This window comes from Diadema antillarum, unplaced genomic scaffold (assembly GCF_040938485.1).
Source record: "Diadema antillarum isolate AM-2024a unplaced genomic scaffold, OU_Dant_1.0 seq00000861_RagTag, whole genome shotgun sequence".
Classification (NCBI taxonomy): Eukaryota; Metazoa; Echinodermata; class Echinoidea; order Diadematoida; family Diadematidae; genus Diadema; species Diadema antillarum.
In genome coordinates this window covers 1,118,010-1,230,052 of record NW_027271731.1, presented here as the reverse complement: position 1 = coordinate 1,230,052, position 112,043 = coordinate 1,118,010, and the positions used below count along the sequence as shown (strand labels likewise).

General features: G+C 39.7%; 1 protein-coding gene across 1 annotated transcript; it reads right to left on the bottom strand.

The window, feature by feature from the left end:
• Window positions 1-48,026: 48,026 nt before the first annotated feature.
• Window positions 48,027-111,381, bottom strand: LOC139740561 (cilia- and flagella-associated protein 54-like). Its single transcript, XM_071651146.1, has 64 exons — window positions 111,197-111,381; window positions 108,904-109,009; window positions 107,775-107,918; window positions 107,057-107,228; window positions 106,425-106,483; window positions 105,681-105,824; window positions 105,134-105,247; window positions 104,505-104,603; window positions 103,738-103,842; window positions 99,711-99,912; window positions 98,902-99,113; window positions 97,895-98,060; window positions 96,519-96,598; window positions 94,166-94,300; window positions 93,632-93,773; window positions 92,834-92,908; window positions 91,857-92,080; window positions 90,885-91,226; window positions 90,169-90,324; window positions 89,059-89,235; window positions 88,403-88,495; window positions 87,365-87,547; window positions 86,831-86,973; window positions 85,853-86,000; window positions 85,434-85,589; window positions 84,360-84,560; window positions 83,457-83,652; window positions 82,766-82,858; window positions 82,055-82,181; window positions 81,059-81,173; window positions 80,167-80,319; window positions 78,279-78,383; window positions 77,554-77,651; window positions 75,677-75,900; window positions 75,060-75,262; window positions 74,696-74,923; window positions 73,974-74,194; window positions 73,080-73,333; window positions 71,307-71,462; window positions 70,336-70,527; window positions 69,646-69,733; window positions 68,701-68,880; window positions 67,994-68,261; window positions 67,539-67,625; window positions 66,856-66,978; window positions 66,196-66,249; window positions 65,497-65,648; window positions 64,640-64,767; window positions 60,485-60,576; window positions 60,064-60,127; window positions 59,389-59,569; window positions 57,914-58,119; window positions 57,123-57,292; window positions 56,355-56,546; window positions 55,318-55,496; window positions 54,449-54,697; window positions 53,294-53,438; window positions 52,434-52,710; window positions 51,830-51,955; window positions 51,657-51,787; window positions 50,295-50,820; window positions 49,587-49,861; window positions 49,042-49,122; window positions 48,027-48,167 (listed from the first exon to the last, which is right to left on the bottom strand). Exons 1-64 carry the CDS (start codon window positions 111,379-111,381, stop codon window positions 48,027-48,029), a joined length of 10,443 nt encoding a protein of 3,480 aa, XP_071507247.1.
• Between the last annotated feature and the right edge of the window lie 662 nt (window positions 111,382-112,043).

The following is a 112,043-nucleotide window of genomic DNA, read 5'->3' as shown; positions in this document are numbered from 1 at the left end:
TTTCATGCCAAATCATCCCACTAAACACGTTGCGAGCATCGTGTTTAGTGGGGTGATTTGCAAATGGAAAATAACTTTGATTTTTTTTTTTGTTACAATTGTGGATTATTATATAACTATTTCATGTTAGTACAATTCTTACACGTGGTGAAAAGATCACACACCTAATTTAAGAGAATCGGTGCTTAGGTTCGAATAAGCTGTTTTCACAGGGTCTTTGAATTATAGTCTCTATGTCTAATCTTCCGTTGAAACGTACATAACAATAGATATCATTGGGCCTTTATAACGATTGTGATAAGAATGTAAAATACCTGTACTTGTGTATTTGGCAAAAAACAACAACAAACAAACGTATAACAGACTTCCCTGTACGGCCCTCCCCGATGGAAGTATGTTTGACTCGGAACTCAATATAATAAGTGTCTCTTATTGAAAAGTCAACGCTGGGAAGTTTCCTTCAGATGTACATATCCTGTTGGAAGTAAATTTATCGCAGGAAATGTGTTTCGCTTATAATATGTGACGCACTGTATGAATTCTATATCACGTGCCATTCTGTCTTTACCCTTCATGAAAAAGAGGATGTCTAAATGAATTGAAGTGTATTTCTATTCCAAGTATGTGTACTTTACTTGTTTGACCCCCCTTGCTTTATGAATAACCAATATCAGATTCCCTCGCTTTCGCGCCGGGAAGATACGTTCGGAAAACCCTATGCCAATTTGTAAAACATGTCTCATGAAAGCAAATAAAAAGAAGACGTAGAAATTTAATACACTGGCTTCCCTGACACGTTCCACTAAACCACATCTCAAAGCTGATGCAAACAGCCCAAAAATATCACAGCTGCAAACGCACTTCTCGAGGCCTTATGATTATTTGAATATCAAACTGTTGAAAATACATGAAGAAAAAGAACGTAACCCAGAGGATGAGGAAAAAACCAGAATAAGAAAGAAGAAGCGGGAGAAGTGATCATAAAAACCTAAAATATCATGGAAGTTCAGAAAGTTATAAAGTAGGAAATAAAGACCAATGAAGGACAAGATCCCCAGATAAAGGAACTGAAGGTTGTGATAATGACGAGCTGAAAAACGATCGTTGAGGACTCCCGCGTGTACATACAGTACGTCAGGTTTTGTGACAGTTACCTGATACTTCTCGAAATCTCCGTTTGTTTGTTTGTTTGTTTGTTTATTTTTCTTTGAATGTATCTTTTTTACATCCTCACTCTTCTACCTGGCGATGTTACAAAAGGTAATAGCTATTTTGCAGAGTTCTGTTACTTCAGGAATTAGTTATTGGTTATTGTGTATGAGGAGACTGGAAACTACAGGCCTCTGCTTTTTAGCAGTCCTCTCCATTTCCAAGCAGTATTGATTTTGTCATTGACATAAAAGACATAACACGTTCATTGCATTTCAGTTCATAGTATTTTCCTTGATTACGATTCTGCATTGATTTGTGTATATACTTATTGTATTCGAAATGAAATCAATGAAATCAATGAAAGAATAGTAAGCTTCTCACACGAAATTGGCATGGACTTTTACCCAGTTGTCATTTGTCATGTTTGTATTCACATCTATATGAACCCTGACCATGTTTGTGTTTAACTAATATAGTGGATTGGTTGTGAAGGAGGAAAATGCATTCCAAGGCCGAATTTAACGATAAGCATGCTTAGACGGTTGTGAAAATGGCTCCCATCAGCGCAATCGACAGCTCAACATGATCTCCATGTGTAGGCAATGGCTTTAGTTTTCGTTCAGAACAACAAAAATGACCTTGTTAAAGGCTTATCCCGTGGTACTTTTTCTAATGCCTAACAAAGTTTGAAGGCTAGTAAGGATGAATGCTAGAAGCTCTATATCACTTAGTTGAATCTACTTCCCACGTCGTCTGTTGATACTTTCAAGATAATCAAGTGGTCTTCTACCTTATCAGAGTACTAAACACTGTCATAGATATTTACAAAAATAAGAAATGGTGCTAAAAAAAAATATTAGGAAGCAAGCCCACTTAAGTCGAATACATGACTGTTCATATCTAGCTTTATCTTTCTCATAATTGTATATGATATATTATATAATGCATACCGGGCATATAATCCTCTACCCGATGCGTTTATCCTTGGACAATATTTTTTTTTCCCCCACAATTTCCCTCTTCACCAAGGTGTATTAAATATTACATGTATTGATACCTGCAAATGCTAGGTAATAATAATGAGGCAGATACCACTTGTCAGCACTTAAGAGGCTATACCCCGGGTAAGCCCCGTTGCATGCATATATACATATACATATATATATATATATATATATATATATATATATATATATATATACATATATATATATATATATATATATATATATATACATATATATATATATATACATATATATATATATACATATATATATATATATATATATATATATATATATATATATATATTAGAAGAAAGAGTCTCAAGTACGCCATGGATCCAACGAGAAGTTGTTTTTTTTTTTTTATCACAAAATTTTCGGTCTGCTTCAGACCTTCGTCAGTGCAAAGACAATCATGTTTATCATTTTCCATCATTGTCTTTGCACTGACGACGGTCTGCGGCAGACCGAAAATTTTGTGATAAAAAAACTTCTCGTTGGATCCATGGCGTACTTGAGACTCTTTCTTCTAATAATTACAACATTCGAAGTCCAACACGTGGAAAGTTCCAAGATATATATATATATATATATATATATATATATATATATATATATATATATATATATATATATATATATACATATATATATATATATATATATATATATATGAATCTAATGTATAATAATGTGAAATTGCCTTGGCCACGATACGTACATTGTAATGCTGTTCCTTTTTGCTTCCGTTTAAGTTTTAATGCAAATTAGTTGCTTTTTGTCATGTTCATGTACAATGCCACGATCAAGAACGTAAAAAGGTCAAAATCTCGGTATCATTAGGCATGAAGGGAACGACTGCATCGTCCTCTGGATCTTACTTCCTGTCATGACTATGTAGGGCCTATAACCTTATATATATATATATATATATATATATATATATATATATAGTTATATTTGTCTTTCCATCCAGAAGGGGAAATGCGGAATGAATGATAGTTTGGCGATATTTCGATAAAAAGCATGATAATATTCAGAAAAAATGCAAATATTGCCCCTTTTGGAAAAATTATTATGCGTTAATATGGGCTCAATGAAGCATTGAAATGACAAGAGCACAAAATGCATCTTATACCATTAGATTCTGTTTGTTGATGAGAAAATACAACTTTTTTGAGAAAAAGCAGACATACCTACATTCCCCCAATAACCCGTAATCTATGCACATCCAATATATACACCCATTTTTTTTTTTTGCATCGCTGACAATCTCCCCTAAATTGTATTGATGGTACAGTCCTCAATCTACACACACTACGCCATCTATGTCCTACTGTGGAGTATAGTCCTTAGGTCCCAGATCAATGATAAGGCATTGAAAAACATTGTCAAAACCTTTATAAGGGGAAGCAAAAATTTTCCCTTTGGAGCGAATTCCCCTTTAAGGGGAAATCCAGTTCAAATATAGGTTAGTCTGATAAAAAAGAGTAAAATCTTATTAGTTCAACGGCAAAAATTTGACTGAAATCGGAAAAAAAATAAGGAAGTTATGACATTTTGAACTTTTGCTAATTTCTGCAAAACAGTTCTTGTACAGTAGATATGAATATGCAAATGAGTGAGCTAACCATGTCATAACGTCACAATTTTCCATTGATCGTGTGCAATAAAAAAAAATGGCGAAAATTCAATGTTTCTGTCTTTGGAGTCTGAAACATAATGTTATGCCTGGTTGAATAACTTCAGAATAGTGATCAATTAGATATACGAGGATTTGAGCCTCGGGCATAATTGCGTTTGAATGAAAAATTGAAAATTTCTAGGTTTTATGCACACAATATATGCATATTGTGAGGAGATGACATGTTCACTTTGCCATTTGCATATTAGTATTGACCGTTCAAGAACTGTTTCCCCCCAAAAGAGCATGTCATAACTTTCTTGTTTTGCATCCGATTTCAAGCAAAATTACACCGTTAAACTCTAAATATTTTATTCTTTCTTATCAGACTAACTTATATTTGGACTGGATTTCCCCTTTAAGATACCTCGTTTTCGGACGTATATTCGCCATAAGCAACAGCTACAGACTCATTCCTTAGGTCCTTTGTTTCTTTAAACTTCTTCTCTTCTTCTCTGTCAGGATGAAGCGTTTTATGTCATTTTGTTTGGTTTTTTTTTATCATATATGTATATTATTCATGTTGTCATTCTTTAGCTTTGCTAACAACAGCAAAACACAAGCAGCTGTCGACGAAAGGCCAATGTAAAGACGCCAGGAAGGCGGGAAAAAAAGAGTTATATGGATCCATTTCAACCAGTGCACACATACTTTAATATTTCAGGCTGGTCAGTATTTGAGCGAAGTAATGAGATTATAGCGGAGTGGGACTGTACAGAAGGCGCCCCCGGATGACCGTATTTATCTCTATAAACAAGGTGGGCTGCAACCGCTGTGTCATCCCTTTTCCGCCATCTCTCTGCTTTTCTCTTCCACTTTTGTTTGTGCGCCTATGTTTGTGTGTGTGTGTGTGTGTGTGTGCGTGTGTGTGTGTGTGTGTGTGTGTGTGTGTGTGTGTGTGTGTGTGTGCTTTGTTTTGTATGGTGGTTGGTTTGGAAGGGTATTCCAGTGACTTATCTCTGAAAGGGCATGGAGGAAGAAGGGGAAATGATTGCAGTTTCTAACATTGTTGGTTCAACCGAGCACCTGTCGAAGGTGATGAACTCCACCCCCCCCCCCCTCCCCCACCCTCCCCCTTTCGGAAAGATGAAGTGGAGTGTCCTGAAGTCAACGTCAGTTGTCATGAGCAGTAATGGATGATGGCATCATATTTTCATCCATCTTGGTCATCTCCTGTTATGAGTTTTTAAAGAATACCTATCCTGAATAATTTCACTTTATGTCAGCCTTATATTCTTAATATGATTGCTTGGTGCTGAAACGGAGCATAGTACCTGTACATCGTCTGTTTCTTTGCCAATAAAGCTGATACATGATGATAATTATGTTTTCCAGGTATGCATGTCAAAATTTGGTTGATTGTGTATAACTTTACGCACTACAATACTATACTACATACTACAAGCTCTGTCTTTTTAGTGGGTCCCTCCATTTTTCGCACTTAAAGCAACGGTAAAGCAACGGTATAATCCATTCACGGAAAATTACTTGATACTTAGGTTGTTCCTCATACTTGATTTACTTTTATTCGATTGATGTTGTTTTCATCCTGCAGATAATTACCAAGTGGAAATACTAAACAGTTTCTTTCCCTGAAAAAAAAAGAAGAAGGATGAAACAATGCATGAAAAATGTAGAAATTTTAGCACCATGCTTGAAGTATGCCTGTCATTAGTCCTCAAAAAAAAAAGTAGATTACTTCGGAATTAATCGTTATAGGAAAATTTTTGTCTTAATAATACATTCACGTAAGTGCTATCAGGACAAAAAAAAAAAGCTCCTTTCTTTAGATATAATGTGGCAGAAATTTGAATCGAGGATTTTGACTAAAAAGATAGATACAAGATTCGAATTTAAGCACGATTTTTGTACAAGGGGACCCTGCTGATCTTGCTCTTGCTTATTGCTAAACCTGGAGGCGGTATGATCTATAACCGTGCTTCCCGACTAGTGCGTGGGTACCGAGACTTGACCTATTCCTTATATGTCTTCCAAATGTCATCCGGGAAAAGAAAATGTAGGGATTAGAGTGGGGGTGAAACTTGAAGAATTTATTGGTTATGCCTTTGATAATGGAATATAGATCGTTCAGCGTAGAAAGAGGAAGAAGAGAAAGTGAAAGAGTTAGAAAAGGGGAAAGGGGGAAGAGGGAAAGAAAAAAAAATGTGCAGACAAGTAAACAATCACACATGATTGATGTTGTGTTGTTGATGTTGTTGTTTCATGTCGTGTTGATACCGTCATTCATTGTTTCAAGTTTAAATGATAATACTTTTACTACATAATAACTCTAATCAATGTCTATTGAGAGACGAATAATCTTCCGTGTTTTATTTTGTTTGGTCTGTTTGTTTGTTTATTTGGGTTTTTTTCTAATAAGACACCACATAAGGGTAGTCACATTAATAAGGCTATGGGCCAACCCTTAATTCCCCTCTCTGTTTTGCTGTAAGGTATCAAAATAAAACTTAGATTCAATTTTAGGAGTTGTATTGATTTTTTAAAATTCTTTATTCGAATTTCGTTCGATACCACAAAATTCACATTAACATTCACAAAAACAAAACATCATACAAAGACAAAATACATCATACAAAAACATTGTACAAAATTAAGAGTGTCAATTGATACACGCATACACGCATACACGCGCGCACACACACACACACAAACAAACACACACACACACACACACGCACACACACACACACACACACACACACACACACATACACACACATATTATGTATATATATATAGTATAACCCAGAACACATTATTTGTTGCTGTTCATTTGTTTACTTTCGGCATCAGACAGGATTGGATTGAACTTGATTGAATTGAACTGAAAGTTCTCTTTCAACCTGAGTGGACTTTGTAATACTTGTGAATCTGAGCCAGAGCGTCATGCTTGTTTCGTAAATTGTTTGAAATATTTTGTGAAATATCTATTTTGAAAACTTATAAATGTTGTAAGTAATACAAAGAAAAGCATTCATAAATCAAAGGAATGTCTAAGGACATGGGACGATTTGACATGGAATGTCATAACCCAGAACACATCATTTGTTATTATGTCTTATCACGTAGTTTTGTCAGAATGCGCAATTATTCTATCTCACAAAGAGAGAACAAGAAAGCAATATTTGAACGTGTCGTGAAATAATGCTGATCCCGCCACAACGATTCCATTATAACTTCAAATGTCACGAGACGAAGCGCTGGCTATACACTTGATAAGTTTTACTGAATAATTTACAACAATGTCGGAGCACTAGGCGTTACGTGGAAGTTAACTCTTTCACTATCATGGCCAGCTTTCATGCCAATTTCTACATATATGTATGGTCATGAGATGGTTAAAGAGTAGAAAATTAATTGTCTTGGAAGACGTTTGCATGAGTTACTGTCGCCATCTGTTGCCTCGATATATTGTAAACGAGAACCGGGGGCCAGTGAAAGATAATATTTTCACTTGTCTTTCGTGGGTTCCCGGTCACGCGCGTGTAGTTTAATCACGACATGGCAGGTATAATGTGTTGCGTATAGCTAGCGCAAAATATAACTAGATAAGAGGAGAATTTTTGATGGATTCACAACTCTGAGCGCTACGCGCAATGTGTTTGAAGAGGCAACCATCCTTCTTCTGATTATTGTATAATGGCGCGTTCTTGTGTTCTTGTGTTCTTGTGGTTCAATAATCAATGATAACCGAAGGGGAAATGGAGGAGTGTCGCATAGATTTTCATAGGGTAATCTTGACGTTGAGAAGCAAAAATTTGGATACAACATCAATGATTAGCCAAGCAGACGATGGGCTTTGAGTACAGTCAGAATTAGAGATACCGAACAGGTAGTGCAATTATGTTTCCGTTTCTTCTAATTTCAATTAAAAGTGTCAATTGAAGTCAGAATGGCATGAGCGACATTTCTCTTCAATTCTTGCCCAAAGTGGTGTTATTATTATCATTATTATTATTATTAGTATTATTATTATTATCATCATCATTATCATTATTATTATTATTATTATTATTATTATTATTATTATTATTATTATTATTTTTATTACTATCATCATCATCATCACCACCACCATTATCAGTAGCATCTCCGAATGCTTTAGACGTCATTCACGAAACCACCTCTTCGCCATCTTAATCAAAAGTAACTCATCCGCTTATCTCTTGCCGCAAGGCTATTTCATAGTACCTTTCCTTTCTCCCCTTTTTCTTTTTTTTTTCTCTCTCTCTCTCATCCACCGTGGGCCCTCGATATCCCCCCTTCTCTCTCTCTCTCTCTCTCTTGGAGAAATCATAATGCTGGTGAATGAAATATTGAAGGAAATTTTGGAGTGGACCCTGAGCAGAGCGCGCAACAGTCCAAAAGCGTTTTTTTTTCAGAGGTAACCACTGTTGCACTTTCCTTACTCGACCCTTTTCATCCACTTCTCACACCCAATTCCTAGTGAAAGTCCCACCTGATCTATGACATCGATGCTCATTACGTCTACGATTTCTCCGATGGCCTGCCACTTCTCTAGCTGAGAGGATGTCAGAGAGAAGCGTTCCTCAAATGCTTATAAAAGAATCTAGAACGTGACTGAGGCGAGTACGAAAAGCTGCAAATTACGGTATTAGTTTCAGCTGAAGAATAGAAAAGATCGATCCATGTGATATGCACACGGGACGTGCAAGACTTGAACGCCCGAGTATGATTTCGGGCGAACATTCTCGCGAAATCATCCTGCGCGCGAAAAAGCCTTGCCGAGCACGCATGTTGCAGCATGACAGATCAAATGAGAAGGGTTCAAAAATGTAATCTACATCCCACAAAAACTACATGTATAAACAAACAAAACAAACATGTCAAAAATGCCGAAATAAACAGGTATGAGTACGATCTAATTGTTGGTAGCTTATCACGAATCTGTCAAATTTGCTAATAGTTGGGGGCCTAAGGCTCAAAATGGGCTGTTTGGTTCAGATTCTTCCAAAAGCACCAAATTTGGCTCATAGGTCCCTTGTACCATACTCTTTCGATTTTTGATGGGCGCCAAGACTAAAAACCTTTGGGGCCGCCATATTGGTGAAATCCAATATGGATTAATATTAAAATGATTAATATTATGAATCCCATGTGGAAGATTTTACGGGGTTAGAGAATGTGATTGTAAATATAATTTCTGCCATTCAAGGTCACTCTCATCTCTCAAGGTCACTTTAAAGGTCAAATAAGGGTCAAATCAGGCATTTTGTGTTTTTCGAAATGGTGTCTTTGAGCATTCAACTGCAATTCACTGGTACCCCTATTTTGTCCCATTTGTCACCTCCTCCATACTCCTTCAATGGTCAATTAGGGCCAAGAGCGATTCCATCCCCCTACATATCAATAAGACAAATAAATGAAAAATTATATTTAAGATATATATGATATATACAGTGCATATATTGCAATCTTTGAGCACAGAAAACGGGCTTCCGTTGGTTTCGTTTTCTTTTCTAATTTTCTTTGCTCAAAGTTTTCACTATTTATCAATTGTCTCTGGTCAGGTTTTCCTTTCTTTGTTTCAATATATACTATATACATATATATATATATATATATATATATATATATATACATGCATAAATACGGCCGCCATCCTATTCCAAGGTGCCGAATCAGGGTGCAATGGCAAAGAGGGTAATAACACGCCTAATCTTATTTTGTCTTCGTTTTTCCTTCTGACGAGATAGCTGGATAGCCTGTATACAACTAGGCCTAGCTGGTCAGTTGTATGTACTTGGGGTGGACCACTTTACCGATTTATGCACCTTGAGTTTTCCGATAACGGAATGCCGATTCGGGATCTTTTCATGAGTCTGGGTTTGTGATTCTTTCACACAAGGGACTTCCACTTTTTATATACAAGTGATAAGCTGCAAAGTGCCGTGCCTCTACTACACACACCATTGCTTCGCTAGACTTGAAATAAGTGGGATTCGAACCCGCGCCGGAACACAAGTCTTTAGACCGCAAGCCATACGCTACCGACTGAGCCACCTCGTCACCTTTCATGGTCAATGACATAACTTTCCAGCTGGCAAGCGATATGATTCTCCTTCTGCTGAAATTGGTGTATGCCTGCCATAGGCGCCGGAAGTGGGGGGGCAGGGGGGGCGGCCGCCCCCCCAATCCAAAAAGTGGGGGGGCAAAACGCATTTTTGCCCCCCCAAAAAGCCCCCCAGCCCCCCCCCCCCCCCCCAAAAAAATATATAAACAAATAGAAATAATGATAATAAAAATAAATGAATAAACAAAGAAAATAAAATAAATTTGTAGATCTATATGAATAAAAGGGAAAAAATAAAGCTACAAACGGCAGCTTTTGGACTGTAAAATGTCAAAATTTTCAAGCTCGCTCGCTTCGCTCGCTCGCATCCAGCAGTTGAGCCCGGTGCGCCTCCCCCTTAATTTCTAAAGCGAAAAACATAGCTACGACGGCAGTTGTTGGACTCTAGAATTTCAAAATTTTCAAGCTCGCTCGCTTCGCTCGCTCACATTGAATCGTTATGCCATTCTCCTAATGTTGCTGACAGTAATTGCCAGTAGTTGCGCCCGATGCCCCCACCCCTTAATTTCCAAAGCGAAAGATAAATATAGCTACAAACGGGAGTTTGGGGACTGTAAAATGTTAAAATTTTCAAGCTCGCTCGCTTCGCTCGCTCGCATTGAATCGTTATGCCACTCTCCTAATGTTGCTGCCAGTAATTGCCAGCAGTTGCGTCCGATGCCCCCCCCCCTTAATTTCCAAAGCGAAAGATATAGCTACAAACGGGAGTTTTGGGACTGTAAAATGTCAAAATTCTCAAGCTCGCTCGCTTTGCTCGCTTGCATTGAATCGTTATGCCATTCTCCTAATGTTGCTGCCAGTAATTGCCAGCAGTTGCGCCCGATGCGCCGCCCCATTTATTTCCAAAGTGAAAGATAAAGCTACAAACCCCAGTTTTGGGACTGTAGAATGTCAAAATTTTCAAGCTTGCTCGCTTCGCTCGCTCGCATTGAATCGTTATGCCATTCTTCTAGTGTTGCTGCCAATAATTGCCAGCAGTTGCGCCCGATGCGCCCCCATTTATTTCAAAGCGAAATATGTATATAGCTACAATCAAAACTCCAGTTTTGGAACTGTAGAATATCAAAATTTTCAAGCTCGCTCGCTTCGCTCGCTCGCATTTTATTGTTATGCCATTCACCTTATGTTGCTGACAGTATCTAATTTGTCGATCGTTTCACACCATCATTCCATAATCCATGTAAGGAAAACTTACAATGTTCCTCAATGACTGCGTTGTTGAATGTATCACATTCCGTAATGTATTGTAGTCCCATTATTGCTCACGCACACACGCACAAGCATACAGACCGTCAAAATTACTTTATGGTTCCCCCCATGTTTCGACCCACCGTACGCCACTTTACATATAATAATATATATATACATATATATATATATATATATATATATATATATATATAATAGATGTGTGTGTGTGTGTGTGTGTGTGTGTGTGTGTGTGTGTGTATGTGTATATTGTGTAACATATGCATGGTCTAATCTTGAGCCCCCTCCAATGTTTGCCCCCCCAATCCAAAACTGCTTCCGGCGCGCCTGATGCCTGCTCTCCCTTGACAAGACAGCGTCTGCTTCTTCAGTGAAGGAAGCAATGGCCGAAGCTTCCAGGGAATCAGCTCCTCGATCTAGGTCAGACCAGCATTCTAAGGGCAGTTAACTAAATTCGATCATTAAAGTCCTTTAATGGCAGTATCTTATCAGAGTAGGTGAAGACAATTCAGCTGAAGGTTTTTTCTTATCTTTTTTAATTCTCTTTTTATCAAACGGAACCATTTCTTTGCTGAAAGCGCAAATGACTAGGGAAACTGAACACCTATTGATGTTGTATGGGATACTGATCCTGAAGAAAACAATCTTAACATTTTTGCGCAGCAACACTGTGCAGTTCTCTGACAAGAGATGGTGATGGCACCACTCAAATCTCAAGTTATGATTGGAAGAGCGTAGCGTCTTCCTGAAAATTAAGATAGAAAAATAAAGAACTGCCCTCATTTATCAGCGCACAGGTATCCATGAATAAATGGGACGGACAACTCATCCTGAGCACCTGATTCGAGACGGAAGTATCCAACAGGAATTGTGAGATCACAATCCTTCAGCTTTCCAACAACTTAGATGCGATCTACGCAAAGATCCTTACAAAGGATGACATAATGTTTTATGAAAGCATTTTCTGAAAACAGTATACAATCGCACGGATGAGCATAACATCACATTTTCGGTAGTGTGCTTTTTTAATCCCTTTGATCTGAGGGAGTTACGGGTGGGTCGTGGTATTGAAAAGATAAAGACCTTTTCAGCTCTTTCCTGTACAGCATACCTCTCTTCCAGAGCACAACATCAGGCACTGACAGGGTGCGACATTACTTCAGACTTGCTTTGATGTGGCATGCAAAATGCCTAAGTAGTATAGGTCAGCAAACCAGAGCTCACTGACACATTAACTACTTTAATAATCATGCTCATGTCCAGCAAGGACTGATGAGCAACAAGGTTTATGGGGCAGCCAGCGTCAACGAGGGTAGGCATCATCTCGTCGTAACGTGGGAGCAGATCATCAGAAACCACCCTTTTTTATATCTGCTCAAGTGGCGCTGTATCAACATTTCGAAGATGAGTGCTGCTGCAAGTGAGTTTCTACTGGAATCATGACAGCATGGGTCATGATGTGATCCCTGACTTCAGGGAGTGGAGTTGGAGGAAAGATGGCACAGGTACATGGCAATTACTAGTACTATCAGCCACTCTCCGCAATGCTTCACTACCAAATTTCATTCTTCTGCACCACAGCTGTTTCAAGGCATGCATTGGGAGGTGGAAAACATGGAAATGAAAAAAAAATAATGAAATGAATGAATGAATGAAGGTGAAAATGCACAATGTATAGAGCAGTTGTCAGACGAGCCATGGTCAGTAGTTTGATATTGCTGCAAACTTAAAGTGGGGGTGGGGGAGGGCCTATCTGACGGGAGGAGACATTGTCCCAATGCCAGCGTCTCGAAGAGATTATTTTCCCTGTCACAACTAACGCGATTTCCAGGGCGACGTCCAAGACGTCTTCAAACAAAGGGACAACTTATTTGCTTGGAAGTCACGGGGATGTTGGCACGGCTTTTGCAGTCGCAGGGACTTATCAGAGACGTCTTTTCTCAGCGACTCCTCCCTTTCGTCGCCAGTATGTTATAACGGTCTTCACAAGCTGCGGGGACATCTCGAAGATGTTGCAGACAAATTTAGTCCCCACGACATGGCCACAGTGATGAAAACTTCGCAGAGACGTCTCGGAGACAAGCTGGAAGACTGAAATAGTTTCTACAAAAATCGAAAATGTTCGATTCTCCTGCGAATCCCGGAGATTGGGCTCGTCTCCAGATGCGTCGTACAGATGTTGCGGAGAGTAGAGTTGCAACCTATAGTCTTCAGACCAACGAGATACTAACTTATAAAGTCTTGTGATATCATACCAATTTGCGTCCAAGCACTTTGGATAGAATCTTAATAGACCCTAGAAGGTGTCATGAAAGTTGTACTATAGCATATCTAATCTGTACCCTGTTAATGGTGTCACTGTGGCACCTGTGAAACATGCTTGTTCCCCACATGGCGTCACCAGGACCGTCATATTCTCTGAACGACATATTTAGATGTGGAGGCAGATAAAATTTCCTATAAGAACTTTAGAGTCGAGCTTCCTTACACAAGTTCGAAAATAGCAAATTGATGCTAAACTGATGTACTAAAAACTCTCTTAAACATGACAGATTTTTTTATTTTTTCATCCAGATTAGGAGTGATCTTCATAATTATTATTCCATTGAATTTAAATCTGAATTATGAATATCTATTGTGATTGAGGATCCCTGAACTGGCAACGTCAAGGACGCTGGTAATATAAAGAGTAGTCCCCCCCCCCCCCACCCTTATTGCTAAACTATTAATATATTAGGTAGCAATAGGATTCTATTTCTCATATATGTATGCTTTTATTGCATTCCTTGCAGATGAAGATGAAAATAATAATCCAATAATCAAATCTTGAAAACTCTTTGAAAGGGCATTACCCATAATTCTAACTAGCTCTTTTGGCTGTCATTAAAGCAAATACAAATATATTGAATTCCGCAAATATGACCAGTCGGTGAGGACATTTCTTCTTAGCGCCTGTAATGTAAAAATGATTAATGGAATGATTGTGACATGAACTATGATATTCCGTAGCTTTGGACAGAGCCATATTATAACAGGCCATAATTGAAATGATGCAGAAAAAATTACCGTAAGTAATCATTAAAAATAAAATTGAAGGGTTACCAAGTCTTCAAATTCATTTGTGAAATAAGGATCTGAGTAAGATCCCTTAAACCTAATTACTCTCAGAAAGGGGTTCTTATCATAATTCATGAGTGTATACCTATAGTGTTTGAAATCTTAACACGAAAGCAGATATATTGATGTTACTCGTGAGAAAGCCCACCTCTCCCTCTCTCACAGCCCTCAACAACTGCAATTCTATTAGCAGGGCTGGCATTCCTCCTATATTGACTATAGGCAAACCATTTTCTAAATTACCTATTGTGAATATTATGGTTTGACTCCAAATGACCTTTAGGGAGACGTTATAAGGAAAAGTTGACATCAGACCATAAAAATAACTTCAGAATCGAATTCCTTGACCCATAAAAGGGGAGCTGACTTTTCAGATTATTGTAACATTTAAAGGTTTTTAATTGTTATACACTGTACTGGCCTTTAAACGTAGGTGGCAGCCATATTGAATTTTTGCAAATATGCCGCCCTGGAGGGCGCCCTTCACAAGAAATACTCCTTTTTTTCAGCCGTCGACAACTGTAATTCTCGCTATCGCCAATGACGTAAAAAGTACCCGGATGTTGATTTAAGCATCATTTACGGTGCATTATGGGATAGTCCGGTAGCAAAGTCACTTCCGTTCGTACGCGCGTGATACGTGACAAATGTTATTTACACACACAACCGACTGTATTCTACGTGTACTTCCGGTTTTCTCGACTTGAATTACAGCTTTAATATGATTTGAAATTTCTCCATTCTTAAGAAATTGCTGTTGATACGACTATTGGTTGTTGCTGCGAAGCTGCCATGTGTTGTTCGCACGACAATAAATGAAAAAAATCTGCAGAAATAGGACCCTTACTAGCATGCGAGACGTGACGTGGCCGCGTGGGTGAAGTTTGCGGGTGACTCCACAGCGCAGTATGTGCACGCGCGACTTACTAGTAGTGGTAGTATTATAGTAGCACTAGGTAGTAGGCCTAGTGCCTACGTACATTGTACGTACTTACTTGGAAGAAGTTGCTTCGGAGACGGGATAAGTTCGAGATCACTGTTCGTTCCCGATTGTGTTCGCGACATTTCGACAGAGAACAAATAAAAAAAAATAGATGGGCATTCCATGGCGGTATACTGTATATCCAGGTGGGTGAATATTTTCAGCGTATGCAGAGATGACTGATCTGTGATGTGCACATCGATCGCATGATCAAGCAGTACACCACGCTGTACCGGTATGTGTTAGCTTATATCATAGAGATGTATACTAATATACTTAGTATACATCTCTATGGCTTATATAATGCGCTGCGTGCAGTGTGGTGCATGCATGCTCATGCAAGGCCGGCAGCCGCCGGAGGGGACTACAGTGTACGAGTATGACAGGCCTGGCCACTCGCTGGCTCAGGCGGTACACAGGGGCCTACTGTACTAGTATCCGTGGTCGGCGCTGCGCTATAGGTAAGGTACACGTACGCGCACGCTAGCATTGTGCAAATTATGCTCCGCGCCGGAAGTGCCCTTGCTACCAAGTGCACTACATCTTGACGAAAAAGTCACATCCGGGTACTTTTTACGTCATTGGCGATAGCGAGAATTCTATTACTAAGGCTGGCATTCCTGGAATATTGACCATGGGCAAGCCATTTTTTTTTTCAATAAACTGTTATGAATACAATGGCTTGACCCCTATATGACCTTTAAGGTGACCTTATAAGAAAAATTGACTTCAGATCATAAAAACAACTTCAGATTCGAATTCCTTCACCCAGAAAACCTCTTAACCTGACTTTTTAAATGATTGTAACCCTTTTATGTTTTCAAATGCAAGTAACCTTTAAACCTATATGGCGGCCATATTGGATTTTGCCAATATGGCCGCCCCAGAGGGCGCCCTTCTTGGCACCCATCAAAAATCGAAATAGTATGGTTTGGGCTACATGTGTGCCAAATTTTGGTGCTTTTGGAAAAATTTGAACCAAAAATCCCTTGCGCCCCCCACTATAAGATGAGGTATACGGCCCACCTTATGATAATATAGCCACCGATTCTGGATTCATCTTCGGTGACATTTCACACTGAGATGGGCTTGACCGTCCAAATTGGTCAGTATTTCAATCGAATCAAAACGAAGTCATGTGCAATGTATGCGTAATGGGGGAAGGAATGGGATTTGTACAGGAGGGGGACTAGGATTCATCTTGTTTACAGAAATGCGATGCTTCTCGCTTTACCTGACCCGAATAAAGTCTGCAAGATTGTTACGGTACCCTCTTCAATCAGTATTCCTTTACACTCGCGTTCCTGCTGAATCCGAAGCCAAATATAGCCCCTCAGCTGACCCGAGAGCGTATTGACCGCTCCTTACGCATCGAGTACTCACACAGTATCGTCCCATGAGCTACAAAATCTTTTTTTATTCTCGACCATAAGTCTCTATCTCGACGTCTTCTCCAAGCATGTAATTGCATTTGTCGTAACTTCATCAAACAGATCGTTCAATGTCATCGCCGATCGCGCCTGCAGGAAAGAAAACTATATAAAAAAAAAGAGAGAGAGAGCGAGAATATGGTGCTCAAAAGAAAATAACCCATAGGAAATCTGTCTATTCACATAATCTACATTCTTGTTTCAAAATGAACATCATGATTATTGTGATGACATCATCCGGGACACGACTGGATGAATAGATTCTGCTCATGATTATCATTTAAAGTTATTTCCAGCTTCGACTGTCACGATCGCATCAACGTATAACTTTATTTGTTCAGCCAACTCTTTTTCTCTCCCCCCCCCCCCCCACACCATCATACTTACTGGATCTTTACCCTACATCTAACGCGAATTGTTCTTCACGCCGAAATAAGGTCCTTTTCCGATTACGCTAGCGGAACCGTATGATGTCATCTGAAGGGACTTTAGTGTGTGCGTGACATATAATGTTCACTTTTCCTGCACGGAATCAGTCAATGATCAGTCGTTTAAGTAGGCAGTAATAACAATCTCTGGATATTTTCATTTCATTTTCATTTCATTTTATTTCATTTCTTTTTATTTTGAAACATGTATACCATGTACAGGTGTAAGTGGCTCCTTTTTCTGACATGTTTGTTAATTTACACATCAGCAGTTGCGATCTCAACAAATTTAATTTGTAGAGGGAGACAAACTGAAGGACCTTACATCTGAAACTTCACCCCTCTGAATAATATCTTTCTTTCATTTATCCTATTTCTTTGTCCGCCTTGGACTACTTAAAACAACAATGTCAGAGTTTCGGAGCTTGGGTATTTGTTCCATGTTCATCGTGTCACTCCACCGTCAACCAGGCACACAGCATGGGGGTATAAGTTGCTGCCCGGAAAGCGGTAGATGACAGGTTCGAGTCAGGGCCGGCGCACTGTTTTCAAAAGTGTGGGGGCCCACTTCTGGGTTTCATGAGCTAACAACCCAAAAAAAAAAAAAAAGGTCCTCAGCTCATCTCTCCCCGTCCACTTCCGGGTTTCTTCAGCTAACAAGCAAAAAAAAAAAAAAAAAAAAAAAAAAAAAAGGTCCTCAGCTCATTCTCTCCCCTCCCATTGTAGTGCCTCTTACGTACTTCCGGGTTGAAAAAAGTGTCGGGGCCCAAAGTGATGACACCTTATGTATTCCTTTGTATGGTGCACAAAAAGTGTGGGGGCCCGAGCCCCCACGGCCCCCACGGCTGCGCCGCCCCTGCGAGTCCCACTGGTTCCTTTTTCTGACATGTTTGTTAATTTACAGATCAGCAGTTGCGAACTTAACAAATTTAATTTGTAGAGGGAGACAAACTGAAGAATCTTACACCTGAACCTTCACCCCTCTGAATGATATCTTTCTTTCATTTATGTATACCATGTAATAGGCATCATTCTGGACCAGTTTACGTTGATCATAATTGACTCACCAAAATAATACATGGATTGTCATTGGTTCATCAAGATAATACATGGTTTATTTGTTAATGAAATCATACATAATGTCCTGGCCGTATGGGTTTGTTCGAATGGTCACGAAATTCTCGGCAATACGAGGGCATATTCATTTCCTTGAAGCTAAGAGTGTACGAATCTGAATTAGCTCAGTTACAAACAGTAGATATGGCCGCAGAGAAGATGATTAAGGACCGGATTTGAGATCTCGAGTGACATAACAGAGTCATTCACATTCAACATTTGGTATTGTTGCTGGTCAGTCTCCGAGGTAATCAACTTGTTTCGATTCGGTCACTGGATTTACAACTTGCCGTCATCTGCTCGAGCCCTGCCATGCCTGTACAAGAGTTCTAACAGGGCTCCACACTAACTTTTTTGTTTATTGGCCCGATGGGGCCACCAAAATCCTCAATTTCAAAGTTTTGGTGGCCCGAGAGAAAAATTTGGTGGCCCGAAAAAAAAAGAAAAAAAACATTAAAAGTCCTGTTTTTTTTTATGAGTCAAATATTCAAGTTTTATCATTGTAAGAATTGGAAGTTGGACATATCTACTCATAGATAAACCTCAACAAAATCGCAACACTCACTCTCAGGCACTCATTCAGTCCTTTTCATCCATCCTTTAAACAAATTTAACTGCTAATTTCCGGCGCAAAAAGTTATGGATTTATTGACATACTTTTCAAAAATTTTGGTGGCCCGAGGCGGGCCAACAAATTTGCCTTTTTTTTAAATTTGGTGGCCAGGCTTTCATTTTTGGTGGCCCCGGTCCACCGGGCCACCGTTAGTGTCGAGCCCTGGTTCTAATATATTAGACTATACGCATTCTTTCCCCCAAGAAATTGCTCTAGAAGAAAATAAAAAGGTGCTATGTTTTATTAGTTGTAGATTTGGTTCCATGTGACTGAGTATGTTCAACCCCATTAGGCGTAGATATTGATTATGATTATCACTTCTGAAAGGAAATCGATAATGACAAAGTGCCCCCATCAGCTAAAGGCTATTTTTAGGACTTTCATTTCCAAGAAAATTTAAGTATAAAAAGACACCAGCGACAAGCAGGGTTTTGAAATAAGGCCGGTGAGAAACAAGACAGAAATGCCAAGACCTTGCAAAAAGATGTTCTTCAGCAATTTAATGTTGTTACTGTAAACAGGAATACAATTTATTGAACACTAGTATTAATATTATCTTCATCACACTATAGGCCTACTTTTTTCCTCACAAAGCGTAAGCTGACAGGATACTACTGTTTGCAGACCCTCATTAGTCGCCAGGGTGAACTTTCAGGGAAACTGTGTTAACGAATTTTAACATGATTATGTTCACTGGTTTTTAGAATACGACCAGTGAGAAACGAGACAGAAATACCAAGACATTGCTGTCGTTTAAACTGATTGCAAAAGTATGTTCTTCAGCGATTTAATGTAGTCACTGTAAACAGGAATACAGGTTATTGAACACTGGTATTAATCTTATCTTTATCACACTATACTTTTTTTTTCCTCACAAAGCATAATCTGAAAGGATACTAGTCCTGTTTGCAGACTCTCATTATAGTCGCCAGGGTGAACTTTAAGGGAAACTGTGTCAACGAATTCTAACATGATTATGTTCAGTGGTTTTTAGAATAAGACCGGTGAGAAACGAGACAGAAATGCCAAGACCTTGCTGTCGTTTAAACTAATGGCCAGAGGATGTTCTTTAGCAATTAATGTTGTCACTTTAAACAGGAATACAATTTATTTTGCGATATACATTTTTTTTACGGTTGGCGAAAATCAAACAATACAAAAATGGAAAAACTAAAAAAAAAAGTCCTCACCAGGAAGTAAGCAATCCCTTGCAGATTAACGGAATCTAGATATATTCATAGACTCGAGAGACGCTTTTGAAAGTTGGTTTACCTAATTTTCATGTTTGATAATTGCCCTAGAAGAAAATAAAAAGGTGCCATGTTTTATTAGTCATAGATTTGGTTTCATGTGACGGAGTATGTTCATAAGGCGTAGATATTGATTATGATTATCACTTCTGAAAGGAAATCGATAATGACAAAGTGCCCTAATCAGCTAAAGACTATTTTTAGGATTTTCATTTCCAAGAAAATTTAAGTATAAAAAGACAGCAGTGACAAGCAGGGTTTTAAGATAAGGCCGGTGAGAAACAAGACAGAAATGCCAAGACATTATACTGTCGTTTAAACTGATTGCAAAAAGATGTCCTTCAGCAATTTAATGTTGTTACTGTAAACAGGAACGCAGTTTATTGGACACTGGTATTGATTTAATCTTCATCACACTATACTTTTTCCCTCACAAAGCTTAATCTGAAAGGACACTACTGTGTGCAGACCCTCATTAGTCGCCAGGTGAACTTTCAGGAAAACTGTGTCAACGAATTTTAACATGATTATGTTCATAGGTTTTTAGAATAAGACTGGTGAGAAACGAGACAGAAATACCAAGACCTTGCTGTCGTTTAAACTGAGTGCAAAAAGATGTTCTTCAGCAACTTAATGTTGCCACTGTAAACAGGAATAGAATTTGTTGGACACTGGTATTAATGTTATCTTTATCACACTATATTGTTTTTTTCACAAAGCATAATCTGAACGGATACTATTGTTTGCAGACCCTCATTAGTCGCCAGGGTGAACTTTCAGGGAAACTGTGTCAACGAATTTTAACATGATTATGTTCAGTGGTTTTTAGAATACGACCGGTGAGAAACGAGACAGAAATACCAAGACCTTGCTGTCTTTTAAACTGAGTGCAAAAAGATGTTCTTCAGCAATTTAATGTTGCCACTGTAAACAGGAATAGAATTTGTTGGACACTGGTATTAATGTTATCTTTATCACACTATATTGTTTTTTTTTCACAAAGCATAATCTGAACGGATACTATTGTTTGCAGACCCTCATTAGTCGCCAGGGTGAACTTTCAGGGAAACTGTGTCAACGAATTTTAACATGATTATGTTCAGTGGTTTTTAGAATACGACCGGTGAGAAACGAGACAGAAATACCAAGACCTTGCTGTCTTTTAAACTAATGGCCAGAATCGGAATTGGAATCTAGACATATCCATAGACTCAAGAGACGCTTTTGAAAGTTGGTTTACCTAATGTTCATGTTTGATAATTGCTCTGAAAGAAAATAAAAAAGGTGCTATGTTTTATTAGTCGTAGATTTGGTTTCATGTGACTGAGTATGTTCAACCTCATTAGGCGTAGATATTGATTATGGTTATTACTTCTGAAAGGAAATCGATATTGACAGAGTGCCCCTATCAGCTAGGGGCTATTTTTAGGACTTTGATTTACAAGAAAATCTAAGTATAAAAAGACACCAGCGACAATCATAATTCATCAGACTGGGGTCTGCATTCACACAGAACGACTTGAATTCTTTCTTCCGCTGTCGCTAATGCCCTATCTCATACGCGAAAAAAAGGTGAATATTTTTTTTTATGTTCCAAACGACAAGAATAGTATAGATCGCCAAATCGGTTCATAATGAATGAATCTGCCATTGATTTGAACCAGTCGAGCAATACCAACAACATCAGTCAAGTTTCAACATGTCCAGCTTTCCCAGTCGAATCTACCAGGATTATATTCTCTATAATGACTGCCGTCGCGTTAGCCATGGTCCTCACCATAATGGCGGTCATTTTGAGTCACCGAAACCTGAGAAAACAGCACTACATCTTTCCGTTCAATATCGCACTGGCCGATCTCGTGTCTACTGCGACAGTGCTTTTATATTTACTTCGGGACACCGACTTTGGCGAGGTAAGAAAACACACACACACACACACACACACACACACACACACACACACACATCACACATACACACATACATGTAGAATAGATATAGGCTCAATAATGTCTAGGTTAAGCAGCCATATAAATACACATCAGCGTTATGTTATGTCATGTTGTGTCATGTATCGCACAGCAAGATCGTCAAGTTTTTGAATGCAGTGTAAATCTGAATCCTGCCTTAATGCTAAAAACATACTATATTAAAGAATATCTATTTTTTGCTCCAAATATCAAATATTTCTTAGCACGGTGTTATTCTTTAACTCTCCTTTGCAATATCGCTTCAGATATTCTGTAGAATATAGCAAATGAAATATCAGATCTCCCCGTTGAAACTCAAAGTTACCTTGCGAGTAAGTAAAAATATAATAAAATAAGGTTCAACAAAAAAGATCATTAATTGTCAATGATCGTTTATGAGTAGGACCCTAAGGGTCTTGTGTATTCATGAACTGACAACGGTTTACAAATTAGTCATACTGCTAAAACCATAATCTGTTGCTATGTATATCATGTTATCTCTTATTTCATGGTCATCGTGCCTAAAGAGGAGGTATTTAGCATTATCATAACCATGAATATTTCATTAGGCTTGTCATCGATAACTATATGGCCTACTGCCAGATTGTAACTCATATCACAATGCGTTCCTATCAATTGTCTCTTTCTCCCATAATCAAGAGATAATTGAATAGAACAGATAATCAACATTTGCCTTGTTTGTGAAATTTAAAGTGTTTTTCTTTTCTGTCTTTCCTTTTCTTTGCATGGCTGTCTCTTTGTTTGTACCAATCTGCATGTGTCTATGTCCGTGCAATTAATGTCTGTGTCTGTGTCATCGCTTGTGTCTGTGTTGGTGCCCTTATCCTTGTCTATTGCTGTGTATGCGCCCTTGACCATATCTGCATGTGTGTGTATACGTGGCCCTGTCCCTGTCATTGTCCGTGTCCGTGTCCGTGTCCGTGTCCGTGTCTGTGTCCGTGTCTGTGTCCGTGTCCGTGTCTGTGTCTGTGTCTGTGTCCATGTCTGTGATTGTGTCCGTGTCTGTGTCTGTGTCTGTGTCTGTGTCCGTGTCTGTGTCTGTGTCTGTGTCTGTGTCTGTGTCCGTGTCTGTGTCTGTGTCTGTGTCTGTGTCCGTGTCCGTGTCTGTGTCTGTGTCTGTGTCCATGTCTGTGATTGTGTCTGTGCCCTCCTTATCTGCGTCCGTGTCCGCGTCTGTTTCCGTGTCTACCGTGCATGTGCATGTGTCCGTACCTGTGTCTGCGTTCGTGTCCGTGTCTGCGTCTGGGTCCATGATTGTGTCTGTGTTTGTGTCATTGTCCGCGAATGTTTCTGTGTCCACACCCGTGTCCGTGTCCACATCTGTGTCTATGTCTGTGTTCATGTGTTTGTCCGTATCTGTGCCCACATCTGTCTCTGTGTATGTGCCTGTGTCTGTGTTTGAGGATGCAGCTATGTAAATGGAACTGCCGATTCGTTCTAGGCGCAGTTCAGTATGCCGGAGTGTCCACGTCCATTTTTAGTATTCTTCTGATCGCCGTAGTCCACTTCATCAGCATCAGGATCGATCCGTTTGGTGTTCGACACATCGTCACGACACCGAGATGTGTAACCGCATGTGTGTTATCCTGGTGTGTCTCTCTCATGATACCGCTGGTTCTTGGCTACTTCTACTTTGGTGAAAACATAACAATATTAGCAGAAGTTTTCATAGTAGTGACTGCTACATTTACCGGTGTCCTGTATCTGATGGTTTACAGAACAGTGGCGAAGTCTACAAAGGCCGGCATGCGAAAAGAGGAAAGCAAGCGACTTTTGATAACTTTTCTCATGATTTATATGAGCACATTTCTCGTTGCTTTAGTGATGATAGTGTCAAAACTTGTTTTCATATTTGACAAAAGTAATACTCTCGTGAAGCTTGCGTGTATCGGGAACACGTGGAAATGCCTCTTGTTAATGAACCCCATCGCGAACTCAATGGTTTACTTCTGGCGACTAAAAGAATTCCGATGTCTTTTGACAGCCTGTTGTTCACCTGCTAACCGCATTTCCCCTTAGTTGAAAATCAATTTCAATGCACAGTATTTCGTTCTCCTTCTTTTATTGGCAAAAACAGCAAAGAAAAACTAATCACAGCTCATATTAAAACATTACTTCACGTACGAAACATTGTGAAAAGCCGGTATATTTTCCTCAATCTTATTACCACGTCATTAAACATGTGAAAGGTTCCTTTAGCCTCCTTTCATGATACTTCCGCATAGCCTATGAGTTTGGGGCGCACCTTTTATTATTCACATTCAAATTCAAATCTGTTACGAACAATCAGCAGAATAAAACACTATGCTAGCATACAAATGCAGTGAGTCCACAACTCGTACTTTAGCGTGATAAAGATCTTTCTTCTAAACATTTAGCGATATCAGAAATAAAGGCATGGAGGACGTATTGCATAATAAGCCTCGGTATATCATAAGATTGTTCTTTGCAAGTTGCCGTGTTGTCGATGTGCCTTCGATGAGTTTGTAAAAAGCGAAAAATGGAAACGGAAAAAAAAAAGTATAATTGATGCTAACGCAGTGGCGTTCAAATTGAAAGTGAATGACAAGGTGGGAAAAGATTCGAACTTTTCTACCGGGCCTGAATTATATTCAAATTCACGTTAACTCGTCTTAATCATAGACTTATCCATATTTAAAAAAATTCCTTGAAGAAGAGTTCTGCTTTCGCTAACCGAAACAAAAGCAAAGCAAGTGTAAATTCTCATCAGGCTACTGTGAACACATAGTTACCTGTACCTGGGGATATAGTGTAATAAAGCACACGAGAAACAAAGGATTTTTATATAAGCAGAAAATACTTTGTGAGTGTTTTTTTTCCTCCAGACATAACTTTGTATTTTGCCGGTATGCATGCAAAATTTCGTATTTGTTAACTATTATCTAGACGAATACATGCCTATGTTATATCTTCTGATTCATTTCGTGTTATGTTTGCCGAAAAGAAAGAAAGAATGAAATAAATGAAATGAAAATTAAATGAAATGTTCAATTCAATCCAATTCAATTCACTTTATTGATAATCATAAAAATAGAAATATAATAGTGAAATTTGTCGGGCCAGTCGGGGAGTTCACTAAGAAAGCCAAAGGCTTGAGACAAGTGTGTTTGTGTGTGCATACACATACGATGAAGTTCTTTGTTTCATTGCTATGTCAAAGGTGATCAAGCAGTGCACAATTTTAATAAGGGTCCGTCCATCACATTGAAAATGCTTAGGGCCAGGTACCCAGGTCATTATATAGCCAAAGACTGGTCGTCGACCTCCAACAACCAAAGATTTCCTGTGACCTCAGGCAACTTATCTGCGACCAAACCACACTACTGTTTATTCGACGACTAGAAGTCGCCCGCGGTTACCGATCGGTTGCCCACTATTTGCAAACCATTTTGACACCGATTAGTGAACGTTTTGCAAGCGTTTTGCTGGCAACAAAAGACCTAATGATAGATGGGCAACTTATACTTGCAGAAAGATTTGCAAATACATGTTCGGCAACTGGTCGGTGACTTTATGAAGGCCACAAGAAATTGGTGGCCGAATGGTTGGTGATTTCTGTCTAGAACTTGGCAAACAATATTGCTCCAAATGGGTAGGACTCTTTCGAAAATAAACTGATCTGATAGTGTGTACAGTGTGAATCTGACATAAACTATAGAGTCTATTATTGTGAGATCGAAGTTCATATTAATTGCTTATTAACTGTATCATAATTATGTTTTTTGTTTTTGTTTTTGGTAGTACTCACTTTGTGTGTGCGTATATGTATAATAATTATGTAATGTAGGTGCATATTGTATGTATATAGTATGTGTGCGTATTCGCATATCTTATGTAGGCTCTATATCAATATGGATGTAATATATTATGTATGTAAATGCGTGCGTATACACAAATGTATGTAAATGCATAATGTACTTGTACATATATATTGTAGATATTAACACAGGCCTCCTATGAAAAACAGGCCTTTGTGGCTCTAAATTGGACTGCCCTACACGTAGAGTATACATTTAAATGAGACTGAATGAATGCTTGCATTTATGTAAAATGTGATCTATTTCATTTCCGACAAGAACATACATATTTTACTTTCTTTGATAACTGAATTTAATGTTTAAAAGCAAAGCAATGCAAAATGTAAAGAGTATACTGTAATTGTTGAAGGTTTAGTAAATTAACATTGTCGTGGAAACTGAAGCAATGAAAATGAAATAAACAAATATGAAATAAAGCATATAAAGTAGCGTATAACAATCATCGTTTTATCTGATGTGAATAGTCTTGTCCATGCACCGTGTAAAGGTTGACTTCGGGATTTCAACTGGAGATAAATCGTGTACGAGAGGACACGAGGAATGGTAAGAAACTTATAAGTCAAAAATATTACAGCACTGCTCATTGCTGCTTGCGGTATTGTCCATAACCTGCGTGAAGAAATCTAAACTATATCTATATGAATTCGGGAACCTACAGTTTTACAAGCGTTAAAGCTGTTATGTAGGCCCCATCATATTTCTTATACTTACTTGTGACATCTTCATACGATATGACCATGTATATTTGTGTCAAGTATGTTTTTTTTTTCTTCTTCTTCAATCAAAAGATATGATCGTATATATTTTGTATTCTTGTTTTATTGTCAATAATTTTGTAATCTCATCATTGAGAAAATTGAATATGAAATGAATTTGAACTTGAACTTGAACTTGAACTTTAGACAAAGTCAAACACACAACAAAGCAAGACATATACTGATTGAAACTCTTACACAATATACGCTAAACTTACCAAAAACAAACAAACAAAAGGAAGATTCCATTGCAACGTCTGTAAGACATGTAAGATCACAAATTTAAAGTACTACAGATCGACTTCCCGCGGTCACTCTTCTCTTGCCAATTGAATACAAGACCTGATATAGGATGACACTTCTAGCGTTAATAAACTAAGAAGACATCCAAAATCAAGATCGAAAATCCGTGACTGAAGTCGAACGTTTTCACTCTAATCACACGCATGATTCAAATCTTCGTTTTGAAACCTTGAAACTCTCTTTGACCTAATAATTGTTACGACATAAAGACGAAATGCACTGGTCAGTAAGTCGAAGAGATTACAGTAATTAATCAGTGTACGAAGAAATACGACCGAACCTGACTTTTGAGAGTATTTCTGCAAATAAATTCTCACACATGAGCCTAGTAGTTTTGAATCATATCTGCTTTGAGGGAATGCTTTCCAAAAGACATAAGAGGATAGCGGAAATGTATACCATCTGTACACGCCAATGCTATACGTGTCATAATTACGACATTCCAACATTCTTGTTTCAAAATGAACATCATGATTATTGCGATGACCTCATCCGGGACACGGCTGGCTAAAATAAATTCTGCTCCTGATTATCATTTAAAAAGTTACTTTCAGCTTTGACTGTCACGATCGCACCAACGCATAACTTTATCATTTTTGTTTAGCCAAAACTACCCCCCCCCATACCATTATACTTACTGGATCTTTACCTTTCATCTAACGTGAATTGTTCTGCACGCCGAAATCTAAGGCCCTTTAATTTTCTGATTACGCTAGCGGAACCGTGTCATCTGAAGGGACTTATGCGTGTGCGTGATATCGTTTTCACTTTTCCTGCACGGAATCCTTGATCTGTCGTTGAGGAAGACAGTAAATAAGACATGATGTACCTAACCTCCCTCCCTCTCGTTCCTCTCTCCCTTTCTCTCTCTCTCTCTGTCACTTTAATGCCATTTTCTCTCTGAATGCCAGAGTCTCTGAATATTCTTATTTCATTTTCATTTCATTTCATTTTTTTTTATTTATCTTGAAGCATGTACGCCATGTAATATGTATCATTCTGGACCAGTTCACGTGGATTGTCATTGGTTCATCAAAACAATACATGGTTTATTCGTTAATGAAACCATGCATAATGTCCTGGCCGTATGATTTTGTTCGAAGTGTCACGAAATTCTCGGCAATACGAGGGCATATTCATTTCCTTCAAGCTAAGAGCACGAATCACGTGAATTAGCTCAGTTACAAACAGTAGACATGGCCTCAGAAAAGACGATTAAGGACCAGATTTGAGATCTCGAGTGACATAACACAGTCATTCACATTAACATATGGTAATCAGGGCCGGCGCAGTGTTTTCAAAAGTGTGGGGGCCCAAAGTGATGACACCTTATGTACATGTATTCCTTTGTATGGTGCATAAAAAGTGTGGGGGCCCGGCCCGGGCCCCCACGGCTGCGCCGGCCATGGTAATGTTGCTGGTCAGTCTCCGAGGTAATTAACTTGTTTCTATTCGGTTACTGGATTTACAACTTGCCGTCATTTGCTCAGCTCCTGCACAAGGGTTCTAAAATATTGGACTATACACACCCTTTCACCCAAAAATTTTTCAATATTGAACAAGAACGCAAAAACAACAACAACAACAGTGCCTTGAGATTATGAGATGAGAGTTTCTGAGCTTCATATTAGGTACATCTTTTGTAGACAATTCGAATGATCAAACATGTCAAAATAGTATGCAAAAAAAAAAAAACCAACCCAACCACTTACTGCGAGTAATTCCCTTGCATTTTCTTTTCAGTTTATTGCAATATCTTTGGTAAGAACATTGTGCACAACAGCAACATATATGATATTTGTATATATATGTGCAATATATGTCTTTATATATGTATTTTGTATATATATATATATATATATATATATATATATATATATATTGAGGAACAGTAAGAGGAATAACGATGTCAAAGCTATGCACCGCTTTCTCCTCCCTTTCTCATATTTCACACACACACACACACACACACACACACACACATATATATATATATATATATATATATATATATATATATTCTCCTTTCATAGTGCTTACGTGGAAATTGTGTTCTGTGAAGACGAATCAGACATCTTGACATCTAACGTCATTGTAACCACTAAGTCCAGTACAGATATAGATTCATTATAGATGCCGTCTTTTTAAAAAAGGACACTGGCATTAATCTAATCTTCATCACAGTATTTTTTTTTCTTCACAAAGCGTCATCTGAAAGGATAATACTGTTTGCAGACCCTAATTAGTCGCCAGGGTGAACATACAAGGAAACTGTGCCAACGAATTTTAACATGATTATGTTCAGTGGTTTATGGAATAAGACCGGTGATCTGTCGTCTAACTAATGGCCAGAAGATGTTCTTTAGCAATTAAAATGTTGTCACTGCAAACAATAATACAATTCATTTTGCGACGTCGATTTTTTTTTTGGTTGACGAAAATCAAACAGTACAAAAATGGAAAAACTATTTAAAAAAGTCCTCACGTGTGAATAAGCAATCCCTTGCTGACTAACGGAATCTAGACATATCTATAGACTCAAAAGACGCTTTTAAAAGGTGGTTTACCTGATGCTCATGTTTGATAATTGCCCTAGAAGAAAAAAAGTGTTTTTATTGTGTCATTAGCCGTAGATTGGTCTTATGTGACTGAGTATGTTCAACTCCATTAGGCACAGATATTACGTAAGATGATTATCAATTCTGAGAGGAAACTGATATTGACAAAGTGCTTGCATCATCTAAAGGCTGCTTTTAGGACTTTCATTTGCACACAAATTTAAGTATAAAATGACACCAGCGACAATCATGGTTCAGACCGGACTGGAGGCTGTTTTCACACAGAACTGTTTGAATTCTTTCTTCCGCTTTCGCTAATTCCCTATCCCATACCCGAATAACGCAAAAATATTTCACTTATTTCATGTTCCAAACGACAAGAATGATCACCACAATGGCTCATAATGAATGAATCTGTAATTGATTTGAACCAGTCGAGCAATGCCAGCTACATCAGTCAAGTTTCATCATGTCGAGCTTTCCCATTCGAAATTACCCGGATTATATACTCTCTACTGATTGTCGTCGCGTTAGCCATGGTCCTCACCATAATGGCGGTCATTTTGAGTCACCGAAACCTGAGAAAACAGCACTACATCTTTCCGTTCAATATCGCACTGGCCGATCTCGTGTCTACTGCGACAGTAATTTTCCATTTACTTCGGGACACCGACTTGAACGAGGTAAGAAAAAAAAAACCTCACACACACACACACATACGTTTACACACAAACACACATGCAATGTAGAATAGATAAAGGCTCAGTAATATCGAGGTTAAGGAGCCTTATGAATACAAACCAGCATTATGTCAGCGTGTGTGTTATGTCATGTTGTGTCATATATCGCAAAGCAAGATCGTCAAGTTTTTGAATGCAGTGAAAAAAATGAATCCTACATTAATATTAACTATAAATGTCGCTATGGCGACTGGTATGCCTCCGCCTTTATGCATGGTTCTCCTAATAGGTCTATAGTACAATGTCTTGACAATGTGTGATGAGTTTCACATAATTGGCACAATATCAAAATGACAGGTTTGTCACAAATGTGTTGAATACTCACTTTCCTTGAACTAGGTTTAATTGGAAGGATGGCTACAAAATGGATACTGCCTTTATGAGTGCAGGTATTTGGGGGGGGTTTGAGGATTTTTACTTCACGTTTGACCCTTTTTTCATAAATCTATGCATTGATTAAACTTTCAAGGTATGGCGAAAAAGTGTAATTTCCCTATCAAATAGTAAAATTTTTGCATTTTAACTTGGCCTTTGACCCTGGAACTTTGGGGTGCTGTTCGTTATTCCGAAGGTTCGCTATTCCGTAGGTTCGTTATTCCGAAGGGTCGTTAATACGAAACACACAAATTCCCTATACCTAGAGGTTCGGTAATCTGAAAATGAAAAAAGGTTCGTTAATCCGAGCATTTGTGGCGTTATTCCGTAGGTTCGTCACTCCTAAGATTCGTTAATCCGAAAAATGAAATTCGGAAAAATGAACCTTCGGAATAACGAATCTTCGGATGAAAGAGCTTTCGGAATAACGAACCTTCGGAATAACGAGCTGTAACCGAACTTTGACCCTATGACCATAAAATTCCCAAGAGAATCACTGTCAGGTAAAACATACATAGATGTATGTACTACGTTTCATGATAATACCTTGAGTCACTTTCGAGATATGGACCAAGAAATGAAATTTAGCACTTTCACTTGACCTTCGACCTATGGACAAGAAACTTCCAAGAGAATCTCTATTGGGTTACACATGTATATATCAAGTTTCACGAAAAATCCGGCAAGTATTGCATTTAGATTTGAGGGAAAAAGTGAAATTATGAGGAAGTGACCTTGACCTTTGACCTTTTGACCCCCACATTCCCTAGATAATCACAGCTAGTCAGTACATGCACGTGTACTAAGTTCCGTGAAGATAGCTGGAGCCATTTCCAAGATATGGCGAAAAACGTGAAATTTTAACATTTTTTACTTGACCTCTGACCTTTGACCTTTGACCTCATGACTTAAGAATCTCTTTGGAAAATCTTTATTGGTTATTGCATGTATACACTAGGTTTCCAGAGAAAAACTCCTGGCATTGCATAGATATGGGGAATTAGTGAAATTTTGAGCATTTGACCTTGACCTTTTGACCTTTGTCCTTGAGCATAATATGCCCCCAAAAGTTGATTAGGCAGAACTTCATCCCCTCATGCATATACGTAACAAGTCTCATTAGGATACCTTGGACGTTTTTTTAGTTACGCTGTCCACAAAATTGATTACGGACGGACGGACGGACTGACAAACGGAAGGACGGACGGACGGAAGGACGGAAGGACGGACAACCCGAAAACATAATGCCTCCAGTGACACTTCGTGGCGGAGGCATAAAAACCATCATCATATTTAAAGGGATGGTACAGTATTGGTGGAGATGAGAATTGGGCTTTTAACTTTTTGCGAGATACCAAGAAAACACTTATGAAATAGTACAGAGCGTACCATTTTAAGAGGAATTCAAAGTTTATTTGATGAAAATCGGGTTTGGAATGACTGAAACATCCAAAAACAAAGTAAAACAAAGCAATCGTAATAAAATGTGGGTCCCACACTTTATTAGAATCACTCTGTTTTGGATATCTCAGCCATTTCAAAACAAATTTTCATCAAATAAACTTTGAATTCCTCATGGAATTACATGCTCTTTCATATTTCACAAGTGGTTCTCATTATCTCACCAAAAAATGTTAGAAACCTGAAACTAGGTCTCAACCAAAACTATACGATCCCTTTAAATTGTTTCCTCCAAATAACAAATAAGGTGTTATATTTTAATTCTCCTATGCAATATAACTTAAGATATTCTGTAGAATATAGCAAACGAAATATCGGATCTCCCCGTTGGATCTTCAAGTTAGTTTGCGAGTGAGTAAAAATATAATAGAATAAGGTTCAACAAAAAAGAGCATTTATCAACGATCGTTTATGAGTTGAGTTCTCATATTGACTACAGTTTACATATTGGTCATGCTGCTAAATCTATGATCTGTTACGATATATATCATGTTACCTCTTATTTCATGGTCATCGTGCCTAAAGAGGAGATATTTTAAAAGCACAACCATGAATATTAACTTTCATTAGGCTTGTCATTGGTATCCACGCGGCATACTGTCAGTTTGTAACTCATAGCAATGCGTTCTTATTGTATATTATTGTCTCTATTGCAAGGTATAATAAGGTTAACTTCCATCTTGTTTGTGAAATTCAAAGTGCTTTTAATTTTTTCTGTCTTTCCTTTTCTTTGTGTGTCTGTCTCTATGTTTGTATCAATCTGCATGTGTCTATGTCCGTGCAAAATTATTGTGTCTGTGTCTGTGCCTGTGTCTGTGTTCGTGCCCGCTATTGTGTCCTGTCCATGCATGTGCCTGTGTCCATTATCTGCATGTGTGTACACTGTATCTGTGTCCATGTCCGTGTCCGTGTCCGTGTCTGTGTCTGTGTCTGTGTCTGTGTCTGTGTCTGTGTCCGTGTCCGTGTCCGTGTCCGTGTCCGTGTCCGTGTCCGTGTCCGTGTCTGTGTCCGTGTCCGTGTCTGTGTCTGTGTCTGTGTCTGTGTCCGTGTCCGTGTCCGTGTCCGTGTCCGTGTCCGTGTCTGTGTCTGTGTCTGTGTCTGTGTCTGTGTTTGTTTCTGTGTTTGTGTCCGCGTCGGTGCTTGTGTCCGTGCCCTTATCGGCGTCCGTGTTCGCGTCTGTTTCTGTGTCTACCGTGCATGTGTCTGTGCCATACCTGCGTTTGTGTTCGTGTCCGTGTCTGCCTCTGGGTCCATGATTGCGTCTGTGTTTGTGTCATTGTCCGCGAACGTTTCTGTGTCCACACCCGTGTCCGTGTCCACATCTGTGTCTATGTCTGTGTTCATGTGTTTGTCCGTATCTGTGCCCACATCTGTCTCTGTGTATGTGCCTGTGTCTGTGTTTGAGGATGCAGCTATGTGGATGGAACTGCCGATATGTTCTAGGCGCACTTCAGTATGCCGGAGTGTCCACGTCCGTTCTGAGTATTCTTCTGATCGCCGTAGTCCACTTCATCAGCATCAGGATCGATCCGTTTGGTGTTCGACTTATCATCACGACACCGAGATGTGTAGCCGCATGTGTATTATCCTGGTGTGTCTCTCTCGTAATACCGCTGACTTTCGGCCTCTTCCGCTATGGTGATAGCGTAACATTATTTGTAGAACTTTTCATAGTTGCGATTACGATATTTACCGGTATTCTGTATCTGATAGTTTACAGAACAGTGGCGAAGTCTACAAATGCTGGCATGCGAAAAGAAGAAAGCAAGAGACTTTTGATAACTTTTCTTATGATTTATATGACCACATTTCTCGTTGCTCTAGTGGTGATGGTGGGGAAACTTGTTTTCATATTTGACAAAAGTTTAACTCTCGTGAAGCTTGAGTGTATCGAGAACACTTGGAACGGCTTCTTGTTGGTCAACCCCATCACCAACTCAATGGTTTACTTTTGGCGACTGAAAGAATTTCGATGTCTTCTAACAACCTTTTGTTCAACTTCTAACCGCATTTCCTCAAACTGAAAATCAAATTCAAATGTACATTTCATTCTTCTTCTTTTTCTATCGGCTAAAAAAAACAAGGAGAAATTAAAGCTCACATCTATACATTACTTCACGTGCGAAACAATGTGAAAAGCAGTAATCTTCCTAAATCTTGTACAGCGACGTTAAAGGGTGTGTACAGTTCTGGTCGAGGTGAGGATTTAGCTTTTAACGTTTTGCGAGATATTCAGAAACCACTCTATGAGATATCAAAGAGCATGCAATTCTAAGGGGTATCAAAAGTTTATTTGATGAAAATCGGTTTTGAAATGGCTGAGATATCCAAAAACAAAGTGAAACAAAGAGATCCTAATAAAAAGCGTGGCCTGTCGCCTTTTATTATTGTCACTATTTTGGATATCTCAGCCATTTGCAAACCAATTTTCATCAAATAAACGTCGAATCCTTCTTAAAATTACATGCTCTTTCATATTTCATAAGAGGTTTCTCATTATCTCACTTATTAGGAATGTTCAAAACATGAATCCCCACCTCAACCAGCACTGTACAGTCCCTTTAATGCATTGGGGTGCAACTTTTATTTTCGACATTCAAATTCAAGTATCTATTCAATCAGCAGAATAAAACAACATACCAACATAAAAATGTAGTGAGCTCACAATTTGGCAAGATTATCTTAGTTAATGTAATTCAGAGCGCAAAAAATCTTTCAACTTAAATTTAGATCAATGTCAGAACTAAAGGCATGAAGAATGCGTGTCATAATATACCTCGGTATATCACAAGGTTGCTCTTTGCAAGTTGTCCTGTTGTCGATGTGCCTTCGACGAATTTGTGAAAAGGGAAAAATGGAATTAGAAAGAAAGTATAATAGATGTTAACACCGATAGGCAATCAAATTGAAATTGAATCAATGAATGAATGTTTGAATGAATGAATGAATGAATGAATGAATGAATGAATGAATGAATGGTGAATGAATGAATTAATGAATGAATAAATGAATGAATGAATGGTGAATGAATGAATGAATGAATAAATGGTGAATGAATGAATGAATGAATGAATGAATGAATGGTGAATGAATGAATGGTGAATGAATTAATGAATTGATAAATCAATGAAGAAATGAAGGATGAATTGATTAATTAATTCATCAATAGATAGATGAATGGTTTTATTGTGGTGGTAATTGTTTAACCTTCGTCATGAAGCTGTTTACAAATCAATAAAAATACCCGCTATAGAAGACTAATTCCACTCTGATCGCAATGGTTGGAAAAGGCTCGAACTTTCCTCCGTACCTGAATTATGTTCAAACTCACGTTAACTTGTTTTAATAATCATATACTTATCCAACATTAAAAATACCTTGACAGAAGAGTTCTGCTTTCGTTAGGAAATAAAAGCAAAGCAAATGTAAGTTCCCATTAAGCTACAGTGATCGTATAGTTCTCTGTACATGGGGGAATATATAAAGCATATAAGAAACGACCATTTTCATATCAGCAGATAATACTTTGTGAGTGTTTGTGTGTGCATACACACACGATGAAATTCTTTGTTTCATTGCTATGTCCAAGGTGATCAAGCACTGCACAATCATGATAAGGGTCCGTCCATCACATTGAAAATGCTTAGGGCTAGGTACCCAGGTCATATACAGCCAAAGACTGGTCGCCGACCTCCAACAACCAATAATTTCTTTCGACCTCAGACAATTTATCTGTGACCAAACCAAACAACTGTTTATTCGACGACTGCATGGACGTCGACCGCGGTTACCGATCTGTTTCCCACTATTTGCAAACCACCGATTTGACCACCGAGTAGATTTGCAAATGCATGTTCGGCAACTGGTCGGTGACTTCATGAAGGCCACAAGAAATTGGTGGCCAAGTGGTTGGTGATTTCTGTCTAGAACTTGGCAAACAATATTGTTCCAAATGGGTGGGACTGTTTCGATGTCACGCTAGCTGTCTATAAGGAGTCAACATGGTTCTGCTTGTAGAAGTCCAGATCACAGATTTCTAGTCACGATGATATGGTGTTTGCTCATGAGAAAGAAGAAGCATGTCGTTAGCATTGTAAGGATCGTTCTGTGTGATCACGAAAGGGTGCATGAATGAATGTTGACTGCATCAAACACTTTCAGTACCTGACATTTACACGTTCACGCGGCATAGAATAGTATTTTAATAGTAATTAATGGTAATAGTTTGATAGCAATTGTTTGTGAATCTAGTCGCCAACTAAAAATGGTCGGCCATTAGCCTTAAATTGGTCGGATCTCCATGCCAAGGACAAGAAATCACTGGAGACCAGTTCTATAGAGATTGGCGACCAGTCGGCCACCGGTTACCGACCTTTCCACGACCAATTAATGACTAAAATAACGTTTTGTCAACCAATTTAGTCTGCAAAAGACTTTCGATGCAGCATCACAAATCTTTAGCCGACCAAAGCCGGTCGCCGAGAGATGAGTAACCATTTGCAGACTTCTAAAGAGCCATTTTACGGCCTGAGACGACCAATTTCGGATATCGTAGAATGAACGGCGACCAGTCTTTGGTTAATTACGACTGACCAGGGCCTTAGTTCACTGCGTGCTCGCCAACAAAGAGAGTTGCCGATATTAACAACACATACTTTAAGGACACACAGAATTGCACAACTTGTACGGATCTTGTACGGAGTAAGCGTTTGAATCATTTATTCCTAAAATGTAATCGAGTATGTAAACGGTTGATTGATGACAGCATTTGCCAGGATGCTATAAATGACGAAATGTTAAGCTATAAAATACAAATAACCTAGACAGTGTGAATCTGACATCAGCTATAGTGTCTATACATTGTAAGGTCGAAGTTCATGTTGATTGCTTATTAACTGTATCAAGATTATATTCGGGTTTTTGGTTTTTGTGTTTGATAGTGCAAACTTTGTGTTATGTACATTGTATGTGTATATAATATGCATATTTCGTAGGTGTGTATGCATGTATATGTGTGCGTATACATGCATATGTGGATAGGGCCTATATTGATATGTTTGTATTATGTAAATGTATGTGCGTGCGTATACCCAAAATGTATGTAAATGCATAATTATGTACTTTGTACATAAAAAGATATCATAAAATTGGCTTTAGAATCTCTGCAATCTGGTTGGTCAATTGTCATGTATTGATTTTTACTGATCAACACTGAACTGTGAGTCCAGTAAAATCCGAACGCATGGCCATGCATCAGGTAAATTCCAAACGCTTAGGTCATGTATAGTGTTGTAGGTATTCCGGAGGCATGATGGGGAAATTGTTTTATATTATGATTTTACGGGTCCATTTTATTGCGCAAATGATGCACAGGCCCATTTCGTCGATCAGTGAGAATTGGATGCTCTCGTTTAACTTTGGAACAGTCTAAAACCCACTCGCTGCGCTCATGGGTTTAAACAGTTCCAAAGTTAAAATCGCACATCCAATTCTCACCGACTCACCCTGTCCTGTGCATCATTATTGTACATTAACACATGGCTCCCTTAAAAAGCAGACATTTGTGGCTCTAAATTGGACTACTAGTACCCTGCATTTAAATGAGACGGAATGCACTGCTTGTATTTATATAAAATATGTTATTCAACTCAAATTCTATTTCATTTTTCTGCAAAGACATTCATAATTCACTTTCTTTGGCAAGAGAATTTAATGTTTTATAAGCAAAACAATGCAAAAATGAAAAGAGTATACTATAATTGTTGAAGTTATAGTAATATTAACATTGTCGTGAAAACTGAAGCGATGAGTATGAATAAACAAATTTGAAATAGGTCATATTATGAAATAGCGTATAATTATTGTTTTATCTGATATGAATGGTCTTGTTTTGTCCATGCACCTTATGAAGGTTGACTTCGGGATTTCAACTGAATGATTTAAAAAAAAAACCATATATGTCACTATATTACAACACTACTCATTGCTGCTTGAGGTTTGTTAATGTCCATAGCCTGCGTAAAGAACATAAGTTTAAACATTTTTATAGATCAAGTTGTTTGAGTAAAATTTACTGAATCACTGTAAATGAAGACAAAAACTTATATGGAACAACATTAAACAACAACAAGAAAAAAAATGAAACCTAGATTGCATAGTGCACTTAGTTATAGAATTGCTTTATGAAGTGATCCGGATAAAACGAATTGTTATACTGAGGTTGTTGATGTTGTTGTTGTTGTTTTTTTTTTCGTGGTTCGGGATTCCTGGAGGAAGATGGCAGATGCCGATTGGAGGGCGCCCGTAGGGGTTCGAGAGACCAAGAAAACGAAATTGATAAAAGTCTATGTGGCTGTGGATGGACAGTGTGCGATGCTGAACTTCAGAATTCTTTGCCCCGGCAGTCGAATAATTTCAGTGATCATCAGCTGATCTCATTGATTGTCAAGAACTCAAGCGAGCAAAAACAACAGCAACAACAACTACAAAAACAAAAGTACAATACTCAGCCCACTCCAGCTCCTAACACAGTCAAATGTTAACCACTTGAAACAGCACATAGGAAAAAAAACTATAAGGAATACAGTTGGAATACTGACATTCAGTTATTAGGTGGGTCCCATCTTTTATTAGGATCTTTTTGTTTTACTTTGTTTGTAGATATCTCAGCTAGTTCAAAACCGATTTTCATCAAGTAAACTTTGAATTCATATTAGAATTGTATGCCATGTATTATTTCATATGGTTTCTCAGTAGCTCTCCAAAAGTTAAAAACTCAATCCTCATCTCAGCCAATACTTTATCATCCCTATAATATTTGCATTGAATTATTCATCGATTTCAGCGAAAGTGAGCTGTTGCATCGAATGTGCCACTCAGGGCAGAGCGAACTTTCTGTGTTGCCACACACTTCGAACAAAGTCAAACACACAACAAAGCAAGCCATGTACCTTACTGATTAATACTCTTACACAATACGCTAAACTTAAAAAGAAACAAAAGGAAGAGTCCATTGCAACGTCTGTTAGATCACAAAATTGAAGTACAGAACGGATTTCCGAAATGCGTTCACGGCCACTCTTCCCTTGCCAATTGAATACAAAACATGGATATGATGACACTTTTTAGCGTCAATAAACTAGTAAGACATCCAAAATAAAGATCGAAAATTGACAGAAGTCAAACAGTTTCACTTTGATTAAACGCATGATTTAAATCTTCGTTCTTATATCTTAAAACTATCTTTGACCATATTACATTTGTTCAGCTAAAATACAATAGCCATAATTTTGAACAAGACGAAATGCACTGGTCAGCAAGTCGAAGAGATTACATTAATTAATCAGTGTACAAATGAATACGACGGTACCTGATTTTTGTGGGCATTTCTGCAAATATATTCTTTACGTTGAGGCAGGTAATTTTGAATGATATCTGCCTCGACGTAGTGCTTTTCAAAAGACATTACTATTCTATTACTAAAGGGTGTCATTCCAATCGCATGGGTTTTTTTAACCCTCGACACATACTCAGAAATATCAAAAGACAATAGTTCCCCCAACAAAGAGTTCATATTAAACTAAATTAAAACGTTAATCATAAAGCTTCCTCATGTTAAGAGGAAAGCGGGAATTAATACCATCTGTACACCCCAAGAAAGGTGTAATCGTTTTCAGCGTCGGGAAATCAGTTTCAAATTCATTTCTGGGCCGCCACAAGTGATTGGGTGTGTTCTCTGCTTCTTACAGCACCTGATAGCATGGATAGGGGGCAGAATGCGCTGGAATTCTTTTAGTCGCCACCAATAGACGAACGAGTTCGCAAGGGGGTTTATTTCAACTATCGCAAACAACACGTTGGTGAAACACGGCGTCGTGACCAAACTTGCCAAGAAGCCGAAATGGAAGAGCAGTTTAGTTATTATCTCGGTCCCGACAAGCACTACAGTGGTGACGTAGATTATGCAGTAGGTACGCATCAGACGTTTGTTCTCTTTTTCCCGCTCGCTCGTTCCCGCCGACTTCGAAACGGACCTGAAGACGAACAGGTAGCAGAGCCCGGTGATGACTACCATCGCTAGGAGCAACAGTTCGACCAGTACTACGTACATCGACTTCGATGCGGCAAAATACATCCCGAGGGACGCCAGAAGGGCGATAGACCAGCTGACTACGCATGCGGCTATGCATCTGGGCGTGGTCACGATACGGCGGACACCGAATGGATCCACCCTGATGGTGATGTACTGGTAGACAGACGCCAGGAGGATACTCAAGACTGAAGTCAAGAGAGCCGAGATCTGCAGGGTGGCTAGGAGAAAGAAATACACCTGGCCGCGTTGCATCTGCAATAAGATGCAAATCATTCATTGAAATGTAATGGGACAAACATTGTAATTACTTGCTTTGCTGGAAGACTCGGGTTTTTACTTTCAGTTTGTTTAGTTGTTCACTTGTACAAATGAAAAAGCGTAATTTATCAAAGACAACTTAACTATAATATAACAAGACAAAATCAGTGATAGCCAAACTTAAATACACAACATGTTACATAACCATGCAAGTACCGTTATATAAAAGAAATAGTGTATCATACGTGTAAACATTGTTACAAATATTTCGAGATAAAGTGGAGGAGACAGTCATCGATAAGCAGTGGACCAGTACACCCTGTCTATAAAATCATCACGGGAGACTCCTCCCCTCCTACCCCACCTCCCCCCCCCCCCCCCCCCCAGTAGATATTTTGGATATTGAACTCAGGATCTCCGATTGAAAGTGGGAGTCTTACGCATCTGTCGAACTCGTGGGCTGTTTTTACCTATTGTGTCGAACTCCTAGGTCTTATTTGCCTAGTGTCGAAATCACGGGCTGTATATGACTCGTGGACTTGGCTCTTCTTTTTTTTTTCAATGTCTAACTATAGTGGGCTGTATGACGCGTGGATGGGATGACCCCGATTTGCCTCGCACAACAATGTTGCTATGAGAAATCCCCAAGGGAAAAATAGTACACGTATTTTCACATTCGCTATATCAAGTAACTGAAGTGGATGGTGTGCTGGTCTGCTTGTTACACATTTTGCATTTTGAGGTCTATAAAGCGAACAAACGGAGATTTATTTCATATTTTCTGTAAGAATAGATTAGACCGTCCATCAATATGAAACAGGGAATTTTTCTTCAGCCCAGCAAACGTAAATATCTTACGAAATTAATAAACAAAAAATACGTAAACGGTTCTAGATACATTGTTCAGGACGGAAAGGCAAAAAAGTGACTAAATACAAACTCGCGAAGGCGCAATGATGTCTTTACTTCCTGAAAGAAACAAAAGGGGCGGCACTTGCAGCAAGTGGCCGTTTCAATGCACACCGGGCCGTCTTCACGTGTTTACATGACTATCTGTTTGGTATCGTGATAACGATGCATAATACTCGTTCCTTACCTCAACCAAACCCGACAACCGAATGTAACGAGGCACCAAAGTGGCGACGGCAAGAAGGTCGGCCAATACGATGTTGAAAGGGAAGATGTTGTGTTGTTTCCTAAGGTTCCTGTTCAATACGATCACAATCAACGTGAATCCCCCAACGGCTATGGCTGCGGCCGTCAGGAGGCAGTGAGCGATCAGGGCCTCTCGGAATAACACGTCGCCACAGTCAAAGAACAACTGTTGATTGGTAATGCTTGACGAATTCATTATGAAAATGTACATGAAAAATAAGTAAAAACAATAAGTAAACAGATATCGGAGTCCACCAACACCTCTTCAGAACCGATCGGTAGAATTTACGCAAGACGGCGTGAGTAGTTTTGCTGGATTACAGTTCCTGATCTTCCATCCCGTCAGTCTCAGAAATATTAAAATATTCAAAGTTTGGGAATTCGTGATCTTTAGACGTCGTGTATGGAATAATAATCGATAACCGGATGAAGAAAAAAGAAAGAAAGGAAGGAAACTTGCTCTCCAGATTTTTTTTTGAGGCAGATTTGACGTTTATCTACAAAATGTTGATATTCATGAGATGGAGCTTACATCTGCGATGCATATTAAGTGCATCTATATTGTTAAAAGCTTTTGATATTGACTCAGCGCTGTCTACGTCTGTTCGGACAACAGTGTCGAACGAATTAATTGTGTCTACATGCCTGTGTCTGCAGACCTATTTTGTATGGATGTTCAACCTTGCGGAATTTTTGATGGGTAGTAATAAAGTTTACTCACGGTGGCACATTGCATGTTATTGAGCGTTGTGTTAAAAGCACCAAAAGAGATATGTGCATTGGAAATACATTGATTTTGGGGGTCTGATGATGACGTCATAAGAATATTGAAGGTGAGAAACGGGTCAGTCGATCATCAAGACACCCCCCCCCCCCCCCCCCCCCCCGTGAACGTGTGTTCTAATCCTTCGCTTAGATGACAAATTGAAAAGGTTTTAGGCTGCTGCGGAATATGAATGCGTTTTAACGTAATTAGCGAGACTTAATTTATGTTTCGCTGCGTAAATAGAAGCCCAAAAGAATGATGATTTATGGACTGTAGTACACATATCGGTGTGAAATGGATAACAACGTTGACTTTATCAAGCTCAGACATGAGAGTTTTAAGAAGTTTATCTTGTTTTGTAATCATAATCTCCTTTAGACAATATGATGGACTGCAATAGACTCTGGCATCAGTGGTAATATCACGCCAACCGAGGACTAGGTAAGTGTAACACACACACACACACACACACACACACACACACACACACACACACACACACACACACACACACACACACACGCACGCACAGCCCCACACAAAATACTAAAGGCTAAAGGAGGCATCAATGCCATTAACCTAGGGCTATACAGAGTACCTTCTGTTCACCAATTTTTTTTTCTCATTTTGTGCATATGTAACTCTCTCATTTCATGTCCGAGTAAATTGACCTGCCGTCGCTGTTTAAAAAAGATTGGAGCAGAGTTTCACTAATTCAAAATCTACATCCCTGACATAATGTACCTGTTTGCAATGTCACTTTTGTTTTGTTTTTGTTTTTGTTTTTGTTTTTTCCGGTGCTGCAGCCAGCGTCTGGCATATACATAGTAACAGCACCACGGGCGTCGGCGGCAGCTATGAAAGCATTCCGTCGAGTCGAGATCTAGTTCTGCACTTCCGGGCAGGATGCTATTACAGCGTCTTCTCTCTATCCCTAATTACCTATATTTCATTCCACGAGTTACGACTCTTCCATCCATATTCCAGACATTTCCGTTCTAATCAAGTCCAATGATTTTGGTTACACTCCAGAGACAACGCCAATACGTGACAGGACCATATCATATATTTTTGCCGGCAGGTTTCTTTATGGTATTCTTGAATGATTTGACCGCTTTTAGTAACTCATTGAATGGCCGTAGACTAGAAGGTCGAAACCCATTAGACCAATTGCCAAATAGTGTACTTGTCAAAACTAGATCCATCAAACTCTCGGCGCTTTTCCAGTTTCAACCATAACTGAGACAGTTGCGATGTTTCCGGCATGTATTCTTTTGTAAGCACTTGTCGGTGCGCGTGTGATTGTGTGCGTGGGTGTGTATATGTTTGTAGGCGTATGCTTGTTGTTGTTTTGCTTTGTTAGCTTGTTTGACAAATGGTTGGGATGGGTGATGCTAGTCTGGAAGAAGATAAAGACGCATTTTGAAAGTAAGTCAAGTCATGACACGATAACATTTTTTTTTTCGCACATGGAATGACTTGCAGATACATGTACAAACATATTTACGGTACGTAAGCATCCCTAAAGCGTACGCAAGGAGGAGGCAGATAGCAAGGTATCGGAAAAGAGTTTTGAAGGTTAATATTTACCGTTTTGACAAGCATTATTACGGCGCAGACACGCGCGCCGGTGTTCGACCATGCGATCAACGAGCAAAGTGGGAAGAGATCCTCGATGCCGTTTGTTGTGGTCTGCCTCCTTTAATTTTGTTCCGGAAAATATATCCGAGGCTTGCCCATTAAAATGCGGGCAAAACTGAACTCTATCCATTGGAATGTATTCAGTGGGAACTAGTTAAACATCCAGCTCGTTATTAGGTCCTCGGGGGACACAAATATCAGTCTACACTGAATTTGCATATATCAGGGTCTATTTGCATGCTTGATGACGATTTCGGCTGGATGCGAGACTTATAAGGTCAAGGATACACTTTATCTGGGAGTGAATGAGAATATCAAGACCCGAGGGTTTCTAGTTCTACTTGGGGTATGAAGAGTGTATAGTCCATATTCATGAGTAACAGGTAGGCCTACAGGTATAGTGACTCAATCTTGCGCGGGAGAAAGAGGGGGGGGGGGGGCGTGAGACAAATGGGGGAGGGACAGGGACAGAGGGAAGCAAGGGGCTGAGGGAAGGAATAGTTTGTGTGTGTGTGTGTGTGTGTGTGTGTGTGTGTGTGTGTGTGTGCGTGTGTGTGTGTGTGTATGTGTGTATGTGTGTGTGTGTGTGCGTGTGTGTGTATGTGTGTGTGTGTGTATGTTTGTGTTTTTGTCTGTGCGAGTATGTGTATTATACGCATATGCATTTGTTACACACATAAAGCGCTGTGGTATAGGGGAGGAAGCACGAGTGACTTTGCAAACAGAGGTCTGAAGTTCAAGCCTTGCCAAGAGCTTCACGTCCTTGGACAAGGTAGGCCTATAGGTGTGAGGGCCGGATGGTGTCCCTCTCAAGCAATGTGCATAAATGGGTACATCTGTAGCCATGCTGGCCGGGGGGTAATGATAATTGCAAGGCCCGCTGGATTAGTAACGCTAACACTGAAGAGGCTACCCTGGATAGATAAGACTACAACCATTATTCTACTGTATTACCTGTGCAGTTCACTCCCGTTATAACGAACGTGGTTATGACGAAATTCCAGTTACAACGATGTAAGAATTCAGGCCCCAACAATATCTGCTCTGTGTTTTTTATTGTTCATTTGTTCAATTATAACAAAATGTCTAAAAACCTGAGGACTTCGTTATAACGGGAATCGACTGTATAAGTGTTATCTGGGTAAAAGAGCATTGTTGGAAGCACCAAAAAACAACAACAACAAACAAACAAACAAACAAACAAACAAACAAACCAAAAACACAGTCTTCTGAACATGACACAAACCTTTTTTATTAATCTTCAAATTGTGCTCTTTGTTGGTTTAAAAAAGAAAAAAAGAAAAAAAAAGAAAGGGGGCTTAATGATCCAAAGCCCAGTCTCTGTTCATTTGTCTGTTGGAAGTGAGTGTTGAGTGTGTGTTTTATAGTGTACATGTGTGTGCAGATAATGGTAAAATCCTTTGAAGAACTATTGCACTGAAAGAAATTTTCAGAAGATGCACAACCATACCACTGCTTATCTATCGCTAAGATACAATGTACACTGTATTCTCACATACAATGTAAATATCATTCCTTTCACAGCAAATCTCAAAAACACATAAGTACTGGAATTTGAAATACATTCAAATAGAGGTAAGTGAAGAGCAAAGTCTCTTTTATTCATCATTGGTATTAAACATTGGTGAATACAGTGACATTTGACTTCACTGTGCCATGAAATGGAAATAAACTTACATAAAATTTCATTCGAATATACATTTTGCGACAGGTATGTGATTTGGACGGAAAGTTAAAGAGCATAACATTTTACAGAGTCAGAAGGTCACCCTTCTTTTGTGCCATGATATACACAATAAAATGAAATCTGATACTAGAGTGGCTTGAAAGATATAGATTTTCACTTACTCCACAACTCAATTCCACATTAAATAAAACATACTTTTTGGTAAGATTAAAAAATGATATATCAATTTTCTTCTTTCTCCCAAGAAGACACATACTAACTATAAGTTATGCCGTCAAGACTTAACAGATATAACAAGGTATCACCCACAGAGGACTTCCTCTTATTAACTAAGTGACTATGCATGTCATTTCATTCAAGCAGACCGAAAACAACTTCTTGTTTATTATCCACTATCCAACCAATCACATTAGTAAGTTACAGTTCCAATTTCTGTCGGTCGACATCGCTTGGACATAAGAGAAGGGAGTAAAATATCATCAGTTGGAAGCCAGAAGGTAAGTGACATCCTGCAACATCTCTGAATTTAGTGACTATCAGATTTCCTGCTGACAACATTGTGCAATAAGTGATGAGCTAATAAGGCACAGAGAGCCTTCATCCTGCGTGGGCTACTAGGTGAAAATGATTAATTGTATTATGTACTAGCAAATATGTGTCATTACACACTGGATTTCGTAAACACATAACTTTTATATCTTTATCGTGCCACAACGGTTGTCATCGCTATTTTGTGTTGTTTGTTTCTTTGCGTGCTTTCAAGACGCGCTACTTAGAAAACAACATTTTTAGTAATGTATTTCATGTCTGCAAGTTACATCAACCTCAACACCACAATCTACATCGGTCAGCATAGTAAGTGTGTGCAACTTTTTGACTGAAATTTATGTGACAGGGCAGGTCTTAAATCCTGCTATATTTCGCTCAACAGTTTACGGCATCTCAACATAACCGTTATGATATTCAACTGCCCCCATAACTGTCAACTAAATTTCACATAAATCTTGTGTTGACTTTACTGTTTGCCTCAAAAGACATCATTTCCAGCTAAAACAGGCGTGCCTCTTCCTGTCTCATATCTTTGAAAATGCTCTCTTCCAATAAAACACGTCCCCATATACCCACCTGCGTACTTTACTCGGGAAGTGGCTGTTCTTGTGTAGCAGTACATACATCTATCGCTGAGACACTAATGCCCTTCATAAAACTGTTTCTTTTTTTTTTCCTTTCTTTCTTTCTTTGTTACCAGGAGAGTTTGTGGTGCAAGCACTCACCATTGAATTCATGCTTACAAGTACATCAAAATAAAAGTCACCTCTGCTATCAGCCTTCCCTAATCTGTCAAGACAGGTGATTTCCTTTCTGGGAAATCATATACGTAACACATGAGTGTTTACATCTCATTACCATGTTCCACCAGCCACTGCCAGTGCAAGGTAGCTTATACTAGGATACAACTGTTACCAATTTAAAGGACATTGTGGAAAATCCAAACATTTGTTACAGGGTAATCAACAATAAGACAGTTATGTTGTGTTCAACTGAAAATATTGCCATTCTAGATACACAATGCAGCAGCATTCATATGTATCAGAGCAGTGGTAACACTCCTGGGCCCCGTTGCAAGAAAGTTGGAATCAATTGCAAATAATTGCTAATTTTGAAACAACCATTCTGATTGGCTCAGGGTCTGCCCTATTAAGAAGACATGCATGCAACAATGATTTTGATTGGCCAGTGACAATCAGTTGCAAGTTGCGTTTAAACGCAAAGTTTCTAGCAACGGGGCCCTGGTCGATATAGCTGACATTGAGTAGGAAGGGAAGGGTGGAAACCTTTCCATAACCATTCAGCCATTTGATATTGTTGCAACTCGCTTTTATTCCTAAATCGCAGCAATAGCTGCATGAGGGTGTTCATCTTTCCAAAGTTTCCAACTCTCAGGCTATTTTGACAATTTTGACAGGTGACTGGAGTAGAACAAATACACAAATAAGTAACCACAATACCCAAAAACCTAAGTAGTGCTGAAGTCTGTTGAAAGACCTTTACATTAGTAGTTTGTGCACAAATGGGAGTGCAAATACAAGTATTGATGCTGTCTACATATGTGCATAGTTCATATGTCTGTGCATCTGCATTTCTCTGTGTTTGTGTATGTTTGTCTGTGTCTGTGTGTCTGTGGGTGTGTATGCGACTATATGAGACGGCTTTTCAATGTGTTCACATGGTCTTGTGTGTGTGTCTGTGTTTGTGTGTGGCTTTATGCTACATGTCAAGGTCAGGCTTTGTCAGTCTTCTCTGGTTCCAGGAAGGCCAGTAGCCAGGTGAGGATCTTGCCCTCCTTGATCCAGTCCCCATAGCTAGGATCAAAGAGCTGCTCTATGCAGTGGATGTTGGCCAGCCTCACCTCAAATGGAATCTGGTTTATCAGAAAAATAACAATAACAACAACAAAAAAAGGAAACACAAAGTTAGAGAGGCTGATATATTTCTAATATTCAAGAATTTGAATACAACTGGAGAGAAATAACAAAGACATAAGCTGCCATGTAACATATATGTACAGGTAGACTACACAGACTGTGTACAATGATGGGCCTTATTGACTGCAACGTTCACTACATGGTTGACCAACAACTACTGCTGTTATAGAAGCTGGAATTGCAAATTCATGTAAGGAAAGTAATCTACTTGACAATATCAGTCAATCCTCTTGAAGCACTTTGCTTACAAAACCAGAAGAAGCAATCTCAAATATGTCTGCTAAAAACAGTGCAACTACAAGTTTATATCAGTAACAGAATTTATAATCCATCACTTCTGATACAAAACAGTGGCAATAGGCATACTTAGGGAATATGTGACTACATTAAAATGCAGCACACACACTAAGAAGAATCGTTGACTACATGTAATTCTCCTCAGAATGGGTACATGTTATGAGGAATGAAGAAAAATTGTGGAAAGAAAGGGAAAAGAGGTCATTCTCTGATTCTTGTTTTTTTGTGTTTTTTTGTTTTTTGCCTGACTATGGTGCAATAACATCATGTTTGCATGAGTGATATTTTTTCATTTTTCTTTTTCCCTCAGTAGGGTAGAGTGAATTTTGTGTGTTTTTAATGCAGCAAAAAGTCAAAGCATAAAGTATTGTTGCATATTACATGCAAACAAATTTCCACCCTATAATTTCCACGCCTGTGTACTGTCTTGTAAAAAGCAGAAAAATGTTCATACTGCAAAACATGCCCACTTTAAAAGCACTCAGTAGCCCTGTAATCATGGGAGATACTTACATTGTAGCCTGGTTTAGGTTCAAAGTCCTCTTTTCCAAGGAGAAGTTGTTCTATCGTCAGACAGCATTGCTTCAGGAGAGCCTTCAAAAGTGTACACAAAAACAAAAATGTGTTATCAACAGCTGAAACCCATCAATCACAGCACCTCATGCACATGACAAATTCAGGGTCTTTCAGTGAAAAAGAGTATGGCGCATTCGATCTAATTATCCATTATGATAAGCTGCTAATATGATATAATCTGTTACGCCATGAAGATGGGCAAAGTAATAAATTCTCACTGTGTCTTTCCATTGGAATATGGATTTAATTCAAAGACTATGCATCACTCTTACACATTACTAAGAATACTTATTTTTTACATTTTATACTGACTTCACGTCCAAAGATTTATTACACTATGAATGCCAGTTGCAGTGCAATACGGTAATTGAAAACAATGCACCAAAGTATTGTAAACCAAACTATAATTATCAGTAGAGGAACAGAGTCTACCTAACTTTAAAGAGCATCATCTAGAATATACTGCAGTGATTGCCGCCTACCTCCAAGTCTTCGTCCTTCTTGACCTTGGCCGAGAGCTGGGCGATGCGATGCGTCCGCTTTGACTTCCTGCTGCCGGGTTTGCTGCCCCCTCCTCCCGGGGTGCCTGGGGAGCCAGGGGTGCCCTGAGCACTGCCCACAGGGGTGCTGGGGGGCTTGGGCTGGTCAGTCAGGGAGATCTCGGCCCGCTGCCGCACCACGGCCAGCTTGTCATGGAGCTCGGTGAGCTGGGAGAGGGAGACAGTGGTCTGACCGATGACCGGAGCCTGAAGCTGACCTGTGAGACAAGAGATCACCATATAGAATGGTCATCTATCACTTAATGTGTTTGTGCACTGAGCTACAACTTGCCCAGCTTTTACATCAACATTGATTTAATTCTCCCCCTGCAAAAGAAAGAACAAACAAAAACAACAAAAATAAATAAATAAAATGGTCCTAAGTACACCATACTAGGCCACTGAAATACAATAGGAAAGAAAGGGATCTCTACTCACTGATAATTGATTTCTGAGCAAATGCACAAAAATGCCACATATTGAAGAAAGCAGAAAATTTTTTTTGAAGAATTTGATGTCAGGGAGAAGAAACGCTTCATGTTTGCTTAACACTGGAGTTCTTCACACGCTAATTATTCCTAAAATGTTTCAAAGGCATAGCACATTAAGGTCTCAATAACTGGGTATCTTTTTATAAAGTGAGATTCTTACCTGTCTTTGCCTTGGTCCCCTCCTTTCCAGTGGGCTGGCTGACGGAGTAGAGCAAGACCACCCCCTTCCCCTTGTCACCATCCGCTGCCCCCACCCTGATGTCATCGTAGCAGGGCTGGTACCACTGGAGGCACAGCTCCCTCTCCTTGGCCCCCACCAGAAGTTTCTCCGCGTTCCGCCCCTGCACTGCCTGCCCCGTGGGCTCTGCGATGATCGGCAGGGTGTACGCGTTCTCTGTGTACACCACTGTTGGGATTACCAGTGCCCCATCTTTAGATGGGACGGAGGAGGAGGAGGAGGAGGAGGAGAGGGGTTGGAGGATGCTGGTGGGAGGGGAGATGGCCAGGCAGGAGGTGGCAAACACCGGTAGGTTGTCGGTGAGGAAGGTCATCATGGCCTGCAGGCGCAGCGAGGCGTGGCTGCTCAGGAAGGGTGTGCGTACAATCTCCAGGTTGGAGCCCGTGTCCATGCCACTGTGGTCCACAAAGCCAAGGTCAAAGTTGGCTGCAAGGTTGCCAGCATTCACCTTATGGGAGCAAAGCATAGGTGGTGTAGGAAAGAACTCAAATGGAGTCATGAACTATGCTTGTACAGTCAAACCTGCCTTAGCGGTCACCTGTCTAACGCGGCCACCGGCCACAAATTTTTTTTCCCCACGGTAGATTTTAACCTGTCTATAACGGCCACAGACTCGATGGAGCTGTAGCCGAGCCGATACATTCAGCATGTTTTTCTGCTTTGTAGCCGTGCCAGTCATTCATTGGCAACATTCAGTAAACGCCACTGCTGCATTCATCACTTATTCAGTCATAATACAAATGCAATGCACTAGTGTTAAGCTTTCTTCACGACTGTACACATGCTACTGTGCAATAATTTGATAAACACCGGCATTGTTCAATGCATGAAACACACCGTGCATACGTATACACACACATATAGGCCTACGTGTAAGTACTTATGGATGTATACAACGATGATACATGTACATGTAGGCAATGCACACACAAGTTGGATAACCTGTCTATAGCGGCCACCTGTCTATAACAGCCACTCTTCGTCTCTCTTGGCTGGTCGCTATAGACAGGTATGACTGTATTTCAATACATTGTGATCACTGTAACAAAATACAAACAAAACTGATGACAGAGCAGTACTCCACTAGAGAAATGCAAACAACAGCAATAACAGTCTAGCAACTGAAAGCAAATCACATGTAACTGAACTCAAATTATGCTACACACAAGTCTTCCCCTTACATATATTGTGTATCAGAAACAAACATATCATGCTTAGGAGTACTAATGTTTTGCTGCTGAAATTCATTTTTCAGAGGAAACAAAACAGATAGATTACACCTACTGGTGATGCAATCCCACTGTCTCCCAGGGCCAGGGAATCCAGGTTACACATTCTCTGCAGGATGGCTGTGTAGGCCAGGAGGTGGACCCATGTCAGGGAGATCTTGGCATCCTGGGGTTCCTTGTTGACCCCTCCCACACCAAGGGTGCTACCACCACCACCACCGCCACCACCGGCGGTATCACTGGCGCCGCCCTGGCTCTGCCTATCTGCGTCCACCACTTCTTCCACCGGCTCCAGGGCCTGGTTGTTGGTGAAGGAGGTTGCAGGAGGGGGTGTAATTGCAGCCACACCCTCACCTGCAGGTCGGAATCAAAGCCAGACGTAAATGTTTCAATGGTGATCGAATGAGACTGGTAACGGACTTGTCTCTTTTTCTCCCTTTTGCATCACAGAATACATGAGCAGTGAGTCACAAATAACATCTATTAATTCACAAGTGATAAATTGAAATCATAAGTTTTTTATAGCACTGAATAACTGTAATGCTTGATAGTTAGGTCACATTTTCTTTGAAAACCCTTTTAAGACGTTGGTGAAAATCATGTAAAAGCTACAATAAAATACCACATACTGAATATCCTGATTGACATTTTTGTAAATCCAGTGCAGTAACTGATGAAGATTATTGAGAGTTGTTTCATACTGAGTAATGTTCAAAAATGGAATGCGAGGTCTACAGAACAGCAATATAATGTGAAAAGACACTGATTAATTGTATCTTTAGCAAAGGTTTAGGCCAATGGTATCACCACTGTCGATTACTCATCTACGTACCCCCCAAATCTCCAAACAGGTCTTGCTTGATGCAAGCAGTCAGCTGACCCTTAACCTTATCCGTCAAGGTGAGGGAGGTCAGACTTGGGTCGCCAATCAGCAGAGCCTGTGTGCGCTGAGCCAGGGCGATGGCCGTGGCGCATCGGAGAGCGAACCAGGCTGCCTGTCTCTCGCTCTGTCGATCCTTGATGAAGTTCAGCCGCTCCTCCTCCCGCTTGGACGGAGTCTTGCTGGCAGCGGCTGTGCCCAGGGTAGACTTCTTGGCCGAGGATGGAGTCTGGAATCGGCGAAAAAATACATTCACTGCGACACTGTTTCAAGAGTTAACTATGACTTGCAGAGCAAAAAAAAACAAAAAGCTAATAATAATGACAAAAAATTAAAAATAGAATGTAAACTTGGATTAAAGCAAATATCAAGAGATAAGGTTGAGTATTGAGCCTAATGTAGCATTAAAAACATTATTGATATTACTATTAACCCGCTAAAGACAGACTGATTTTGCTACAACATGCATTTCCCGTAGACACCTGCCCGAATATACTCGGGACTCGTCTTCAACGGGTTAATGAAGACATCAATATTTTGGTTGGTGTTGATGTTGATATTGTATACTATTGATATCAATGCTGGTATTTTACTTGCTTCATTGGGTCATTTTGTAAGCACATTAAACTTAAGCTCTGATCTATCATCACTGCTATCACTACTACAACTATTACTGTGATTGCGCGTGACTAATTCTCCTGCAATACTTCCACTTATTCTATTTCTATTGCCATTGTAGGGGTTGTGATTCATTTCAAACGAGTGTTCTATGGGGCCATCTTTTTTTTACAGACTAGTCGGCCAATTCTCACCCTGACTTTCTTCTTGGTGCTGGAGGGCTTGGAGAGACTCGGGGCCTTGTCCTGGGGCGGCTCTGGGGGAGGCACTGGTGGTTCAGGCTGCTGGCTGCTGGCCAGGTACACCATGGCCATTTCAACATACGCCTGCCGAATGAGTCTGGGGGTCAGAAGGAATCGAACACACAGTGAAGATTAAGTTTTCTCTCTTCTTGTATGCATGCAATGCCACCTTCTGTTTGCCATTTTAAACAAATGAACAATACATGAAACAGTAATTTCATATCTTATCTACAAAATTCTAAAAACTGCCCTTAGGGAAACGGAGATTATGCTATGTGAGATTGCAATGTTATGATAAGGCTTGTATACTATTTTTATGGTAAGGATGAAAAGTATTTGAAGATACAGTTGAACCTCTCGTATCCGGACAAGTCGGGACCGGGGCTCATCCGGATAAGGGATTTGGCCGGATACGGGAGACTCAATGCTTTATACATATGTACATAATATACATACACATGTACAGTAGCCCATTGTAGTACCACATGTAGTAATGTGTATACTGCAACCCTTTCATTGTTACACTCAGTAACAGACCCCAAAATAGAGGTTCGTGTTTGCAAGAATGAAATCATTTTCTTTTATAAATTCTTGGGATTATTTACCTAAATAACTATTAAGAAATGTATCAAGTATATGTAATTCATGTGTGTTTGTGTAGGAGTTCTCAAGGAGTTGGGAATCCCCCTTTCCTCCCGTAATTATTTTTTTAAAAAAATCACAGCGAGATTGCGTCCGTATAATAGAGAGATCCGGATAAAGGGAGGCCGGATAAGAGACGTTCAACTGTACTTTAAAATAAAATTAAAAGACAGAATAAGATTACACAAGCACTAGTTTATGATGCATACAATCCTATTTGAGTTAAGAGCATGCTTGAGTTCTTTTTTCCCTGTCACTCTATATGCCACACAGATTTAACAATTTGGACGAATTTGGACGAATAGTGTGAATACACTCACTCAAACAATAAACCATAAAAAAAGGTGAATAATAGTGTGGGATGAAAAAAATAAATATATCAAATACAAGGGTGAACATGAGATTAAGAAGAGCTAACCAAATAAAAAAGACTACTTATAGGTGTGCATAGATGGTCGCACTCACCCAAGATCTTGATTGGCTGCCATGCTGGTAGTAATGGCCTCCATCAGGGTTGCTCCCACGGTCCTGGCGGGGCAGTCCCGGGCCCCTCCTCGCTGGTGCAGCTGCCTCTGGACCTTGCCCAGCTGCAGCAGTATCTCGGCCATCACGGCGCCCTCTCTGACAACGCAGACACGGCACAGCTCCAGGGCCGTGCCCAGCACGCCGGCGACCACGGCCCACGCCTTCAGGGGGCCCTCCTTTGGAACATTCCTGGGGTACACACAGTGAGAAGTGATATGACAGTTATTGAAATGATAACCAGTAATTGTTACTACACTCTTCTCCTATCTACAGGCACCTTCCAATATATCAAAAGTCCTTGATACAATAACAAAAGTTGCTATACTGAAATTTCATTAGAGCTGAATAATAAAGTATTCAAAGATTTATAGACAATAACTCTTGGACCTGAATTTTTACTTCATTTTCACAAGAGATTCGTTATAACCACGTTCGTTATAAAGGGAGTGCAATCTATTACTGTTGCAAATGGTGGTGCACAAGAATCTGCATTTTACGTGACTAAAAATAAATTGTTTTTATGGTTTTTCCAATGCTCTGAAATGAAAGAGGAAATGGGACTTTGGTAATCAATGTGCAATGGTGAAATCTTTAAATGCTTTCATTAGAGTTCCACTTAATCCAAAAAATTACCAAGTTACAAGTTAAGAAATCCTTATGAAAGAGTCCATGCTGAAAGCATATAGTATGCCAGCTACAACGTATTACCACCTCACACAACAAAGCTAAAGAGACACACTCTAAGCTCTGGTGTGAAAAATGATACATGTAATACAAAAAGTGAGGTTCAGTTTTGGTTTTGACATTACTTTTTGGGTTTGGCCTCTCCTGCCTGCGTAGCCAGCCTGGCTAGGGCGTGTCCGATCCTGAGCTTGATCTTGGCCAAGTAGAGGAGGTGGGGAAGGTAGAGGTTCTGCAGGGGTGCGGTGGGGGCAGAGAGCTCTGGGTAGATGGTGTGCCGAGAGACGGAATCACCCAGCAGCTTGATCTGAATGAATGAATGAAACAATTTATCAATGAATGCGATGATAATCATTGTATATGTTTACAGTCATACTCAGAGAGAAAAGAAAAGAAAACAGCAACCAGAAAAAAATCATGAATGCCGGTCAAGTCTGACCCCTTTGAAGATACAGATAGAAAGAAATTGAATACAAGATGGGAAGATGTTAGGAGAGACAGGCACAACAGAATATTTTTGTTTTCTCTCTCCCATCCCCGTCTTCTTCTAGCATTTCAATAACCACTTTTAAACAATACATGAATTTTGCAAAATCAAAATGCTGCATTGCACAATACCAAACACCATGCACAGTTCTGTGTATTTTTCCCCTAGTCAACAGTTTAATGATGACATATATATTCATATTCTGGGTACAGGTCAGAGTTTTATATTTCATGAAAAGACAAAAAATAGTGAATCAAACTTATTTCCACAAAATTTGTGCAGTGTATTTGTATAAAGGCACAAATTATTGTGGCATGAAGTGGGCTCCATTGCATCCATACTAACATCCCCCATTCAAATATGATAAAGAACGTTCGCTCTATGATGTATTCTAAGAAGTGACTCTGCAAGAGTACTTGCAACAATAGGCACAAACATACAGAAAATGCAACAGTACAGGTAAACATTACAGATGTACAATTTGTTTGATGCCATACATGTAATATCGAAACTGCCCATAACTTTTGCAGTTGCAAAAGCACAGAGTCAGTTGAAGAGGTTCACTGATAGAATATGACGACTCCATTGGCAGACACACGTCTGACACTAAAACACAGACACCCTGGGTGTCATCACTATACTGATGACTAGTGTCCTGTACTAGTAATGGTCACTGACCTGGTGTAGGAGTAGCCCCTGTGTCTCCATGTAGGACTGCAGGAGATGACCGGTGATGGGTCGGCCGTGCTTCTGCTGGAAGCTCTGGGCAGTCAGGGCCTCCAGGTCGGTCAGCTGCACTTTGGCCAGGATGACCAGGAGGCTGGCCGGCGGCGACAGCGTCTGCTGACCACTCAGCAGGGACACCAATTCCTGGTGAGGACACGGGCGCAGAAAAAAAAGATGATGATTAATGGAAATGCCAGAAAGCTTCTGTAGTGTTGCCAGTGCAGTGCTAACCACCATTCTCTTCTCTGTGTGAAGTGTCTAAGACATGCCAGAGTACTATGGAGTCCAATTATGACACATTTTGGGAGTCTTCTCTCTGATCCTTTTCTTTTTTTTAAAGAGATCAGCAAACATACTCTTGTGAAAACCATGTTCAAAAGTGCACTTCAGCAGCAACAATGAAACAAGGCAAGTTGTAATTGCTCAAAGCATCTACAAATCACAATTTCAAAGCAATTCTCTTTTTTTTTTCTTCCAAAGCAATGACATTTCTTAATACAATTAATATATAAAGTGAAGATTCATTTGTGATGATCAAATAAAGCAATGCATTATGATTACAAAATTATATTCATAAATCTAGTGATACCATGCAAATATTTTGCAAGATTAAAAAAGCAAAGAATGAAAGCCATTGATGCAAGTGATGAGGCTGCAGTGCTGATGATGTACTGCAGGAGTTGTTCCACGAAGCACCCTCTCCCCTAGGCTGCTGGTTACCTTGAGGGTGTGCTGGACATCGTCCAGTGAGCGTCCCTCCTGTAGGTCCAGCAAGGCTCCCTGCATCAGGAACTCTGCCTGCATCTCAACGTCCCCGCAGGCCTCAGCCTCCATCAGGCCCTGCATGCAGTATTGGCGGCACTCACCAACTTCCCCTGCACCACTGGCTCCTGTGCGGATGAAAACGAGAGAGTGAGCGGTAAGCAGCGATTGACATTGCTGGCTGGCAGTAGGTTGGTTTTACAGGCAGGTGCCCTCACAAATAATGCACAAGATTGATAAATTTACCACTAGCCACTTATCCCTAACCTTTGTTGTATATCTTCCCTCATTTTTTCCTTGCACATATAAAAAGATCAAACTGTCAATCTAGACCTTGCACACAGTGTATATATTTATCTATATATCAGTTGTATTATATCTACATAGGGCCTATATATTTCTATACGACACTGTTGATAACGAATATCATCCTTTTCTTTTTATCATTAATTTCTTTCTCCTTCGTCTTTGCTTTTCTCTTTATCTAATCATTATCATTACTTTTTGCCATGTTATTATTATAAAATTACAATCATTGGTATTTTGTTATTATTTGCATAGTTATTAATACATCATTACTATGGCTTTAAAATTATCATCAGTAGAAGTTAGTATCTGATCACTTATTATCATATTAATTAATGTAAGTTGTCATCAACTCCACCAACATTTTTGTTATTATCAACATCTTCACCATCATCATAATTCAAACTGTAACAACAAACTGCCACAGCCCAACATGTACTGACCTGGAAGGACTCCCATGCCCCTGATCTGGCCCATGAGGCACTTGACCAGGGCAAGGCGGCAGTCCAGCCACAGCCGGGCGTCCAGCCGGGACCGGCTCTGGAAGTTCTGGTACTGGTACTGGGTGGGGGCGTCGCAGCTAGCGTCCATCTGGGAGTGGAAGAGGGTGGAGGACAGCTTCATCCGACTACCCTTCATGGAAGATGGTCTGTAGTGGATTACAAAGGGGAAGAGAAATCAATGACGAGGAAGATTTTTTAACATATCACAGTAGGCTGCAGAGTTCACTCTTAGTATGATTTTAACTACTCTTTGCACTTTCATTAATGTTTGCATTCACTATATGTCAATTCACCTTCTATTTATCATTCTAATGTGCATCCTATAGGAGAGAGAAAAAACAAAACAAAAAGAAGTCATTTTGGACCTTCTTGAATGTGAAGCAGTAAAAACTAGAGAAGCACTCTGAGAGGGCAGACCTCCGCCAAGCATTCAGCTCATTTCCACCACCACTGATCTTGTTCTGTCATAGCGGATCAGTGATTTCCACCCATACGTACTTATAGCACTGTGCGCTGAAAGCCGCCCAATTTCCCAATATAGAAACCTTTGTTACGTCATAAACTCTCAGCTGCACAGCACACCTCGCCCTGGCAGAAACTAGAGCACACACTTTAGTGCGCGCATGCAAACCTCATATGCGTGCAGCCTGAACTCCCAAGTTCATTGAACCTACCTGCCAAAATATCAAAAATCCTTTATAAATTCCACCCAAATTTTCGGATCACTACCAAAAATTAATCGTTTGTTACTTGTGTCGTTCTCAACCTTTCCTTCAAGTTTCATCCCAATCTTGCACACGGACAAACTAACTAACTAACTAACTAACGAACAAACCAACGGTAATGAAAACATAACCTCCTCCCTTGGCGGAAGTAATAAAGGTAATCATTTATGACAGATATGTGGAATCATCCCACAAGATTAGCTAAATCAGCCTTTTCTCTCACTGTGTTAGACACATAAGAATTACAATCTTTCCCAAATAGCATAGACAAGCTAATCACATTGAGTCATTGATAGCTGCACTGAGACTGTAATCTGATAGCCAAAAGCAATTTGAAGTGGTCTGTTTTATTCCACCTGCATTCATCACTTTAATCATGGAAAACAGTTAAAGGGATAAGCTTGATTTCAGATGATGATAATAATAGTGACCGTGTTAATCTTGTGATGCTCTGAGTGCTTTCTAATCTATTATTTTGCTGGTCACTGGAATGAAAGTCATCATCAGTGCACTCATCCCTGCGGAACAACATTCCAGGCAGTTTGCCACTGTCATAGTGCACAAATGTCAAATCCAATCCATGTAACACTCAACTTCCCTACTGGGTACCCATTTAATAAATCTGGAAGTAGAGGAGTGTTGTGGACAATGTTTATCTGCGTCAGGACTGAAACCATTTGAGTTTCTCACCTGCGAGGCGAGATGGATTTCCTAGTTTCCTTGAAGATGGGGCTGGCCTGGATGTCACTGAGAGCCGAGAGGACGACCTTTGACCCCGTCAGTGGCAGGTGGTACTCCCTCAAGATGGCCGCCTGCTCCAGCTTGGCTAGCACCACCAGCTCCAGCTCCGAGGCTGACAGGCTTCTTGCATCTGTCGAGGGTCAAAGGTTATCACAGAATACGGTAACAGATCTTGGTGGCCATGTGCTAGCAGAATGGAATTATCATCAGATGTGTGGGAAACAAATTTTCTTCGAATTTGCAAGACATGGCAAATGCTTACTATTCATAATCTAGGCTGCTTCACTAGTAGTCGCTTCACAACTAGCATGGTCAACAGTATGCATTCTACAGTCAGATTTGTGTACTCTAACATCAGTCCACTTAAAGAACAAACAAACTTTTAAATTCAATATTTGAAACAACTTGTACAGGTTGTCTTTTGAAGATGGTACATGTATGTAACTACTGCATCTGTTTAAAAAAAAGACAGCAGCACTTAGAATCACATCTCTACAGTGAGCTATGTAGGCTTCAGAAGCAATCAAAATCATCAGTATAATTAAAGCAAGTGAATCACAGGGAGTTTTAAATAGTCACCATCATGCAAGTACTGCAGTGGAGTGTGCAATTGCTGAAACTTACAGTGCTCCTGAAGGACTTCAACCATGAGTTTGAGGACTTCATCAGCTGTGTCTAGCAGTGTGCCCTGTGGTGTGGGAGAGATCAGAAAGTTTGTGTTATGCACATATCTATATTTGCAGATATTTCACATCAACAGACATGTGTGATTGCATCAGTTATGTACAATGTCAAAAATATGGTGTCACTATGTTAATATGCTAATAAACCACTATCATGGGGGGAAAGGAGGTAAATCAATTAAATGTTAGAAATAACACTTCTATCCGGACTGTACTAATTTCATTTACTGTCACTCCAACAGTTCAATTCAATGTGTACTTCAAGCACAAATACCAGATATGCCTCCAAAAGATAAGGAATATAGGAGAGTGGAAGTGGTCTACAAAATGACTAGCTGGGAAAATTCAATATTATCACATACCTTGATTCTCTCCACAGTGAGCATATTGGCCTCATTGGTAAACTTCCTCATGGTGACTTCAGACAGTGGGATGCTGTGGAATGAGTTATCATCTGCACAGGAACAGCAGAGAAAGTTAGAATTAGGCTGGAGATAACTTGCACTATGGAATTAAAATGTGTGATAGCCTGAAAACAAAACAAAACATAAAACCATGAATTTTGGACTTAAAAGTGTCTTTGCACGACCATTTCACACAGTCAGTGAGTTTATCCTGGTGGCCTTTAGAATGTTGACATTCTATGACAAATGCCAACACACAAGTATCACTTATCAAATATTCTTAAAGGAGATCCATTTGCTTTCTGAGTCCTGAGCTACATATAACAAATCACCCAACCTCGCAAGACCATTCTAAATCAAACCCTAACCCTCCCTGTGCAAAGGAGCACAATGGCATGTCTGCTATCTTGACCTTATTTGGCACAGATGTCCTACACTTAATGCTTGATGAGTACCCATTAGGTTATCGCTTAATTGTATCCCCCTGGCCTTCCTTTTGGACTGTGGCATAATTATGCTTTGGGTGAGTTGGATCCAACTTACTTTCTAGTCAAGCCTGGGGGGAGGGGGGAGGAAGGGGAGGTAGCATATGTACATTTATGTGCATGAGCACAAAATAGGTTAAAACTTCTATCAGGGTTTTTTGCCTGGCCTAAACAACTACCTAATTTGGGCAAAGCAATCACAGAGTCATTGAATGGAATGATTACGAGAAGAAACATCTGTAACAGACAAGTAACTTCTAAAAGGAGCTGAAATAACTTTAAAGGTAATAGTTCTAGGTTGTATTGCATGACTCAATCAAGTGTATGGCTAAGGGATGACATAATGCACCAACTATTTATAACACATTTACTAGACAGGACAAAACTCATATGGAATGCATAATGATATTTTGCAGAATATACTCAGCAAATGCAATGTATACAGCACTATCTTCTAATCAAAAACATAATTATGTGCAAGCTATACCGGTATCTGTTGTCACAATACAACATTCAACATACACCACAACCATACAGCCATCTTATCTTTGCACTACTGAGAATATATGTGACCGTGCACCACAAAACGAACAAAAAGTCGCACACATTGATTTTGTGTGGAGACTGAAAATAGGTGAAATGGGTCAACCTAACCCATCTTGACTTTTTCATATTTTCTGAAGGAGTAAGTATTCTTCCACATTATATTACAATTTGGGATCATAAAGTGGGCAGGAAAGTGTGTTTTTTAGCAGTTTATCCTGAACTTTTTTTTTTTTTTTTTTGGTAGAATAGTGTGATTAGGTGTGTTTTTAGAGTTGTCCCCTTTTCATTTCTTAAGAACCTTGAACACACTCTTCACTTTAAACTCAAATAACTTTTGAAAGGATGACGCTACTGCTTTGACAGTTGGCATCAATTATGAACAGAATGTGTTGATACGGCACTCTCAATTTCAGTTTAATCTGATAATCCCTTCATTGTCGTTACTCTGGTAATTTACATCCTGTTTTTTGTCCCATTCATTGTACAATTGCAATGAATCTTGACTTTTTCATATTTTCTGAAGGAGTAAGTCTTCTTCCACATTATATTACAATTTGGGATCATAAAGTGGGCAGGAAAGTGTGTATTTTAGCAGTTTATCCTGAACTTTTTTTCATTCATTGCACAATTTGGGATCATAAAGTGGGCAGGAAAGTGTGTTTTTTAGCAGTTTATCCTGAACTTTTTTTTTTTTTTGGTAGAATAGTGTGATTAGGTGTGTTTTTAGAGTCCCCTTTTCATTTCTTAAGAACCTTGAACACACTCTTCACTTTAAACTCAAATAACTTTTGAAAGGATGACGCTACTGCTTTGACAGTTGGCATCAATTATGAACAGAATGTGTTGATACGGCACTCTCAATTTCAGTTTAATCTGATAATCCCTTCATTGTCGTTACTCTGGTAATTTACATCCTGTTTTTTGTCCCATTCATTGCACAGCCAGCACGGCTTGGTACAGATTTAGCGCTCGAATAGTCACTGCACTTCAGAGCCTCTTTTCTCAGTATACACTTTTCCTGAGTGTGTGTTTTCTTTCCAATATTTAGATAGGTTAAAAGAGTCCGTTTGATTTGAGTTATACATCATTTTAAAGCTTAAAGTCTGCTCTTTTAGAATATGCTCCTAACTAAAATTTTATGTCAGGCGACTTTCTGTGCGTTTTGTGATGCAGGGTCACATATGCAGTTACATGATGTTACATGAATTGATGATGACAGGTAAAATGACCACCCATGGACCTATTTATATTTCCAGATATTAAAGACGATCACCCATGAAATCAATATATATATTTTCAATGCAACCAATGAATACGCAACTTCATAGCATGTCTCAAATGCAGGGAAAAAGGTATCCCCATGTACTCAAGTATATCCTAGAATAAATAAATAACACAAATATATACACATCTATGCATGTTTTAGCATGTTGCTGGGTTATGGTGGAATGCGAGTAGATGAGATGATGTAATAATAATGAATTTAACCTTATACAACACACAAATGACAACATTATGAGAAATAGGGAGGGGTCTCGTCGAACTGGCTACCAACCACACATTTCTCTGCTATGTGTACATCAAAGAGGACTAAAAAAAAGGGAGAATGGTCAAAAGGTTTTGACCATGTCTGACTCTACTTCGTGCCTACCAAATCTGAACTTGTGCTCGGAGGCAGGCTGCGACGCTTGTGATGTGGTGCCTGTACAACAAGATGGTGAAGAGTGTGTGTACAATGCATGTCACAGGGTTAATAGACAGTGGGTGCACGGGATATATGGTGAAAAAGTGGTGACGGCATAATTTACCGGTCAATCACTGAGTAGGGCTACATATTGTGAGCAGGGAGAACAGTTATGATTTGTGCATAACGCAACATAATCATGGGCATGACATCTCAACATACCTGCAGTAAAATACATAACAGAAATAGCTTGACAAGAGCTTCAAAGTTTTCGCAGGTCTTCAACACTCATCTGTTTTAACTTCATGACATAATTGACTGTGCTATGATAAATAGCAGACAGTTAAAGAGTTTTCTAACATCAAACTTACAGGACTTGTATGCAGTTTATTAAACTACTAGCAATGAAGCCACGGTATCCTCATACCAGGGTAGTGATATATCACTACAATACATTACTCGTATGTTCTCTGAGGGGCATTTCATGAAGCATTTGGTCAGACAAAGTTGTCGGACAAATATGCTCTCAGCCCATCAGATGCAAGGATTTCAGTAGCTTGTAACAGTTTGTCAGAAAAATATCCGACCAAAATTCATGTCACTCTACAAATTTACAGATGGGAAAAATATCATATGAGGATCACTGATCACAAGTTTAGATTATCATTCTTTAACATCAAAATGAAACAAAAATATACTTTGAACTGGATGATACCCTCATTGCACAAAGGAGCTACACGTTCAAAGGATTTTTAATAATCCAAAGCAATATATGCCAAGTTTGCTTTATATACTGACACTGAGTGAAATCTACACATGACATAGAGAGTCAGCAATCTGGTTTTTATATAGCTACAATTATACTAAACAATGGATATGTTTCTTGGAGATATGAATATCATGCAATTTTTTGAGGGGGAGGGGGGTGGGTGGAGAAGCAGAGAAGGGTGGGGGCTGAATAGAGTTGGGGAGATGGAGATTAGGGAAGCAACTTGAAGGGGAAATACTATTTAGCCCTCCATTCAGACATAGTCAAAACTACAATCTAGTGATGTAGCTTTAGTCTGGGCTTGTATGTACTCTGAAAGGGGGGGGGGGGAGACAACGAAGCTAGCAGGAATTTTGATGCTGATGAATAATTAGTCAATAATGAGTTATTTCTTGTTAATGAAAGTACTATGAGTTATTATTGTGGTGTTAGCATATATGTAAATGAAACAAAAAGTATTAACATGAAGGTTAAGGTATTAGCGAGCTCGTCAAAAGCAATGATGAATTCATCGATGGACATGTTGCAAAGAGTTAAAAAGATTAATATGCAAATGCATGGATGTCCTGTGAAATCAAATGGAAATACAAAAGAAGTTAAATTGAGATTAGATAGCGGTGGAGGTTTACCAGCGTCGTCAACCACAATCTTCTGGCCGGGAGCTTTGACCTCCTTCTTGCTGACCGTAGACTTGGCCGGCTTGCTGACCGAACTCACCGTGACGGGAGACACTGGCCGCTGGGCAGGGGAGGAGACCCTGGAAGGAAAGGAATTTCATACCATTCAAATACCAGTCGTGTCATGGTCTTGGGTTATGTGGTTACATGCCCGGAATCATGACCACAAGGTTGTGGGTTCAAGTCCCAACCAAGACAGCACTGCCCTTTTGCAACACAATATAGTTCAACAGTAACCATTTATCATATGGGCTCTGATGGCGGTCTAGAAGGTCATACATTTATTAATGAATACATAAGGATGCAAAACAAATAAACAAATAAATAAATAATCAAAGCAAACAACAGCTTTGGAGTCCCGATTGAGTACAACAATGAAGTTAATGTAACAGAAGAGTATTTGTAATAGCAACTGCTGTGAACAAAGAGCTTTAGTCTGATTAAATCTCAATTTGTTTCCACAAGTTAAGTGATGTGATGATATAGCTCACAATGTCAAAGAGGCTTGACAGAAACAGCAAGGGCATAAAAAAATAAATGCTAAGTCTTGTGATAGACTAAATTGCAAATCTTTTTAGTGACAACAATAGGCCAAGATTGGTAGACAGCATGAAATACAGGAGCAGAGAAAAGATAAGGGAAAGAATAGATTGAGGATAAAGAGACGAGAAAGACAGACACATAGAGAAAACAGACTGGCAAACTGACAAACTGACAGACAGATAGATGAGACATGTGAATAAACTGCTTTGCGTTCTCATCCTACACTACTGTAACATCATGGTGAGTGTTGAGTGTAGGCTACCAACCTCAGACTCTCTCTCTCGGGTATGACCTGGATGGTGGATGCTAGCGCCACCATGAGGTGAGCCTGGGCCAGTGACAGGTGGCATGTTAGGTGTGGACCATACAGGATCGCCAGGGAGGGCGACACCCGCTTCTCCATCAGATATTCCAGCATCTGCAGATAATGCATGAAAATGCTCCATCATCATAGCCACTGAACATGTACAACACTTACAAAGGTGGTGGGGTTTTGATGGTATTAAATTGCAACCGATGTACAGGTCAAATTTGATTGAACTTTATGAAACCTAGTGTAAAGATGCACCTACCTTTTGACTAAGTCAGTACCCTTTCCTCAGAAAATGTTCATCTATCTCAAGGTACATCATGTTCTTATAAGAACAAATAAATTCTATGTATGATGTACATAAATGATCTCAAGATACATCATGTTCTTAAAGAACAAATAAATTCTACGTATGATGTACATAAACGACAAACGTATTACAACTGAATATTTGGAGGCTAACAATAAATTCCATGATGTGAAATTCATATGAACAGCAAATGTATCACAACTGAGTATTCAGTGACAGAAAAAAAAAAAAATTGTGTAAAATTCACATGAAGAGCACATGTATTACACCTAAGTCTTTGGTGGCTGAAAGGGACAGGAATGGAGTGGCAGTGCAGGGAGATGATGATTTGAATATAGTGTTTACCTTCAGGTTGGAAGGTTCAGTCAGTGGCTTGCCCGTATCAAACTTCTGAGTCAGCTGTAAAATAGGTTGAATAATTCACAGAACAATTAAACCATCAAACAGTACTTAGTATTTCACAATGTCATTCAATCTTATTTAGAGGTTAAGGTGTCTACCATTTACAGGGCTCAACATAGTTTGAAAATTTGCTCAAACTCTGAGTCTTTCTCGATAGTAAAGCAAGAATTGATGTGTCCTCATCCATATTTGGGGATCTGTTTTCTTTGACAATGAAATTCAATGAAGAACCAATCAATTACAAGATGAATATCAACATTGTCAGAGATATTTCAGGGATGCATGCTATTGTATAAACTCAGCTCAGAGACAACTAAGATCATTGGACAAAAAAGGGGAAAAACTTCACACTCAAAAAGGGGCATTGCAAGATTTCTTTTGGCACTGCTTTCTAAGACACATTAAAAATATTTTTTTTCCCAAACACACAGTAAGCGCAACACATAGTCTAGTTTGCAAACCAGCAAAACACAAGAATTATTTCCATTTGAACAAGTGTTACATTCTTGCATATCAGTTACTGTGCTCTGATTGTGAAAATCCATGCTAATATATTCCACGCCAACATCTGGGTAACAATGGAGACAAAGCGTCTGTGCTTACCATCTTTGTCTCCACCTGTCGGAAGTTTTTGTCGGCGGTCTGAGGCAGTCTCTCTCCATGGAGAAGTCTGCCCAGCACTGTGTAGGCCTCGCTGTATAGTCCCAAGTCTGTCAGGATCCTCAGCTGTGGGGGAGACACAAAGAGTGTCAGGCCAAAAAGAATTGTACAAGGTCTGCTCTATGTCGCATAATCTCTTCTTTGAAATTTTGATGAAGACCATTCAAGGAATATCATCTACTAGGTCTGGTGAGTATGCAATATGCAATAATTGGTAATGGCATTCTGACACAACATACTGACTGAAGAATAGTTTTTGTGGACTTCCAAGGTATGCGCATGAGGCTGACATCAGTCACAGTCCAGTCAAGGCATAATGGCTGGCAAAGTTTTAAAACTTTTTTTTTTTTAAATGATGCACTGGATATGCAAAATTAGTAACGTTGCATTTTTTGTCAACCTTAGAAAATATATCAGTAAGTGTTAAATCAGCAGATGGCTACCCATCAAGATAACACAAATATAAGAAAAAAAATGCATTTGTCTTTTTTCTTCTTTTTTTTGAGAGGTGGAGGTGCTTTTAGTAACACATTGACTTGAAATACAGAGGATATTTCTTTTATGGATCATGAGACTGGATTGATTCAAGGGCTTTTTGAAGTCAGTAGAAAACAGACGAGAGGTACCTTGAGAATTCTGCCATCAACAGCCCGCTGCAGATCCCTGCACAGGAATGTTGTGATGTACTGGTACAGGGTCAGCAGTGGTAGAACCTGTCAGAAACACAGACACACAATGACATTTTACTCACACACTTGTTTCACTGTCGGGTTATGAAACATGTAAAGTCTGTAATCTGTTGTGACTTGAGCACAACTGGAACAGCTGCATGTATTTAAAATCATAACACATAACATAAAAGAACTATTAGAAAAATCTGGATCAAACTTAGCATGCACAATTTCACATGTTGTGTGTGACTGAGAAAGCTCTGTGACTAGATATTCCCACTTCTCTGAATCTCTGTAATTGTTCATTGCATTCCACCATATTCATCTTGTACTAATAAATATAAAAGTCTGGATTTGACAACACACTGATAATTTCTGCAGATTTCCAGCAGTTTCGTGAACTCATGTACCAGAAGGTTGTGCTTGGCTCTGGACAGTTCCTCTGAGACCCAGCGCAAGGTGGCTATCAGGGTACGCCCGTCACAGCGAAACCTGTCCGAAAGAAGGTCCACCCCGGGGACCAGGTACTGGACCTCGCAACCCTCGCCGATCTCATAGAGGGCGTAATCCCTGTCAGCCGTGGGGTGGGGCAGGGTGGTGCGGAACAGGGCCTTGAAGAGGAAGGCGGACAGGAAGCAGGCCTCCAGTCTCATGCCGAGGTCAGAGGTCAAGACATATCTAGAATGAAGAAGAAAATTGATATGTTGCAAGTGAGGAACTATGAACTTGATGTTGGATGGCAGGTTTCAGTTGACATTACATTATGACTACATCATGTTGATAAATGCAAACACTTTCCTTGTTGGTATAGTTCTGAATAAGGGACATTTTCTCACCATCTTCACAATCATAGACACAGAACTAAAATCAAACATATTCAAATGTCTTAAATAGGCTGGCACTTCTAAAGCATAGCAAAGATTCCTTGGCACTCGAAACAATGAAAGTATATGTTAATTCAATTCAAAGTGCTTCACGAAGCTCAACTCAAGACTTTTTTTTCTTTTTCTTTTTTAATTGTATGTTTTATTGAATCATATCACAAAAATAATCAAATTATTTACAAATGATTTACAATTATTTACTGTAACAAAAGAGAGGACACCATATGACTTACTGGGCAATCTTGGCAGCCAGCATGGCCCCAAGGAGGCAGCCCCACATCCCGCATCGATCAAGCAGCTGGGAGCTGACATCCTTGGCCTGCTGGTCACTCAGTAGCCGCCGCCAGGTCTTCAGGGTGTCCGTGGTGCCCAGGATGAGGTCCAGGGCATCATTCCACCACTTGTAGGCAGCCCTGTGGGGACAGAAAATCGTAATCACTATTTCAAAGGATAGCAAGGCACTGAGAAATGGCTGATATATGACTGTATGTGCCATTGTATTTTGTGAGTCTGGTGATATTCATGAATTAAAGAACACGCAAATATATTCTTGACTCTGATCCTGACCATAATGTGAAGTGTATGCACACCTTTCTCCGTTCATTACTGTACTTCAAATCGTGAATTTTACCATTCGCGAAATAGTTGGTAAGTCCTAATTCACAAGAAATTAGAATCCCTGAATAAATGCCGTATACAGTATATACATTTCCATTCAAGGTATACTAGGTTGTAGCAACTGCAGCCCAGAGGTGCTCTCAAGAGGACTCAGTGTATCATAAAAATGTAAGGCTATAAAAAGAAGCAAACATTACCTCAAATGTTTCAATAATCTATATCTTTATTTCACCACACAATTCAAATCTTGTACCATCACGGAACACTGACATACACCAATAGCATACATGCACGCATAACTTAGAGTTTTTGATTTTTAAGTGTGACACACAAACACACACAATGTATATGGCTTTCTATCACAGCCAAACTATATAAAAAACAAATGCAATTTAGGTGCATACAACAAAAATCACAATAATGAGAAGCTACAACTGCTGAATGACTGGAAATAATGTAGAGAAAAAGATGACTCCAAAATTCTCTCTTAATCACCAACAACCTGTTACCTAGAGTCAGAAAAATAAAATGTCCAAAAGAGGGCAATGGCAGTTACTTACTTGATGTTGGATGCATGGTACTGGATGTTTCCTAATTCATGCATGGCCTGAGCAGCCAGACCACTTTGCTTCCGAGCCATCAGCATTTCTGATGGGGTGATGATAGAGAAGAGAAAAAGGTGAGGATTGGTAACCTCTATCATAACATCTCTACTATAAATCTAACCTTTGCTTATACAGTATGTATGCTACCTGGGAAGCTTGATACACCAACACTTGACGTCACAATTAATGTCTTGAAAGTATGATTAACTCCATCTGAGTGACATACCTGTGCAAATTGCATACTTTCTAGGATTTATTACTCACTTCCTTTCTAGGGAATATCCCTTAAATCAGGTATAAACATGCCAATGAATTCTGGAATTATGTGATAACTTTGAAAGAGTGTTTGCCTTCTCTACCAAAAAACATTTAATTATGTAACTGCTTAACACAGTCCCTTGTTTTTCATGAAAGCAATCGCCAAAGCAATCTGGAACCCCACTATTCCAACTACTCTATGTAACACGACTAGGGGAGTTTTGTACAGCAAATAGGGTGCTGTTGTTACTTTTTTTTTCCAACTGCTTGGCTTAGCATGCAGCTGACGGATTCACTGAATAAATGACTTAAGTGTGTGATGTCTTTTAGTAGCACAATGGTTAAACATAAGATATAAGAAGCAAGCTTCCCTTCAAAGCAGCATACCTATTGTCTTGTCATAGGAGGACACCACCACAGCAAGCTGGGACACGGGGAGTGCTGCCGTCTCTACCTCAGTCACAGCCTTGAACTCTGACCTCCTGAGGTCAGGGGGCACGGGGATCTGTGGATTGTCATCAGTCTCAGAGAAGCCGACGCGGCTGTGAAGGCTTTGACGACTCGGACCACTAGCTGGAGCTGGGGGGGGGGGGGGGGGGGGGGGGTGTCATAAATTATTATAATCGTAAAATCAACTGATACTACGACATAACTGACCTACATTAAGGGAGAATTCCACAGTAGCCCAGATGCGCAAAGAACTGAAATTTGTGCGTGTGTTTGTATTTGCGTCAAAAGTTTCCTGTCTATTTAAAAAGATTCAGTCAACTTCAATCAAATGATGCAACCCTCAGTCATGAACAACTGTGAGAGAATATTGCAAGAAATGCAAGAAAGTTCAAGGGTCAGAATTCAGGCTGGCACGCTATTGCTGTCGTCATGATGGTGTATCTGTATTCTAGGTAACTGTAACTCTAGTGACTTGAGGCTATTAGAGTGATTTGGTAAAAAATATATGATTATGAATAATCATAAAATACAATCACCTTTTTATATACATGTATATATGAACCAACACCAGCTTATTTTCTATTCCACTCTCTATGTAACATGTATGTACATCATCATACCAAAGCCCTTGGTATTTCGAACACGCCAACTACTTTACTATACTAACAACTACAGTACACAGATATACGTGTATGGCTTACTGACAAATGAATTACTGGATGGCAAAAAAAAAAAAAAATGATTCCACTTGCTTAATGGATGGTATTAATCATTTCCTATGACATAGACCAAATCATCCATTCTACACAACACTTCCTCCCTACAGGACAGTTTGCTCCATATTGTACAGGAAACAGCCACAAGGTGCTTTCTATTCTATCATCCCACAGACTCCTCCAAATCATTACCATTCTGCTGGGCAGCCAGATAGAGGACTAGGAGTTTCCTGCTGTGCTGCAGTGCCCTCGCCGTGTAGTTGGACTTTTCCAGGGCATGGCGGAAGCCGTCCAAGCTGTGGTCCACATCCAGGGGGACACTGGCCACTCTGAAGGCGTCAGACTCTCCTGGGGAGTTACATAACATACATACAGTCAGAGTACATTAGTATATACAAGGTATTGAGGACTTCCTGCTGTATGGCTCTACAACGTGCATTGAATGCCATGCCGTCAATCCCTCGTTTGAGGCCAGACCCCAATTCCACGAAGCTGATGGGGTGCTATACCTCGCTAAAGATTTTTCGTTTGGGAGTTGGGGAGTCGAAGTACTTGTCCATTGCAAATTAACTTTCTGCTCAGGCGTGACAAACCTGGAGGCCAAGCCAGGGTTTAATGACTCCAGCAGCTGTCGTATTACGTAAGAGCATGATAAGGATATCTGCCTGTGGCAGACCATTCAAAGTGAACTCAATTTTCTCTATCCTTTCTAAAGTTTTCAATTTTATATTCTATTGAGAAATTCTATGGTCATCCATTTTACATTTCGAACGAAAAAAATTGACCCGTAAATAACGAAAATACAGGAATAAGAAGGAGAGCATTCCCAGTTTGCCGGTGCTGACAATGTGTAATGCACACGTACACACACGTACACACACACGCACCATGGAGCTACATAGCCCATGCCAAAACCAAAACAATCTCCTCCTCTCGCGGTGCCCCCCCCCCCCCCCCCCCCCTGTGGCTGTGGCGATGACTGATGCTTAGATTAGGCCAGGGTCAAGAAACAGCTGTTTTATATCTTTGGTTTTTAAGTCATTGATTGCCAAGATATACACTGGCATTATTTACGGGGGTGTAGCCTCTTCATACGAGAGGTTTGCGTCATGGCAAAATTAAACAGCATGTGTTATGAAAACAATATAGTGAGAAATTGGCTCCTTCATTAGTGGAGACTAACTAGGAGATGATGATAATGCCAACACGCATGAGAGAAACTAGCACAAATGCTTTTCCATAACGCTTGATACAAGTGTATATATACCGGAAGGTGTACTATATTTCAAACACAGGGTTCTATGTAGTCCAGTGTGCAAATTCTTGGTGATTTATTAACCAAGGGACGCCTCTTTAGGCCATGTCATTATTGTTACCCCCAGCATTGCTGGTACCCAGTTACAAATCTGAGTAGGGAGGGACATAGTGGGTGAAATATCTAGTCTCTGAATGCACATGCCACAATGAAAGTTTTCATACAAACTCAAGAGGAGTCACTGCACTTAAGCCATAGACAAGAGACAGATCCCTCCATCCTCTATATTCAACTAAGAACCAACGAAGAAGAGGTTAAAATCTTTTAACCGACAGCCTTCATAGCAAGAGACTGGGCTTGTGGTCCAGCCACCTGGAGAATACCCCGCACAATTCCTCCCTCCGTCCAAAGGAATTCCTACCATCAGGTTCCGACGAGTCCTGGTCTTTTTGGTCTTGCCTCGACCGCCTTCGATCTGTGAGTGGACGCTGCAAGGACCTTCTGAATAAGTGGGAATATAAGGCTGGCCCAACTACCTGTGACTGCAGAGAGGTACAGATGATGAGTCTTCTCCTGGCTTGCCCCCTCATGCCCTGAACAGATTACCCAAAAAGACCTAGATGCTTCAACAACCGGGCTAGAACTTGTGTGGAGTACTGGATGGGTGGAGTGTAGTGACTCGAGAAGAAGAAGAAGATCTATAGACCTACCTCCATACACATCATGTCCCTCGGGGTCAATCCTCCCTCCCATGTCCAGGGGTTTCATCTGGGTGGGGTCAAAGGCTACTCTCAGCTGGACATCCATGTAGTTGCTTGCGGTGACCTTGTCCACCCCGTGGCTCTCCGCAGCCATCTTGAAGTGGGCCTGGACCGGAGGCTCGCCGCCGTAGGCCTGGATCCGAGAGACCAGCTTGCGCTGGGACTGGACCAGCAAGGGGCTGACCACCTCTGAGTAGCGTTCCCTGAAGAATTAATGAGTGGGAGAAAAATTGAAACAAACAAAAAGGGTTGTTTGTTTGTTTATTTGTTTGTTTGTTGTTTGTTTGTTTGTTTCATTTCTCTCTGAGAAGGGGGCTGGACAGCCCATATTCAGCTGCAATAGCTGGTCTTCCATGGGGCCCAATTGGATGTAAGGCGGGACCACTTCACTGGGTTAAACACCCTGCTCTTTGCAATGAATAAATGAAGCGGGATCTTTTAAGTGCATGAGTTGTGATTCTCTCACAAACTGGACCTCCATTTTATGTCCTATCCAAGGGACAGAGTGTTTGGCCTCAATACGAGAGGGACAGTATGATTACACACAACATTGCTCATTGGGACTCCGGACTCAGTGGGACTCAGGATAACAAGTGAAATTCAAGATCTCCCTTGGCTTTCCAAGGTCTACGATCTAATTCATTTTAAGAATGACTCACATCTATACTTCTTTGGAGCACTATCGGTGCAGCTGGAGTCATAAATATCACTGTGCATTGCAAGAACGATATTCCTCACCACGCCAATAACTTTTGATTGAGATGTGCATGGTGCCAATCAACACACTAAATCACTCTTATGGAATGCATCTATTAAACAGACGGGGAAAGAGATTGTGCTTACTGGGTGAGGACGTTGAACCTCATGGCCACATCGGCCAGCTTCTCCCACTTCTGCTCGTAGTAGAGCATCTCCAGCACCCGCAGCACCATGCGCCGGATCCAGCGAGAGTCGAAGCAGCTGACGTCGTCCAGGTGGGACTCAAACTTGAGGCTGGCCCCGCCCTTCTCGTCGGCCACCGTGCCCACCCATGTGTTGGTCAGCACCTCAGACGGAGACCCTTTCTTTGCCTGTGACCAGTTGGAAAAATGTGTTGTATTATCAGGGCTGTCAACATTCACACATCAAAATCATTTGTAATGACGTTGAACACAAGACTAAACTTTTAAATTTTTGCATGGAGTTAAGTCTTGTTTACAATAGGAAAGCCTTTTCAAAATGTATTGCATTGCAATGTTATGTTTTCATGTCTCTGCAGAAAGACAATCCTTTGGTGCTTTTTCAACAGCAAGAGTGAGTATTTCAAGATTAGCGTGTTTACCAAGCTTGTCATATATTGGATGACCTTTAACATTCCCCTTCCCTCATCAACACCAACCAATCCACCAAACTAGAGCATTCAGCATCTACAGTACCACATGTGGAGTAGATACTAAACATACACTCTGACAACACAGATGTCATTATCTTAAAGGGTCAAGTCACACACACATAAAAAGGATGGGAGTTAAGCTTTGCAAGAGACACTAACCTATACAGACAGGGAAAAAGACTGGTGCATGTACCTTCTTATTCTTGTCTGCCTCATCCTGTAGGTGCACCATCATGTCCAGGAGGCAGTCTACAGCCAAGAAGAAAGGGTGCCACACCACTCCCCTCAGGGCGTCCACAGTCAGCAGGCCCGAGCCATGGCCCCCAGAGAAGCAGTACAGGATGGCCGTGTGGGCACAGTTCCACATGTTGCGGCAGGCATTCTGGAGAAGGGCCCAGTGGTGGCCGCGATGGGCCAGAACCTGAAGGCACCAACAAAATCATTCAGATATTACAGGTGAAATAAAAAATATAAAACCACATGAGTAACTTTCATAAAACAAATTAATCAATATAACAAGTTATCAACATCAACATTTAAAAAAAAAAAATACTTGCCACAGCTTTTTTGAGGTGATCAAAAGTCTTCTTGATGCTCTCAATTGTGGCCTGCATGGTGAACCCACTGACATCCACAGTGGGCTGGGCTGGGGCCACGTTGAGCCCGCCCCCCGAACGCTCTGTCTCTGAAGACCTGTACGTCTTCATGGTGTCGGACTCCTTGTCGTCAGGAGGAGCAGGAAGGACAGGCACTGGCTCACCTGAAGTAGAGATGAAAAAGTTGTTTGTATGAGCCTGGATGTCAAAGGTTTCCCTTATTTATCCCTTTTATCTTGTCATCTCCCACATCATATTTCATTGATCATTTTTAAGAGAGACTGTTCAGAGCCAAATGCAACAGTGCTGCAATTATTGTTGGCATTGATTTGAATCACTCATATTGGATGACTATACTATAAGATAACAAGTTATATGTCAAGTAGAATGGTTCTCTTGTATATCCATCCATATAAAAGAGATAAATGTCACTTTTGTGTATTCGCGTAGTAAAGCAAAAAGAAAATCAACATTATATCACATTCCTCTGTATTGCAAATAGCAAGACATTGCATCAACATACATTTGTATGATGTTCTGCAAGTATGCCTCACATGAGTTATCACTGCAAGTCTTACCGACGGTGGCTAGGGCAGCAGCCTCTATGCCCGAGGGCTGACCAGTGATGTAGGGGTTCACGTCGTACAAGTCCAACTGCTGGAGCTGCTGGATGACCGGGTCACTCTGAGAGGCGTGGGTGTCTCCCTGTCGGGTCACAGTCCGGGAAGCACCCCCGTCCCATCCCACTACCAGGGTGCCGGCGGTCTCAAACGTGAACCATTCATTGTCCAGATAAGAAGATCTATGCATAAAATGGATCATATCAATATACTTATCATCATCATCATTATCATAATTCTTGAAATATTCTTTTAATAATTTTTCACCAATTTCAGTGGTTTGGGGGGAAATGCTCACAATGAAGAATGGTGTAGGAGGAACATGTAAGAATGATCATCTTATATAGATGGACAGAAATTCTGTACACACACTAACTCATAATCTGGCACATATGTGACCCTGCACCTCAAAACAAACAAAAAGTCGCCAGACATGAATTTTTAGTTAAGACCATATTCTGAAAGAGCAGACTTTAAGCTTTAAAATGATGTATAACTCACATCAAATGGACTCTCCTAACCTATCTAAATATTAGAAAGAAAGCACAAATTCAGGAGATGTGTGAACTGAGAAAAGAGGCTCTGAAGTACAGTGTCTATTCAAGCGCTTAATCTTTACCAAACCGTGCTGGCTGTGCCATGAATGGGACAAAAACAGGGAGTAAACCACCAGAGTAACAACAATGAAGAGATTATCAGCTTAAACTGAAATTAAGCATGCCTCATTAACACAATCAGTCCATAATTAATGCCAACTTTCAAAGCAGTAGCACTATCCTTTCAAAAGTTATTAGAGTTGAAAGTGAAGAGTGTGGACAAGGTTTTTCAGAAATGAAAAAGGGATTCTAAAGACACACCTAATCACACTATTCTACCAAAAATGTTCGAGATAAACTGCTAAAAAAACACACTTTCCTGCCCGTTTTATAATACCAAATTTTAGCATAATGTAAAAGAAGATCCACTCTTTTAGAAAATATGAAAAAGTCAAGTTCGGCTAGGTTGACCCATTTCACTTATTTTCAGTCCTCACGCAAAATCAGTGTGTGCGACTCTATGTTCATTTTGAGGTGCACGGTCACATATATGAAATCAGCATCAACATTTGCACTTGCACCCTACCACTACACAAGAGATGAAGCATGGCAATGTCAGATGAGAACTTAGCCTAAGATGAACACTTGCATTGTAAGAGAGGATTCCAGGAAAAGCGGATAAGGTGGGCATGCACAAAAGAAAAATTCAATCATATACATCATGTAAAGAAATGAAATGCTATGTTCTGATAAGATGGTTATAGGAACACATATGGTAAGTGTCCAATAAAAAACAGATGGTGAGGCTTTTCATCATAGCATTGTCCAATGTTTTTGTCATATATTACATAACAATACAACAGTATTGCATAGTACAGTATACGATACCAAGATCGATTGGATTACAAACATTATGTATCATATGTTACTATACTATTCAATACTGACACAAGCAAAAACAATAGAGCCAAGAGTAGAAGGGTTCTTGGTTTAGAGCAGTGACCTCTTCTATTGTTACATTTGTTGAGGATACTGTCCCTGATATTTTGATCATAGGGTGCATTTATAAGATTTTTCTTCTGGCCAGAAACAGTGTTTTGAGACACTGTTTCTGGCCAAACAGTGTATGCCATATATATGGTGTCAGCAGTGGTGATTGTGGAAAGGTGATGGTACTGATGATCATTATGAGGATAATGATGATAATGATAATGATGATGATGATGATGATGATGATGATGACGACAACGATGACAATAACGGATGATGATGACGTTGATGATGCAGTGCTGCTCTCACCTGTAAATGTCCCCAACCGATGGCCCAAGGAGCTTATTTCTCTTTTCCACCTTGCCCAGGAACTGGCCAAAGTGGCACAGACCTTGAAGAATATTCATCTACAGAAGAAAAGGACACAAGGTAAAATGATAAATCAGCCTCAATACCACTACCTGGCAATACTGACTGCAGAATGGCAACACAATGACATCTAAACTGAATCACAATTACAATGTCAGACAACTACTGGAGTAATCTTTTACAGATCCTCTACCCACTGATAAAATATTTTGTGTCTCAACTGTGACATGAGCCAATGATATGTAGATACATTAGCACAGCTTTGATAAAAACATCAACTGTGTGAAAATGACATTCTTACTCTATAAAACATCCTTATTGTCTTACGCAAAAATCAGACATAGTGAAACATACAAACATAAAAGAATCCACATCCATAATCTCTACTAAATAATTCCCACTCTGATGGAAAGTCATCATAATGATGTATAACATCTTGAACAAATCAGTACTGATATTCAAACAATTGAAGCTTGCTGATCATAACTAATAACGTTTACTTCCGCACTACATTGACTCACCATTTCATCTCCTTGTAAAATACGGACATATATTACACAACCTGACACAGTTAATCAGTTGAGGATGGACTGATTTTGCACACATTTTAACATAGACACCTGCCCAAGCATTCTTGGGACTTGTCTTCAAAGGGTTAAGATTACCTGGGCTCTCCACGGCATCTCATCATTACAGATTCTTCTCAATCTCTGCTTTTTCCGGTTCACACGGTAGAAATCTGGTAACAGCATCTCCAGCTTGTCAAAGGCCTGCTCAGAAAGAAAGAGAAACATTTCTGTTTTATTAGTTAAGAATAGAAGTATCATCTGACAGCTCACATCCCCGCACACCTCCAATGCTAAGACCAAAACACAGTCACATTCATTCTAAGGTTTAAGAAAGGAAATTTTGAATAGACTCATGCCCCGTAGACTTTGAACAGATATGTTGATTCACATGGTCTGTGCATTCTAATATCTTACATTGTATCTGCTGTCTACAACTAGCATATCCTTGGTAGAGTCATGTCAGTCCAGTCATTTACTGCTCTAAGTTTCTTGTATGTGCTATGACAATTTATGTGCTGTAGTTGCTGATAGTAATGAAAGAGTCAACCATATGTTAATTCTATAAAAAACTAGAAATGTCGCTATGGCGACTGATGCCTCCGCAATAATGCATGATTCTCCCAATAGGCGTAAAGTACAATGTCTTGACAATGTGTGATCCGTGACAGTTTCACATAACTGGCAAAATATTGAAATGACAGGTTTGTCAGATATGTCTTGAACTGGGTTTGCTTTAATTTTCTAAAGAGTGCAGGTACACATATTTGGGGAATTGAGAATTTTTACTTGAATTCTGACAGACCTTTTTATAAGTTTATGCAGTGAGTAATTTCCAAGGTATGAAGAAAGAGTGTAGTGACGGTACAAAATGGATTTTTTTTTTTTTTTTTTTTTTTTTGGGGGGGGGGCATTGAAACCTGGCCTTTGACCCTTAACCTTTGACCTTTGACCTTCTGGCTGGAAATTTCCCAGAGAATCTCCATTAGGTAATGCATGTATTAAGTTTTGAAACTAATAATGCAAGCATTGTATATATACTAGTATATGAGGGAAATAGTAAAATTTTGAGGAGATGACCTTGAACTTTGACCCCTGACTATTGACCCATGACCCCTAAATTCCCTAGACAATCCCTGCCAGTCAGTACATGCATATGTACCAAGTTCCATGAAGATACATTGAACCATTTGCGAGAAAAGTGATATTGCAACATTTTCACCTAACCTATGACCTTTTGACCTTTGACCTTATGACATGAAACTCTCTCTGGAGAATCTTTACGCAGTAGTACATGTCCACACCATGTTTCAAGAAAATACCTTTGGGCATTGCATAGATATGGGGGAAATTGCAACATTTGTAGCATTTGACCTTGACCTTTTGACCTTTGACCTCTTGCCAATGTCACTAAAATCTACTTAACTAATTGTCCCATCATACATCATCCTTGGACCAAGTTTGGTGAAAGCTGCTTCATCCAGTTTTGAGTTATCACGTAAACAGATAAATTTTAGGATTTGACCTTGATCTTTGACCTTTGACCTCTGTCCGATTTCACTGAAAAACTAATCAAGTACAATGTAGTTGTCCCATCATACATCATCCTCCAACAAAGTTTGGTGAAATTTGCTCTATCCAGTCTTGAGTTATCGAGTAAACGGATACAATTTCTTGATTTGACCTTGACCTTTGACCTTTGGCCGATTTCACCCAAAATCTAATCAAATAATTGCCCTATCATACTTCATACTTGGACCAAGTTTGGTAAAATTCCAGTAAAAATTACTCAAGTTATCGCGTAAACGAAAGCGGACGGACGGATGGACGTACGGACGTACAGACGGACGGACAACCCGAAAACATAATGCCTCCGGCACCACTTCATGGCGGAGGCATAAAAAGAGAGTCTCACTTCTAAGTCTCTTCAAATCTCATCGGAATTTAAATGGCTGAATACAGAGGAGTAAATGAGTACACTACTGACCAGTAGTTCCTTGTTCTCTTGCTGCTCTCGGGCGGAGTCAGAGAGGCGAAGGTTGGATCGGAGGTGAACCAGGAGCTGGAAGTTCTTCTTTCTCCTGCGGGGGACGGGCTTACTGTTGGCCTGCTTGCCTTGGACCTGCCTGCTGTTTGCAATCTGTGAGGGAGTAAAGGAGTAGGGGAATTGAAGTATGAACCCAGCATGAAAGACTTCTTCTCGCCAATTCAAACATAATATTTAGAAAATAATGCAGATGTTGAGGTGGCCATTGCAGAGTACAAATGACCAGAACAGTCATTTGCTCTTTTTCAAATGAAAGCTTCAGTGAGCTAGCAAAAACAAACAAAATTTGTCCATGTTATCCTTTGGGCAAACTACTAAATATGAATCAAGACTACATAACTCACTTCATTATTCCCCCAAATTACTGCAACTTCTAGGTAGCAGAACAGCATTGGTAAAGTCTCTACAGAATGAGACATTCCATACACTTATGCAGAACAAACTGAACATGCGGAAAGACAGACTAGATGGATATAAATCGATTAAAAAAAAACCAAATATCTAAGACTGCTAAGTGTACACATTTTTTTTTTCATTTTCTTTTTTTCAAATTCAAATTCAAGTTTATTTCCCCAAATTCAGTTAAAACATACAGAGAGACAATCAATTAAAATATACATATACAAACCAGAATTATTTCAGGTAAGTACACGCTCTTAACTAAAAAGTGTGTGATGAAGATTGATATAACAGTTTGAATAATAGTGGTGGAAAATCAAAGAGGTGCAAGGGTTCCTGCAAACAAGCTGCTCCGACTGTCTTGACTCCAGCATCATATGAACGGATATCATGACAACTAATTACTCTAGGGACAAGGAAAGTGTGGGTTCACCTTGCTGAACTCCAGCACAGCGGCAGCATACTTCTTTGGGTCATCCCCAGCCACTGTGGCTGCCTCAGGTCCCTTGGTAATGATGGCCTTCACTGCAGACAGCTGTTCATTGCGTCTGGAGGAGTAGGAAGGGGGGAGGCAGGGAGATAGTAAAGGAAGTAACTAATTTATGAGATGCAATCTTCTTCTACTCATTCACGTCATAGACCAATGAAATTATCCTCACTCAATATTTTGTCTAGTTCATGTTAGCCAAAGTCAATTCAATATGTAATGGCTTAAAGCTGCAATAGAAAGGTGGGGGCAACAGAGTAAAAGACAGACGCTGTATAAACAATTCATCCTTGTAGGCTTTTTGAATATGATTGCTACAGATAGAGTTGTGAATTGGAGTTACCCAGAGGATCACAGGAAAACAACCAATAAATGCAGAGGAAATTACTGTTTTAGTTATGTTTTGTCATATAACTCTCATGACTTCTTCATAAACTAGATGTTGCCTTGTGACAAATGCATGCTGACATTAACTCCACACAAAGGATACATTGGTGTGGTAAAATGGACAATGTATACGCAAACTCTACAAAAAAAGGAACTCACTAAAACTATGCAGTGCGAGGGAGCTAGCTCTGCTACCTGTTTTGTGTGCTGCATAGAATCCTCGCAAATGGTTATGATGAGGTGTATACAACCCACATGTCAGAAAAGAAGTCAAAGAGGTAAATTGTTTGTTAAGTTGCAGACATAAACAAAAGATACCCAAATAGTGTAAATGGTTCGGGGACCATTGTTGCGAAATTGTCGGCGATTATTGCGAGTTGAATTGATATCACTACCAATGGTTGGAACCGGGTGGGAACTACTCAATTGCAAGGTTTATTATGCTGTCGCTGCAGTCACTACAATTATTGCAACTTTAAATGATTGCAAATAAATTACAAAACGGGTGACCTGCCCCTAATAGCAACTGTTATGTTGAGTGTGAGAATGGCTTACCTTACGAGCCAGGTGGTGGTTTCCTCACACCATTCTATGGCTATGTCCGGCAAGCCTTCGCTCAGTGCCTTCTGCACGACTTGCACAAGGAATTCCAAGTAGCGAGCACGGCGGCGGAACTTCACCACTGAAATGAAAGGCGACCAGTTTTCAACGTCAAAAAGAAGGTTTAAAGGCCGAGACCTTTCGAACGATAAAGTTAAAGTGCAGGCGAAATTTCCTTTCACGCTCTATACAAATTCCAAATGATTTAAATACAAACTCACTCATGTAGGAATAGACATATCCTGAACCTAAATAAGACTTTGCCTGCTGAGCATTAAGTACATCTAGTAAATTAAAGATATCACAAAACTACTGGTCAGGTGAAACTGATCGCGCAAGTATTTGTGTTGGGTTACGAGTCTTGAAATCAACAGCCACTTTAATACATCCCATTTTCAGGGGAACCCATGTTGAACACATGTAAAAGATACAACTTCCACTGCAAATCAAAACATCGTTGGTTGTGTTCAATCAGAACAACATATTCTATGCTGATATGCTGTCCACTAATTTCAGCATGATACAGGTGACTGTTAGCTCAATGAAGTTTATGAACACTTACAGTGTCTTCACTAGCATGTCTCACTACTAATATTGGGGGAAGGGAGTAGGCCATGATCTGACTAATATGTCCTTCTAGCCATTTGCGGACATGCTTCCTCTTACCTTCTCGGTAGGCATGCCTGCTGGGCAGAGTGGAGATGAAGGCATGGAGGATGTTGGGGTCCTCTGAGCCTGTCAACTCATCAGCATTGTGGGCTGTCAAGATTAGGAAACATCTATATAATCTCAAAATCAGTTTAGTTTTGTAGTACAGAAAAAGTATGTGATCATGATGATAAAAAAAGAACAAAAAGAACATACAAATGTGTCTGTAACTTTATAAAATAAAAGGGTTAAAGGAATGTACTTTTTACTTGTTTTTCGTCTGAAACATCAGGATGTGTTACAAAATGATGGGGTTCATGAGTTTCTAAAGAGACTGTACGACACTTGAATTCATAATAGTTACACTAATCAATAGACTATTACTCTTATAATCATTCTTCACAATCCACTCATTTCTTCTCGATCACCCTAATGATACAAAGAAAACATTACTGGAAACTGAGGCACAAGTACTCTTTAAGTCTAAACTTAAATCTAGACACTGATTAATACCTATCTTTTCTGAAATACAGATGAACTACATCACCATAAGCCATAAACTTTTAAATGTACCACAAAAATAATTTGGCATCTTCTTTAACATTTAATCACTTAGAGCGAACAATCTTCAGCCACACTGAATCAAACATACAAAGTACACTGCAATTGTTGCTAAGCGAGGAAAGGGGAGCGGATTTTCATTTCCTACCCAGTCTCGACAGTCGCAGCATGTGAGCTTCCAGGGCACTCAGCTCCTCATTCTTGATGCCTTCAAGAGCGAGGGCCGGTTGTCCTGCCCGCTTGCCCCGCTTCTTCTTGGGCTGGACATTGCCTGTGGCTCCTCCCTCGCCATCCTCAATGAAGTCGATGTTGGTGCCATCTGCTTTGCCTCCTTTCTCAGGCTCCTATGAAAGTGAAAAGTCAAGACTATAATCTCACAAAAGACATTATACTTTGATCCAGGTTCTCATCTAGTTTTCTATGCAGAGGCCTAGTTCAAATGATACAAGACACATCACTAGAGAAAAGGATGCTGGGAAAATGATGAGTACATATTAAAGTGAACTATCATCAAAACTAACATGCACAGTTAGACCAGAATTTTTGTAAATTTGGTGAAGACAAGGTTTGATGAGAGGGAGTAGTATACAAATATTTCAGTTAGTTTTGACATAATTCAAAAACTTGGCAGGACATCAGATCAAGCAGTATTCGTCAATTTTATGAGGCCAAAATATAGCCAGAGGCACCCGAAAACCATGACCGAGTATAAGCATTAAATCATAAGTAAAAAAGTTGCAATGTCATGCATCACATCAGAAACGATTTTCATGTGCCACGCAGTCACATCAACAGTTACTGTTGACTTGACCTTTAACATGAACAGGCCATCATCTGTCCAATCATACTTGGAAGCCTGCATTACGAAATAACACCATGGATAAATGCTTATCGTGAAGGCATTATGATATTCCATTCAACAGAACTACACAACTTTCTTTCAGCTGTGATGGCATAAAATACTGATCTTTATCTTCTTAGCACTTTAACTGAAGGAGACAATAGCCCAGAAGCCAGTGTATTAAGTTGGCCACACATGCCAAAATGATACCTTCTCCACAACCAGCATCTTCTTGCCGACATCAATGACGTGGTTGGTGAGCGATTTCTGCTTCCAAGTTCGGAGGACCTTGGCCAGGTGGAAGGTGATGGTGGCGATCATGTGGTGCAGGCTGTCGGACACAGACTGGTGCCGACGCTGTCTCATGCTGCTGGGAATCTCCTGCAGCACAGCGAAGCACTGCATCAATACCTGGAGAACGGAGGACAGTCAGAGGAACGAACCAAACACAAGTGGGTAATGCGGTCAGCTGCATATTTACCTTCTGTGTACATACACAAGCATTACATCAGGTGCTTTGTTGTTCACAGTAACAACAGTGCTTGCAAAGGTTTGAAAGTCAACACTTTAAATCAGTTGCCTTAATCTGTGGAGGATCATACCTACGTAATACAGTATCAAGATTATCATGGCTTGAAATATGAAACTTACTTTAACAGAATCTACATGGATAATCACTTGATAATTTATCTTTGTCATCTTACAACACCAATGATTTCATGGGACCTGCAATTACACAAGCTTGCTTTTATACAGACCCCCTCATATTTCTCTTCATTCCTTTGTTACTCCAAAAGCAGTGTGCCACTGACCATTTTGTTCACTGTATTCATGCTTTAACCCATTGATGACGAATCTTGAGTCTACTCGGGCAGGGGTCTTTGGGAAATGCGTGTTGTAGCAAAATCAGCCCGTCCTCAACAGGTTAAGTTGTGTCAATATATATTCCCTTTAAGAATGTAAGAATAAATCAAATGAATAGATAAATGTGCAAGTATCCAGTTGATGGCTTGATCACTCAAGGAAGAATTATGACATTCAAGGAATACCCCTATAACTCCAAAATTCAGAGGTACATGTGAAATCACCTTTAAGATGTGAAGAAATTAGTATATCTGTTCAAACAAACTTTGGTATCAATCATGAAAGCTTTAGTTTAAAGTTTATCCTATGAATCTGCACATGGAGTTGCTGCTAAAAGTCTGATGCAAGATGATTTGATATGCAAGATGTTAGCAATAGGAAAATTAAGCGTAGCAGCACAACCATCTTGAACCCGCATACCTGGACGACAGGAATGGACGGGATCTTATAGTGAATGAGAGGAGCCAGAAGGCCGTAGCACTGTACCACAGCCTGCAGGGCCATGGTGGTCTCATTCAACCAGCCAGCCAGCTCAATGGCCACCAGCATCCGCTCACAGTTGGCTAGTCGCTGGGTCTGATGGAAAGGCAAAATGAAAACAAACAAATGGAACAATGACGCTATGTTAACTTTACATCAACTCCGACAATAATCTAGGCTAATTCAGACAATTGCATATTTGCTTTACATCTTGAGATGATCCCATCTCTACACACATGCCTTTCCTTGAACATAAAACATATGCAGGAATATGACTTGAAGGATACAAGCGATGCTAATAACCATAAAGGGGCATGGGTAATCCCAAAGGTGGCATTCTATGGTAGAGAGGAACTCACCTGCCCCTTGTAGTATGGCCCGCTGTCACACAGCTTGGTGCAGTAGATGCTACCATCCCTCATGGCGATGTCCACGTTGATGAAGATGCTGCTGAGGAACATGCGGAGAAGCAGCGGAGAGGCGACACTAGCCGTCTTGGGATTCAGTCTGAAAGAACACAACATGTCACCATTGAAAGGATTTTGAAATGTGTTTCACTGCTTGGGGGAAAGTATCAAATATCTTCTCTACCTTTGAACTTTAAATATAACTGATGGGTAATCTGAATAATAATTCAATAATAAATTGATGTGATTTGGAAGCTTTTCCTTGCATAAGGAGATGTTAGATTTCTCCCTTCTTTGATTGTTAACATCACAATCTATACAAGAATTTGTGACACAGCCATTTGTCATCCTATATTCAAAAGACAACAACCAAAACTACCACTACTTCTTCTACTACTCTAGTATTATTATCATTACTACTATACCTACCATCACTACCACTATTACTATTACAGCTACATCTTGTACCTCTACTACTAACTTCTAACTACTACTACTATTACTACTACTACTACTACTACTACTACTACTACTACTACTACTACAACAACTAGTACTACTTCTTCTACTACTTCTACTACTTCTACTACTACTACTTCTCTACTACCACAACTACTACTACTACTACGACTTCTACTACTACTACTTCTACTGCTACTACTACTACTACGCATAACTACTAACACTATGGCTACTACTACCACTACTACTACCACTACTACTACTACTTCTACTACTACTACTTCTACTGCTACTACTACTACTACTACTACTACTACTACTACTACTACGACTTCTACTACTACTACTTCTACTGCTACTACTACTACTACTACTACTACTACTACTGCTACTACTACTACTACTACTACTACTACCATCGAGATCAAAAACTATAATTGTAAGAGAACTGTGCTAGGTGATACATACTGTCTGAGGACAATCTTGTAGTCCTCTCGGGCCGACTCGCCGCGTATCTCGGACCGGGGAGGAGGGATGGGGGCCACAAAGTGGTCCCAGAGCACCATGCTGGCCGTCAGACCGATGTCATAGCAACCAACCTGGTAGGCAGCCTGGAAGGGGTGTACATAAACAGATGAGTATTTATCTGATAGTGCAAGTCAGTAAGCTAGCTGAGTAAGATAAGCCGAGACTTGAAGAAAAGAAGAGAAACTTTACTGCAACATTAAATTCTTAAGTCTTCTTCAATGATTCTATTTGCTCAGGAATCAAAAGTGATATTAGTGTGATTGCTCATTGACAGATTGTCAAATGTGTCCAATTTGAGTCTTTTTTGCTTCAAAAATAGTATGTGACTGTGTAACAACTAGGATCAAAGTAAGAACACAAGATTTATGGTATCAATGAAACTTTGCTATTATTTCCTGTTGTGATGAAACACAAAGATATTGAAAAATACCGACAGGAAGAAAATATTATATCAAAGAAATCAGGTTTTCTGACCTGACTGAGGAAGGCCCAAGTCATGAGGACAGGCAAGGGGTGTGAGGCCAGCATGGGACGGCTAGTGTCCCCTATGGAGTCACCGATAAGCTGGCCATCAGCTGTGTAGGCTGCCACGGCAAACACGTAGCGCTGGTTAACCCTCAGACCGGACACGCACAGCTCACAGTCATAGGCTGGAATCTTAAAGGAATGTGGCACAATATGCGTTAAGTCTTGCTCATCATTTCAATAAAACAGTTTCCTTAATCGCTCTACACACAACCCAAGAATATACATGTACTTCACAATCCCTCTTTATGAAAGCAATAGGGCAGACTTTGTCAAGCAAAGAGTTTTAACTCTAATCCAGAGCTGGAACAGTATGAAATATCAAACAATGCTAAAAAGCACTTCAGCAGGAGCATTTTGTTACTGTGATTGCGTATTCACTCAGAATTCTACATTCCTCACAAGACAGTCCTCTTTGTATCATTCAACTTGTGAAACTCAAAGCACCAACATACTCTGTGTAGTACATAAACTGTGGCTTGCCTACCACAGCAGATATGATTTTGGGAGGCATGAAGTACTTAATCAGGGCCTTGTTTTATCAAAAGATATAATCGATTTTAAATTTCCTTAACACACAGGCTGCCATAGACTTATGATAGAAATCAACTTTACAATCAATTATAACTCTTCATATGACAGGGCCCTGGTCTGTATCTGGCCCATCAAGCTATTGTTTGCAACATATGCTTTGTATGCTTTCCTCATTGATCATTATCAAAACTTTGCAGCCTTCTAGTGGATCTCTTATTCTTAAAATATGTATCTGGCTTTTACTTGCACAGCGCAACCTTTTGCCATATATAAGAGATCATCACCATAGCACCTCCCCACAATGCTGTATTGTGTAGTTTCTCCTAGAATAGCTTCATGGAGATGCAAGAGGGATTATCTTGAGTATCACGTATATAGTCAAACTGCAGTGCACTTGGTGTCTGGATCAATAAGTGCAATGCACTCTGTATGATGGTACAAAAGATTACCAACCTCTTCCCCTGTGCCTGGTAGGTTATAGTCATTCAGTCTGACCTTCACATTGCTGCCGGATGACGTGCGAGCAAACAGGCGATACCAGGCAACCTGACACGATACAAAATTGGTCAATATATGGGACATCATAAACAAACCACAAGGTAAAATATATTTCAATTCAAGATACAAGCACAGCAGAAAATATATGACCTTCTTCTTATCATGTTACACATTGCATCCCACAATAAACTACAGCTCTCTTTTAGTTTTGACTACTGATGAACAACATGTAGGACAAAACTTCACATATTTTTGTCTAAATTCAATTTGAAAGCAAAACATCTTTATCAAGAATAACATCACTGTCATCAGTTCTACTTCAAACTTGTTAGCCAATAAATTTTTGGAATGCACTGGCAATAGAAGACAAGCTGGCCTTGATCTATCTATTGCTGTCATTCTGTGTGAATACATACAGTCAATCAAAACTTAAAGTAGCATTACAGCAGCAGTTTTGCATTTGTATGCTGTTGATCATAGCCCACATACTTTAGGAACACTCAAAAGTTTCTCAGCCAAGACAAACATAATGAACACTTTGTTCACCAATAAGTATCTATTTTACTTGTGGTTCATTAGTAAGGACCAAATCAAGAGAAGCACTTGACTACCTTTTGAGGGGGGTTGAAGGGGGCTGGTTTGAAGACCATGCTACTGTCAGTCCGACACACTAGTAATGGTGCTGGGGGAACTCCCCCATCTCTCACTGACCCCGTCTTCTCCACAGCATTGTTGTTGTACAGCTTCAATTCCTGATCTTGGGCCTTGGTGATGTAGTTCATGGCATCCTGTCATGTTGGAAATACACACAAGGTTCACTGGCAATGATGTCAAATCAGTTTCTCCTCTTGGTTGGAAATGTGATCCAACTTTTGTCAAAAACATTCTCAATAATTCTGACTGCATACTGTATGCATGAAATAATTTGCTCTTCTACATCAGTGCAAAAGACATGAACACAGGTATATTTTTGAGAGACATTAAAATATGCATAGATATTCCTTCATCTGCAAAAATTGTTCATGACAGGCCGGCGGAGCCGTGGGGGCCGTGGGGGCTCAGGCCCCCACACTTTTTGTGCACATTACAAAGGAATACATAAGGTGTCATCACTTTGGGCCCCCACACTTTTTTTAAACCCGGAAGTACGTAAGTGGCACTAAACAGAAATAGATAGAGATCTTGAAGTGTGAGCGCAGTAAGTTACGTTTTTCCACTGAAGACCTTTTTTTTTTGCTTGTCAGCTGGAGAAACCCGGAAATGGAAGAGGAGAGATGAGCTGAGGACCTTTTTTTTTTTTTTGCTTGTTAGCTCATGAAACCCGGAAGTGGGCCCCCACACTTTTGAAAACGCTCCGCCAGCACTGCATGAAATCTCAATGATCTTGATCCAGTGCGAAATATTAATCACACAAAAGTTTTAATTTTGAAGGTTGTACGCACATATGTACATTCCTACTTCCTGAATTTTGATGTCTTTGATTGATACTATGGATCAGAATTAAAGAACCATTACTATATTTCTTCACTCATTAACAAAAACAGTGCCTTCTCTTTTAATCTTGACTTCACAACCCTAGCAAGATGAATGCAGGGAACTGCTAGAATTCTACACCCCAACAACAATTTACTGACTGTTGTAATTGCTTGTCCTAATCTCACTGAATGAGCACCACCTTGCCTGTTTCTATGAGCAATGCAATATGGCCGCTTGACTTTTACCTGCAGCAGCTGCTTCTGTTTCTGGCTGGGGTCGGTGTCTTTGTCCGTGGCCTGGAGAGCCTGCTGCATGGAGAAGAGAGCCTTGGACAGCAGATTCTTATCACAGAAATCCAGCAGTTCCTCCACTGTGTCTATAGCCATGCTGTCAAACTCATTCTGTAAAATAAGGGCATAGAAGACTTACAAAAGGTGAACCTAAACCCTGAGCTACAATCACTCCAGAAGAAAAACAGCACCAATGAAAAGAAAGAAGAATCATATCTCAAAAACTTGACAAGTATCGCAAAACAGGCACATGCATTCCCACAATATACCTTGTTCAACCATAGTAACAACAGATTTTAGCCTCATAACAAGAAAGAACTTGAATTAGAATGTAATCCAAACCCTTGATGAAAATATCCAATTGATCATTGTATTCAAAACCATTTACTACTCCAATGATTTCATCTTCTCATTAAAGTGGAGACTATATGAAGTGCATATATGCCTCTTTCTTCAGACTAACAATTATTTCAACAATAGAATGATATGTATATCAACTAAAAAAGTTTCTTCTTAAGAATTATATTTTCTTATTCAAAGTTTATGAATTATGGTGTTGAGTGATGATACAAAAAGTGCCAAATTTGGTCCTTCACAATCTTTTTTGTCAACATTTTTGAGTGCACATCTACAGGCATCCATCTGGATCCCAACTCTATCCAGGCACTCACCAATTTGGACATTTTGGAGCCAGACATCCTGCTGCCAGGCCCGCCACTCTTGATGGATCCCTTGCTCGACCCCTTGCGCTCCCTGGAGCCAAGGGTGCCGGCCAGCTTCAGACACACCCTGTGGTACATGTACAGCAGCTCCAGGTGTAGATCCATGATGGTATTGTGGACCCCGTCAGGATTCTCCTCCTTATCTTTGGAGGGGGCAGCGGCAGCAGCGGTGGATGGAGCAGGGTCTACGTTTGGCTGCTGGGCAGTACTAGGGGGCGGCGCTGGAGGCTGGGTGGCATCGGGGGCTGAGGGTGTGGTCGCGTCTTTGTCGTCATCAGCACACACAAGATCCTGTACAGAGTGGACATGCTTGCAGTGAAATACTCTACATGGAACAAACTACCACGAAGTACAAACCTCCATTTCACATGCTGAATATTGTTTCCAAATTTATCTCCCTATATTTTTTGATATTCATTGCTTTTACTACCATCAATCCATTGAAAAAAAAACAACACTACTGTATGTAGAAGGAATTTCCTCAAAGCAATTTTGTGCCGTCTAAGGCTTAAAAACCAAAACAAAATTCAAATATGTGCACTGTAGACACAAACTTATCATAAAGTAACACAGATTTTAATATAACTCAGTTTATAGTCATCACCACGTGAGGTAGAGTTAAAAAAAAAGAGAGATTTAAACAGTAAGAGCCAACAAAGACTGCATAAATGTCAAATTGACTGAACAGTTGGCAGAAAATCTGCAGCTCTAGCCTTTACACAGGCAAGGGTTAAACTTGCCTTCATTCATTTTTTTTTTGTGCTTGGAAAAATGAATTGTGTGCAGGTCTATGACAAAACAGAGCCAGAGTCAGTTTAGCCTGAACATAAAAAGTTAAATGCCCTCCGGGTTAATCAGATGACCTTCAGTGAAGGAGACTTAAAATAGAAATAGGAAATGAATGACTGACAATAGGTGTACCTTGACCCAACTGACATCGGCGATGGACTTTCCGTCGGTCAGAGCCACGGCGGTCCTGGCGAAGGAGACACCCTGCAGCGCCCTCTCCAGAATCTCGCGGGCCAGGAGTAACTGCTCCCTGGGTCCCTGCTGGAGGATGGAGGCAGCGTAGAGGGTGATGCCGCTGGCTCGCCCCATGTGGGTGCCCCGCCCCTCACTCCCAAGCACGCTCCGGTAGGGTGATTCTGGGATGAAAGTTGATACCAGTGCACTTTTAGCGGTCAAACAGTGTATTTCTATTCACATATGCCCTTATCATCACTAACTCTTGAATATGGATACTTTTTTTTTTTTGACATCATGGACACACACGATTTTATAATGCTTGATGATGGTAACAAATGGTGATGGTCTATAAACTGAAGTTGCCATCCCAGCAGTCAAAGTAATGTACAGAGTATATGACTACATCAACCTATTTTCCATAAATGGCTTGTCAGGTCAAGCAAGAGAAGAACACTTTAATCATGCCATGGTACTGTCTAATTTTGAAATATCAGACCACAGACAGTCCTGGGCTTCTCTCCAGAGGATGGCCAGCAACAGAGATGGGTGGAGAGCCGTTGTTGCTGCCCTACATGCCAGGGGGAGGGGGGGGGGGGGGGGGCGTAAAGGGTAGACCTGACCTGACTGTTTATTTTAATTTTTTTTACAGCAACAGCATCCAAATGTGTGCTATTAGACTGTGTCATGGTCACAACGACCGTCAGAAAGCATTTCAGTGAGAAGGTGATGATTCTAAAGCACTAGAACAAAATCAATTTCTCATCAACCTTATCATAAGAAATACTTGTCTGCTCAATCACAACTACAGTAAAGTCATGAATGTGGATTTTTTCTTATCTGCTACTGTAACCTCAAATTCAATTTAGCCATTTCTCTCAGTGATCTTGACAAAACCCGGTGTCAACTAAGAGAGTAATCTGCAGTGATCTCACCTTTGGGGTATGGAGACATAGCTCCCTCATCCTCCAAACTCTGACGTTCCTCAGCAGACACACCTCTTGCCTTGGCTACAGTGGACAGTATAGGGGAAACAAAAGACAACTCATTATCAGATAAAACAAAAAATCCTCTTTACACTTAAATCAACCATGGTTTGGCTCTCATATCTAACCCCAGTAAAAGAAAAATGCAAGTATTCAGATTAAGTACAATCTGCACGCTACCCTGACAAAAGACAAAACAATGTACACATGTTCACTACCTCTGTCTTCATATGGCTATCAAACCTTCCCCTTACAACACACAATTCTACTTATTTGCAGTAACTAGAATTTTTGTGTCTGGCTTTAATGTATTATCCCAGCAATAGACAACAGCTCATATAAGTATGCATTGAGTTTAACTTTTGTATGCTTACTTCACAAATGGCATTGCACTGGAAACAGAAAGCCTCACGTAGTCATATCAACTCCCATCTATTGTCTGTGCTATATGATATTTTATGAATCAGGACTAGCAGGACAATTTCACACATGGTTGCTGACTGCATGATCAAGACACTTGGTGACAAAATGAACAATATTTCATTTGTCCCTCAACATGAAGCCAAGTGATTTCTCACCATGAACACAACAATATATTGTGTGTGGTAAGGGAGGAAATATTTTGGCATGATGTCAGTTTTACAGCAATCAGTCATCACTGCAAAATATATGCCACATATGGTATGATTAATTTTGTTCTAATGTTTATCCTAACTACAATGGTCCATGTTTGTCTGTAAGTCTCACCATTTTCCTTCATCTCTGTGGTGGCCTGACTCTCCAAGACCAGGGCCAGTCTGATCCCAACCTCAGCTGTGAGTCCAGGGTCAACGTCAGCAATGCCACACCAGTACACAACCTCGTGTAGGACACTCAGTATGTGAACCCACTGGTTGGGGGGGGGGGGGATGGGAGGGGGAGAGAGAGAGGGTTGTTACTTTACTCATTGCAGGAAAGTGGAATGTACAAACAAAAGCAACAATACCAACAACACAAAAAATGAACTCTTCCATTTTGTAACATCTAATGAATGACTTACTTAGAAATAAATCTACACTCATCAAATGCACTTCAAATACAATTTGTATTTTGTAATATCAACAGGGTCTTCCCACTGCTGTTAGCTATCTGCCCATATGAAAACAAACAAAAAAACAAAAACAAACAAAACAAAACAAAATTTGCAATTCTAATGATTTAACAAAGGGAGTGGAGCTGCAACATAAACCAATGTAATATCTATTCCAACAATGCAAAAGAAACTTATCTGGCTATTATTACCTTATTTGGGTTGTCCAGTTTCTGCAGGTACTTGCCACTGTCCGAAGCCCCTGTCTGGACTCGCTGGAAGACAGACTTGACCCGCCCCCACAGGAAGAGGGTAGCATCCACCACCATGTCCAGATCCACTGATTCCTGGTGTGGTATAAATGTACAGAGAGCTATGTCAGCATTTACCACATAAATGAGACAAATTATCAATTGAAAAAGAAACAAATCACTTGATCAAACACAAATCATTACAATTATATCATATTTATAAAAAGATGTTTTAATCATTTGGACTGGATGACAATAGGTCCTCTCTTATGCGAGTAATCAAAATTTACCTACATGTATGTACAGGTAGAGTCTTCATTGCTCAATACAGTATTCATACATATACTTAAGGGTCAGACTAGTGAGTGTGTATTAATTTAAAGAACGCCCATGATACAGGGATGATATTGAGGTGTGTTGAAAAATCGGAAATCAACATTTTCAGGTGATCGTGATACATGGAAAAAGCAAAATGTGTGTAGACTTCAAAAAAAAAGAAAAAAAAAGAATCTGAAATCAGATTTAAATCTACAGCTCATGCCTGATAATATGACATGCTGATTAGCATATTCTATACTGTGAAGAAATTCCTGAAAGTATTTGATTCATCGCAAATTTCAAATGTTATATGTGACCCGCGACAACGGTTTCAGGCAAAAGTCGCAAGAGCAAATTCCCTCCTAGGCGGGGTACAAAGATTTTGACCATTATTTTTGTCGATTTAGGTTTTTGCAGAAATCGAATCTTTGATATGTTTTCTACATCTACACTAAATTTCATAGCATAAGACTAAGTTTTTCCTATCGAAAATGGAATTTTAAGCACCCTTTGTTGGATCGCACTCGTCAGTTTCGAGCTTCTTTCGAACGCCGCGCCAATATCTTCAGCGTTGCTACGGCGCAGGGTCTCGCATGCAATTGGCTGGTGCGTCGCATACATTTACATAATTCGGCTTTCGGAAACGCCAGTTGCAGCTTTTGGCGAATGCTTTGTCCACGCGTGCACGATTACATGCTCCATTGTTCTTGCTTTAGTGGTTTATATACGCTCGCTCTGTAGTGCGTGGTCTTCGTTTGGCTTTCTATCCAAACTATTCTACCGCAATGTTCGACAACGGAAGTGAATCAAAGATCATGTAGCATGACGTAATCGTGTGAAAAGAAAACTAAATATTCTCAAATTTGTCTACTTGTACATGTAGTAAAAATTATGACAGCAGCAGACTGACTCAATGGAAGATAGATGAGAGGAAAGGAGCGGTCACATGTGACCAATTATATTCAAATAATACACGTCAAGATCGCACCAAACTAACGAGTCGTGTTTGTTTGTTTGTTTGTTTTAATTTAATGAGCACCGCCGAACAAAGGAACATATTATGCATGTCTTGTAAAGGCAAAACAATCAGGAAGCGTGACCCTTGCCAGCACTAGCAATTTTCTGCTTTCAAAAGGCACCACAATAAAAACGCGATTTGTAAATGTGTGGATTCGCCACCGCTCCTGTTACATGCACACGGCCATGGCATGTGGATGCCATTGCGTAATGCGTGCACAATACACATGTACATTGTACATGTACACCATACGTGCAATTATCGTATTCGCCATCTTGAAAGCGTACTGGTAAACAAACCCGAGCGAAATGCATTGTTTATCGGCTCCATACGCTGAGCTCCGAGGAAGGTGCCCGGGAAATTTGACTCTCTCAGTGAGCCAATCAGAAGGCGATGTGGTTGCTAGAGGCGGAGCTTAACATCGATTGGCACCATCGCACGGATGGGTGATTCTCCCCTCGCATCGCCGCTCGGACAGTGTCTTTGAGAAAGAGGTGAATCTTCAAAGCCTGTTTTCTCGCAATTTTGTCAGGCTAACAACTTAAAAAGTGCATTTTTTTTCTCTTTCTATGCCCACTTATGGTGCCGAAGAATACAAGTGTTTTATATCAATGCAAAGCTTAGGAAATGGGCAATGAGATTCAGTGAAAAAATGAATTTTCAAAATTCCCGACTTTTGCCTGAAACCGTTGTCGCCGGTCACATATGCTTGGAATGTACATGTACATTAAGCTTGTCTGATACTACGCAAACATAATACACCAAGTGTTTATACGGTGTACATATCAGTGCTGATTTAGACAAACTTCTCATACTACACACTTTCACATTCATTATCAAACATTTTCATTTTTTCAGACCAAATTGACTTAACAGTACGAAGTATTTAAAAAATACATATAAACAAGCAAGGTATTGTCACAATCCATCAATAGTAATATTTTCATAGACTGCAAACAAAGATAAGAGTTCACTTACTGCTAAGAGATCTTTGGAGCAAGACTGCAAGACCTCAGCCAGATGTACCCAGTGATCTTGCATGGAGACTGATCCTGGGCCTGTCAAATCATCATGAAAAAGTGTTGCATTCTTTTCTCTAGTTGAGGCATTTTCACAGCATGAAAATAATTTCTTTAACATGTGTCATAATATCAACACTGCTGGCGTATAATTCTTCAGTGCATGGATGACTTTTGTGCAAGTTCAAAATTCTTCCACTATCAGCAACTTACATATGTAAATATTCATTTATACTAAAAATCAATAAACTATCAGTTTTAGGTTCCACACATATCCAAAGCATGTAAAAAATAGCAAAGCAAATAATCTGTATGAAAACAACCAAGCCATATTATGTAAAAAAGAACACTATTACAAGATAATTTGCCTTAAAAATTAATAAATTTGCTAAGATTCTCTGCCTTTCCTTTGTCACTATCCTTGCTACATATCAGGGCAATTAACTCCCCCCCCCCCCCCCCCCCCCCCCCAGCTGAATACTGGTTAGTGATAAGGTCAGAGTAAAGATTAGGGTTAGGATTAGGTTTAGGGGTAGAGTTTGGGCTAGTGTTAGGATCAGGTTCAGGACTGGGATTAAGGGAAGGGTCAGGGGAAGGGTTTGGGGTAATCGTCCGGGGTAATTGCCCTAGTACCTCTTGCTGTAGTCTTAACCTTTACTGTTTTGTTCGCCAAAAGGCATCCATGCTAGAGAGCTTTCTTCACTGATTAGCACACGTGTCTGGAAACTAATTGTAACTGAAAGGAGATTACTTAATCCCCTTAATCCCTACTGTGTCATCATCCCTTCCAGTGGGACTAGGGCCCATTGCCACACCTGAGTGGGCTTATCAACTCTACCACATACACTATAGGTCAAGTCTGCATGGATTGCTGAATGCTGATGAAAAAGCTTGGCAATTAAGTTTAGCTGTAAAGTGGCCGTGCACAGAGAGGGTTAACAATTTTGTCACATCAACATTCAGTCACAGTTAGGCTGACACTCAAGCGATATCTCACTGAGTGGCAAATGGTTACAAGCATAGCAAATCTAAGGTTTTGATAGGGTTTGTTAACAGTTGCAATCAACTTAGTAAACCGCTGAAATGAAATTGGCAAATAGTTTTCATTGTCGCAAACAGCTAAATTTATTGTCACAACTTTTCACAAAGAAATTTTGAACATGTTAAAAATCTCTTTACAACAAGAAAGACTCCTTGTGACAATGAAATGTTTTTGTGAATTTTATTATAACTGTTTATGAACTCTGACAAACCAAAAATTTGCTAAAATTTGCTACATTTGCAAACATTCACAGCTCAGTGAGATACCCCTTGAGGGGCGCCACTGCATCTCACCTCCTCCAGCTGCCTGGGGGAGTGGCAGGGCTGGGTGCTCTCCCTGGCTGGTCTCGTCAACCTGCGAGTGAGACTTTTTGGACTTGCGGTTTGGGTTGAGTGGCTCCATGGCCTGCAGGATCTCCAGGGATAGAAGCTCGTGGGTGTATCGGTTGTTGGACTGGCTCTGATGGCAGAGGGAACCAGAGGTTTAGGGATTAACAGCATTGTGACGCAAGTCTTTTGAATATGTTGTGTCATTCAATGACCACATCCAAGGGAAGATATCCATTGTTTACTTCAAGAGAACCCCCAGATACAGAGTGGTTTTTACTTTAATACTTTCTTTTGCTTTTATGTTTTCATATTGGAAAAAAAAATAATGGAAATGCAATATTTTTTGCTTGACACATTCATCCCTCTCTTGAAAACATTGCATTACTTTAACATTTTAGACCTGACTGCTATTCTTCAATTGCCACACTTCACTGTAAGATACAAATACGGTCATATAATATAGTATAATTATTTTTTAACTTATCCTTTCTTTCTTTTCTAATCTTACACTATCAATGACACAGTGAGCTACACAAGTGCATCTTTGCAAACATCATGAGGTATGTGTTCCTGTATCAACATCAAAAGCAAATGTACAATGCAGCTCTGCATGGCATAGTAGGGGTGATAATATGATGCAATTACATATGAACTATTGATGATGTCCTCTTCCTTTGAAATAAGCCAAGAAGGAAAGCAGACAAGAGCTCACCATGAAAGTCAGGCATTATCACAACCCCCCCCCCCAAAAAAAAGATTATAATGAATCAAAAAAAATTATAATATCAATAATGACAATGAAACATTATTATCTTCTCAAAATTGAACATCAAATTCAGATAATTTCAAAGTATGAAATTAAACACATATACACACAAAGGAGGACAACTTTTTTGTCTTCTGTATTTCTTTTTTAAACAGACTTTCTTATTTTCCTGTAACTCAAAAGAAAAAGGTCAGTGACTGCCCACCTTCAAGAAGTCCACTGTGGGATGAACAAGAGCCTCGTACACCTCCCACTGTTCGTAGTTGTAGGCCCACTTAATGAACCGCACCACAGCCGAAATGTGGATGCCATCCTCAGCGGCCGCAGCCAGATCGATGAGGGAACGATCCAGGACGACTCCCGACAGATTGATGTCGTTGACCGACTGAGGGTTGCGCGGGCGGTTTCCTCCCCCACCTTTTGGCACAAATGTGCAAATGAAAGTTTGAAACACAGTGGACACTCATTTCATTAAATGTACAGCCGATCTTGATGCCATACTCTTGGCAATATTTCACTTTCTTTGTGATAAATCCATGCCACATTAATTATCTCACCTAACTGCCTGTCATTACCAAATTACAAAACTGGATAACATATATTATCATACATGAGTAGTAACTGAGTATGAAACTATATTGACTGTACAATGCCAATGGCTGAACCAAGTTTGAATTTGAGACATTTACAACTAGGGGCATTTTGTCAAGTGTTTTGTCAGACATTCTTCTTTTCTTTTCTGACAGACTGTTTAAACTGAAATCCTCGCATCTGATTGGCTGGGAGCAAATCTGTCAAAAAGATATCTGACAAAATACTTGATGAAATGTCACCCTGATTGCACAATTGTAATTCAAAGCCAAGAACAGGTAGCAAATAGCAATTCCAAATAAGACAGCAGTGATGGTTTGTGGAGAACAGAAATGTTCAAGAAATTTTGCAAAACCACGACACACGTATGTACAGGCACACAAACACCACAACATTAAAACATAGTCTGGACTTGCATCATACCAGAAATGATCTCCATCCCAGCAAAGAAGAGCTCAGAGAAGGTGTCAAGGATGTAGTCCTCTGTGTCTGGAGCGGCCGGACTGGTCAGCAGGGTCCGGCGGGTGCTGTCGGCCAGCGTCTCCAAGATGGCCAGGAACTGGGCTGCGCTGCCCTCAAACATGTCGGACAGAAGTTTCTCCACGGGTGTTCGGGGCCAGGGAATCTGTAGATGGCATGATGAATAAAGTTGACATGATTTTCAGAGAGCAGACACTAAAAGGTTATATGCCTAGCCAATAAGATTAGATATCCCTTTCTACTATAGATTTGATAGCAAAATTATACAGAGAGCAAACCAAACACTTATATTGTTTTCAAAATGTTCATTTGGAAAAAAGAAAAAAGAAAATGGAAGCCAAAATGTCCAGATCATGGTGCCACCACTGAAAAGTCAAACATACAGTGTATGTGAAACTTTAACATACATGACAGTGAACATCATTTAAGAGTGGAAAATGAGAAGAAAAAAGTACCAAAAACACACAAAAATGCACAAAAGAAAACATACTATATACGTTGTATCATTGCAAAAGTCACGCAATACAAAGAAGCAAAGAACAGACAAAGATAAAACTGCTTTAATTGGTCAAACTGCGCAGCACCTATACTTATAATGTGATTCTCCACTGTTATACAGAGATACAAGGAAGAAAATGTCAGAATATCAGCACATATTGATTATTCACTCCAGACTTACAAAGGCTAATATGTGTAGTGCATTAACAAAAACAAAAAACAAAAAACATTAGAGGAGTAACAATGAGAATCAGAATTGAGAGCAAGTAGTTTACTCACAAAACGTAATCATTAATGCGTCAAATATGTAAGGCATAATTTCATATTACAGTATAATGCAGAATTTAAAGATGTGTTGTATGTCATATGCAATGTTGATAATGCTCAGCAGTTCCAGCAAGTTATGATGCATAAATACAAGTATGAGATATATCAACTGCCATCTCTTCAGTGCACTGCATTAATCATAGTTGCAAAAATTAAAACACTGAAGCAGGTCTGTGATCCATAGGCATATGCTTACATCTCTTCCACCCTTTCTCTTTTTGCTTGATCTTTATCTTACCAACCAGCAATGCGATATGTTTAAAAGCACCTCAAAAGTTATGCAAAGCTCATGTGCATTATAGCTGAATGTTGATGTTTTAAAGAAAGGCAAGCAATAATATTGATAGCAAAGTGTAAATTCTACATCAATGTGAAAACATCAAAGTAAAAAATAATGAATATACTGTAAAAGTGGAACTTTTGTGCAACATGAAATCAGCACGAAAATATAAGTGCATAAGCGTCTTTGCTTGTAATAAGTAAAATTTTATTCTTTTGATTCTGTAGAATTGAAAACACGAAAAATTCATTCCTACCCAACTGAATATGAAAAATTTTGCAAAAATTTCCACTTTTACAGTATACAAATGATGCACAGGTCTGAGTGCATCAATCAGAATCATGTGCATGAAGTAACTATGGGATTCTTAACCCACAAGGCAAAGCTGAGTTGGTTGAGCGTAAATTCCATGATTGTTACTGCATTACGTGCACTTACGCATGAAACGACATGTGCGTCATCTATGTTATAGAATGGATAATTTTCCTGCCAAAAACCCATTTTTCTATCATGTTACCCAATGGCAAATTTACTGGATGCAGATTCTTTTGGCTTGCTATCGACGAGAGCCTGAAAATCATGTATCCAGAAATTATGCATGGAAAAAAAGTACTGAATGAATCATAGACGTCTCATACTGAGTGTGCGAACACTTGCTTTAATAGTGCATGACCTTTGCTGCAAGTGCGCATACTCTTGCTACAAGTGCGCGATAACATGTTTACCACTGTAACTCAGTGTGCGGCCAGTAAAAAATCAACTCATAGCTTTTGACCAATAATTAGATTGTAGGAGTCTTGCTACACATACCCATGAATCTATAACATGTGACCGTGCACCTCAAAACGAACATAAAGTCGCACACATTGATTTTGCGTGAGGACTGAAAATAAGTGAAATGGGTCAACCTAGCCGAGCTTGACTTTTTCATGTTTTCTGAAAGAGCGGGTCTTCTTTTACATTATGCTAAAATTTGGTATCATAAAACGGGCAGGAAAGTGTGTTTTTTAGCAGTTTATCTCTAACATTTTTGGTAGAATAGTGTGATTAGGTGTGTCTTTAGAACCCCTTTTTCATTTCTGAAAAACCTTGTCCACACTCTTCACTTTAAACTCTAATATCTTTTGAAAGGATAGTGCTACTGCTTTGAAAATTGACATTAATTACGGACAGAATGTGTTAATGAGGCATGCTTAATTTCAGTTTAATCTGATAATCTCTTCATTGTTGCTACCCTGGTGGTTTACTTCCTGTTTTTTGTCCCATTCATTGCACAGCCAGCACGGTTTGGTAAAGATTAAGCGCTTGAATAGACACTGTACTTTAGAGCCTCTTTTCTCAGTTCACACTTTTCCTGAGTTTGTGCTTTCTTTCCAATATTTAGATAGGTTAGGAGAGTCCATTTGATTTGAGTTATACATCATTTTAAAGCTTAAAGTCTGCTCTTTCAGAATGTGGTCTTAACTAAAAATTCATATCTGGCAACTTTTTGTTTGTTTTGAGGTGCAGGGTCACAAATACACAAAAGATAGTGTTCACATGTACTTCATCAACAAGGCCATACATTAGCCTTAATGAGTGCAAAATTTCTTATTGGTTTTACGGTTTCTTTATGATTAGAATATCAAAGTGAATTTTTACACACTATTAAATGGCATGCTGTTGTGGACAATGACGACGTATAAGTGAACTGGTGAAGACTGAATGTGGTTAATGACACACACACTGTCGTTACGAGTTACAATCAATAATGACACCTGTAATACACGTCACATTTTCAGTGCCAGCATGTTTACATTTGCAACTGTGATATCAAACATCTATTAATTTGGATTGATACTCCCTCAAACGAAACAATTCATTAGAGCACAGACATATCAGTAATTTTGTTGCATTACATAAATCAAAGAAAGATAAGCAATAATGACGGCCTGAAGGAATACATCATGTTGAGGTTGACAGGCTTGAAGTTCATAATGCTCCATCTCAAATGCACCATAGTCAAGTATCGTTTATGTTAGCTAGGTGTCTTTTACGAAGCTTATGTGATGGTTTTTCTGACTACTGAAGTAGGCATATGTCCTTCAATATTCTTTTTTTGCATTAAAATTTCAGTTTTCCAAGGTACTTGAGGCTTGAGAATAAATGTTGGACTTGCAACAACTGTAAGTTAGAATTCTAAGTTGTTGGTTTGTTTGTTTGTTTGTTTGTTTGACTAACAAAAGACAACTGCCTTAATGCTACCAAAAATCCCTTTACTGTACTAATGTAACAATCATCCCACATATTGAGCAATAATTTAAATGCAGCACTTGAGATGAGGCATGATATATTCTGATATAGGGTATATAAATATATGCTATATGCCAATAATGTCAAACAATGCATGTGCACCCCTCCCCCCCCCCCCCCAAAAAAAAAAAAAGTTCTCACTTTGCAGTTATACCTCAAATGAGGCAACAACATCGCAAAGAGAATGGTGTTTGAAATTAATATCTAGCTGAACTGTGACATTGTACTATGCTGGTAATACACGATGGTAAACTGTTTTCATCTATAGTGTTAATTGCTCGAATATATTTTACGTTTTAGTGGATATAAGTTACAATGCATACAGGTAACAACACAAAATTGAAAGGTTTATGGACAAAAATATTTTCATTTAAAGGGATGCCTTAAGGATTAGATTGTAGCTGACAATATGACAAAATTAGTTTACACCAGCAAAAGTCCATGATATTGACAAGCACGGGACAATCACGCTCACAGCAAACCGATGTGAAGTGGATGTTAACAGCCATTTTTCAATCAGCACTCAGTGAGGATGTGAGTAGTGGTAGGCATTCGGAAACCCGGTCTACTTACGTTCCCCTGTTTCTTAACAAGGTCATCGAGTCGCTGTTTAGTTGTTTTGTGCCAAATGAGGCGTCCATCACTGGCAACCAAGGTGACAGTGCGTACCTCCGTGGGCTAAGGGGTGCATTGTTTGTGGTCAAATCATATTCACAATCCATGCATTATATTGATTTCTTTCTCACCATTGACACAAGATCTCATGGAACATAATAGCGTATTACCTTTCACTGTATATTGATAAGTATACATCATATAATGAAGAAAAAGGAATAGTCCAAACAAAGCAAATCACTGCCATTTTAGAGGGGTCAACAACCTTGCAGTCAAATACTCTGAAGCATGCAAAACAATAATACAATAAATTAGAATTCTTTCCACCTTGTACATTTCCTCTTTCTCAGTTTATGGACTGGCGTTTGAACATCAGGCTCCATAAAAGTTTCACTCAAAATATTATGTTGCACAAAACTTTTTTCTAGATTTTTTTTTTCCATGGGGAATCATGCATCCCATATAGGATACAGCTCTGTCTGTTATTCATATCTAATTACTATCTATCTAAGCCATCTGTCAATTTTCTAAGTTTACAAGAGGCAATCAATTATTCTTATTGACATTTCTTATGCATCTCAAAACTACATAAAATAAAAATGTTCGATCAGGGAAAAACAAATATACGTTTTAGTTTTAACCTTCAAAAGATAAAGATCAACCCAGGTCTCGTAAGCTGTGGTGTGATCTATGTCTGCAACTGGAATTTACATTGAATCATTTACCGATTGAGAATCTTTCACATTGCTCCTGGTCTTGGGACGAAGGAGGCCCTTGGGCCGTTTCCGATCAAAGACGGATCGTCTGTACACCATGATGCCAAGCTGCCAATCAGAAGTGAAAACAGTCAAGTATAAAGTTCTTCTCAGCCACACAGTATACTTCTCTGAAACAGGATGATCACTAGCAAATGATCAAACAAAATAACATCTGTACATCATGATGACAAGCTGCAAACCAACAGGTATGACACTTGTAAAGCTTACACGTCTATTTCAGTCATACAATAATGACCTATCACACAATTACTGTCATTCACTGACATTTGAGTCAGAATTCTATAATCTTTTCTTGTTAATATTATATATGTCCACTCTGCGGGTAACATTAAATAATTATGATGCATACCATGATGTCCCCCCCCCCCCAAAAAAAAAGCAATAAATTCTTGCAGATTCTTACTGAGAAGATAGACAGATAAATGATACATAACTGCACATCCAAATTGAAATTCAATTTTAAGTATTATCATAGATATGTTTGACAGATGAAGGATGTACAACAAAAATTTTAGAGTCTACAGAAGTGGATATAAATGATATGGTAAATACAACATCACTGACAAACCAATTACCTTGACTGTGGCTTGCCTGAAAACCATCTCAACCTCCACACTGGGCTGGGCAGAGCTGATCTTCTCTAACTGGCTCAGGTCATTCACCTTGCTCAGAGCACGCCGGGCAAAGTTCTGGGCAAAAAGTAATGGAAATTAGGATATTGAAAATAATAGCAACAAGATGTAATATATATTACCAACCAACAAACATTGTTTTCAGCGATACAAAATACACCTTTCGAACCATCAAGAGTAAGAACACTACAAAACTGATCAAGTCCACACATAAAAAGAGTTAATTACTAAAAACTTACAAAATCAACCCTACATAAAAATGGTGGGTGAGCTAAAGAAAAAAAATAAAAAGAGATCTGTCCAATTACATAGAGGATACCTAATATAATACTAATAATACTGCAGAGCACTACACAAAAAAGTCAAATATAATTAGAAGAGAAATATACGTATATGCGAATATATTTTCTCGTTCTGCCATGATTGAATAGATTAAGCAGAATCGAAACAATTGTCTTGCAGAGTTTTAATGGTAAAAAAGATCACTCACCTCTGCTTGCTGAGGAGCCTTGCAGTCAAAGTAGCACTGGCAGACAGCTGTGTAAAGAGTGGTTCTCCATTGGAGGTAGCGCACAGACATCAGGGGGATGGAGTTTTCCATGCACATACACGCCCAGAGCAGGAATTCCAGAACCTGCACAAACCAAGCAGCATTAACACTCCAGGATGTGTATTACCCAAGCACTGTTTTTTGTTTATATTGCTACTGCACAAAGACAAGCAATGTAATTAAAAATTACCTTTTACTAGAATCTGTGAGTTTGCAAGGGTAAGAATTATGAGGTGATCATATTTGCACATACTCATAGACAAAAACTAGCTTGACAACCGAAACATCCAAGCATCCATAAATAACAAATAGATATTGTCACGCTTCCCATTATATATATATATATATATATATATATATATATACACACATATATATTTCATGCATTTAAGTTGCAATGCTCATCACTTATGTCATGTACCAATATCTATGTATGGACTTAAAAATAGAAGCAGGGCTGAGATGATGAAAAAAGAAACAACAATTTAAAAAAAAAAAAAGCTCACTTGTGCAAAGTTTGAGCAAAATTGTAATGGGAGTCTCCTAAAATATGAAGATAAGATGCAAAAACAAACCAATGCAGATATTCTGTGTTATGCTTTAACTTTCAGTTCCATTTCACACTCCTATTTTTCATACAGTGAAGAAATAGAGTCAGAATTACGATGCGTAGAGTACAAATACCTGTGCTGAGTGCCCCAGGGTCATCAAATGTCTGGAGACGCTGTAGATATGAATGGTACCTGTGGGAAAGTATGAAAAACAGGAGATGAGGCTATCAACTGAATATTCTTGTGATATTGCCGTGAGCAAGTCAACAGATATTCTGATTCATAGTTTAGACAAGAGAAACATTAGAGGGATGGCCACTGGTTGAGATGGGGTTTCTGGTTTTTAACATTTGTTGACAATGATTTTTTGAGATAATTAGAAACCTCTCACAAAATATGAAAGAGTATCATTCTAATTCTAAGAGGAATTTAAAGCTTATTTGATGAAAATCAGTTTTGAAATAGTTGATGTATCCAAAACAAAGTGTCCTAATAAAAGGTGGGACCCACCTTTTATTAGGATTGCTTTGTTTTAGATTGTTTTTGGATTATCTCAGCAATTTCAAAACCAATTTTTGTCAAATAAACTTTAAATTCCTCTTGGAATTGTATGTTCTTTAACATTTTGTAAAGTGGTTTCTAAATATCTTGCAAAACGTTTTAAGCTGAATACTCACCTCAACCAATAGGCCCCTACTATACCATCCATTTAAGAGCCATAAATACAAGTACCTTTCTATGAAAAAAAGGAGGGAGCCTACGTACCATTATAGACCAACCAGCAGAGGGGCTCTCGAGGCAAGACCACCTGGGTAATGAGTCTGAGAAAGGCCAGGATCTTCAGACACAACCCTACCGACTGGGTGTTCTGCAGCTTGGGGTCTGTCATCAAGACAAGCTGGTAATTGCATATGCTCTTTCCATACAGCGCCCGGAACTGCAAACGTAAAATGACAGACATATATCTGATCAACAGGATGAAACTGCACAACAAACACATGTCTCAGATTTGCAGACTGGGACACATAGCAATAGCACAAAGAATAACATTGTGTAAGATTAACTCACTTACCCGTTCATACAGTCACTCAAAAATGAAGAAAAAGTTGAGACATGTACATTTTCAAAGCCTGGGGAGCATTAACAAAGATCTGCATTACTACATACTGCAAAAGTGGATATTTTCGTGTGACTAATTTTTCGCGCTTTGCTGGGTAAGGAGAGTTTCGCGTGTTTTTAATTCCGCGGAATCAAGACATCACGCACAGGAACATATGGAAAGCAAAAATATTCGCGTGCTTTTATTTTCGCGCTAGTTTCTGGTTGCGCGAAATGCGCGAAAATTTCAACACCGCAAAAATTTCCACTTTTACAGTAATGTACAATACTGTATTTCTGAGAAAGCATATTCCTCACTCTTTAATTACTTCATAGATAGGAAAAGTATGTATATGAGAAGTATGAGGGAGATAAAGCTACTTACGGTCAAGCTCGCATTGTCTGTCTCCAAACCATCTGGAAAGAAGATCTCTTTCACTGTCTTGATATCAACAATGTCCTCTATGTGTTGGTCTCCAAACTGGTCCAGGTAACGGCCATAGCACTGCCAGACAGCAAGGTTGTACTCCTGTATGACAGAGGGGGGGAAAAAAAATCCAAATTATCCTGTGTGGCACAATGTTTCTGAAACACTTCACAGAAGCATCAGAAGCAACAGCATTTTGCACTGAGTTACATATGTTTTTAATCAAGTGAGGAACATCCATCCCCCCCCCCCCTTTTTACTGGGGAGGTTCCCATGTACAAATTGCTGACACAAAGCGTGTAACTATTTACAGCTACATGTCTAAATGTAGGTGTACGGCAGCATAAAACATTTTGACTGAGAGTGTTAACGCTTGACATTTTCATGTCTCTGAGCTTTTGCTGATTGCCAGCTGTACAAAACATCAGGGCACCATTTCATGAAAGTTGTCGGCCCTGACATGCCGTCAGGCTCTGACGATTTCCGTAAAATCCTTGGTTTTGATTGCCTGTGAAGCTCAGTCACTGACTGTTACTACAATATTATGGTGATTGCCAGAGACTGACAACTTGCCAGGGCTGACAACTTTCATGAAATGGTGCCCTGAACCATCCAACAGTACAACAATGTTCTATGCATATGAAATCCATGAATTTGAAAGAGTGAACACTTATTGTACGTATCCGGGCAATTACCCCCAGAGGGCAATTACCACCCGGCTAAATACTGGTTAGTGGTAAGGTTAGAGTTAAGATTAGGGTTAGGGTTAGGTTTAGTGTTAGGAGTTTGGGTTAGGGTTAGGATTAGATTCAGGATTAGGATTAGGATTAGGGCCAGGGGAAGGGTCCGGGGTAATTGCCCAGGGGGTAATTGCCCTAGACCCCTTATTGTAATATGTTAATACATGGATCAAGAGCTTTTGGATGTCATCTAGATCCTAGTTGGTATGTATTTTAGATCAGAATTAAGATCATTGAAATATTTAATGACTAGACATGTTCTGAGGTCATGAAGGGAAATTATGCAAGTTTTCATTTGACATCCTGCAAGGTCAAACGTAGAGGCTAGAGCTTTTCATAAAAGTTACCTTCAATGACACAAGAAAATCTCCCATCTCAATGACTTTCCTCTGATAGTAAGTAGATGGTAGTCTGGCTTCATAGTTGTTCCACAGGGAAAACAAAGTGTTGGGCCTGAAAAAGGAAAGAAAGATTCAATATGAATCAGAGTAAATGAATCAGACTAGCATTATCTATAGAAAACTGAAAACTGGGGTTTTTATTCCAGATTTCTGGAGTAAAACCACAAGTTTTCGGACACTTAAGCTTTTCTGCAATATTTGTCAAACTAAAATAATACTCTTCAAAATTATATATAACAATGAATGTTGAATATATCAAACTACTTTTCCAAATATTGATTCTGTTAAATAAATCATAAAAGTTCACAAAATCCCTTAATATTATCACCTTGTCAATTCCCTAGAATTCGGACAGCCTCTCCTAAATTCGGACATGCACTGTGCGTGTTCAATGTCAATACGCATACAAGGCCGCTGAAAAACAAGAGCGCACCATACCTTGTTGGCATCAGCATGTACAGTGGAGAGATTTTTTTTTCTCTTGTATTCTTGAGGATACCATCACACTCTGAGCTTGCGATAAGCGAAAAATCTTGGAACAGAACAGCGTAATTTTTCAACTTTTAGCGCTTTTTTGGCGACCCTGATTCTTAACATGAGACCTGGTCCAATGATCTTGAAAAAACGTTTTTTTACAGGTCTATCTCCTAGCTCCCCATCCCATTCACCATTTTCGAAAGCAGTATGCAGTACACTGCGCACGTAAATATTCATGAGCTGGCGGAGTCGCAATGCTTTTAGCCTTCTGACAAGGCCTGCGCGCGCGCACCCACCCAGAAAGCAACGCAATATATACAGCGAGAGGGTTTGCCAACAGTATGATAAGGCCTTGCCATAAAGCTACATGAATTGACGGCCAGCGCAAGCGCACAAATTTCAAATCCATTGACTGTATAAGATGTCGTTCTCCCAAGTTCCTCTCGACCGAGTCGCATTTAACTGATCAATTTGAGCAGAAAGGGACTATTGGCAGAACCAAAAGTTGAACGCAGTCAATCTTCAACATTACTTCACCTGTGTTAAGTCTTCATATCAGTTCGGGAAACCCACTCACAAGGGGGGCCCCTCCTTATAAGTAACCCGTCCCCCTTATAAGTAACCCCGTCCCCCTTATAAGTAACCCCCGGGGCACCCCTTATAAGGAGTCTCCACGCTTTTTTGCAATGCAACGCGAAAATGAAAGGACTGCGGCAATTCGCTTGATTATGTCCATAAAGCTTCACAAGTTTCCTAGTTACTCACGAAATTTGAGCAAAATCGGTTTGAGGCATCATATCTAAAATCATGGATTTAAATGCGATGTCAAACGACCCATGCGAAAGCTGACATGCGAGCCATTACTGGCGTGAGTGTCGCCAGGCGCGGCGGCGCGGCAATGCTTGAGTGCAGACGTGGCGACTGAGTACGTACTCAGTCGCCACGTCTGCACTCAAGCATTGCCGCGCCGCCGCGCCTGGCGACACTCACGCCAGTAATCGCTCGCATGTCAGCATTCGCATGGGTCGTTTGACATCGCATTTAAATCCATGATTTTAGATATGATGCCTCAAACCGATTTTGCTCAAATTTCGTGAGTAACTAGGAAACTTGTGAAGCTTTATGGACATAATCAAGCGAATTGCCGCAGTCCTTTCATTTTCGCGTTGCATTGCAAAAAAGCGTGGAGACTCCTTATAAGGGGTGCCCCGGGGGTTACTTATAAGGGGGACGGGGTTACTTATAAGGGGGACGGGTTACTTATAAGGAGGGGCCCCCCTTGTGAGTGGGTTTCCCGAACTGATATTACAGAATTTTTGCGATTTCATATTGATTTTTGATTGATTTTTAGGCGCTACACTTCGTCTGTCATGATCAATGTGCAGCCCCAACACTGCGTGTTGGGGCTGGTGGCAGTTAGTCCAACCCTACAAAGTAGGCTGTACGTGTAATGCAGCAAACAGAAGGGTAACCCCGTCGCGGGGTACGTATTTGTCCGTATGGGGTCGCTGCTGCGGTTAACAGAAGGGGTTTGTTTTCAACGTACTGTGTCGATATGTTGGACACCTACGTCTATACTAACGTTAGGGTAGGTACTAATACACACTTTTTTTATCATTAGACACACGACATAGCTTGTCTAGAATTTACTGTAGAAATTAGATAGAATTTATATTAGAATAGCAACGAACAACAAACACAGTCAAGAATATATGGGACTGAGCGTGTGCGGTTGGCAATTAGGCTCTACTTAGTTTCTTACCCTCTCGCGTACGGTTCTTCATCTTTTTTCTTGTATCCAGGAGCGCATCTCTTTTTCATAAACTGAATGAATAATTTGTAGTCTTCCTCAAACGCATTTATGACAGGATTTTTGTCGCCTATGTAGTATTTTGATGCAGGTTGAGCGACAGATTTAGACGCTTTGTGCTGCAACATCAGCGCCATCTTGATACTATTCAGTTGCTAGGGTCCTCTCCATTCTGATATAGGGGAAAATCCTCATATTCCATACCAGTATTAGTTCTACTAATATGAAATATTTTCAAAAAATCGGAAAATTTCTAAGTTAGTTAATCAAAAGCTTATTTTGTTTAAGCAGGTTAGTAATTTGACTTTGTTGATGGCTATATTTTGATAATTTTATTTTTAAAAAAACAGAAATCATCCCTAGTAGAAATGTATTCGTCCAAAATTATCCACACATACCACACATAACACACATGCACACAGTGTCTGCTATTATGCATATGGAGATAAGATACACTGACCGACTGAATACTGAATGAAAATGCGCAACCGCAGAGACTGGCTGCAGGTACAAGTACCAGTACGAGGCAGGGAGGTGGAATTCTTCCACCTCCCTGGTACGAGGTGTGAGCTAAAACAAGCAACAGATGAGCCAGGCATCCATCCCATCCAGGGCCACCTCAGGGTGTTCCGTGCCTCTTCAGACACGTGCATACTTATGCATGCGCATGCCATGGACGACCATTCATGCACAGCTAGACAGTCATGATATTCGTCAATCTAGACTAAATTTTACTTACAGGCAGTATAAAACACGGTAAACTGGTTTCCAATTCCCATCCAGTTTGCCAAAAGCTAGC

Coding starts and splice junctions, on each gene's coding strand:
- LOC139740561 (XM_071651146.1), bottom strand. CDS start 111,381: ATGGCGCTGATGTTGCAGCACAAAGCGTCTAAATCTGTCGCTCAACCT. Junction 68,881..69,645: donor TACCATGCATCCAACATCAA/GTAAGTAACTGC, acceptor CTGTCCCCACAG/GGCTGCCTACAAGTGGTGGA. Junction 59,570..60,063: donor TGAAGTCCTTCAGGAGCACT/GTAAGTTTCAGC, acceptor GACCCTCGACAG/ATGCAAGAAGCCTGTCAGCC.